Raw genomic sequence first — 125891 nt, forward strand, 5'->3', positions numbered from 1 at the left:
GTCGATAACGTTATCAAGAACTATGCCCAAAGATATGAATAGAGACTCCATCAGCACATCAATGTTGAAATTCTACAGCTCCTAGATAATGATGACTTAATTAGAAGATGAAAGAATGTAAAAAATTGATCTAATTCAGTAAAGTTATAAATAAAACTCGGTGCACATTATATAAATATCATTCTTCATGCTAGAAACACAAATGGTTTTATTACTGGAGAGGAGTTATTATTTCCCACCAAGTCTGAGGGAGTCACCACCATAAAGAACAGTCAGAACATCTTTTTAGTCTGATGTGACAATCAACTAATAAAGAAATTGCAGGAGCCATCAGTTATTGTTATGCACTGGACCATTGCACACTGGTAGAAAAGATCCTAACAAATTTATCGGCATTCTGTAATCAACGATTAACTTGCAAAACAAATTAAATTTTGAAGATACAATGTTGAAGAGAAAACTATTTTAAATTATTACTCGATAAATGCAAATGATATGATTGTGTTTTAAATAAGTAACGTTTTTAGAAATAGGCATAAAAAGGATGCACTATAGATCAGATGGCTGAACAATATGACCATAGAATATTACACCTTACCCTGTATCACCCTATATTCAACACAAACGAATGACTATAATGGAAGTCAAACCCTGCAGGTCAAAACAGATATACAATCAAAAATTATAACAATGTCTACAATAATTTTTGGAGATGGAGATCAGACATATGGAAGCAAAATTGATAAATGGTAGAATCGTGGATAAAAGTGGAGGCAAGGGTGCAAAATCTGACAAGAAAAATCGCCCCACCCAATACAGTAACCAAGATAATACCAGCTACTATCTTCTGGGATGATCTCTAAAGTTGGTCGCTGGCCAGTCCAGTAGGCCTAATATATACCGAAGACCATAGTTCGGAACGTTAAACAGTATGTTAAGTTCAAATAAACCATAATTGCTAAAAAGAAGACACTAAAATAAAACAAAAAATATCGGTTATTGTGGCGACTTTTTGAATTGGGAAAATATTTCGCAAAGAAAAACGTTTTATTTATTTTTATAAAATTTTATATAATACTATAAACTTATTTTAATGATAAATTTTCACATTTACGTTATTAAATACAAACTAAAAGTTCACTGTATAATTGAATTTTCATTAATGTCTAATCCAATTAATAGTGATTGGGGTTAGCTTTTACAAAATCCTTCAATATGCTCATATTTAACAATAAATTGATTAATACATATATACACACATAAGACCAACAACAAAATGAGCAAACCATTATGCAAAGACTATAATAAAATTAAAAATTTAGTCGGTCAAAAGCATTTCTAATAAAATTATAGATATTGTCATTAGTTATTTTGCATCTTCGATAGGTATTAGAACAATTTCCCCCTTTTAAACCCAATTTTACACTTTCCGCTAAATTTGAACTTAGTATGTTGGCTCGTAACCACTCGTTACTAGCTAATCCATCCAGAACTTTATCAAGGCTTGAACCAGATCCTGAAACAATTAAAACTTTTAAAACTTCCCTAACAAAAGTTTATCTGGCAAAATACCTCTGGATACGGTCTCTGCTGACTGTTTGACGGTTTCACATACGAATTTTCTCGAACACGAATCCAAGTCGACTTCGTATTGAAGAAGTATCTTTTCCAGAGTGCGAAAATATGTCCACGTGTCATTATCATCACCTGTAAATCGACAAGGAAAAATTTACGTCACTGTCATACTGACGCCCGTGTTAAATTCAAGTCATATCGAAATCATAGCTCATAAAATTCAAGTTTTTTTTTCTTCATATTGATGGAGCAGATCTATGTCTTGGAGTTGATTTTGTACGAGATTAATCTGTATCCAGATTATAACTTGAAGGATGTTAACGAAATAGGTCTTAGCTTCAAATTTGCCCAGAGAATCAATTTTGATATTGATACGCATTTTTTTACTGGCCCCCAAATTCAAGGTTTGTTATAAGTATTTTTATTTATTAGATCCGTTTCTGTAACAAGTATATTTTGTTTACTCCATTGACGCTATTTAAGAAGTCATTAATTTTCATTATAATGTAAAATTTTAATAGAAAAGTTGAACAAATTTATTATAATATTGTTTTAAAGCTCGGGCTTAAATATTTTCATCGGCTCAATCTAATATCTATATTCACACATTTAAGATGCTTGCATGTATGATGATCATTTTAAGGGAATTATTGAAAAATATTGGTAGAATATACATTCATCAAAATATTTCCCATAATTTTCTACAACATAGAGAGCGGTCCAATCGTCACTCCATTTTCGCACTTTTATATGCTGTATCGATCTGAAAAAGTGGTAATCAAGCATTAAGTGAGTATGCGGGTGCGGCAGAGTTTCCCATTCTTTCAGTGTATCCTTCATAACTCTTGCACCGTGTGGTCGAGCGTTGTCAAGCAAGAGCATGACTTTGCCTCTAATACATGCTATTGCTCGCCTTTTTGCAACAATACGTCGTTCAATTTGCTTAATTCAGCAGAAGCTTAAGAAGAATTTGGCAGATATCTGGACTAACAGCTTCATTCGGTTTTGCTCGTAATACACACCTTGCTGATCCCTAATATTCACAGCAAAATTTTATAGCCATAATGTTGATGTGGTTGCCTCTCCTGGACTAATCCAAGACGCTTAATCCCATGATCTATGGTGTCTTACAGAAATCCGTAGTAGATCCATTTTCATCGCCGGTCACGATAAACCACAAAAACGCTTCCTTTTTTTTCTGACAAGCGATGAAACTGAATTTTGTCTATTTTCTAATATTTCCCATCGCATGTAAATGCCTACAAATAGTAGATGAATCAACTGCTAAGCACCTGAAAGTTATTTCAAGTGTAAGCTGATTTTCATCCAATAAGTTTTCGGCATTTCATCTTACGATTCTGCAGGCCATTCCTTGTCAATAAGATTACCACCTTTAAGTTAGAAAAAAGCAAAAGTGACAAATAGGATATGATGGACCAGCATCACTAAAAGCTTAAGTGTAATAAGTGTTCGATAGGCTTCGCTATCAAATGTCTTCAAATCAATTGATAAAAATAATTAACACAAAATTTCAATTTTGAGCGTTCAATTAATGTTATATATATACGAAATGACTCAATGACACTAAATGCAAAACTATTGATCACCTGACGAAATATCAAAATCATCAAATTTTATCATCAAATCATCAATTGATACTTCGCATTTTCACCAATATAATAAGGAATTAAGATTAATATAATATAAGCTATATAAACAAAAACAATAAATACTATATAATGTGTTAAGTGCTAAATAATATGCTAAACAAGAACGGTTGAACCAATTCGATTTTTAAAAATATTTATTAAAATCTGAGGGAGATTCTTAATTTTAAAAAATGTAAAAACTTTTTTCTTTTGCCCACTCGAAATATGACAAACGCTATGATACGCGAACTATGAAATGCTCCGTAGATTTGACACTTTCTCTTTTCAATCTATTCCCAGGAATCAATTCTAGAAATGGCAATCCAAGATTCAATGAATCGGGAGCAAACAACTTTCGAGTCAACTTTCAATTCATTTACATACTGTTGGTTTTATTCAAATAATTTGAAAGAGTAATATACAGAAATAATACCATAAAAAAAATTAATTATAAACGCAACATTAAAATTAATATAATATTAGACAATATATAAATTTGGCAGTTTTTAATGGATTCTCAATTAGTGCATATTATTTTCTTGGTTAAATAAAATATCTAAAGACGTACTGATTGTACGTATACGTATTGTATTGTACGTGTACTGATTTTTCACAGTAAAGCTTTAAATTTAAAAAAATCCTTCAAAACTGATTTATAAAGCTAATATAATACAAGGTCATCAAATTAAAGTGGCATTTTTTAATTTAGAACTTGAAACAATAAGCGGAATGGAGGAAACTTACGATTTAAGCTATTCAACACAAATTTCGCAATATATTATGTAATCGAGTGTTGTGATGTTGGAAAATCCCTTTGTTACCGTTGTGCTTATACAAGACTGTTGAATAAGTCCTCGGAAATTGATGCAGATAATGATCCCTTAGTTGATCCCTTATATTCCTAGTTGTACATGATATGTCTAACTCGTCTGGTCATCATAAATCCATTTCCAGCGCTGGACTAGATTGTTTCATTCAATACAGTGTTATAAATACATCTGTTTTTTGAGGACGATCTTTGAGTTTTCAATACAAAAAGTTTATTTACGCATATTAAGAAATTCATTAAATCTTTATTCGACCTATATATCCAAATTATATCTTATAGTAGTTTTATAGTACTCTAATGTGCTGTTGACCTTTCCATCGTCCCATTTCACATCTTGTTGAAGCTCCCAGAACCAATTTCATGATCATCTAATGTACATAGATAGTCCGTTCAATTACGAGTTTTGTTCGTACAGACCAACTATATGGTACAGTTGCCAAATTCCTTCCTGAAGCTTATTTCGTCCGCTATAATTTTTCTGCTAACTACCAATATCTAGTTTTCATATCACAAAAGTTAGTTCCGTATGTCGGTCGTTATAAAAAATTGTGGTGAAATGTCGCTCCTACAAGTTAAAGGAAAATAGAAAAACCCGTCCTAGATGATTTTTTAACAAAAATATTCTCAATGCGTGTTTTTTTGAAACAAATGTTTTATCAAAATAAACATTATTAGATATGATTTTAAAAAATAGAAAAAAATCAGGTTATAACATGTGTTTTTGTTGAATAGCTATTTATTGAAACAAATAGAAAATGTCTAATAACGCCCCCCTACATGGACCCTTACAGAGACAAATGATTCGAGTAGTTACTCACTACAAAGTTGGAGAAATATTTCCACTTAGTGAAGAAAACTTCGTTGACTCACCACATGTTTCTTCTTCAAACCATGCAAACAATAAAACATATTTGATAAATCACCTTTGAACTCCATAGACAAGGCAAGACAAGCTACACAATAGGTTTGTAGTATATTTCAATTATTACACCATGTTCAACCCCAACTAGAGGGGTCAAAGACATAATATTAACGGACTCAAAGGAAAAGAAACTCTCTTATTGAAGACAATACCAATACATTTCTAAGTTTCCTCAGGAGAGTCAATTATTATAAATCAATAAAATTTAACAGTGTTAGAGATCATTTGTTGTATCTGTTGTGCCTTACATCAATTTTGGCCAAGTTTTCATTGTGTCGACACCTGAATGCCTGCTTCAATCTACACAAAGCGTCGTCAGTAATGCATTTCAGGGCAATTAGTCTATTCTGAAATATAGAATGCGATAGAGGATAAACTAAGCAATGTAATCTATTCATTGAATTTGTTCGTTCTATATATGGAAATTTAGTGCTGTACTTCTCATCTATATATTAAGAAAAAGATGTACGTACATTTCAGAGCCTTTATAATTTACATTTACATTTACATTACAAATATTACATTTATAAATATTTAGATTTTACATCTTATAATTCTATGGGCCGTTGGTATAATAATAATAATTCGTCATTTATCTTCGTTAAAACAAATTATTTTTAAGTAAAATAATAATTTTTATTTTTAAACCTTACACATTTAGTGCTGGTTAAGGCTGACATAGACGATACGATTCTGAAGAGTTCATAAAACCATCCTGAATTGAATTTATCCAGTTGACAGGAATCAGGTTATTGATCAAGAAAATGGACAGATATTTAAGCAATTCAACACAAATTTCGTTGTGAAGTTGGAAAATCCTTTTGTTGCCGTTGTGCTTATACAAGACTGAATATGACAAGTTGAATAAGTACGCGGAAGTTAATGTAGCAATATTCTAACTGTGGCTGTTTCTGCTATTCGGAATAGTAGAAACAGTCTTGATGAAAAACGTCTTTCACGAAAGAGATTTTGGAGGTATGGAAACTGCCAGAGTTATTAGCTAAATGGTAAAACAAGTGACACATTGGTTCCCTTTGTTTTTAATATATACACAGAGGCACAGCGATTATTGAAAAGCTGTTTGAAAAAAGGGAATACTGCCCTGTGATATTTCTGTAGGTCTAATAGGCCTTTGACCAGATATAGCATTAAGAACTAATACACAAGGAAATATTGTCAATTGCTGGAGTCGTATATATTCGAGTTGAAACATGTTTTTAACATGAAGTTTCACATGAGATGCTCAATTCCTCAAGCAGAATCAGCAAAATACCTCGGTACCCATTTGAGTGGTAGATTGAATTGAAAGTATCAAGTTAGATAAAAAGCTGAGCAGATCGATCTCAAAATTAAATAATTGAACTGGTTAGTCGGAAAATACAACATTATATAAGCCCAAAAAGATAATTGATTGACTGATCAGTCAGCAATAAAATCAATTTGAATATATGGGGCATAAATATGGGATTATACTGAGATATCGAACAGACAAGTAACTCAACTATGCCAAAACAAAGTTCGCTACGTAATTAACGAATAATTTCACAATGACCTCTAAGTCACATTGATCTACGAAGTTGTCCATGATTTAATCATAAAAAAAACAAAGGTTACAATACTTTGAAGTTTAAGTGGTATAATTTAATTTTAATTTGGGAAATACATACATATGTATTTGCAACATCTTGCTGATGAATTGATGCCAGTACCACCGAAAAATAGAAATAATTTTCAAAATGAAATTAATAAAAGAGTATATAGTATAAAATGTAATAAAAAATATACTTCTAACAATTAACTACGCTTTATTGTACCCCTCTAATCCAAATTGAAAGAATGAATAATGTTCCATAAAATATATATTATATATCTATTTTAAATCTTCAAAAATCTGTATCCAAAATATTGTTCAAGGTATCAATCAATTAAATTTCAGAGACAACTAATGGTTCAAAAATAACAATGAATTATGGGAAAACATTTTTATTTACGTCAAAACCATCGATACTGAGGCAACTACTGCTAAGCGATCCATTTATCATTACTCTTTACGATGGAAATAAAACAATCGGTCAAGCGCAAGTTCATTGGAAGAAAGAATTTGCTGAAATGGTTAAATTCTTTGAAAGTCTGGGAATAGTAAAATCGACTACTTTCGAGGGTAAAATAGAATCAGCCAATATTTTAGTAAAACTAACAATAGTATTATAATTTTAGAATGGCACGAACTGAAACAAAATAATAAACCAGTTGCAAAAGTTAACGTTTTTATCCGCATGTCCTGCTTTGGATCCAATGTCCAGACGATGTTCCAAATAAGGCGCGATGGATCCAGGCATAACTACCTTTTTAGACAACGTAACGAATCGAAAATCTTTAAAGTAGAAAAGTAATCAATCTTGGAGTGATTTTAACTGGGTTACTCGAGTAACTAGAATTATTTTTCAGACATGCTGATGATCGAATTCAACCACTAGTAGCTCCGTTATATGCTGGTATGACAGATGGTAAGTCGAGATCATCACTGGTCAATATGAAGGAAAATGTATCGTTAACCGAGTTATTTGCCACTGCTTTGGATGACAAGATGAGTATTTCTCAAGGGGTTGAAGACGGTATATTAATTTTAATAAAATTTTATTATTACTATCAATGAAGGCTGATATAACACACTGTAAAGACATGACATGCAACGGCAAACGTAAACAACATATTTTTGCTTCAAACATATTAACATATAACATAAATAAATATTTTAACTAAATGAAATCATTATAGAAAATTAATGTATATGAGAAGAATTCGTTGTAATTTGTATCATGCAATACACCGCGCATCATCTTTGATCCATCCCAATTGTTATTTGGTTCAATTGAGGTCACGCAGCCTGACTCAGCATTATGAAAAAATAAAAAAATAAATGAGTATTGAACAAACTCAAAATATATAAAAAAGACTAAAGAAGGCAGTGGGCAACAATAAATAAAGACTTGAATTTATGAGAGAATCCCTTAAAATTAGGGAGCATCCCTCAGTAACAAGCAAGTGCATGAAATGTTGTACAGAAAAAGTAGTTCAGAAATCAGGAAATGTGTCAAAGATAAATCTGGGTTTTCAACACCAATTATTTCAAATAAATAATAGCGTTATTGAAACTATAAATTGTCGAAGTATTTAAAAATCTTTATTTCGCATTCACGTTAGCTTTAACAATGTTGTCGTATTGCCTGATAATTTGTACTTTAAATGTGTATTATTGTATCATTCGTAATACTACGTGTTGAGATGCGGGAGAGAAAACAAGGTTGTAAATTAAATACAATTTATTTTCTCTCTTCATTGAGTGAACTAATACCTAAAGACGAGTTGATCTGTAATTGATAATAAAGAATACCTGGATGGATACATGGATACATTGGATAATGTAGACAGAAATTCCAAGCTTTCAATAATACTTCAATAATACGTCAATTAATACAGGAATTTCTTCAATATTTTCTTCAATCAATTCAATTTCTTCTTCTCATTTTTAACTCTTTCCCTCGGTGTTCATGCAAAATACTGCCTTCTCGTTTTTTTTGGGCCTGATTTGCCAGCTTAAAAGGTTTCCTTGCTGATGTTAACTCAATTTATAAGAGAGGATTGCCCGTGAAGGCGGTTTATTTTGGGGTATGAGAACCTTTGGCGGCATGAAGAACCGCTTTTTGTTACCTGATTGGGAACGCCTCTGACAGGGATCCGATATGGGAATTGTTGAAGAGGGCTGAAGTTGCATGGAATTTCTTGTATAAGGAGAGAACGAACCGTCTTATTTCTCATGTGTCAGTTTCCCGATGAATTTGAATATTTTTGACAAACCATGGTACGTTCAGAGTTTGCCTGAGCTTTATTTATCTGTGATGACCATAGGAATCTACGGTAGATGAGGCCGAGATATGTGGCTTTTCGTCCCCACGGGATTGAGACTATTTCCACTCTCAGCTGGTAGGCGCGAATGTGCCTCTGATTGTGAAAGATTATGACCTGGGTTTTTTAGGGGTTGATTTGCAACCTCCAGAAATTTAACTATTGGACTGTAGCATTTAATTGAATTTGAAGTTTTCTCTGAGAGGCATCTACAAAACGGGAACTGGTGAAGAAAGCTCAGCTGGTGAAGTGTCATCCGCGTATTGGGCGGTTTCCAGAACTTTCTTCATTGGGATGTCTGATATGAAGAGGTTGAATAATGCTCGGGCTAATGGGGAATCTTGGGGGACTCCTGCTTTGACTGATTTAGGACTGGAGAGTGTATTACCGATCTTTACTTTACTTGAAAGGATCTATCCGACAAAAAGGAACGCAGTAAAATTATCAGGTCTTCGGGTAAACCTGCTTCGATGGCTTTATGTATTAAGCCGTCGTGCCAAATACATAAAACTTTGTCAAACGCTTTTGTTGGGTCTAAAAAAAACGCGCAGAGCTTGTGCTTTTTCTTCATGGCAAAGTAAATTTCTGCTGCCAATCTAGTGGTCTGATGTGCACATGAATGTTTGGCTCTGAACCCGTGTTGTTCATCTGGTATGATGTGGTTCTACTCAATGACAGTTGAGGTTGAGTACAAAAAGGATCGCTGTTTTAGCAATCTTGGACATTGAACTAAGCAGGCTTGTGGCCCTGTAGTCTGAAGTCGAAGAATCTGCTACTTTTTTCGGAATCACTACTATATGTGCATGTTTCCAAACTTTTGGGAAGTGTTGCAGCCGCATGATGGAATTTATGATGTTAGTTAATTCCGAGAGCTACTTGTGTGGAAGCTTTTTGAGTTGGAATACTGAAATTTCATCGTATCCAGGTACCTTTTTGCGTTTAAGATTGCTAATGATTTTTTGTAACACCTTTGGTGAAACTAGATGGTTTTGGAGATAGTTTGAAGACGCTATTTTCACTAGATTGTTGGCCTCTCTGATGACTTTTTTGTTTCTAGTGGCGCCACTTCCCTTGTTACAAGTTAGGCATTCCATTTGTTTTTCTGCGAAGTTACCTGGCCCTTCACATTTCAGGGGAGGGAATGTCTTTTTTGACTTTCCCCGCTAGACTTTTCGAGATTCCCCAGATGTCAGCGGGCGCGTCAAGTTTTTGATTGAAGGGAAGTGAGTCCCACTTCTCCTCTCTCCAGACTTTGACTGTCTCACGGACTTGACTGGATGCCTCGTTGGCCTCCTTCGTTGGCTTTAACGTCGGGGTCTAAGGTTACACGCTCGTCTGTGGAGTCTGTTCTTATGGCGAATTAATTCCCTGGTATTTGGCGGCAATGCTGTATTGTAATTGCCTTGCGGGGGTGGAATTGTGACCGTTGCCTGTTTGTGAGCATTTTGAATATCATTTGTGAGCTTGATAATTGCTTCTTCGATTTGTTCGCGCTTGTTTATTTTGGGAATTGGACCTGTTTTCAGCAGGATCTCTTGAAATAGTTTCCAGTCAGTTTTTCGAGTTTGTTTTCCATACAGGGTTTTGATCATCCGGGAGTCGGTAATAAGAAGTGTAGATTTTATAATTCGGTATCGAAAAATGTATGGATGGTTTGAGGAATGTTTCCTGGAGCAAAAATATGTCGATGTTGTGACTGGTCAGTACGTCGACAAGTTCCTCCTTCTTGTTGCGTACTGATTGTGCATTCCAGGACATGATGTTTAGGGATCTGAGGGGCCTAGTATCCATTCACGGGCATGAACATTGCTGTGATTTACGCGGAAAGCGCTTGGAAGACGGATTGTTTTAATTGCTCAAGCTGCGATTGAGGAATCCAAATTTTTGCCTGTTGGCTTGCCTGTCCGGAGTTAGCCAGGTTATTAGCGAGTCGCCTACCTCCCCCGTTTCCCCAGGCTGACGTCTGGGGTGGAGTGGGCTCGGTAGATGGTGCTGGGGATTTTGACGACCTTGTTTTTGGTGATTTGTTTGCTGGTTTGCAGCTACAGCCAGAAAGGTTGGCCGTATGTGGTTCACCGCAATTGCTGCATTTGGCTGAAGATATCTTTTCTTTTTCGCAGACCTTTGTCTCGTATTCCCCTGCGCACTTCAGGCATCTGGGGTTTGCGTGACAGTGGTTTGCGGGATGGCAGTTAAAAAATTGAATTGGTTTTCCTAAGCTACGTTGGGCCTGTACCTTGATTAATTGGTCCATGAAATATTTTAAGTGGAAAATATGGTGTTCTTCTCTCGGAACCACCACATATACGATAGGAATTGGGTTGCCTGATTTGGCTTTCCAACGTTGGATAAATTTGGGATGAAACCCGAGAGCTTCGAGCTCAAATTAAATTTCATCTGTCGCTACAAAAATTGCCAGACCCCTGAAGATTGTCCGGAGGCATCTTTCCTCCGGGGGACAGAACGAATGGTATTGATATATCCGCTCGTCTAAAATTTTAGTCAACGCACGGAAGTCCTTTTCTGTTGGAGGGTAGAAGAAGACACCCTCCTTTTTTGTCTGAGTAATGCCTATTTGAATGCCATGTTGGCTTGTTATTCGTCTTAACTCGGAAAAATATCGCTGGTCGCGTAGTACTACCGGCGGTATTTTTGATTTTGATTGCGGCGGCGAAAGCGATTACGTGGAGGTAGAAGGCGAGGTGGTCGCGTTTGAATTAGAGATAGGTGTTTCTGTGGCAGTATTCATCAACTTTTGATTGGGAAAATTACGCTTACGTGTGTTTACGATGCTCTCCGTCGTTTCAGCTGATAGTTTAGGAACTGACTGCTTTGGTGTCTTGAAGTTGGCCGGTTTGGCTGCTTCGCTGATGCTTGGTGTGGGAGTTAGCCATGATCTTGACAGGGGTTGTTTTCTTCTTGGTGGAATGCCAATTATCTGTCACAGTCGGCCAGATTAACTTTGGTTTCTTCTCTTGGTTACTCATTAGTGTGAGCCTCTTTTTCTCTCAGCTGGAACCCGTCTTCGGATCTGGTTTCGTTGTCTGTTGTTTCATTTCTCGCTGTGTATTCTTGATCGCTCATTGCTTTCAAGTTGATATTGGATATTCCGGTTTTATGTACTAGTTTTTGTTCGTTCCTGTTTGTTGGTTAGTTATTGCTCATAGCCTGAATTGTTTTTGTCAGTATTTCTATTTGTGTGGAGAGATGGGCTACTTGTTACTGGAGCCGTGCACTCTCCTTGCGCGACTTCTCGTACATTTGTTTCCAATTGACTTTATTATGATCATTCTGATTATCACCGGCTACTTGGCAAGCCTATTTAGCTTACCATCATTCACCGGTCTTTTCACTGGGTTTTTGGATCTTTTGTTTCGAATGTTTTTCCACTTGGAGAACTGAACAGTGCTCGACGCAGTTTACCCTACCTGCGTCGTATATAAGTAGCTGAAATAAGGTCTGAACATGTTCACGCACCGACGGTTGCTTGCCTGTGTGTCTTCTCGTTGTGGATGCACAATGTTTTATCGCCGAAGCTCCTCCCTTGGATACTTGGTGGTGGTGGACAAGGCTGGTCCAAGAACCCTTTTTCGTACCCCGATTCGCTGAGGATATCGGGGTGGGAAACACTCTTCCAGCTAGGAACTTTTCACACTGATAAAACATGTGCATTTCGGACTCTTAAAGGATTCCAAAAAAGTCCACAATTTCGAGTCTTCTTGGTATTTATGCTTATATGCACTGTAAGGAGTCCTCTGGCAAGTCTAACGTCCGACACGTTTCGTCTAGCCTCGGGACTTGAACCGTCGTTATCCGAAACACTCGACAACGAGACGGTGAGAATCATCCTTGTTGAACGCGTGTTTTCTGTTTATTTGTTATCTTTTTGCCCTTCTATTTTAACCAGAGGTTCAATATACTGCAAACGTTATGCTTTTTTATCAGGTCATAATTCTTTTCCATGTCATAAATATTAGAAAGTTCAGTTAAAAGGTGTAATAAATTAGACCCTCTAACAATAGAACCGAAAAAATTCTACAATTAGCGTAACTTACATTTTACATGACTGTCCCAACCATTCATAATAAATTTGCGTCGCAACACTACGTATATGTATATATATGTTAGATCTACCCAAAAAGGAAAATCTGCTTTAACAATAGAACATTATCTTCTTCGATAAAGAAAACGTGATTATTTGTAACATTTTTCATGAATAATTGCATCAATATTTTTCCTCATATTCGGGTCGACTTTTGAACCCTGGCAGATGAAAAGGATTCTTGGCGTTATTTGATGCCTTGAAGTTCAATCTTCAGTCTGTGTCAAGATTAGTTCTAGTTTTCAAGTTCACGCATGGTGATAGCATTGCGCTCTTATAACGCCTGTTAGCAGACGAAGTTGCAAAATAAAATGGTTTTGCAATGTCTATTCAAAGTGTTTCTATCACGTTTGTGGGTGTTATAGATACATATTTGCAGTTTTGTTTTTTTGTCAGTGTTACGACAAGCCATCGGTACTGAAATTGTTTGTAACGCGTATAGAACAAGGCTGTACAAGCGACCAACTGGTGAAAATTTATACTTCTAAATTTATATGCCAACGTTATGGAGAGAACCGAACAATCAGATAAATGATTGTTGCCTTTGATCGATGAATGTCGTTAGTATATATCCTTAAGAACTTCGAGTTCATTACCGGCGAGTAATGAAAAAAGTATTTTATTATTTAATTTCAAATTTTAACAAAATGTTTGACGCCTGATGAAGTTGCAGCATGGGCATTGTTTCGGCATGGCAAGTGTTGTTCACATCTTTATTGGAAGCCACAAATCATCAGATTACAAGCACATAATCGACAATTTGTTAAAGCATTCCTACAGGATTGGAACTCGAATGTCTCTCAAAATACATTTTCTGCCCAGCTTAGTTTTTCCTACAAGTACGATACGGGGCGACAAAAGCGACGAGCAAGCGCGGCTACACCAAGATAATAGTGAAAATCGAAAAAATATCATGGATTTTGACATAGGCATAATGGGCGATTACTGATTACTTACGATTACTTTTGTTGGAATACGTGAAACAGATCCTAAGCAGCATGAAAGGCTCAATTCAACCTCTATTCATTTTTGATTTATAATTTTTATTTCAATAAATGGTCGTTAATGGTTAAAAATAGTAAAAAAAACATAATTTATTGATTATTTCGCCAACTAGAATGTATTTGAAAAAACTGGCTGCTAATTTTGATTCAAGCGTCCAATTTACCGTATGAATGGCTTTTGGTTCCCAAGTCCAAACCCTTGTATACTTTTGTTGTGAATTTTATTACATTAGCGCAGCATTCTTAATAAGTGTTCATTATATTATTATTAAATAATTCAACTAGTATTTCCACAATATGGTGTAACATTTCAAAAGGAAATATTACTTAAGCATGCTTGTAATGGAATAATACGAATTTCAAAACTAAAGATATATGAAAGACGCCTTAATAAGAAAAAAGCATGGCTGTCGAAAATAAATTCCTCGTTTTTTCATTTAAATATTATTCCAAATCAAATTTTATCTTCCATATGTTCTTCATATCACTTTCCATAATTAAAATTAACATCATTTTTAACTGACTTCAAATAAAATATTTTCACAAAAAGATTGAACCGACTTCAAAAAGTGAATAAAAAACTCACGAAAAAGTAGCAAATAATCAAACTTAGATTTTTAGCACAAATAAAAAACGTTTTAAAACAAAATATGTACATAGCAATCATTGTAATCTTATATATAAAAATGAATCGCAAAATGTGTTGGTAAGCGCATAACTCAACAACGCCTGGACCAATTTGGCCAAATCTTTTTTTAAAATGTTCGTTGAAGTTCAAGGATGGTTTTTACGGCGAGAAAAATTAGAATTATTGCTGGAAAACCCCTAAAAATAGCCCTTTTATATATAAAAATGAATCGCAAAATGTGTTGGTAAGCGCATAACTCAACAACGCCTGGACCAATTTGGCCAAATCTTTTTTTAAAATGTTCGTTGAAGTTCAAGGATGGTTTTTATGGCGAGAAAAATTAGAATTATTGCTGGAAAAGCCCTAAAAATAGCCCTTTTCTTTTTCCCATACAAATGATTTGTAACTAAAACGTAGTCAATTTGAGCTTTATTGCTATGGTATAAAGTTCATATTAAATTACAAGCACTCACTGTTGTCTAAGCAATGTAGGTGTGTTCCTAACGTCAAAGATCATATCTATCAAAACAATGTGCGTGTGTGCGTTGGAGCACAGAATACATAGTTGGAGGAGTTTAATGTCGCGTTCCGAAACTCGCGTTTCTTTTGTATTAGTTTCGGCACGCGAGATAAAATGCATCAGTTTCCACGTCATTACATCAGTCAAACAAAAATCGCGTTACCAACAGTGTTTTATTATTTTTAATATCCAAATTTTAAATAAATAAAACAATTCGTACGGCTTAAAAGGATTTGAGTTCAAGTCATATCAAATTAAAAAAAAAAAGTTGTCTGTTACAGATGACTTTTGACAGATGACAGATGAATTGTCAACTGATACACGAAACAAATTCGTATATCGTGTTTTGTGCAGAGTGTTTAGTTAGTTGGTGTTTGTTTAGTTCGTGATTAGTGAAAAAATAATTTATATTTGATATGCCTCCTATAAGACGAAGCAATTTAGGTAGAAGAACCAGAAATGCTATAAACCAAGCTAATTACCGATCTAATCGTACTGCACAAGAACGTGACGACGGAAATGAACGTGAAAGAATTCGGATATCACAAACGCGTGAAGCGCGAGCGCGACATTCAACTAATAATCGCGCAAGTTTGAATCGAGCTGCTTTCAGTTACGATGTGTCAATTGACTACAGTAACTACCAATGTGTTGTTATTGGTTCTATGAACTTGGTTTGCTCACACTGTAAGGCATTAAAATACAAAAACAAAGCCAATGGATTGTGTTGCGCAAGAGGTAAAGTGAAATTGATACCATTGGATCCACCACCAGAACCATTGTACTCATTGGTTTCAGGAATAGGAACAGATTCTATACACTTTTTGACACATATCCAACAATATAACAATTGCTTTCAAATGACTTCATTTGGGGCAACAAATGCAGTTCGGGAAAATTTTATGCCAACTTTCAAGGTATGTATTATAGCAGTTACTCATAATTATTTTAGCGAACAAAATTTTCTGTCACCAAAGTTAAGATGTGTTACTAATCTTCAATTTCTTAATCATTACGAAATATATCACTTAGTCATCATATTATATGGTGATTCAGTTTCAGTGACACTTTTATTATATTTTATATTTGATAGATATTAGTTAAAACTAAATATATACTTTTTAAGATCAAATATTATTTAAGTTTGATCACTGACAATCCATTAATTTATACCACACCATAATATTTTTTTTATTTACAGATACAAGGGCAAATATATCACAGAGCAGGTTCACTGTTACCAGTGTCATATAGCGACAACAAGTTCGTGCAAATTTATTTTATGGGCAATTCACCACAAGAAATTGATCTGCGTTGTGCACATAACAATTTAGTAAAGAGGTCTATTGTAGAACAATTACAAACTTTATTTCATCAACACAATCAATTGATTATATTGTTTAAAACTGCCCTGGATCTGATGCCATCCGATAATCACAAAATTGTAATCAGAGCTGATAAAACACCTGCAGGTCAACATACAAGACGTTTTAATGCACCAACTATTGATGAAGTTGCTATCGTTGTAGTTGGAGAAAATTTGGAATCCCGTGATATTGTTTTACATCGTCGGAATGATCAATTACAATGTATAAAGGAAACACACCGCTCATATGATGCACTGCAATATCCCATTATATTTTGGCAAGGTGAAGATGGCTACGATTTATCAATAAAAATGATAAATCCCATTACAGGTAACTAAAATATTAGTTTAGCTATGGCGATAATATCTCAGTCACTATATTATGTATTTGAATGTTATTAAAACAAAATCTGTTTACAGGTTCTGAAACCAACAAAAAGTCAGTTCAATGAACTATTATTCATACCGCCTAATGATTCGGGAAAATGAAGATAATCACATAATGAAATGTCGGCGATTATATCACAAATATGTTGTTGACATATATGTTAAAATTGAAACGGAGAGATTAACATTCATCAGATTGAATCAAACCAAACTCCGATCTGAAGAGTATATTCACCTTCGAGATGCGATTAATACTGATGGAAATGCACAGAATGTCGGTCGGATGACTATTCTTCCAGCAACATACATCGGAAGCCCTCGGCATATGCACGAATATGCTCAAGATGCCATGTCGTATGTTCGTCATTATGGTACAGCAGATTTGTTCATCACATTTACATGCAATCCGCAATGGATAGAAATTAAGCAGGAGTTATTCCCTGGGCAATCACCCATTGATCGTCATGATATTACAGCCAGAGTCTTTAGACAAAAGTTGAAATCTTTAATGAATTTCATCGTAAAACATAATGTGTTTGGTGAGACACGCTGCTGGATATATTCTGTGGAGTGGCAGAAACGAGGATTGCCACATGCACACATTTTGATTTGGTTGGTTGAAAAGATAAGGCCAAATGAAGTTGATGCAGTGATATCAGCTGAAATCCCTAATGTACAAGTAGATCCTGGATTGCATGAGGTAGTTATCAAAAACATGATACATGGTCCCTGTGGAACTCTTAATCAAAATTCACCGTGTATGATGGATGGTAAATGTTCAAAACGATATCCACGGACATTAATATCGGAAACAATTACTGGTAATGACGGTTATCCATTGTATCGTCGCAGATCGACAGCAGACAATGGAAAATCAACAGTTGTCAAATTAAATCAACAAGATATTGAAATAGATAATCGTTGGATTGTTCCATATTCACCCATTTTATCAAAGACATTCAAAGCACACATCAACGTTGAATCTTGCCATTCAGTGAAATCGATTAAATACATTTGCAAATATGTAACCAAAGGGAGTGATATGGCTGTGATTGGAATTGTTGCAGAGAATTCTAATGATGAAGTTACCCAATACCAAATGGACCGCTATGTCAGTAGTAATGAAGCAGTTTGGCGAATATTTTCTTTTCCTATTCATGAGAGACACCCTTCTGTTGTTCACTTAGCTGTGCATTTAGAAAATGGACAAAGAGTGTATTTTACAGCACAGAACGCAGTACAAAGAGCTGCTCAGCCACCATCTACTACATTAACCAGTTTTTCTGAGACATGCCAAAACGATGATTTCGCACAAACATTGCTATATTCTGAAATGCCAAAATATTATACCTGGAATCAATCCTCAAGGAGATTTATACGACGGAAACAAGGAAAACCAGTTCCAGGATATACAGATGTATATTCCACCGATGCGATTGGCCGGATTTATTCAGTACATCCAAGCAATGATGAATGTTTTTATTTACGACTGCTATTAGACAATGTACGTGGCCCAACATCATTCCAACAGTTACGAACTGTTGATGTTGAATTGTGTGGATCCTACAGAGAAGCCTGTCAACGTTTGCAATTGCTTGAAAATGACGCTCATTGGGATCAAACTCTCAATGATGCTGTAATATCATCACACGCTCATCAAATACGAACATTGTTTTCATAATCATATCTACATGCTTCCCATCAAACCCAATTGATTTGTGGATGAAGTACAAAGATTATATGTGTGATGATATTTTGTATCAAATACGGAATAGAATGGGAAATCCAAATATACAAATCAGTGAAGAAATGTACAATGAAGCATTGATTTCAATTGAGGACATGTGCTTGATAATGTCAAACAAACTATTAATTCAATTAGGCCTGACCGCGCCCAATCGTCCAATGCATGACGCTTTTAACCAAGAGTTGCATCGAGAAAGACTGTATGATCTCAACGCTTTGAAAGAATTAATTCAAACAAATCTTCCACTGTTAAATGAACAACAGAAGTATGTATTTGAAACTCTTATGAAAGTAACAAATGATGAAACTGGAGGGATTTACTTCTTAGATGCACCTGGTGGTACATGAAAAACTTTTTTGATTTCATTAATATTAGCAACAATTCGCTCACAAAATAAAATTGCACTTGCACTCGCTTCGTCGGGAATCGCAGCAACTTTGCTTGAAGGTGGTCGAACAGCCCATTCAGCACTAAAATTGCCATTAAATATGCAAAGCAATGAAACTCCAACCTGCCACGTTTCGAAGAACTCTGCAATGGCAAAGGTTTTGCAGCAATGTAAATTGATTGTTTGGGATGAATGCACGATGGCACATAAAAAATCTTTGGAGGATTTAGACAGAACCTTAAAAGATCTACGTAGCAATAATAACCGATTTGGTGGTGCAATGATTTTATTAGCAGGAGATTTTCGTCAAACATTGCCAGTGATTCCACGATCAACGCCAGCTGATGAACTCAATGCATGTCTAAAGTCCTCCAATTTGTGGAAACCTGTCAAAGTACTTCATTTAAGCAAGAATATGCGTGTCGAGTTGCAAAATGACCAATCTGGAAACATATTCTCTAAACAACTCATTGACATTGGTAATGGCAAATTTCCTATAGACATGTTGACTGGCTGCATTAACTTTCCTCAAAGTTTTTGTCAGTTAACTCGATCAAAAGATGAACTTATTCAGAAGGTGTTTCCAGATGTTTCTCAAAATTACAGAAACCATGATTGGTTGAGCGAACGAGCTACACTGGCTGCAAAAAACATAGATGTAAATGAATTAAATTTCAAAATTCAAGAACAAATTACAGGCGAATTGAGGATATATAAATCAGTTGATTCGGCTACTAATCAAGATGATGTAGTCAACTATCCACCGGAATTTTTAAACTCGCTGGATTTGCCAGGATTGCCACCTCACAATCTTCAATTAAAGGTTGGATCGGTGGTTATAATGTTGCGAAATATCAACCAACCGCGTCTTTGCAACGGTACACGGTTAGCGATAAAATAATTACTAAACAATGTGATAGAAGCAACTATACTCAAAGGAAAGTATAAAGGAGAAGATGTTCTCATACCGCGCATCCCAATGATTCCGACTGATGTGCCAATTGAGTTTAAACGACTACAGTTTCCAGTGCGGCTTGCTTTTGCTATGACTATAAACAAGTCCCAGGGGCAATCATTAAGTGTTTGTGGTATTAATCTAGAAAGCCCATGTTTCTCACATGGTCAATTGTATGTTGCCTGTTCCTGTGTTGGAAACCATCAGATTTGTTTATCTATGCGCCAGGTAATCAAACAAAAAACATCGTATACCACAAAGCACTACAATGATAATAATAATAATTATGATTCACATGATTAACAATAAAGCGATTACTTACTTTTCAATCCTTTCAATTTTTTAAAATACGTAGGCACAAAAACTGCCACATTACAAATCTTTTTGACAGGACGAAGTCTGTCGGGTCAGCTAGTAACTAAATAAAAATAAACAAAAACCTTATTTAACCTATCTACTACACGTATTTTATATTCTACTATATACACATATTTTAGCTTAATACTTACCTAAATCTATTTATCTATTTACAATTATTTTAACTACTACCAACTGATCAGTTTGAAGTCGGTGCCAAGCATAAACAATACAAAAATAATAATATAACTTTGTGACATACACAAAATTAAGTTACGAACAAAACTAATCTAATTTGTTGCTGAGCATCAAGTGATCAGTTGGTGGTAGTTAAAATTATAAGTAGGTATTAAGCTAATTTGTGTGTATATAGTAGAATATAAAATACGTGTAGCACATAGGTTAAATAAGTTTTTCGTTTATTTTTATTTAGTTATTACAACGATTATTATGAACATATTTTATTTTAAAATGTTTTCTGTGTTAAAAATTTCAGTTTGCTAATTTTTTACTTTCCTTAAGTTCCTTGTTTATTTTTTGAAGTCGGTTCAATTTTTTTCTTGATAATGTTTGTTATAACATTCAAATGCAAAATATTTATCACAGAATTTTGTGAAAATGTACATTCCTTGACGCACATATTCACACAGTTTACTGTAACTTTAAATGTGTTCTTCAACTATGCAATGTTAAAATAAGCACAATAAATTATTTGTTTAATATATATTTTTATAGCTGTATCGATCTGCTATCGGCCATCTGACAACAAATTTTTCAATCTACTAACTCTCATCAGCGCTGACGTCAAAACCCACGACAAAGGCACCTGCGTAACCATCCAGAAGAGCCACACTCGTGGTGATCACGGCAACAGAGGAGGAGCAAGAGATAACTTAGATGTGGGTAATTTCAATGAACTGACAGCCGACAAAATCGCCCGCAAATTGTGTGGTAGCAGCGACTGTCCAGCCATGAAAAAATTTAAAGAATATGGTAAGGTCTCCATCAGATGCAATGTTCAGTTATATTAGTAAAGAAGTTTTCAATTTCAGGAATCGGCCCTCTAGCAACTGGTAAAAATTTAGGAACGTTGTATGGAAATGATGTGGAACCACATGTCACTTACGGCTTAAGTCACATGTATGGTACTTTCCGTGAGTATGGGCCATATGGTGTATTCTCAAGACCCAAGGACGAAATATTACCGTTTGTACCTTTAGAAGACAAGAAAAATGTAACTAGAAATTCATGCGGAGAAAGGTCCAAACCGGTAAATATTTACAGCAGCAAATTAATTCCGCTTTATTAGAAAAAGCGACTGTGAAAACTTTATGAGTAACGAATCAAAAATATATTGGCTGTCGCATCGAAAAATTATTACCCTGCTAAAATTATTAACCAACATTGATCAGTAAATACTCATTTAAAAGAAAAAATCAAACTAATTATTTTTTAATTATATATGGCAGCATTACTAAAATTTATATATATATATATATATATATATATATATATATATATATATATATATATATAAATTTTAGTAATGCTGCCAAATTTAAAATTTAAATTACGAAATAATTAATTTATTAATTCCTATATTTATAATCCAAATAACTTTAAATAGAAAAAATATGGTACATGGCACAGTGACGGATGTCCTTTAAGACTCAGAGGTGGTTCAGATTCCAGTATAATAAATGAGGCCATCCACTCTTCTAGTAAATATACTTTGGCACCTAAATCTCCAATGATCGAGTGCAAGAGCGTCATGGACCAGTTCGACAGCATTCTTGCGGAGTATAAGAAAGGTAGGTTATACTCGCCTATTCAATAAATTCGAGGAGCACAGTCTATTCAGGAATAATAGAATAAAAAATATGATGCCTTAATATTTCATCTGTCATAAGAGAATAAATATTTTTAGTTATTTTCTTAAAGTCCTTGAAATTTAAATTCAATTGGAAAAATTGTACACAGATGGTTATCATTCTTATTGAATCAATAAATATCAATATATGATTTTAAAAAATAGTCAATTCAATCCAGACAGATTTAGTGAAAGCTCAGGTTAATTCGCTGAACATTACATTTTACAAATCTGTAAGCACATTCCATCTCCAACTTTAGTTATTGTTGACAATAACTAGAATAAAAAGACATTCCACGACGACGTTAAAAAGGGTAAAAAAATGATCAGTTAAAATATATCAGTTTTTTGGGGGATTTAAACCTAGGCCATGAAGGTTATATATGAACTTAATGTTTCGAAATATTAGTTTATATGTAGTGAAATTTATATATCATTGAAAAATTATGCCCTGGAGAATTATTTTTATCAAACAAAGAGGTATTAACAGTCAGAGAAGATATAATAGAGATATTAGGTACCATGTATTTTGATAAATGATATATATTAGTGGAAATGCGAGGTATCCAAGTAAACAACTGTTAAATAACTTAATATTTTCTATTAAATTTATCGACAGTTTTCTATACATAAAATAATAGTTTTCCATTTGGTAGTATTGATTTTCATTGTATACGGACGAACATATTAGTATCGGTGTTCAATACTTTTATTGTTTGATTTGACCAAATCTGCTGCCGAAGCCCCTCATAAGCTTCTAGAAACTTATAACGATGCTTCTCTATCATATCCCAATTTCCATTTTTGGTTTATATGATTTAACGATTTAATGTTTAAATAAAAGTAATTATTTTGATATCAATTACAAAAATAGTCTGATGGACCAAAGGGACAATGAATTCCATGACTTATTGAAGAAAATTCCAGCTCAAACTCTCAACAACCTTTCAAACAGCTTGTCAGTTAATGAATCATGACAAAATATCAATCATATCAAATATCAGAATACCCAAATGTTATTCGTACTTATCTGCCACCCAAATTCATCGATTTTGAACCATTTTAACATCGCAGTTTCATAGCTTGTCTGGCAAAAAATCAGAGTTATAACGATATAATGTGACGAATAATTTTTTTTAATTAAATAAAATGTGTAATATACTAATATATCCACAAAACTTGTTAATTGCTCATCGTGAAGTTACTTCATTGAAATTTCGCTGGATCGCTTATATAATCACGAGTTTACGCAATTAATAGCAATTAATATTAAAAAAGTAAACATCTGAGTTACTATTTAAAAATTCCACAAATAAATAGTAATAAAAATGTTGTGTTTTAAAGCCATTGGACCCTGTCGCCAAGCGACCTGCCCTTTTGCCCAAACATTGGCGGAAGACGCCTGTAAAAGGGCCTGCAAAGATGACAAACCTCCACCGATTAAAGAACCAAGTTTGATATCATGTGATAATGATCCCTGTTTTGTAGAGGAATGTCCATACGTAGATCCTAAAAAGAGAAGGTAACAAGTTTATTATTATAATTTGCAAAAAAAAAACTTGAAACAACCAGAACTTGGGACTTTTCCTAAGAAATAAAAGTAAACAAAATAATAATTTTGATATAATAATAAAAACCTAAAGACACCTAAAACGAAACGAAAAATAAAATACCTGTGATAAAACAAAGATCGCGGATATTAACCACAAAAAATAATTAAAACTGTTTACCGAGTAGAAATCGAAACCAAGTTATCACGAGCCATGATCAATTGAATGTTGACACCACTACCAAATCCCATTACACTTTCAACAGATAGCTTTATTATTATATATAGACAGCCGCGGCACGTGGTTCAATACTTGCACAACGTCAAGTAAAAAAAATTGTCCGTCATTTTATCAAAATTCCCGTTACAGATTCGACACAGATTATTCGACACAGATTATTCGCGAGCTACAAGTGCACTGAGTTCAAGTGCACCCAGGCCAGCGTAAACCTTGGACTACCGCGGTGAACACGGGCTGATCTAATATTCCGCAGTGCAGAGAATGAAGATTCCCGCGACGGACGCAGAGTAAAACGAAAGCAAGCGATTTAAGGATATGGAATTTTGTTTACGAAATAATTAGGTTTATGCTTTCCATATATCGTGAGATAAGAAATTCATTCGAAGAATTTCGGAGCATTAAATTTGGGAGTGCAGGTGCACATATGCACTTATTGAGGAATCGCCGCTGTGTACAGATGTCACTTATTATATACTGGTGTCAAAACTCTCTAAATATAACTATTTTCTTGCTATATGATATTACTGAGAGACAAACACACAGAAAGTTGAATAATATGTTTCAATTAAGTTGCACATTGCCAGCTCAAAGATACCAGCAAATGATCCCCACCACATGGTTGTTTAGCTTCACTTCTCTTTTATAAAAAAAAACAAAATTAGAGTTTATTATGACCTCATTGGGCCGAAAACACCTATTTACGCCAAAGCGCAATTTTATATAAATTATTATGTTAATTAACATATGAAACTTCATATATATTGGACTAAATTGATGTTTCAACCCAAAAGGAATTTTGTCAATACCTCACACTCTTGTTTCTTCCTTGTTTGATTCTAGTTCATCATAGAACCGCCCTTATTGAAAAACCCTATGGAAACTCTTTTTTAAAATTAGTATACTTATAAATATGATTAAATATTTAAAGTTGACGGTTGAAAAGTGTCATTTTCAAAACACGATGAATATTTTTAGTATAAACATATAGAAACTTGAGTTATTTCCCTTTAGATATCCAGCAGGTTGTGGCTCCCCTAAATGCGCCTACACCAAATATAAACTAGGACTAGTTGATGACGACGCTGAACTAGAACTCCAGTTCTTGCCACCAGCTCTAGGAAGTGAGTCTTTTTTATTATCATGTCATTCTCGAATGCTTTAATACGACCAATAGATTTATTTTAAACTTATATTTTTGAAATTTTGCTTAGCAATAATATCTACATTTTTCCAATTTGATAATGTAGTAACGAGACCCTAGTGACATAACCCTAGTGACACCCGCGCGAGTTCAAATCCAAATACACACTCATGCCGCTCAATGCTTTTACTTTTTGTCGAAATACTATATATCTTTTAAATATACCTATCAAATATATTATTTCATCGTCTAGAGCCAGATCAGATATTCTATGAGATGGGAAAACGTTGCTATAAATTCCCAAATTAAAATAAACGACACAGCAACTTAATATATTCATAATATTTTCTTATTTAGATATAACGAATTAATTTATATATCATGACATACCTGATATATTGGCAGACATAATCAAAATGTTTCGTTTAACTCTACTATGACACCACGATATGTTAGTAGTAATGGTAAACATCAAACAGTGGATTAATAAATATTTTTATAGAGTATTGGTAAATCAAAACAATATCAAACAAAGTATGTACACTGCTCAAGGTGGCATCCAGCAAGCCACATAAAAAATAATTGCAAAAATAGAAACAAAAAGGCATCAGAAAACATATTTTGAACTGAAATATTAGGAAATAACAAGAGTTGGAGCAAATGCAGGGCAGAAACAAAATCGAAATAATTCTATTCATATTACTTTCCAACATATAATGCAGAAATTAACAAAAATATATCAAAGCATTATATAATATATAACTTATAGCTTGAATATAACGCAGTCTACTAACTTACAATAATTATAAAGCAAAGCTGTAAATATAAATAAAATCCCAGATACAATTTTTTCATAGAACAATTGAACCAAGCAAAAGAGAATCAGTTTTAATTAGACTTAATATGTCTAGAAACAAAACAAATCATATGCTAATACAATGAAATATTTAGGAATGATGTTAATGAAAGAAAAAAGAGCTATATATCATTAACAGAATAATGTATTGGCTATTTGGAAAAAATCTGCCCTGTCAATATACAATAATCTAGCAATGTACAAGCACGTCTTTAAACACATATGGCTATAAGTAAACTATTAAAAAAATTAGCCAGAGTAATAAGCGATTTTTTCACGAAGTCGATATCGAAACAAACCTGTATCTCAACGATCCATACCCGAATTCAGAGGCCTTTTGAACTGGTGTACCAAAGCATAGTGCTAATATATACATCAACATTAGTATAAACAATTAGTAAATTTGGTGGAACATAAGAGAGCTCACTACAAAAGAATTTCTGATTGTATAATAATAATTTAGGGTTGCATAATATTTATTCAGTTCGGTCTCAACCCTCGTAGAGTCAATACGTGTTTTTCCCTTCTCGAGAACAACTCTCTAGAAATATAAAAAAGTACATCTGTATTTAATTACGGTCTACTTTTAGTTAACGATCTCAAAGAGTTCGTATGTACGCGTTACGGCGACACGGTCAGCTTAAATTAAACTGAATACGTGCCGCGAAATAAAGAACGTTCCAAGTTTCTTATAATACTAGGACAGTGAAAACAAGGACTATTTTAAAAATACGTACAAATATCAAACACAATGGATCCAACTGCAATTATGAATGAAAACAATCTGTCAAAAGCAATCAATGAGAAATTAAACTAAAATTTGTTAGATCTAAGTAATGAGCTGTATATATGTGATTGCATATGCAAGTTCCGTCAAAAAACATTGAGGAGTCATCAAGAAAATTAAGAGAAGAGTATTTCACCGACCAAGACCTAGACCGAGTGGTAAGCAAACAACTGGAATGGACAGAAGTGAAAAAAAGAGGATTCTCCGCTGGTAAGGAAAAATCCAGGAAATATCGTTCAGAACATAAAAAAAAGCAAGAAGATATATTTCTGCCTAACCCAATTAAGGTAGGTAGTATTGGTAATTTTAATCAATTCCAAACACAAATAAAAGGAGTAGCCACTAACCAAGTACAGTTCAAAAATCTGTCAAATAATGACCTTAACGTTACTTCTACAAAGAAAACAGATTATCGAACTATAAAGAAACATCTGATTCAATTGGAACATAATAAAGAGACGACGGATAATCCATTCAATAAACTCGAATTCCACACATATCAATTAAAAAGCGATAAGTAGTACAAAGTAATTATTAGGGGACTACCGCCAACAAGTCAGGATGATATAAATTGCGAACTAGAGACTCACGAACATAAAATTACGACTGTTATGCCTATGGTGAAAAAACGATAAACGCAATAGCGGAAAACTTATTAGGCCTTCCCGCTGTTTTACGCCGATTTGGTACAAAATGAGAACAACAAAAGGATTTGTCACAAATTGTCAACACCTCGTAGATACTAAAAGTTCCTGCAGTAGGGAACCTAGATGCGTGAAGTGTGCTGACAAACATCGCACAAGTCAATATAGAAAGCGAAGCAATAGTGTTGAAACATATGCTTTATGCAGCGAATAATGATACCCTGTCAGATATAAAGGGTATGTAGTATACCAGAGGAAAATAAAAGAACTTCTGCAGATATAAAATTACAGCTGTAGAGCGAAGGTAACTCGACAATGCTCAAAACTCTGCAAAGCCATCTGCCATTGAAAATAAAAATCTAGATTTCTATGGCAAAATATAGATACTACAAAATATCTAATAATAAGCTAATTAAAGTAAAAAATCAGGAATCTGTAACCAACAAGCTAACCCTCATGGACATAATGAAATTGCTCAGTGAATTTCAAACACAATTTCATTCTGTTAGCAAACAGGGTAGTAAAATTAGAAAAATCCCAAAACAAGTTAATGAAAAACAGAAATGAGTAATTCGTTTTAAGAATTATTATACCATGGAACGCAAATGGGCTAAACCAGCGAGTCCGTGAACTAGAACTGTTTCTGAGTACAAGTAATATAGATATAATTTTCATATCGGAAACTAATAATTCTTCAAAAATACATTAAAATATGAGGTTATGATGCATACTGGACAGTACACGTGACAGAGCGTACTCTAGACGGAACATCTCTAATAATAAAACAAAATATACAGCATTTCCATCAAGACGACATAAAAGAAGAAGAAATGTAGTTAGCATACGATACGTTAGTTAGCTACGATAGTTAGATTTGAAAAGAACGGCGCTGAAATCAACACAGAATCTATAAGGACCACCAAGATACGAAGTAACACAAAAACAATACAGAGATTCAGTTTTAAAATTAGGCCTAGCATTCATTATTGGAGGGGGCTTTAATGTTAAACATACAGCTTGGGGTTCACGATTAATAACACCTGGAAAAAGAAACGAATTACTAGCAGCAATAAATATCACTAATTGTAAGTATCATTCCGGGCGTGAACCCACTTACTGGCCCACATATATTAATAAAGTGGCTAACCTACTGGACTTTTACATTTCGAAAGGCATTTCATCTAATCAAATACAAATCGAGAACTTGTGCGAACTATCATTTGATCACACTCCGGGATTAACGCTAAGCGCAACAATTCTAAAAAGACAGAGAAGTCCAAGAAATTGATTAACTAGGACACATTTAGATTTATAAGGTAGGAACAACAAAACATGACACAGAACCAGAAAAGCTGTAGACAAAACAATATTTAATAGAATAAGTAGTCAAACAAATCTAAACATTAAAGAAACAGAGTTGCTTCGAAATATAATAAGAATGCCGAACCCAAAGTTATATTAATTTAGATTTGTTCAGTTGGTAATTAAATTTTTTGTGTAAGTCACAAAATTATTATTATTATTGTATATTTTTGGGCTCGGGGCCCATTCCAAGTGTCAAAATAGTCAGTTGGTAGTAGTTAAAACAATGTTGTAAATAGATAAATAGGTTTAGGTAGGTATTAAGCTAAAGTATGTGTATAGTAGTATCAAAACTACGTGTAGTAAATAGGTTAAATAAGGTTTTTGTTTATTTTTATTTAGTTATTGCAATGATTCGGTCGGTTCAATTTTGTTGTTAAAAGTATTTTATTTTTCTCTATTTAGTATTAGATTTTTACTCTATAAATTACGCAGTTTTTTATTTAATATTAGTTATTATGGATAGGCCAAGTAAAGGAATAATGCAGACTGAATGAGGAAAAATAAGAATAAAGAAACAAGGATTGAAAATAAGGAGCGCTTCAGGTCCCATGGTCCGCTACCTAGACTAGGTGATTTGACAAATATTCTAACCAAACAACACCAAAAGGTTATTGACCCGCCGGGATTTGAACCCGCGACCTCCGATTGGGAGCTAAACGCTGTATCGATAACACCACAGAAGTAACTGTGCTTCTATGAGATCTTGTAATGATAATGTAATATAGTTAGTGCTTAAAAAGCAAACAATGACTTTTGCACAGGACGACTTCCGATTTTCCGTCACATCAACTCGGCAATAATATTATACCCTAATATCCGATTATTTTAGATAAACAAAATGTAAAAACTTTTACCTCCCTTCCTCCAAACAGATCCTGATTTGGTTTTCAAAAAGCAAACGGAATGGCTATTACACTGAACTAATTCCGCTTTTCCGTCACATCAGTGCAGCAATAACATTATACACAATTATTGATTAGTGATTATTTCATCAGATCTTGACTTGATTCTAATGGGACCACTTCGCAAATGCACTCTTTCGAACAATTGTGTTTTTTAAATCGGCCCACAATTGACGGAGATTGGGCGAACATACATTAAAAAAAAGATATACAGCCGAACATAGAAGCTCCTCCTTTTCCGAAATTGATTAAAAAGACCAATTATTAGAGTACCCTCTGTTAAAAATGATCAAAATGAATTGGTTCGAGGCAACGATGAAAAATCTGGATTTTTCGCAGAACATTTATCTAACGTATTCTAACCGAATGATCTACAATAGACATAAATCCTGTTTATCAACCCGATGTAGCTGTAAATCTGATTTTTCCAATCGAAGTTGCCACAGAACTTGATAACCTCAATACTAAAAAGGCTCCTGGAACTAATTAGATGTTAATTCACCTGGGTTATTGAAAGAGCTGGCACGAAAATAAATAATCATGTTGAAATATATATTTAATGCCTGTTTGAGACTGAATAGTGCTTGCAGAAAGTCGTAGGTTTGCTCCAATAATTATGCTTAAAAAACAGCAGAACAAGTTGGATCTTATAGGTGTAATACACCTCTACCTGCGATATCAAAGTTATTTGAGAAACTGCTATTAGAACGAATTACCGTGTTAGACCATTTATAGAAGTACCAGATTTCCAGTTTGGAATTCGAAATCACCACTCAACAATCGATCAACTGCACAGAGTAATAGCGGTTGTTGAAAAGGTACTCGAAGAAAAGAAATACTGCCCTTCAATAATCCTGGACGTCTCACAAACTTTTGACTGGGTATTGCATTTGAGATTAATATAACGAATAAGCAAATTGCTACCACGGAATTACTGTCTATTGCTGGAATCATATTCTTTCGAAAGAAAATTTGAAGTATCGCACGAAGGGGCATTCTTAAACCTATTTCGGCTGAGTTCCACAGGGTAGTGTCTTTGGACCACTCCTATATCTGCTCCATATGCCGACGGCACATTTATTATGGCAAAAATGTATCTCTGTCTAAGACTATAAAAAAGGTACAAGTAGCGGTCAACAAAATCTCTACCAAGGGACTAGAGACTGGAAAATACAGTTCAATAATTCCAAATCTGACCATGTTAATTTTGCGTTACATCGACATGACAGAAACCTAATTATATCATATGAATAATGCTCTATTCCTCAAACAGAGTCAACCAAGTACCTTGAAATATATCTCGATGGTAGGTTAAACTGGAAACATCGGGTTAGACAAAAGCAGAGCAGATTTTAGAGAGAGAATATATTCCTAACTTGACCTAAAATCAAAAATATTGGTTTATCAGTCAATCATAATGCCAATGCCAATTTGGACCTATGGTGTACAAATATGGGGTTACAATAAGACATCAAAAAAATTAATTAATTGTAAATTAAGATTGAACTAAGCAAATCTAATGTAAGATGTAATTAATAAAAAAATATATAATTATTCCTGATTGAATTTATTAATTCAAATCTGTATCATATTGATTCAGATTATAATTTTTAGTAATATCACTGAGATATTATTTAATTAATAAAACTATTATGATTAATTAATTAATTAATAATTTTTTGGGGTTATTGGTTTGGTTTTATTGAATAAAGTGCAGTATAATTTGAAATTTATATTTATTTATAATATAATTATAAACATGAAAAATTAGATAATTGGATTACTTCATTTTCCAAATTAGTGATTCTAAATGAGATGAACAGAAAAGATGCTAAATAAGAGTTTTATTTTTGATGAAATTGCCCTAAATGGCAGTACTGTTTAAAAACATTATCGAATTCACGCAGTATTTTAATATAATGAACAACGCCCAGATTTTTATGTTATTTTCATCATAAATTATAAGAATATTTGATATAATATATGTTTTTCATGTAATATTTATACATATATAGTTTTAATCATCATCATTAATAAATTTGTATATAAATTAATATAAATGCATTAGTTACTAGATGACCCGATGAACTTCGCAACACCTATCTATCTTGCACATTATCTCCAACAATATAACAGCCACTTATTATAAAGCCACCAGGGCGTTGTCAGATCTGGTGATAATATTATGAATTTTTGCTACATCATTGCTCTATTAAAGAAATATTTGTACTTTTTGAACAATATTTCGCTTCACGCTAATCGATTTCCGCATTCGGATTTTCATAAAATACATTTGTATACATTGTATTTGCATCTGGCAGTGGTAAAATCGCTCCCAATAGGTGGTAAATTTGCAATTGTATCCTGCAAATGTTTAAGATTTTATTAACTCTGTTAACGGAAAAATTATTTAAAAAATTTATGGTACAAAACCTTGAAAATGTCTTTTACTAAATGCGTTGTGCCACACGATATTATTTGAAGACAACCATTATATTTTTGAATGTTGGCACTGAAGTGATAGTGGTAGAATCATTTCCCCTTTGTTTTACTTTTCCACCGGCATAACATAAAACAACATATTCATCACTACATTTTAATGCCCTACGATACTGACAAACTATTCCCATTTCTCCAATTGTAACTGATCTGTTTTCGGATCGTAATAGCATGCTACTCGTTCTAGGGTCATAGGGGCTCTGCGTCTGCAGAATCGCTAAATTTCATTATGTCGTACTCGTTGTTATTGTGTTTAATGTGGACGAACCCGTTGCATTCTAAGCCTATCCGGTTTATTTCCAGTACTCTCAAGCACAAGTATGACAAACCAATATGACTATTATCCTTTTCAGTCCCTCTTTGGTCATCAGTACGGTCACTAGCACGTGATTTTGATTGACTTTGACGACCTAATTCAGGTCGTCTTGCCCTTCGTATTGTTAATAGTAAAATGAAAAAAATATTCACGTACTAGAATTACAGGTAAATAATAAGATATGCCAATAATAATATATGTTAACTCTGTATGTAGTTATGTACCATAAACTGTCACTACTTATTTCAACTTTATTCTATATTCTGAATAAATATTTACTTAATGATAATTAGAATAAGGTTCGAAAATACCGCTAGCTAGCTAGTTGTTATATCATATATATGTCATTATTATTCACTTTATTTTCACGTTATCAAATGGATATACCTATTTAATATACCTCGATTTGTATGAAATATAAATCATGGTAAATTATTAAATGCTGGGTATCGAGAAATTATCTTTAATATTTAGTACATTATATATTTTGATTGTGGTTTGACAATGTAGCGCGTGGTCATTATAGTTTAAGGTAATTTTAATCAGTATACAGCATGTTCCAAAATACATGTACGTGTACACAAATACATCCATAAATATTAGACAATCAACACAAATGTCGATACTTTGTGAGAATGAAACACTTGTAATAGTAAGACTGTGTGAGATAAAAAAATTCTTGTTTTTAATATTTCCTCGTAATTATTCCATATCAACAAATAAAGTCACCACATAAATCTCTTCTGAACTTCTACAAATATTTTAAAACCAAAATCAGCCAAAATCAATCCACCCGGTCTTGAATTTTAACGAGACTAACGAATAAATTTCATTACTTGGCTATTTTTAATTATTATTAACTTAGTTATTGACATAGTAAACAACTAACAATTAATTTTCCTGTTTTAACATTCACAGTACTTTTCAGCATTTTATTTTGAAACATTTGTTTGTCGAGTTTGTTTTTTATATGCTCCATCCATCTATATTAAGCTTGGCAACCAGCATCATGCCAAGGTATTTGGCTGTGTTGGCAAATGGAATTTCTATACCGTTAAGAAGTGATCCTGTTATCAATTAGTTGAATTTGTTTTCTAATTTGTAAAATGACGCAGATGTTTATATAAAATAATTTAAAAATATAAAATAAAAATATACACCCAGTTATCCAATTTTCGAATTAATTCGTAAATAGTAAAACTAAACATTTTACACTACTATTTTAATATCCCATTTTCGTACCTAAAATTTTTATTTTGATTTAACAATTAATTATTTATTTTTAAAGTAATGTTGAGACGTCAGTACAAGTTTTGCAATTTTAAATCAACAATTCTAGGAAATTGTGGTGATCCCCATTGTAAATATCCATTGGAACCTCCTCTTCCTCCTATTCACTGGGATTGTCCAGAACCATTACCAAAAGGGCCGTGCAAAAATATGAATTGTCCTTTCTTACCCGCTCCCTTAAAGAAATTTAAAACAAAGGATTTAAAAAAAGGTCCTTGTGGCAGTCCAACTTGTCCTTACTCCTTGCCTGGCCCTTGTCCTGCACCAACCTGTCCATTTGCTTCACAGCCATGTCCTTTAAAGGAGGTAAAACAAATCGAAGCGAATTAATTATATTTCTTAATGTTTTAAACAATTTCAGAAACAACCAAAACAAGAAATAGTATGTCCAAAATGTTTAGAGACAACAACAACAAGTGAGGACAGTTTATGTGACAATCCAGAATGTCCATATGCGAGCAAAAATGAGACAAAACAAATAAATGATCCTATCGATGATCCAAAATTTAAAGGAGAATTTCAAGATTGTCGGAATCCAGAGTGTCCCTATAAAAAGAAGGAATGCACACAACAGCCAAAAAAGAAGAAAAAGAACAAGAAAAAGAAAGAGCGCAAATCTAAAAGTAAAGACTCGAAATCGTGTAATAACCCTTCCTGCCCTTATGCTCTGCCAAATCCTTGTTCCGTACCAACTTGTCCATTTGCCATGACACCTTGTCCTTTGGCACAGGTAAATATCAAGTTAATTCAGATTCATTACGATTTCTATCTCTTCCATCAATTTCAGAAGAAACAAAAACAAATGTGCCCAGAATGTTCAGAATCAACATCAAGCACAACTGACAATTTAAATAAAAATGACGGATGTTCACAAACTAAAAAGAATGTTATCAACGAACCCAAAAAGAAAACTAGCGATGGATTATTGAAAAGAGACAATCAAGATTGCGGAAATCCAGAATGTCCATACACTATGAAAGAAAATGCCAAGAAAGCGAGAAAAAAGAAGAGGAAGGAAAAAAAGTCGAAAATGGAACCTTGTAATAACCCCTCTTGTCCATTCGCGAAACCCAGACCCAGTTATTCTGTGCCAACGTGTCCTTTTACGTTAAGGCCATGCCCTGTAATAGAGGTACATCTGTAGTCTATTCAAAATAACAGTGAACTCACGTCATCACGTCATATAACAGATTGTAAATTCGTTTTAAAATCACGCAATATTTTATTCTCATTTAATTCTAGCAAAAAGATATACTGATGCATCCGAACATGCTATAAATGCAGCCTATGAAATTCATCTGATTATCAAACGTAAAATCTAAAAATTCTTCAACACTTTAGAGATAATAATTACAGGTTATAAACCGGAAAATGTGGTTTTAACGCTTTGCATGTTTTGATAAACTTGTTATCTAACACCAAAGCCATTAGATAGTCAGTGTTCCTTTTAATTATTTGGCCTCTTTAATTAGTTACTTTGAACAGAAACGAGATAATGAAGTCCTACTCTTGCCAGTAAAATGCGTTGAAGAGGTAAATATTGATACTATTAAATATTAAGTTGCTGCGGTTTTTGTGTTGCAGCTGCGCTGAATATTATAAATATGATTTTAGTAACAATACTACTAAAATCTTTCAAAAAATTAAAAACCATATAATATTGGATTCACCAAAGGAAAACTGTTTTTATATGAAGCATGTGACGAATCATGCTCACCTTGATGTTGGCTCCCAAAATCGTCAGTCATTTTCTCAATATAACCATATTTAACACAGAAATAGAGAAATTGTTAACCTGGAAAGTATCCATACAAAAACTTAAACATATGCAGCTCTTTGAGAGATATAGAGCTGTTGGGAAACATAAGATTTAAATGGTGTAAAGATAACCCGGGAAGAGATCCAATGAAACTTTCATATTGCTTTTAAAATAATTTAATTTTTGAAAGCAAATAATAAAATCAAGGAATACTTGTTATTTGAACTAGTATATATAGATGAAACATGGATATTCCAAAATAGAACGTTGGGCTATTCATACAAGGGCGATAATACTAACAGTGTAAAGACAACAAAAGTTGATGGAAAAAGTGCTGTTAGTCCTAATATTTTTAATAACTCATTGCAAATTTATTATTCGTCATGCTGTGAATAGGAATAGTTTCATATCTAGCGCAGAGTTAGTAAAACATCAACCGCGGACGACTATCATAGACAAAATTTAAAAAATTTGGCTTGATGCCGAGTATCCGGACACTGCCCCAGAAAAATCAACCATCAAGGATTGGTACGCTAAGTTTAAACGTGGTGAAATGGGCACCAAAAACGGTGAACGCAGTGGACGCCCAAAAGAGGTTGTTACCAACGAAAACATTTAAAAAATCCACAAAATGATTTTGAATTACCGTAAATTGAAATTGAATGAAATAGCAGACACTCTAAATATATCAATAGAACGTGTACATCATATAATTCACGAATATTTGGGTATCAGAAGAAGATCTGTGCAAAGTGGGTGCCGCGCAAGCACACTTTTGACCAAAAACAACGACCAGTTGCTGATTCGGAGCAGTGTTGTCGGAAAAGATGATCGAGCATAACTAACCCGAGTTTTTGCGTCGATATGTGACAATGAATGAAACATGGCACCATCATTTCACTCCGAAGTTCAATCGACAGTCATCCGAGTAGACTACACACGATGAACTCGCTCTAAAGCGTGGGAAAACGCAACAGTTGGCTGGCAAGGTTATGGCGTCTGTATTTTGGGATGCGCATGGAATAATTTTCATTAGCAACCTTGAAAAGGGAAGGATTATCAACAGCGAATATTACATAGCCTTATTGGATCGTTTGAAAGGCGAAAAACGGCCGCATGTGAAGAAAAAGAACTGAATATGACTGAATATTCAATCCAATAGAATTATTTGTGTTTCAAAGAATTATTTTGCCATGAAGAACGAGAAGGATATACAACCAGGCAACTCTCTAGATATATAAGAAAAATCATTGTCTACAATAACACCTTCAGTTGTATAAACTCTATCAGACACACTAAAGAAGAAATTGACAAATGATGGAACCGTGAACAGGTGTTGGATAAATTGGAAATTAACAGCTTAGTTATCAACTTAAATAGACTAAGAAAGTGACAGTAATTGAATGAACTAGATGCGGGATTATAATCCAATGCTAACAATGGCCAAGACTGAAGTATGGAAATTTTATGTCATAGATATGCATGTACTTGTTCAGAATGTACATTTCCTTCTAATGTATGAGCAGAGGACGCATACTAACTATCATGCAAATATGGCTAATGTATTAAGGACACACTCATAGTAAAGAAGTAAAAATTAATAACACAAACTAAAAATGACTTTACAAGGAAATACTGCAAGGAAGGAAACAATATCTAAACATAAAGAGGTAAATATGTTCCCTAAAGAAAGCAAAATACCTGGATATATATTTGTTAATTAGTTGAATTAGCCGTCCAGAAAATATAAATACATAAAAAAACGCCTAGAAATCTACCCTGTAAATATACGTAAATAAATGTAAATAATATGGGAAAGAGTTCAATGTAAATATAATAAAACAATTCTAACCTACTAAACTATTGTTTAGTTGGTTTAATCTAAACAATAACAAACACTATTGTTGTTTAAAACCTTCAATAATATAAGCATTAGATAAAGTATAATGTTAAAATAAATCATACTTGATAACATTATTTTTGTTTCATTATTTCATTCAGATTACAATTTTGTTATATATCAAAGTCAAAATGAGCTAGAACTAAAAGTAGATGCACCAACATTGCAACGTTTTGGTGTCTTAAATTTTGATGACGTAAGGTCAGTGTTTTATTGAGCAGACTATGGTTTTAAATTGAATAATCCCATTAAATAATCTTACTACACGTTCAGAATAAACCAGTACAGCAACCTAAATGTTCGGAATCATCATCCGACAATGAGAGTGTGTGCAGCAATCCAAAATGCCCATCTACAAAGAAGAAAACCACGAAATCTAAACAACCCAAAGATAAAGTAGGAGAAAAGGAGACGGGGCATTGCAAAAATCCCGAGTGTCCCTATAACAAGAAGGAAAAGGCAAAAGGAAAGGAATGTGGTAAAAAGCAAGACACAGAGACGTGTGACAGTTCAGACTGTCGCTATAACCAGAAAGGCGAATTGAAGGATAAAAAGAAGGAAGATGCCGATGAAAGTAGCTTATGTTCGAATCCTCAGTGTACTTACGCCGAATTAAAAGGAAACAAGAAAAAACAAAGGTGAGCTGTTTCAAAAGTATATAATTATTGTTTGAATACTATAAACCACTAATTTCTCGAATGTAAATATAATGTTGTGATCTCACATTCGGCTGCGCAATATTGTTGTGTTTTCTGGCAAGTAAATAAATAATGATGATGATTTTCTATATCTATAACCGCTGCAGTGTTGCAGAGTAAAAAAAACTAAAGAAGCTCCCAAGAAATAATTATGTAATCTCACTAAAATGCTATGATATTTTCTATTGCATACTAAACAACAGATCCCACTTAGCATTCGCGAGTTTTTGTTATAATAAATAATAAAAAACTGCAATCGAAGTGGAAACTGCCATGGAAGTAACTGCCAACTAACACTATCATGTGTAGTAGCAATAACTGTGACTATGGTAGTGCTTTTTAACTAACGTGAAGAAATTTTTTAAATATTCTTACCAAGAAAAGTTGAAATTTAAATAAAAATGTAGACCTTTACCGTATATTATTATTGAGCAATATGGTCCAACTAAAGGGTAAAGTAAATTTAACTCAGATATTTATTTAAAAATACTATTTCTTGCTATTTTCTGTACTATTTTCCCTGCTTACTTGTTGGTGACGATAAAGCTTGGATGCAAATAAGAGTCACCGATCTTAAATTTAAAAATAAAAGACATCTTCATAATTGTATGAAATTTGCATTATTAGGGTCAACTATTATTATGGCTCAATTAGATTCTACGTATTGGAAAAATATATAGAGACCTAATGAAAATGTATCAAAGGATAGCTATTTTCTATCAAAAATTATAAATTGCATTAAATTTTGTGAAGCGTTTGAATTGGTTCTTCGGGGTCATGATGAGAGCGATACTTCCCAGAATCCGGGGATATTTCGGCTAAACTAGATGCAACTCTAAGTGAACAACTAAAGTATGCTTCAGTATTTAAATGTACCTTCAAAGAAATACAGAACGATGTGTTATAGTGTATGCTTGATGTTAATTATGAACAAATAATTAGGGAAATTAATATTTCTTACATTTTTTGCCGACCATGATGGTCGAAACAACTGATGTTGCTGCAAATTCTCAATTGATAGTTATGTTTTGATCTATTCGCGATCGTGAGTCAATAGAGCGTTTTTCGAACTAATTCGTTCCTGAAAAATAAGATGCAGAATATGTGTTTCTTGTGTTTCTAAACAGTTTTAAGTGTTATGAATCCTTTAATTCAAAATTCGTCCTACAAACTGATCGCACAAAGTTATGATGGGAAAGCGATGATGCCAAACATGTGGGCGTTCAAGCACTAATTAAAAAAAATCCCTTTATTCACTATGTACACTGTTATACGAGCCAAATAAATTTGATTATGTCTAAAGATGCTTCCACAGATAAGCAAGTTTGTGTATTTTTTGGCAATCTACAGGACATTCCTGGATTTTAAAATTAATAATTCACCCCAACGAGTACAAGTATTGAACAAAATTGTGGACAGTGAATATATTGTTCAATCATGTGATGCCCTACGTAAATCTCCTTTTTAACCAACTGCAGCAAAGAAAAATCGAACCTATTGGAATAAGAGATGTTATTGATAATTTTGAACGCAGTATTATGCAAGTTCGAAGTAATATTGACAACATCATTAATAAACGATCAAAGATAAAAAGTAATGAACCACCAGAATATGAACGCAACCAGGCAGTAGTAAATTTGATCACCGAATTTCTGCTTTAGAGATGTGTGATGTTATAATAAATTGTGCAAAAGATCAATTTCATTTTAAAGAGCAATCTAGTGGTTGCGTCACCTTTCTTTTCGGGATACTTTGGAGAGTACTGCGATAAATTTCCTGAGAATAAACTCACTTCCGTATGTGCCTTTTATCTCACACTTGATAAAAAACGATAGCAAACTGAACCGTCAGTTATTTATTCAAGAAATGATTACAGAATATTAAATGGTGTACCACCTCTACTAACATTTTTACTAGCAAATAATCTAGGAGATACGTTGAAGGAGACCATACAATTATTAGAAATCGTGGTAACAACTCCCATGACAACATCAAAGGCCGAAAGGTATTTCCAACACTAAAGCGTATCAAAACGTTTCTCAGAAATTCTAGCTAGTGATCTAACCGATGATCGTTTAACAGCTCTTTCCATGCTGTCTAACTGTCTAACAGTTTATCTCTCAAGTAGACATTTTAATGGCAAAGTGAAAAAGCAAAAAAAGTTACCAAATTTGCGAACAGAAAAGAAAGTAAGATGGACGAAATGTATTTAAAAAAATAGGTTATTTTGCAAATATTGCAGAAATCCTTGACATTATTGTCAGGAATCGCCACTAATAATAATCCTTACATAATCAGGATGCCCAATGCTCAACATTTAATCAAGAGTTGAGAGGCTAAATCCAATAGGAGTGCATGACATTGAGAGAAACCGTTCAAAGAAACGTTCCGCTTTTAAATCAAGGATTTTGCATATCTACAATACGCTTATGAAGATAGTGAACTGGCGAATTAGCTTTCTTAGATGCTCCTATAACTGCAAAAGCGTTGATTTTAACAAGGATTTCACGGTTTGCCGTGCTCGAGGGTTTGACTTGCTCGTAGATATATTTAACTTACAATATCGCAAGTTCCGCGACCGAAGTTAAGTACGTCTAATTGGTATCATATTTAAGAACAAAATTCACATGAAAATAAAGAATTGACCCCCATAATGTTTCTATATAACCATCTATAATACGTGTTTGTCCATCAAGACTGACTAAAAATCGATATTAAATGAAAAATTTAATATACATGATTGCGGTGAACAAGCTGCGGCGTACAAAAAAAACTGTCCTTTCTATTGAACGGAAAATCAGTATATACAGTACTGTACATACGCTATATTAAAAAGATCTATTAAAAATTGTATTAACCTATTTAATGATACTATAGCTAATATTATAGATATTGTAGTTTAAAAAGTATAGTTCCCAATGCTATAATACTCCGCAGAGCAGGCTGTTAACTTTTATAGGAATCTGTTAATTTTTATATTCATTCTTTTGGCAATGAAAATCTTGCGACTGAGCTCATGACACCTAATCATATTTTTATTCGTGTTCTATCGGCGTTGTAATGAAAATGAATTAGAAAGTGGATAATTGGGTGTGGAAAGCTACTGGAAGTTGTTTTCAGCGTATATGTAATGAAAGTAGCGCTTGGGCAGTATTTTAATAATAACTTAATTATTAAAACTTAAATGTATTTTAACTAAAACATGCAGGCATGTATTTTGCCCAGATTTGCTTAGGAGTGTAAGGAGGTCCTGGCGCTAGATACTGCTTTAGAACGGTAAAAATATTAGAAATATGCAGATATGCTGTACTTAAGCTAAGCAGATAAGCTTAAAATAGTTCAAAATTTCATGCATTTACTGTGGTGCTTTAGATTTCCCATAAAAAAGTGTTAGTAATATTTTAATTCCACCGAAACTGCTTCTAAAGAATAAAAATCAATGTATAGTGTTTTGGTTAAAAGCAATGGAGAGACAACATCTATTTGAAGAATAACAATTTGGATGTCATATGCATTTGACAAATAATTTTGCACTTTCACGCAGCTAATACAACCATTGTAGAATGCCTGAAGACAATTAATAATTTTTATTGGAACATTTTCGACGTCCAGGTACTCAAAATGAAGAAGAGTGTACACAATACACAATAGTGGTTCGGTCTAATTTCTGCCTGTTCTTCTGAGTTTATTTCTTTGCAAGCTATTTGTAGGTTACTTATTCCTCGATAGTTTTTACGCTGTTTAACCACTCTATTTCTTCAACATAGAAACTTATTTCCACGCCGATGCATAAAGTTCTTCTCGCCTAGGTTCATCGCGACTCTTTCTTCAAAAAACATAAATCATATCATTCCATAACAGCCCAATTTAGCACCGCCAAATTTGGAGTAATTCTACAAACTAAAGAAGAAAACACTTCAATGACATAGTTATATAGCAGTCTATTGATAAGGTTAAAAGGCGAATTACAGAGATTGATCAGGGGTCTAATACACTAATCAGTTTATATTATGAAGGATATATTTTATTTAACGGTTTCAAAGAATTCCCAGATACGGGGTACGGTGAAACGGTCAAGCCAAAGTGAAGTAAATCGTGCTTTCCAACCATTACTACGAACTACACAATTAAAATAGTGAACTATGAAACAATTAAAATCCAATTGTCCAAAGCGGTTCACTTTAAAGTTCTTGTAAAAGAATTAGATGAAAGAAACACCCAATACCATACATTCAGGCCAAAATCCGAGAGAACATTTAAATTCGTGTTAAAAGGATTACATCACGGGACGGACTTTAACACCATCAAGGTAGCACTAGCTGAAAAAGGCCACGAGGTCGTAAATGTTCACAATATACGACATCGCACGACAAAAAAACCTCTGCCTATGTTTTATATTGATATAAAACCTAATGGAAATAATAAGGCGGTGTATGAAATCACCAAATTGGAAAATAATATTATTAAATGCGAACCACCACATATAAAAAGAATTATACCACAATGCACGAGGTGTCAAGCGCACGGGCACACAAAGATTTACTGTCGCAAATCATATAGATGCGTAAAATGTGCAGGAGAATACAAAACAGGAGATTGTACTCGTAAAGTTCGCGATGAAAAAGTGAAATGTGCTAACTGTAACGGAAATCATCCAGCGAACTACAAGGGTTGCGCAGTTCACAAGCAACTACAACAGAAACTCTATCCTGCCTTAAGAGAAAAAAGGCATCAACAGCAACAAAAAGAATCCACACCAACCAGTCTACCCACCAGACAAAGTCAACCAGACATAACATAAGTTATGCCCAAATGGTTGAAAATGGTTCAGCACAAAATCGAGAGACGACATCTCAACCTACTGAAACTAGCAACATCTCTAGATTAGAAAACCAAATGATGGCCAAACTAATGGATCATATGAATACGATGATTGTCTACTCACAACCGTCGTCAGCAAACTTGCCTAATGCCTGAAACCAATAGCTACAAAATCGCCGTCTGGAATGTCAATGGGCACCAACAACACGTCAGGGAACTAAAAATGTTCGTAACTGAATGAAATATTGACGTTATGATGGTTTCCGAAACACACTTTACGGACAAACATTATTTGAAAATTCCTAAACATAAACTTTATCATACAAATCACCCTGATGATGAAGCACATGAAATACAACCATAATAATTCCAGATGATAAAAAAAACATTTCGAAAAAGAACAATTCCGCAAATACTACCTGCAAGCCACCACTATAACCATAGAGGAAGTCCATGGACCATTAACAATTTCTGCGATTTATTGCCCACCCAAACATAACAACAAGGCAGAACAATTTCAAGAATTGTTCAGTACGTTAGGTAATAGATTTATAGCCGGAGGAGATTATAATGCAAGATATTTAATGTGGGGTTCAAGAATAATAACCTCAAAAGGGAGAGAACTGCTAAAAGCAATAAAGACAGATAACTTAAAACATATCTCTACTGGCGAACCAACATATTGGCCTTCAGACAGAATTAAAAAATCAGATACAATAGACTTCTGTATTATAAAAAATATTGATAAAAAAAGTGTCATGCAGAATCATGTTTCGACCTGTCTTCTGATCATTCACCAATAATAGTAACAATTTCTTCAAAAATTACCATCAAAGATAAACCCCCTTCTCTGTGCAATAATAGAACTAACTGGCCCTCATATAGAGAAAACTTAGCCCGAAACATCTCTCTAAACTTACCGTTACATAGAAATAATAAACATTACAAAAAATATACAGGAGTCATGCATACTCCGCGACTCCTAACAATGAAACATTTCCAAGAAAAAATACACATATATCATGTACAATACAGAAAAAGATAGCAGAAGGAAGAAAGTTACGACGAAATTGGCAACAGCAAAGGATTGAAGAGAATAAAAGAAAATTTAATAGGGCAATAAAAGAGCTGAAAAACTAACCCAAATTGAACAAAACCAAGGCATTCAAGAATACCTAGAAAACTTGACATCAACTGAGGCTACAGACTATTCGTTGTGGAAAGCAACAAAAAAGCTTAGGAGATCCCAGCAGCATAACCCACCTATTAAAACAAACGAAAATAATTGTGCGAGAAGCAATAAAGAGAAGGCCGACATTTTCTCAAAACACTTAAAAAATGTTTTTAAACCTTTCCAGTCTCAGCTACATAAAGATGAGGAAAATAAAATTACTAGCTTTTTGGATTCGCCATTTCAAATGTATTTACCATACGAGAAATTAACGGTCAAAAAAGTTAAACAAACAATAATGAGAGAGATTAATATTAAAAAAGCTCCTGGTTATGACTTAATTACTGGTAAAATTTTAAAAGAACTATCAGAAAAGGGTATAAAACTATTAACATTTATATTTAATGCTATGCTACGAATTAATTACTTCCCTAGTATCTGAAAAGTAGCTAAAATATTAATGATTCTTAAACCAGGAAAAATACCAGAAGATGTGACCTCCTACCGACCTATAAGTTTATTACCGATAATCTCGAAAGTTTTCGAGAAATTATACATAAAAAAGCTAAATAATAGAAAAAAGAAAAATTATTCCAGAACATCAGTTTGGCTTTCGCAATAAGAATGGGACTATAGAATAAGTTCATAGACTTCTAAACAAAATAAACGCTGATCTAAATGCCAAAAGATATTGTTCATCTGCTTTTCTAGACATATCTCAAACTATTGACAAAATATGGCATACGGGCTTGCAGGTTAAACTAAAGAAACTTCTCCCTCATCCGGACTATCAGTTACTAAAATCGTATCTCACTGATAGACATTTTATTGTACATCAAGGCGATGAACATACCGAATTAAATCCCATATGTTCAGGAGTTCCGCAAGGTAGTGTACTGGGTCCAGTACTGTATCTTCTGTATACGGCTGATCTGCCCACCACAACACAAAATAACTACTGAATATCAATCATCGTCAACTCCCCCAAGCAGAGCATGTTAAATAGATATTTAACTTTTAATTATTTAATATTTTAATATTTTATTTAATTGGCATACGAACATTCGTATGCACTTAGATCGACGCCTAACCTGGAAGAGGCACATACTCTCTAAATGGAAACAACTGGGACTAAAATTATATCTAATGTATTAGCTTATCGGGCGCAAATCCAAGTTATCATTAGATAACAAGGTATTGCTGTATGAGTCTATACTCAAGCCCATTTAGGCATATGGAATCCAACTATGGGGTACCGCTAGCAAATCTAATATATCCATCATTCAACGGTTCCAAAATAAGGTGTTGCGTGCCATTGTTGACGCTCCGTACTATATTTCAAATAAAGTGATACAACGCGATATTCCTCTAGAACCTATAACGAGTGTAATTCAACGTGTTTGTGTGAAGTACTTCGAAAGAGTGTCTGTGCATCCCAATGTACTCGCTAATCAGCTAAATATGCGACGTGATAGTGAAGTGCGTAGACTAAAACGTTTAACACCATCTGATCTGATTACTGGACATATGTAGACTTTAGAATAAGACTAATTAATTAAGATTATATTTTATACAGAAGATTGCTTTATGAAGTGATTTGCTACATGCCATGTATATATAATATAGACATAAGAAATACTTATTGCCAATAGGGCAGATTGTGGACTCACAAAGAGTAATAAAAAAAAATATCGGAAACACATTTTTCTAAAAAACTACATGAAAATACGGGGTTATGATGCTTACTGGATACTACACCCCAGCGAACGGGCTCGAACGAACAGCTGTAATAATTAAACAAAATATACAACATTTCGAACAAGAGGAGATTAAAAATGAAGAAAGTTACGATAATTAGTATCGAAACAATCAGAGCGGAAATAAATATTGGTACTGTATACTGTCCACCAAGACATCACTTACTGGCCCACAGACAGTAATAAAGACCTGCTAAATTTCTACATTTCAAAAGGCATCTCAATAAATCAAATTAGTACCGAAAGCTTGTGCGAACTAACTGATGACAAAAGCCTAATCTTATCAACAAATATACTGACTAAGACAAATTCAGATTATTACTAATAAGACTAAATTATAGATGATCTTGAGCAACAAACCAAAAATATAATTGAACAAATTCGGTCAGCTGCAAAAGATGCTACGCCAATAACAAGAGAGAAATCAGAAAAATCAGAATATGAAGTAATTTACCCCCTCGAAATTAGAGAAATGATAAAAGAAACACGTAAAGCTAGAAAAGTATGGGAGAGAATCAGAAATGCTACAAAACAACTTTTAATAGAATTAGTAAACAGACGAATCAAAATATCAAAGAATATAAACATAATTTCTTTCAAAAATATGTAAGTGAACTAAGCCCAGAAGCAGATATATATTATTCACTATGGAAAGCAACTGGAGGATTTAATAGACCAATTATTCGAATACCGCCAATTAAAAATGATGGAAATGAATGGGTTCGACGCAACGATGCAAAAGCTGAATTGTTCGCACAATACTTAGCTAACATATTTCAAGCCCAATGTAAATCTAAATCTAATTTCTCCATTGGAAGTTGCCACTGAAATTGATAACATCAAGGGTACCTGGAATAGATGACATTTCACCTGGATTATTGAGAGAACTGTCACGAAAAACAATCATCATATTTATATATATTGAATGCCTGTTTAAGACTAAAGCATGTTCCTGAATGCTTTAAAGTGGCACAAATAATTATGCCCAAAAAACCTGACAAACCCACAGAACAAGTCGAATCTTACAGGCCTATTTCGCTGCTATCTGCAATATCAAAATTATTTAAGAAACTAATATTTAAACATGTTAAACATCTTGTAATAATACCAGATTTCCAGTTTGGTTTTCGAAATCACCAGTCAACAATAGATCAAGTGCACAGAGTAACTGCGGATATTGAAAAGGTGTTTGAGGGAAAGAAATACTGCCCTGCAATATTCCTGGATGTCTCACAAGCTTTTGATGGGGTTTGGAATTTGGTATTAATCTGCAAGCAGAACAAATTTTTAAGTAACCTATCACCTATCACTACGTAACCAACAAAGAACTGCAGGATGACCTGAAAATCAAATGGATTTGCGAAGTTATACAAGATTTTGCCTTAAAATACGAAACAATATTACTAAATCATACTAACGTCAAAGCAATAAAACTACTGGACAACGCGCAGGAAATCAGAAGATTGAAGCTAGCCAAATCATACTAATTTATATAAAGGGTATACCTTTAGTTATAGTTATAGATTATAACTATAGCTTAAGTTATTATAATTTTATAATTGAGGAATTCATATTGATGTAGTTATCTCGCAATAGTCTTGCTTGTGAATTAATCCAAATACAAATAAAATGTAGTAATAAATTAATTTATAATTAAGATTATACTAGACATATCTAATAAAGATGTTATCAAAAAAAAATTACACTACAACATTGAAATTATTTTCTTGACAACACAGTATAACTGTAATATAATATATAATTATTCTAGCTCCTCAGAAAGTGTATGTTCAAATCCCGAATGCCCATACGCTGATTACATAAAGATGAAGACGAAAGATAAAGAACAAGATTCCTGCCCTCAGGAACAGAACAGCGTGTGTTCTAATGAAGAATGTCCTGAAAGGAAGAAACGAAAGTATGCAAATTAATAAAGACAGTTTACACGGTGAACCACCTAATTAATTTCTTCTTGACGCAGGAAAGCAAAAAAACAAAAGGAAAAGGTCTGCATTCAACCAGGTTGTCCTTACTCCAAGAAAAAGAGTAAGAAAACTCCTTGTATAGATCCGTTATGTCCATATTTACAGCCACTACCATCTTGTGGCATACCAAACTGCCCTTATGAACCCATTCCAATCAGGTTTTTCGATATATATTAATTTTATTATTAATTAATACAATTTATTATTTCAAATTACAATAAAATTCTGGAATAGCGAATTAAAATTGATAGACTTTTCTTAGATTTAATGTTTTATTGTATAAAATGAATTGAATATTAATCCATAAATTCATCTTTTATCATTTCAATCTACGAATAAATACAATTTCTAATATTCTCATAAATTGTTTTAGAATTTTGTCAATTTTTCCTTCCTTAATACATGATCCACAATCTATAATATTTGATAGCATTTCACTGCTTATTTTACAAATTATGCTTACTCGTCTGTTTTAACGAATTAATTAAATAAACCGCCATTACTTAACCATTACGTACTAAAGCCGATAATTTACCACGCAGAAACAATACAAAAACACATTTTGTATCTACAATAAAAAAATATATTTGAACAATGATTTTCTACGCGGAAATAATGCAAAACCCTTTTTTAACTATCCAAGCACACACATGAAAACACTTAAATTTCTATATATAACTGTCGATATGAAATAACTGAACTAATAATATTTCGTTTTTATATTCCCCTATATTAAAAATAAATAGCTAGAACTAGGAAAATTTATTAAGGCAATAAATTAAGGTCATTTATTTTTAATATATGAAGAAGCAGTTGTTACCTTCAACAGAAGCAGTATCGCTTTTTAGAAATTGGGGTGAAAAGAACAAATTTAAATTTGAAAAATAACCGAATGGTATTTCTGACCCTATAACAACCATTGTTCTTTCAATATCTCCATTTCCACACACTCTTTAAAAGCTAGTAACTAAAAAAAGTAAACTTTTTAAAAGACGTCACTTCTACCACACAAGTCCTAAGTCCTTCTTTTGTTAAAGATTTATTAGTATTAAAATATAAATAACAAAAATATAAATCTAATTTTTTACTTATTTTTGGTATTCTTTTAGGTATTCTTGTAAGGATCCCAATTGTCCGTCCAAGTCGGTCAATTTTAATAAACCCACTAAGACTCTGACTGAAAATCTTCAACAAGAACTAAATCATGTTCAACAAGCAGCAAAACCACTCCAGCAAGATGCAATAATCCGGCAACAAGAAACAAATATATACGAAAACGTACCAAAATGTCACTCCAATTAATACATAACCTCACAAATAATATATTTGTAGACCACCACCACAGTGTACGAGGAGGCTATGGTATGTATTAAAGATGATCCATGCGATAACCCAGACTGCGACATGCAAGCTATAATGGAAGCTATGGGGGATAATTCATTTCCATTTGCGGAAACTAATAAAAGGAGGATGAGAAAAAAGGGAAAATTCGTTTATTCGATAGGGGATGAATACCCAGGCACTAAGGCTGGCCACAAAGAATGTATGGTACCAGTGTTCAAAGTACCACCTAATATGGGTTGGTTATGGAATATATACACACCAACACTTGGTCTCAAGGTAATCATATAATATAAAAACCTTTTATATTTGAACAACATCCTTCAATAAATACCTCATATTTTCAATCCAAGAAGCAAACAGTTATCATGTCAAAATATCGTCTAACAATAGTTCTATTTGCAATAAAGAAGTTATTGAAGAAAATGTATTATCTATATAAAAATCTAGAAGCAATATGTGTAAAATAAGGTAAACACCACATAAATCTATACAAAAAGCAACTAAAAGTTACAAATAATGTGCTGCACACAAGAACAAAATTATAGAATAAACAAAAAACAGCAGTACAATGCTATGCAGGGAATTAACCAACTCTGTCAACGCCTAAAAATATGGAAGTCATCAAAAAGTCTAACTAGAAAAAAGCCTAAAGGTATTAATAGGAAAATATTCCCAATATAACTTTAAATCAACGAGATTGGTTTATCAGTCAATTATTAAAGACTACTTGGTCATGTGAGATCCAAATACGGGATTACACCAAGATATCAAACCGGTTGGTAATCCAGTGTTGCCAAAACAAGTTATTATATTATTTATTAATGCGTATAATGAAGAATTACACGATGACCTCGAAACCAAATAGATTTAGAAAGTCATCCAAGAAAGGCTACTAAATCACACCAACATGGATGCAATAGAAGTATTTGACAACGCAAAAGAAATAAGAAGACTGGAGAAACATATATACGTGTGACTGTTAACTTTAGCTAGTAATTTTAAATTGGAAAATGCATACTGATCTATTTAGTCCGCACCATTTTGCTTATGAATTGAATGAGTCTATCTAATAAATGAATTTGAAGAAATAAATCAGTTATTTTTTAACCGACTTCGAAAAAGTAGGAGGTTCTGGATCACTCTGGATCCAAAGGATAAACGTGCGCAGTGCGCAATCAGAGAAGTCTAGGACACGGTTAGAGCCTGGAACGAGAAAAAATGGCAATCATTTCTTCAAAATCTAGGTAACCCCACTGCCCCACATGTCCTCTGTTTCGCCACCAAAAACGTAATAGGAAAAATTCTAACGCAATCCCCCCTCTTAAGGCCGATTCCTCCACGGACATCGCCTTAACAAATCCGAAAAAAGCCAAGATTCCCGCGAATTCATTCGAGAACCAAATGAAATGCAATCCATCTCTTGGACCACCTCAACAAACATTGTCCATCATAAATGGCACTATTTCCTCTCCAAAAAGGAAATACTTCCAGTCAGTTCATCTATCTGAAGAGCATAGTCTGTCCCAGAGATCTTCAGCCCTCCATAAAACGTCTGTCTTTTCCGAAACCCTCCGAAATCGGATCCGAAAAACCTCACTAGCAAGGAACTATCAGAACTTGCTAACATTATCAACTCCATCCTGAGGCTAAATAATTTCCTAAAGAACTAGAAACATGCGCTTGTCGCTGTCATTCCTAAAAAGGATGCCAAGTCCAATCCATCTGACTACAGACCCATCAGCCTGATTAATTCACTTTCCAAACTTGCCGAAAAAGCGATATTACACACTTTAAACAACCTCACAGGCGCATACCACATAATCCCGAACGAACAAATCGGTTTCCGTGCCAAACATTCAAGCCTTCTTCAAGCTGCCCGCGTCGCAGCAACAATCCACCAATCATTAAAAAAAGGTCGAAAAACTGGAGCCATTTTTTAAATGTCTCCAAAGCTTTGGATCAAGTATGGCACCACGGTCTAATATTCAAAGCAAAACAGCTTGGTCTACCGAATGACCTAATCTCCCTCATAGATTCATACTTGGACGGTAGGTCCTTTCAAGTGAGGATCGGTGAAGCAGTCTCCTCTCGTAAACTGATTTCCGCAGGAGTCCGGCAAGGTGTTCCACTAGCCACTATATGGCTGATTTCCCACTCCACAAACTTTCCCACAGCATTTTATGCAGATGGTACCGCTTTTTTCACAACCGGTTATAATTCCGACGGTATTTGCAACACACTTCAAGATCAGCTGAACCACGCGGTTGCGTGGTACAAATTCTGGCGGCTGCTGATAAACCCGAGCAAAACTCAGGCTATTCTGTTGCCCCGCAAGAAGGAGTTTCCTATCTAGGCCTATCGCATCCAAATTGATAAAGTCCCCATCCACTGGCTCCAGAAAGTTTCATACCTTGGTCTCCAGTTCGACCGCAGATTCCAATGGTCAGCTCAAATACAGAACGCTATTTGCAAAGGCAATAGCGCCTACAACCTACTATTTCCACTACTCTGCGGAAAAATTAAACTCCCAATCCCCCAGAAAGAGACTCTGCACAAAATGCTAGTCAGTCCAGTCTGCCTCAACAGAGCACAGGTGTGGTACAGGTATGTCTCTGAGAGACAACTTGAACTACTCCAAGTGTTCCAATCCAAAAAAGTCCGCATGTTACTCAATGCCACACTCACTATCCCGAACCCGAAGCGACATCACCAAAAGACCATTTGGTTTTCAATACAAAATAAAAATATAAAGAAAGTTATAATTGGTCATGTCATTAAATAACACATCAACCTTTCAGCCTAGAAGAGGATGGAGACCAGGAGCTTTGACCAAGAGCATAGCGCAAAGAATTAAAGAGCACCGTAACGCCAAAGGGCTTGGATTATTAGCAGTGCCCAATTTCCGAAAAGATGGTAAACATTCAAACGCTGATCTCGAACCGAAAGTGACGCCAAGGCCTACTCTACAGATTCAAAAACGAGAGAATGCATATTGGATAACAATGAATCCCTTAAAAGACCCATCGACATTGGTAAAAACTACGTGGGCACTAGCAAACATGGAAATCAGTTTCACTTGAATTTTCAGGTAGAGAATGAAGATCCCTATATGGACTGTACGCCGATGACGTTCAAGATAACAAAGAACAGTAAAAAAGAAGAATATTGTGCGTGCGATGGCGAGGAGCCGATTGAGGAATCATCATCATCTTCAGATAGTGAACTGGATATTGAATTTACACCGCCAGCTGGTATTATACACCCCGAGAGGTAATTTGAATTATATGCAAATATACATCAATATAAAAAAAATTGGTTCAAACATACATCTAATCTAATAAAATTGTGATTTAAAATTAAATCTTGATTCAGAAAATACGACAGAAATATTTAGTGATCATTACTCCATTTCTCTTTAAAATCAAGTCAAATATCTTAAACATGAAAATAACTTTACAACATTCAAAATAAAATTGTTATTTTAACGTAATAGGATCCGGAAATTATCTCTTACCTTTCTTTCTCAAAGAAAGTTCTAAAAGGAATATGTTCATATCCGTCTCACTCATAACACTATTAAAAAAAACATTCGTAAGTACACCTTGGAATAACGTAGAAATAAACCAATTACTTTTATTATATTATGTCAATATTACTTTCAAAATATTAAAATACAATGAAATATATATGGAATCATTATAATTATAATTCCATTCCTTTTTTCACACTGCCACTTGTCATTTGAAAATTATTATATGAACTGATATATGCTGTATAAAAATATATATCTCAAAATAAAAACAGGAAGAAATTCGTATATCTCTGTCCGTCCACTATTCTCCCGTAGGTGCTTGTTTTGCCTAAATAATAGTTAAAACACTAATATTAATATAATGTAAACAAGCAACATGCGGTCAGTGTTTTCACAAAAATTGTTCGCCGAAAAATCATTGAAAATTAAATATCACATATTTTTTACACAGGCTGTAAAGTTGTCCAATAAATTCGTGGAGTAGGGCGGAGCGGGGTCACTTGATCAGGTTTTTATTCAAATGAGCGTAAGCTCGAGTGAAAGGAAAAATTAGAAAAGGGTTGTACTTAAACCAGTTATAAATTTATTTGACTACATATCGAGACCCACAAAATTTTAGCATATCCTTTGTTTACTATACAAAATTTGTTTTATAATGAAAAAAAAACATATGACTCATTATATCCCACGGGCGGGATCTATTGAACCATCCAAAGGTGACCCCTTAAGGCAATGGTTTATTCAAACCTTTATACATTAAACATACGAAATATGGGAACAAAGACGTAACAAAATTTATAGGATTCCTCACAGCAATAAAAACAAGACTAATTGAAAAAAGTAACTTAATTAATTTAGTGACTGTTAGAGTTCACGCAAACATCAGAAGTTCATTTAATGTAAACCGATTTTCTACAAATAGCTGATTGTAGCCATTCTTCTATTCGGAGACTGTCTGAATAGAATTCAACCCACACTAAAAACAAAAATAATCATCCTCTTCAGTGTCTTGAGGAAGTTAAGTTTTCTTATACTCTGTTTATTATTCTGGCTGACTTTTTATTAATTTTCTTAACAAATTCAGTGGTTCTCTACATTCGAAGTTTTTCATTAGATTTGGAACTTTAATTATAATTTTTACACATTTTAAAAATTTCTTCTATCTCCTGAATTTTTATTTTTTTTTAATTTTTCTATGTTCTGGTTAGTTTTAATTTTTTGTTCTAAACTGTCAAACAGAGCTAATTCTCTTTTTATCTCGTGTTTTTTGTTTTCTCAGCCCTGCTTTGTAGAAATACATAATTATTTAAGCACAGCGTGACTAAATATTTTTCATTAAAACCATAAAACATAAAACAGTGCAACCACCATAATACAAATTAGTGGCTAAAAATAATAAAATATAATACTCATTTGGCCCTTTTTATGTCACTCAAATGGTCCATTCCTCGAATTACTTTTAATATGTATAAAACAACTAAATAACTAAATACTAAATAATAACTAAATATCAATTGAAGCTGCTACTTTACGCCAATGGTGCAAATTAACTCATAGAAATAAAAACAAGTTTTGTATATAAAGTCCTAATTGAATAAAAAGTAACTTACATAATGTAGTCACTGTGAGAATTCATGCAAACAAAAACCAGAAATGCATTTAATGTGAGCCCATTCTCTGTACTAGCGCAACCTACTATTCTTTTGGAGGACTGTCTGAATAGAACTCTTAAGCAATATAGAGCAAAGTAAAGCAGTGTTTTTTATTTTTGGCGCCAAATTTGCAACATTACCCGCTCAAAACAAGTGCCGATCAGTTAAGCAATGATGGCTTGGTTCCGTCACCCCCCGATTCATCTAATGCCTCCTACTCGTATATATAACGCGTGTGCGTGTTAGAAGTTCATCTTTCATATGAACATAAACTTCATGTTTTGAATTAATTAAAAAATATTAAAGATATGCCAAGCAATGTAGCCATTGAATTGATTCGCTAACAATGAAACGAGAACATGTTCGAATGCGACTTTTAATGTTATTTAAAATATTTTCACCGTTATTTTATCACTATGAATGAAACTTAAGTTTATTGATTCAAAATAAGAGACTAAGGTAAATAATGTTCGCTAAGAAGCTACGCTAATGGGGTCCAGATGAAGGATCCTTGGAATAAGCATATCGTTGAGAAAAATATAGTTTATTGAAAATTGAAGATAATGTCTCGGCACTGGCTGTTTAGTACTTTACGCAGTGCTTCTGTGACCCAAGAATAATCAGCATTCCAGTTTGATCTAGATATTTTGGTGCTAACAAATCAGTTATAATTAGAGAAACGATAATTCTTTGTCAATATGTAAGGCATTAAAATTCAATGGTGAACCTACTGGGATATGTTGTGTCGATGAAAAAGTGAAATTGTCACAATTGGCCTCACCACTAAATCTATTAAGCTCATTAGTTTCTGGGAACTATCTCTTATATTGTTTTAAACACTTCTTGTCCAACATTGTTACCAAACGACGTCGTTTTGGTGAAACGCCTAATATACAGGATAATTCCATGACCTCTTTCAAGATACAATAGTATAAACGTTTTCTTGTAACATTCAAATTGGTATCAGAAATAAGTTAACAAAATCTTAAACAATTGTAGAGACTAGAACAAATTAGCATTTGCTAGAGGCGCTATTACCACTATCAAATCAATTCTTAAAAATTTATTTTACGAGCAATCGAGATGCGGAAATTGATAGGCATTGTAGTCATAATGCAACAATAAAGCGAACTATGATCGAAAAACTACAAAAGCTTCTTCATCACAACAACGATTTAATCAAAATGTTAGAAATAGTATTAGAGCGAATGCCATCTGACAGCCATAATATCGTCATCAGACCTGATAAAAAACAAAACGAACAGAGCAGTAAGCATGCGAGTAAGTATATTCACCGACAGTCGGCGATATAGCTATTGTTGTTGTCAGAGGAAGTTTGTAAGCTAGATGTATGTGATACAAAGTATGCCGCGTCATTTGAAACGGGTCAATTGAAAAGTCCCCGGCCATAGGAAAACACATTTTTTTGGCAAAATTAGTTTTACTTTATTCAACATAATTCGCTTGAAGGGTGATACACTGAAATAGTCGCTGGGAGCCAGATCTGGAGAATACGGTAGATGAGGAAGCAATTCACGAATTTCTGCCATCATTTTCACTGACTTGTGACACGATGCATTGTCTTGGTGAAGCATCACATTCTTTTTCTTCAAATGCGGACGTTTTTCGGCGATTTCGTCCTTCAAACGGTCCAATAACGCTATATAATGGTCGCTGTTAATGGCCTTTCTATTTTCAAGGTAGTCAATAAAAATTATTCCATGCGCATCCCAAAATACACACGCCATAAACTTGCCAGCCGACTGTTGGGTTTTCCCACGCTTTGGAGCAGGTTCATCGTGTATAGTCCACTCTTAGGACTGTCGATTGAACTTTGAAGTGAAATGATGGGGCCATGTTTCATCCATGGTCACATATCGACACAAAAACTCGGGTTTATTACGCTTGATCATCTTCAAACACTGCTCCGAATCATGCACAGACCTTTCTCATGCCCAAATATTCGTGAATGATATGATATACACATTTAGTTGATATCTTTAGAGTGTCTGCTATTTCATTCAATTTCAATTTACGGTCATTCAAAATCATTTTGTGGATTTTTTAAATGTTTTCGTCGGTAACAACCTCTTTTGAGCGTCCACTGCGTTCACCGTCTTCAGTGCTTATTTCACCACGTCTAAACTTAATATACTAATACTTGATGGTTGGTTTTCCTGGGACAGTGTCCGGTAACTCGGCATTATGCCAAGTTTTTGCTTCAACTATATGTTTTCCCTTCAAAAAGCAATATTTTATTAACACGCGAATTTCCTTTTTATCCATTTTTTTTCAAAATAATGATGATTCGGAACTTATTATTTCAAATATGATATTTTTTACAGATTCAAGAAAAAACCAAACGTAGCTAGTTGCGAAGCACAATACGACCCGAAAGATGTCGCAGCTGACAAAAGCGCTGAAAAAAAGAAAGGAGAGAAAAAAGGCAAAGATAAAAAGGGAAAAGACAAAAAAGATAAAGGTGGCAAAGGAGATGAGAAAAAAGGAGGCGATGATAAAGACAAAGATAAAAAAGGAAAAGATAAGGATAAGGACAAAGGCAAGGATAAGAAAGATGACAAGAAAGAAACCGATAAGAAAAGCACTGGAAGCAAGAAAGACGATAAGAAGAAAAAAGGAAAATAATGTTTACTCATTCTTAATTATTATTAATATAAACCATAATCATTCAGATTTGAAAATTAGCTTTAGAGTCCATCACGCATATAGTGTAAATTATTGAATCAACTTTGTAAATAAGTTAACATCCACTACACCACAAAATGATTGTTTTTAGGAATAATACAGCATTTATCACTGTACCAACCCAATATAACATTTTCAAAAACATATTCATTTACTCATATTAGTTGACTATTTTACTGACTGTAATTTCGATAAATATAAATATTCTAAAGTTATACATACTTCTTGATTTCCGGTCGTGTAGAAAAACATTCATTGGGTTTCTGGATGGTATGAGATTCTTTTTATCCACTAGTGAGAGCAAGAGGGGTGTAACGAATAAAGCACCGGCTATTATCACACCGGTCATCAAAATGGAAGCAACATTGAGCGTAATTAAAGATGTCTTGACTTCATCCAATGTCCTCTTAACCGGAAGTACCAAAAAAGGTACGCTGAACTCCAAATTCAACTGAAAATGATATATTTATATTATATCACATTATTATGGCATAATTAAAATAAAATTTGTAACATTAGTTACAGAATCTGTTTAACCTGTTGCTCATTATACAATCACTAATGTCAAATCACTATGGTAAGTTATGGATGTGTAAAACAGCATGTTATGTAAGTTATGAATGATAAAACTTTATTCTCAAAATGAGTGTTCAATAATATTTTTGATCAGCCTAGGACCGATTGAAAGATACATTTAAAAAAGAGTTATTTTAAATCAATTGTTTATTTATTTGACCGCATATTAGGATCAGAAAACTTTAGCAAATCCATTATTTACTACATTAAAATAATTTTATGATAAAAATGTTTTATGATATGGGGGGATCACTTATCATCCTACCCTATCCCTATCATCAAAGGGATCACTTGAGCTAATGGGTTATGCAAGCTGTACACATTAAAACATACGAAATAAAGAGAATAACATAACAAGATTTGTGGGACTCCTCATATAAGTAAAAACAAAACTTTCATACAAAATTATAATTGAAAAAAGTGATTGATGAGTGAAGTGATGAAAGATTAAATAAGATGAGTTCATGCAAACATGAAATGTAATTAATCTTAGCATTCCCTCTCTCTGCAGCGCATTGTAACCATTCTTCTCTTGGAAGACTGTCTGAATAGAAGTAGCCGCACGCCAGACAAAAATAATTGTCACCTTCAGTGTTTGGGGGAAGCTGGGATTTTTGTAAATTATTCTTATTCTTCTTGCCAACATTTTATCAATTTTCTTAACAGAGTGATCAACTTTTAAAAATTGCTTTCTTCCTTGATTTTCACTTGAATTTTTCTAACTTGCTGTTAGTTTTGGTTTTTTTTTGTTTTAAATTAAGCCTATCTTTCGCGAGAGTGTCTGTCAAAGCAGCCCAACTTCTCTTTTTCCGTCGTGTTTATTGCTTTGTGTACCCTACTTTGTAGAAATGTATTTATGTAGAAATACATAATTATGCAAGCATAGCGTAACTAAATATTTTACATTAAAATCAGATAACATAAGAAACAGTGCAACCAAACGCCATAATAAAAATTAGAGCTCTCTTCAACAAGACTTATTCAATCCCAGTTGTTTATTTTTGAATCTTAAACTATTAACAGTAATCGTATTGAGATCATAATACACTTAATTAATGGCAGTATGATGATATTCGTAATTTTTAAACCGAAATTCAGTGAGGCAATATTTTTACTTTGGGCACCAAAACAAATGCTGACCAGCGACTAAAACAATGGTGGCTGGGTTGCCTCTTTCTCCTACCTCCCCCCCACCCTTCCACTTCATCTAAAGTATATCTCTTGTATATAGCACACAGCACATGTGCATCTACAGGCGGCGCACTAAACATTGTTAACTTCTTACTTTGTTTGATCATTATTAATCTCCCAGCTTGAGTGGCGCGGGACAATATTTACAACCAAAGATTAGGTTGAATGTTGAATGGTACATTTAACATTGCAATAATTAATAATTATTCTTCAATAAGATTATTAAATTAACTAAATTACCCTTATATATGGCGATATGATACCCTTCTATGCTTTTCGAACCCTAACTCGTAGACTGTAATCGAACGAATTCACATTTTTATTAAATAATACGATAATGCAAATTGCTTGACGATGATAGCAACGGTAATAATAAAAATGTATAATACTTATATGCTCTTAACACACTCTCTTTTATAACTAACACTCTCCTAACACTCTCCCTTTATAATTTTCCTATAATATTCGAACACATTAACTGATAATAGATGTTTAATGGCTCTGAATTATTAAAAAATCTATCCTTCGTTTATACAAGCTTTATTTATATTGTATTCTGTCCATTACTTATATAGTTTTAAAAATATTTGTATCTTATGGAATTACTATAGTCCATCCAAAATAACAGTGAACTCATATCGTCAGGTCGAAAATATTGCCTATCGCAATTTGTAAATTCGTTTTAAAATCAGACAGTATTTCCCTTCTATTTTTATTTAAGAACGTAATTAACGTGTGTCATAATATTTAAGCGTAAAAATATATTATCAATGAAAATATTCTTACCTCCACATCCCCTTCATCAGAAAACGATATCAACCTAGTGCGTTTCTCTCTGAATCCCTTGCTGAACACCATTTCATCATATCGTCTAGTATAATTATCGCCATGTATTACTTCACACAACAAAGTGACAGAAAATATCAGCAACAAACAAAACATTTTCGCGAAAAAATCTCGTTTCAAAATATCCGCTTCCCGATCGAGCTGTTAGCTTTGCTAAACTGGTTTCTTTTTCAGTACGAGACTTACCACATCTCACTACTGAAATGACGATTTAATAGCGACAATGCATCGAATTATAAGAAAATTATGAAGAATGAGAGTGTTACAACACAATATAACAATTAAATACAAATTACTTTATTATGACATTTCTAGCTAGTGTGAATACCACTTTCGATCTTTTATGTCTTTGTTATTTTTTTTTTTTCACCATTCCTTTCTTGTTATTTTATCAAAGTTAATTTAAAAGTTGATGTAATAATAAATACCGAATCTACACATTTAGAAAAAAGTGACTAACTATAGGCACAGAAAATGCAAGGAGTGGAATGATGAATGAATGAGTTTCTTAAATCTTCGTTGGTACATTTTATCTCCTGAGATATATTTCAAAATATAACCGAGCATTTTTATGTTGTTAATCGCCTTGTCGCGTTTCTGCTTGTATAATAATAGCTTCTTTCCAAAATTTTATTTAAACGCCTTAAATATAATCATTAACTCTTTGCTATAATGCTCACTAATTAAGAAATGAGTCACTTGTATAATTATTATTATATAAAATTATTATTGAAACAATTTAATGCATTTTAATTGAATGCAATTAAAAAAACCAACAATATTTGTATTATCAATATTTACTAGATATTTAAAATATTATTTTTTACATTAAAGAAAAAGAGAAAAAGAAATCCAAAAAGTTACAAGTGGGTTCTCAAAAAAAGTGATCCAGTTACAGCAGTAACTACCCAAGGTAAGACCACGTATGTTTAGTCTTGGTCTTTAAGTTGGTTACTCGCCAATCGGTAGGTTATGTGGAGACTGCCTCCGGGCTACCCACTAAACCCCACCCTATCAGCTGATCCAATGACCGTTAGGAGGCAGGAGGTCCTGGCAAGGACATGGCGTCGTTATCACACCATGCAGCTTGCGGTACCTGAGTTAATCACTAGACGGACAAGGTCAAGAGAATTGGGAGTAAGAGGTAGTGTCGACTGCGATAGAATAAGGCCACGAAGAGCCGGATAAGTTATTGGCCTAAAATATGGGCCAACTCGGTAATACATCTATTATCTGAGAGATGAAGAGTGGATAAATACCTCGAGTAGAGCTCGGATATAAAATCGTTTCTCTTTTATTAAGGGACATGTGTTTCTCTATGAATTTGATTATTCCTAACGAACCAGGGGGCATTGATTATTCTCCTGAAAGCTTTGTTCTAAAAAACTCGAAGACGTTCGACGTGACTAGGTGAGACGTATTTGAAATAGACACTGGAGACGTATAGAACGACTGGTCGAACCAGTATCTTGTACAGGAGAGATTTTATTGAGAGAGGAAGCCTGCTCGCCCGGTTGATGAGCGGGAAGAGCAGATTTACAATACCTTGGCCTTTTTGAAGGAACCTTTAAATCCGAGAATTCCACCTAAACTTCCGATGAAAGACAAGACCGAGATAGGTAGCTCCTTCTGACCATGGAATTTAGGCGTTCTCGATTTTGAGACACGAAATGCTCGATGCTCTTTGTGGAAAAAGATGGCCTGGGTTTTCTGTGAGTTCACTTGCAACCTCCAGAAATGTAACCACTGGACCGTCTCATCGAGTTGTTTCTGGAGTGTGCCCTATATATGCGGTGCTACTCTTGTAGAAGCAAAGTAAGCAATGTCGTCTACGTAAAAAGCTACCTCAACCTGTGATTTTCTAGGGATGTCTGAAAGAAAAATATTAAATAAAGCCAAGGGGGGACCTTGTAGAACTCCTGCGTCGATGGTTTTCCGGCTAGAGAGAGTACACTTGATCTTCACCTGGAACGATCGTCCTGATAGAAATGATTTAATAAGAGCAATTGGGTCAAGGCTGGATGTTTGGCGCGAAACCCGAATTGCTCATCTGGAATGATATTGTTTGCCTTTGTAAAATCGTTAAAAGAATAGAGAATTACTCTTTCAGCAAGCTTGGAGATGGAACTTAATAGGCTGATAGGCTTGTAGACAGAAGGTGATAACTTGGCTCCTTTTTTGGGGATAACTGCGATGAATGCATGTTTCCAAGTGGATGGGAAGTATTGCAGCCTCAGAATGACGTTGATGATATTAGTTAGTTCGGCGAGCTGCTTTTAGGGAAGCTTTTTAAGTTGGGCTATCCAGATATTATCGAAACGCGGAGCCTTCTTGTTCCGGACCTTGCTGATCATTTGCGTGAGTGTTTTAGAAGCAACTAGGTGGTCTAGTAGATAACTTTGAGCCACTTGAGAGTGAACGAGGTTGGCCTACCTAATGATTTGAAACAGGCAGGTGATCCCAGTGTCTACCGAGTTGAGGATAGTAGCAGCTCTACGATAGAGACGATTCTTGAGTCGGATTTGTGACTTGATGCGTTCAGGAACTGGCCCACTCTGAGAATGATATGGAACTTCGAGTGATGAATTCTGATAGGCAGACTGGATGTCTCGAGTTAGCTTCGACACAGCACACTCGATTTGGTCAGGCCGATCAATCTTCGGAATTGGTCCGGATTCCAGGAGAATATCCTGATATCTCTTCCAGTCGGTTTTCTTCCTGGCTTTGAATCGAGGAATTTCGATTGCACAGCTGTCCCCTAGAGCTAATATAATCGAGCGATGGTCCGAGTGTAACTCGTCGAGAACTTGTATATCAGAAGGACGATTAATATTTTGGAGAATGAAAAGTCCAGCATGCGTGGGCTGCCCCGTTATCCAATAGCGGGGTGATGAGTAGGTTCATTCGGCAGGGTGAGACCGAGCCCTAAGGAGGGGGCATATTGGCGGAAGCCGTCCGGTTGGGCGAAGCTAGCTTTTGGACTAACCTCCTGCCCTCTTGATTGCTCCACGTAGAATTTATGTTGACGGGGGCTTGTCTGCATTGGATTGGTCTAAGATTTCTGGTAGCAGGTCGGCAGCTACAGCTGGTATAATTAGCTGTGTGTGAGTCTCCACAATTGGTGCGCTTGGGTGGATCTTCGCGCACCTTTGTGCACGAACGGGTATCATGGTGACTGTCGCATTTGACACACCGGGGAGGTGCTCTACAACGAGAACCAGAATGACCAAACAACTAGCAGCTGTAACACCGCACAGGCTGGCTGTTGCCTCGCTGAACGATTCAAATTCGACTTTCATAATCAACAGACCTATTTTGGTGAGATTAATGATGTTCCTTTCTTCGTTAGGAATAACCACCTGGATTATAGGAAGATCTTCGTCTGATTTGAGTTTCAACCTTTGAAGAGATTTTGAGTAGAAGCCTCTGGAAATAAGGTGTTCTTTAACATCACCAACCGTTACAATCGGAACATTGCGAATATGACACTGATGACACGAATTGCCCTTTCAGAAGGTGGACAGAAGGAGCGAAACGCATATTTCCTGTCTACGAGGAGCCTGGTTAGTTTGCGGAGGTCGTTTGAGGTTGGTACAAATAGTCGAAATCCATCATTGCAAGATAAAGTTTCAGTAATCTCAATGGAGTTATCTTTTGAGATTTGGGTGATTTCTGTGAATCTGTTCATGTCACGAAGAACGATGGGTGGGATTATTTCCTTTTTAGGAACGATGGTCGCAATCGGATTCACCGAAGGAGTTGGCATAGGAAATTAGGTTTGTATTTGTGAGACAGTTGCCGAAGAGATTGGCACTGTGGTTGCTGAAAGAGAGGTATTTGGTGGATTAATGGACTAGCTACTTATATGAGTAGGCTGAGTCGGCTTGGCGGCGGCAGGCTTGGGCATTAGGTTGGTAATTGTCTTAAGTTGCCGACTTGGTCGACGCTGGTCTGAACGACTTTTCTGGAGGTGGATGGCTGCGAGTTAACCTTGACTCTCTGCTGGCTGGGTTGGGTTGGGCTCCTTCACATACGTTACCGAAGATGTTCATATTAAACAATAGATCCAATTCAAATATGCCTCAGCTGAAAAAAAGGAAACTTTAAAATGCAATTATTCAAATACAAGGAATACAGTGACTCTTATTTAATTCAAGACCCATGGAAAGAAACCCAAATCTCATACATAGCAGTAAAGCGGTGCATAAAAAATTTTAAACGATTTTTAAAATGACAATCGAGTATGTTCTTATTCTGTTATTATGGTTCCGTTATTCCATTATTCCATTATTATTACCCAAATAGCTTCGTTGTTTGAAGTAAATTGACTTCTTTTTTACTGTGAAGTTAAAACTACTGAGTGTCTCTTAAATTTATGTTTGTGATGGTATATAATTATTCTCCACAGCCAGAACGTCTAAAATCAAATAAGGAAAATTATACTAGTCATACCACTAACCAGTATATCCTCTAAATTAGTCACTCGCTAATCAGTAGTGTCAGTCACTAAGCAATTCAAGCGGTTGAAGTGATACGCAACATTAAAACAGCTCCACAATAGTTTTTATTTTTGGAGTCCCCTTTTTACTACTAAAAGCCAACCAACCAACAAGCCATCATCGACATGATGTATATAACCAGTGAATTCCGGCCCGAAATGCGACACAATTTCAATTGGTTAGCAATCAAGATAGAAAAATTGTTAACAATTGGAAATTTCCGAAAAAAGAACAAATAAAAACAAAGATAAGTAATATGAGCTTAAGAACTATCACATGGAACGTAAATGAACTAATCCAACGATCAAACCGAATATTCAGATCTGCACACACCATTAGACAGTTCAAAATAAAAAAATAAAAATTATAAGCGACGATCGTTAACATTGAAAATAACGAAGCTAAAATAAACATTGCTGCTTTATATCGTTCACCAAGACACAAAATGATATACAATCAACACAGAAATTTATTTTCAAAATTAAGACCACGATTTGTTATTGGAGGAAACTTTAATGTAAAACAACTTGAGGTTCACAATTAATAACACCCTGGAAAAATAAATGAATCACTAACAACCATTAATAATACAAAATGTAATTATTACTTAGGGCGCGATTCCACTTACTGGCCTAGCGAAAATAATAAAAGCGATAATAATAAATAATAAATGCCATCTTCATTAGACCTAACCTTATCCTAGATGTCTTTGGATTAATATCTGGAGCTTTGATAACTTTGGTTACTTCTTTCGCAACTAATTGAATCGTCGAATTTTCAGATTCCGTCAGATTCAGTCCGACAAATTATACTGAATATCACTTTGGTTTGAAGTTTTTTTCTAGATGGTCAGCAAAAGCTTCGGCCTTTTTTTTGTTCTGGCCTAAAAGCAGGCGATGAAATGCATGACGCATACCTGGTCACGGAGACTTGCCGTGGAGTGACAAGTGGGACCTGGTTATGTGGGACTGCCTCTGGACTTACCAATACACTAGACCGAAACCGCCTCACAGTTGACCCCTGTGAGTAGCTACTGCTACTGCATTAAACTTGGGGATATGGCACCCGGTAATCGGGCAACCGTTATTGTGCACGAGGACCCGGCGAAATAACAGATAGTGAAACTAACTATTGATTCGCGAACTTGAATTGACACACGACTGAATACTGTCATATGAGGGCAAAAATTATGACTGCAGCGACGGATGAGGTCGTTTCCGCCTGGAAAAGAGGGAGGTTAGCGGCGACGCGGTGCTAAGCTTCCAGAATGTCGACCAACTCGCGAACAAGCGCGTTTTCAGAAGAACTTGAGCTAAGTTGTTGTTTGTGGAATGATTGAGATTGAGATTTGTGGATGAATTTGATTATTTCTGACAAACCACAGAGCGTTTAAGATTCTCCTGAGGAGTTTATTTTGGAAAACTTGAAGCCGTTTAACCTGGTTACACCCAACTATATTTTACACATACTTAAATATTACACATATTTAAAGTAGACATTAGATCCGTAGAGGAGTACGGACCGAATTAACATCTTGTAAAATAAGCATTTGATGGAGATGGAAAGTCTGCTAGAAGGGCAGATCCGAGAAGATAGCAGGTTTGCTATCACCGAACCCTTCTGGATTTGGGAATACCAACCGAACCGTCTGTCGAAGTAGAGATCTAGGTACGTGATGTTATCTAGCACTGAAATTGTTGCGGTGTCCATCTTAAGTTGCGAGACGTGCAGTGCGTAACGCTTCTCAAGGAAAATGATGGCCTGGATTTTCAGGGGGTTGATCGCAACCTCCAGAATTTGAATCACTTGACCGCATGATCGAGCTGCTTCTGTAAACCTTCTTTCATTGTAACCTCGAACCTGGAGGCCGTGAAGAAAGCAATGTCGTCAGCGTAAAACGCGACGTCAATGTGCTCTTTTCTCAGCAAATCTGAAATAGAGAGGTTAAATAAGGTTGGGGCCAGCGGTAAACCTTGAAGTACGCCAGCGTCGATTTGTTTCCAACTGGAAATTGTTATCATGATCTTGATCTGGAAAAATCTGTCCGATAGGTAGGACTTGATGAAAGGGGTTAGGTCTTCTCAGAGGCCTAAGCGCACGCATTTTGCGATAAAACCGTCGTGCCAAACCTTGTCGAAAGCTTTGGTTAGGTCCAGGAGGACTACTATAACCTTTTTACGGTGGTCAAGAGCGTGATGGACGTGTGCGACCAGACGGGCGGTCTGATGGACGGATCAATGATGAGCGCGAGAGCCGATTGTTCGTCAGAAATGATGTTGTTTTCTTTTGTGAAATAGTTGAGAGCGTAGAGTATTGCCCTCTGCTTCCGCCTTTTGTTGATTGCTGTGTGCCCAATTTCTACGCGAGTACTGTGTAGATATCATGGTTTTAGGTATTTACTGGTTTTGCAGAGAATAATATATTTCCTTTTTTTTTCCTATTTTCCTATATATTTTCTTGTCATCAATTTTAGTCAGATAGTTATTTACGGGTTTGTATTTACGGGTTATTTTGTTGGCGTTTTCTTCGTAGCTCTCGGTTTTCAGCTATCATTTTCATGATTTTTTTCGAATAATTTTCTGAGCTTACGTCAATTTTTTGTTCAATTTCCGTATAGTTGGATATTATGTTTCAAACTATAAAGAAATCTAACAGGTCTGGGATTTTCTCCTTATCAGTTGGTCAATAAATTGGTTTTCTAGTTGACATGTAATTACATAATAGCTCAGCAGCTGCTTTATGAAGCTCATTGCCCTTAGTTGTCATTCTAGGTCACGATCTAGTATTTTTTGCATTAAAATCACCACCAATTTTAATTTTTTTTCCTAGGTTATTTAGGATATTGTAGTCAGCGTGATATTCCTGAATTCCATCAGTATTCCAAATTGTAATTCGAAAGCCTTTATTTGCCATTTCTAGTTCTTGAGGCCACAGGCCTATTGTTTCATTGCTTGTCTATTCTATAGCATACTTTAACTGACGTAGTGCAAGTGAATAGGTCGGCAATGTGAAACCTATTACCTACTCCTAAAATAAAATGAAGTTGTTACTGCTGTTGTCTACCAACATCAATCGAACGATGTATTATTGCAAGAAAGACCTGCAATAGCGAATAATACAAGCAGTACGCTCGGCCACACGTTTCAAGAGTTATGAAGGATCCTCTGATTCTTTCTTTGATCTGATTCTGATTGCCACTATTCCAGATCGATGCAACATGACTTGGCTGACATACGGTTTCGAAATGCCGAAAACGTCCAAAAATAAATCGACACAGTATCACCATATTTCCAAGAAGATGTGAAGGAGTTATAGAAAATGATGGAAAGATTTGTTTTATTAATTATATTTTATATTAGATATGTTTAGGACAATCTTAATTTACACGTAAATTTGTTACTACTGTTATGTTGTACTTGCATTAATACACAAGTAAGGCTAGTACGGGATTAATACATCAGTATGTATTACCCAAATTAAAATAAAACTAATCTACTTAAGCCAAACTTAAGAATACACTTATACACTAAACAAATGCATGCGGTTTGGTTTGCTTCAATCTCTTCTTCTTCTTCTGATTTCCTACGTGTCGTCTATCAATTTATTTCCGAGGTTATCATGCAGCTCTTCGTTGATTACGTAGCGATAAACATTGGTAATTAGTCTTAGAATTTTGTTTTAGGTGCGTTGAATTACTAGTTGGTTTGATGTATTAGTGCAACCCCATATTGGCACCCCATAGATCCAAACAGTATTTATGATTGATATATTGATGAAATAGAGATTGTCTTCCGACTAACCAGTACAGTTGTTTGAATTTGAGTCTAATCTGCTCTGCTTTTTGTCTAACATGATATTTTCAATTTAACCTACCATCAAGATATATTCCGAGGTATTTAGCTGATTCTGTTTGAAGAAATGGGCATCCGTCAAGTGTTATAATTAGGTTTTTGTCATTTCGCTGTAACACAAAATTAACATGGACAGATTTGGAGCTCTTAAATTGCATTTTCCAGTCTCTAGTCCATTTAGCTCTTATTGACCTCTACTTGTACTTTTTTTTACGGACTTAAAGAGAGATACATCTTTTACCATTATAACTCTGTCGTCAGCAAATGTTCCAAGAACTGTTTCTTTTGTTGTTAGGATATCAGCAGTATAGAGCAGATACAAAAGTGGTCCCGAAACACTACACTGTGGAACTCCAGCCGAAATAGGTTAAAATGTTGAGAATGCCCCTTCATGCAATACTCTAAATTTTCTTTGAGAGGGATATGATTCCAGCAGTCAACAGTAATTCCTCGGTAGTAATTTGCTCATTTTGTAGATTAATCCAAAATGCCACAGCTGGTCAAAAACTTGTGAGACGTCCTGGAATATTGCAGGGCAGTATTAATTTTCTTCGAATGTCGAGTGGTAATTTCGAAATCCAGACAGGAAACAGTCTCAAGCAGGCATTGAATATATATATATATATATATATATATATATATATATATATATATATATATATATATATATATATATATATATATATATATATATATATACATATAGATATATATATATATATATATATACATATAGATATATATATATATATATATATATATATATATATATATATATATACATATAGATATATATATATATATATATATATATATATACATATAGATATATATATATATATATATATATATATATATATATATATACATATAGATGTATGTATATATATACATATAGATATATATATATATATATATATATATATATATATATATATATATATATATATATTAATAACGGAGGTAAAATATCGTCAATTCCAGGAGCCTTTTTAGGATTGAGGTTTTTATCAATTTCTGTGACAAATTCCATTGGAGAAATCAGATTTACAGCTACATCGGGCAGATAGACAGGATTTATATCTGTCGTAGATTCTATATCATTCGGTTGGAATATGTTAGCTAAATGGTCTGCGAATAATTCAGCTTTTTCATAGTTCCGTCGAACCCATTTATTTTGGTCAATTTTAATAGGCGGTACTCTAATAATTAGTCGTTTAAAATATCCGAATTGCTTTCCATAGCGAATAATTTTTATCTCTTTGCGGGCTTAATTCATTTACATATTTTTCGAAACAACTCTGTTTATAGTATTTAATCTTTTGATTTGTCTGATTACTAATTCTATTAAATATTGTTTTCTCGACAGCATTTCTGGTTCTGTGCTATACTCTTGTAGCTCTTGTAATTTAACTCATATTTTGATTTCTCCCTTGATGTCGGGGTAGCTTCTTTTGTGGCAGACCAAATTAGTTCAACTATATTTCGGGTTTGGGGCTCAAGATTGTCTATAGTTTTGAATCTTACGTATAAACTGATTTGTTCCTGCATTATAAGTCTAAACGTGGCCCAGTTAGTAAAATAGTTAGTAATATTAGGCTTCTTTGTTTCTCAAAATTATAGCGCCTAGTGGTAACAATAATAGTATAACAGAAATAACTAGAGCTTCCGAACTCGATAATTTAGCCCATTTGCCTTCCATGTTATAATACTTAAGAAGAAATTACTCATTTTTGTTTTTCTTTAACCTGTTGTGGAATTTTTCTAGTTTTTCTACGTTGTTTGCTAACTGACTGAAATTTGGTAATATTTCAGTCTGAGAAAAGGTTTTAATTATTATATAATGTGCCATTCATTTTTGGGCATCTAATAATATCTATATTTTATTAGCGTATATATTATCTTTGAAGTAGAATTTATAATTAAATATATAAACGCCGACTCCTGGAAAGTTCCTGATGAGAGGTCGAAAATAACAAATCAACCGATCGCTGCAGTTGGAGTTCCAGGCCTTCCAATATCTTACAGCTATTTTTCCCATTATTGGTAATTACTAGTCGCAACTATTCCAGTTTTAGATATTATTAATGTGCATCTTTTTTTAAGCAATAACTAGAATTTGCTAAACTTATTTAAAAAACCCAGTAGTTTGTGATGGGTTACATTTACACCACCCAAAATCTACAGAAATTGACATTACATTACATGTCCTAATTTGAGAAATATAAAGAACGTTTAAAAACAATAAAATTAATAATACAAAATTAATTATATGAGCACGAATTCAATTAACAAACACTTTTTCGTATACGTAATATAATATTTAGCTACTATTTTCAAGCTCCAATACTTTTATTATAATCAAATATGCAATCCTATAACATTATTCGGTACTCATTGTTTTTGTAGATTTAACATTAACTTATGTCATTTTATGAGGCACATTTTACAAGAAACATAACACCGCGAAAGCGAAACAGAAACAATATAGCGTTCAGGTTCAGTGGGGAACATATTTAGCTTAATTTAATAAAGCCGCCGTTTTCAACATACGACATATTGTTTAAGGAAAAATTGCTTAAAGTTGCACTCGTATATTGTTCGTCTTTAATAACCCATAACATGAAAGTGGTATAAAACCATTTTATACCGTCTTTTTTAAAACAGAATTGAAACGAAGAACGTTCTGATATAGTACCAAAACATGCATTATCCCTTAATTATTTGTTTGTGTTCCATATTTGTCATAGATGTTAGAGCAAGTCCTAAAAAATATGGTGAAGGCGACAGGTAAACAAAAAATAAATTATCAATTAAAATTATAAAGATATTTCCTACAGTTTCTCGCCAAGTAATCGGTATTACGAATCAGATTTACCCTATAGGAATAAGTCAGGATATATACCACAAAATCCAATTGGAGACAACAGTCAAAAAGAATCCAGATTTGGAGTAATTAGCTATGGATCATCAGGAAATGGGTAAAACTATTATTAAACAGTTACTTGTAAAATTTTTAGTTCACTCAAATACTTCTAAAAATACTATATTAATAAAATTTTGAACTAATGAAGCAACTTTCCAGTACTCTATAAAAAACTCTGTTCTCCAGGAACAATATATTATATAATGATACATTTTCAAGTGTATATATAATATGAAATGTAATAATATAAATATATTTGCCATATCTTCTATATTTAATGTTTATTTGCAGATATAGTAATACTGGTGTGTCATATGGTACGATGAAATTGGACATAGGTGGCGTGGCATTAGGAGCCCTCATTGGTCTTGGAGCAATTCTAGTCATTCCAAAAATTGCACAAGTATTTTCCGGCGCTCATGGAGGATACTCTCGCAGTATGTAACCGATAAGAACTTGGTTTATAAAAATGAACAGATATAGTACTGCATGTTATAGTACTTAAAATTAGTCATCTTATTTTATCTTTATATAATTAAGTAAATAACTGTTGAATAACATAACCTAACTGTTATGTTCGATGATTTTCTTCGATACCAGTCCTTCATTTAGTATTACTGAGGTACTCAGTGTATACATAACAGGTCAATTGAACTCCCCGGCCTACCATAGTAAAACGCCTTTTTTTGGCAAAATTAGTTTTTTTATTCGACATAATTCCCTTCAAGGGTGCTACACTGATTATAGCGACCCTCCAACTTTTCGATACCATTTTTGTAGTACGATTTGTCCTTTGTTTCAAAATAAGCCTGAGTTTTTGCGATCATCCCAGCGAGCATTCTTTTGAGATCTGAGAACAGGAAATAGTCGCTAGGGGCAGATCTGGAGAATACAGGGGATGAGGAAGCAATTCGAAGCCCAATTGATGGATTTTTGCCATCATTTTCACTGAATTGTGACACGGTGCATTGTCTTGGTGAAGCAGCACTTTCTTTTTCTTCAAAGCGGCGCTTTTTCGGCGATTTCGTCTTTCAAACGGTCCAATAACAAATAATCTAATAGTAGCTGTTGATGGTCCTTCCTTTTTCAAGGTAGTCAATGAAAATTATTCCATGCGCATACCAAAATACAGACGCCATAACCTTGCCAGCCGACTGTTGCGTTTTCTCACGCTTTGGAGCGGGTTCATCGTGTGCAGTCCACTCCTATGACTGTCGATTGGACTTCGGAATGAAATGATGGAGTCATGTTTCGTCCATTGTCACATATCGATACAAAAACTCGAGCTTATTACGCTTGATCATCTTCAACCACTGCTCCGAATTATCAACTCGTCATTATTTTTAGTCGCGCGGCACCCACTTTGCACTCACTGAGTTTTCTCATACCCAAATATTCGTGAATGATATGTACACATTCAGCTTATATCTGTAGAGTATCTGCAATTTCATTCAATTTCACTCATTCAATTTACGGTCATTCAAAATCATTTTATGGATTTTTAAATGTTTTCGTCGGTAACAACCTCTTTTGGGCATTCACTGTGTTCACTCATTTCACCACGTCTAAACTTAGCATACCAATCCTTGACAGTTGATTTTCCTGGGGCAGTGTCCAGGAAACTCGGTATCAAGCCAAGTTTTTGCTTGAACTGTATTTTTTCTCTTCAAAAAGCAATATTTTATCAACATGCGAAATTCCTTTTTATCCATGTTTTTCACAATAACAAAAGTTTCTTCACACAAAATGCCATATTTCACAAATTAATGAACCGACAGCTGTCAAATTTATCACGCATCTTTTGAGGGTTAGGACTAACTAAAAAACATATAGATTTAATTCTAATAGTGCCATCTATGTGCCAGGGCGGGACTTTTCAATTAACCTGCTATGCTAATCATAGAGATCGCATAATTGCATTTCGACAACCATTACTTTTGTTGTTTGATTTAAGGAAAACTGATATCGAAGTCCATCAAACACCTTCAGAAACTTAAGACGAGAACCCAACTCAAACTCTCGTACTACCCTATATCCAAACGATAAAATGGAGTCCAACGAGGCATCCAAACAAGTCCGTGAGGCAATCAAAGTCTGGTGAGAGAAGACATCGAAATATCCGAACTCCTGACCGAGTCGTTTGAAAAAACATATAGAATGTCTAGCTTTAAAAAAAGGCAGTAGCGCCATTAAAAACAAAAGAGTGATCAGAGAGGCCGACAATGTAGGGAAAACAGCCCCTCCAAACCATCTTCAAAAGCACTTAGTTTCACCAAAAATTCTGCAAAAAATAATCAACAATATCAAATCCAAAAAGGCACCTGGATAAAAAAAATTTACATATCATTCCAGATGAACAACACGGGTTAAGAGCCAAACATTCATGTGCACATCTGACCACAAGATTGGTCGCAGAAATTCACTTCGCCATAAGGAAAAAACACAAGCTCTAAGATAGGTGACTTTCACGCCTTCACGAGCACTTCTCTTCTAAAATGAGTTAATATGAGCAAGGAAATCTTTTCAGCTGGTAAATATGGTCCAAAAAAAAACAAACTCTGAAAGAATTTCCAAACAACTTAACAGTTGATGAAGTTGTTTCCAGAGGTTTACGCTCTGTGGGAAAGATCGAAAGTGAAGGAAAATATTTACCGCACAAATTAGTTGAAAATACCATTTTGAACTGTTTCAACATCGTCGTTTCATTATTTTCCTGGCAGGAAAGTGAAGAACAGTTTTCTGTAGCATATTCTGACTGGCAATGAAAGGTACAAAACCCAAGAGGTTAGTGCAGGAGAGCCATCCACATCGACACTGAAACGAAAAATTAATGACCAAGAAATCTTGCTGTGCATATGATCAGCAAAATGCAGTGTATACGATCTGCTAAAGCTTAATATTTTAAGTATCTAAACAAATCCTTACTTTTTTTCGTACGTAACACTGTCTATATCACCTACCTGCTTCAGTAATAGATTTTGTTAAACTGAATAATGTAACATTTTCTGCATTAATGACTCAAAATTCAATATGTTTCATAACATTATTAATTCGTGTAAAACGTCTCAGGAATACGTAAGGTGAAAAATTCTCGGCCTGAAACTAAAATATTACGATTTTAAACAATTTTTTAAAATTTTTTTACGCATTCTCCATTGGCTTCAACGGACTTAGTCTAGCGTTTCTTCACCATCAATATTCCTTTCCGAATGTACTATCTGCTGAAAAACTAAAAATATTCATCTATGGGTTTCTCAGCTCCTTCATTGAATGCGGGAAAACGAAAATTTGGGAACCGATTGAATTCTTCATACCAGCTCACTTCTGGCGAATTTTGGCAACTAGCTGACCAAAGAACCTGTTAAATTGGTACAACGATTACTGTTGATCGTTTGAGCATTTGCTTTTGATTAGCATTCAGCAAATAAAGCACCCATTTTGCTCAAAATTTTAACAGCCCTAAGTTTCTATACAAAATTTTGGCACTAATTTTTCCAATATCCCCTCATCTCATTCACCTTCACCCGCCAAAAGTCCAACACGACATTTTATCATGCACTTTTTCAATGGTTTTTATTTCATCGTTTAAATTGAATGATAAACTTTTGTCAAGTTCGCATAAATATCCTTGGGAATTAATCTAATTAAAACGAAGAATTGTATGACCGCCCTATATTCAAGTTTATACTGGGAGAACAAGTTAAAATGTGTCATACATACTAACGGCAGTTGTGTCCAGGTACCCAGATACAAAACATAAATTTTTGTTGACGGAGGATTTGGAACGCTATATTTGCGTAAGACCGAGAACTCTTCATCTTGCTTTTGTACAATACAAATTACTTGCAACAAGCAAACAATATTCTATATTACAGGTTTGGAGACTGAAATGAATTCAATAACAAACTTTTTCTCAAAAATTGATGATTCCTTAGCTGCTAACAATATTGACAGCTCGTCCTGTGCACAAAAAGTTATTTGTAGCTACTTCCATGATGCTGTTAAAAATAAAAAAGCGGGCGAGTCTTCAAGCATAGATGAATTAATAGTATCTCTTACAAGGTAAATAATTGTGGTATAATTTTTTGTTACTTTAAAAGCTATATATCTTTTTATTTTAGTAACTCCTTGTTTTCTTACGTAACTGGAGGGACCACTATAAAAGAGGCAATTGACAATGGCAGGTCACAAGAGATGAACAAATGCGATAAAACCTACAAATGCCCATTAACTAGAGAAAATGTATTAAATATTGTATCAACATTAATGCCTGGTAATTAACATAATACCATTCACAGTAGTGTAAAATAATACAATAAAAATTATTTATTTCACTTTTTGTATTATTTTTAAAATAGTTTATTACTAATTATCGTATCTACTATTTTGCTATCTCTATAAATAATAAATGTCCAATCAATATAACTTATTATTATTAATCGGCTTAGCAAAAATTTTGCCCACCTATTTGAAAAAAACGGATGCACCAGGAGGCGTGAAATTTGGCACGGTTAAAGCCTATGGAGGAAGAATTTTAGGCCTAATAATTTTGTGTAATACGCGCTACAAATAAATATATTCCAATAAAACGAAAAAAGCCTAAATCAAGTAATATGGAATAGCAGTCGGATCGGTATCACAAAATATATAAACAAACCCAGCGGGAGGAGGGTTTAGCTTGCCGATAGTAACGTACTAGGATCGATTCTCGCTGCTGCTATAATATTTTTTTAAGTCTATAAAATAAAATAAAGGCTATCATTCGTTATTTATTAGTCAGTTATTTATTCGTTTATTAATTTTCCCAGGTATGTGTTCTCTGATAGAATCAAACGCAATTAAAAATAGGGTTGGGCTTATGCTGGAGCCTTAAGGTACACCATTTATTTGTGTAAAGGATGACGATATCTTGCCATTGATTCTAACCCTGCAAGTTCGACCCCTTAGGAAGGATGAAAGAAATTGATACGCATTACCTTCCATTCTTGTAATTTACTCAAAATTTTGGATGTCTTGATGGAGTCAAGTGCTTTTTCTAGGTCTAAAAAGACTGCTGTGTTATGCTGCCTCTTATTGAATCCTTCAACTATATCGCTTTCAAAACCCACTAAGTGATCCAAAGTGGAGAAACCCTTGACGAAGCCTAGTTAATGTTCACTCAACAGACTGTGTTTTTGTATGATATACAAGAGTCTTATTAACTTTACGTTCTATTAGGTTACACAGGTGACTGGTTGGCGCTTTTGGACTGTACCCATCCACCGAATGTCTGGGTTTACCTGTTTTGTATTATGTATCGCGACCAATACTGAACACTTTCACATAGTAGGTAGCTGTTCATTATTCCATATGATGTTGTATATGTTCAATAGCTTTTGAGTTTCACTAGTTTTTAATATATATTGATCTAATACCATATAAACCAGAAGAAGTGTACAGCTTTATATACTGCTTGAGAGAGCTCATCGTATGTTCTCCAAGCAATCATAAATGTTTCTACTTTTCAGAGTGTTCTCCGTAATACTATCATCGTGATGTTTTGTAAAAAGGGTATGTACTGTTTACCAAACAGTTTTGCTAATTCCAGTGGGTCTTCTATATAGCGTGTCCCTTCAACGATCATTGGTAGTTTAGATATAGGTAATCTAGATCCTTTAGTTTGTGAACGCTCATCCATATAGCCTGAGTTGAGGTTTGGGGATTTAAATTGTTGGTGAATTCAGTCCAACTTTTAGCTTTTGACTTCCTGATTTTTTCCCTGGTTAAAGCCTTTAGTCTCTTGTATTCTATAAAACAGGTGGTAGATGGATGATTTTTGAATCTGTTGAGTGCCGGCCTTCTATTTTCTATGGCACGCTTATAGTTAATATTCCATCATGGCACAGGTGGCTTGCTGTTTTTGCGTATAATCCCAGGAGCGAGCAGTTTGACGGCTCTGATGACAGATTTAGTGAATTCTTCCGCTATAGAAATTATATCCATATCAAGAAAAGGTAGCGTGATGAGCCGCCTGTATTTATTCCAATCTATATTGCGCAGATTTACCCTTGATGATTCAATAGTAGAGTATGTGAAACCTTCTAATTCAATGAGTGTAGGATAATGGTCACTGTCATGTAAGTCAGCCAGTGTTATCCAAATTGTCCCGCCCATTAAGATTGCTGAACAAAGCTCTAAGTCAATGCAAGAGAGGCTTCCAGTCGCCGAAGAGATGAAGGTCGGCGATCCGTCATTCAATATGTGGAGTCGAAAATTGTTTATTAGTTCCATTAATATGAGTTGAGTGTTAAAGCATGAGTGTTAAAATCTCCCACAATCAAAACCGGTTGACGCAGCTGAGTCAACAACTCTCCAGTTCCAGTCACCACTGCAGAAGAGGCCAAATATAAGTTACAAATTGTAACGCGTCTGTCCGTAAGATATATTTTGATGGCTACTGCTTCGAGGTTCGTAATTAAATTAACTTCTTCGTATACTAAATCCTGTTTAACCAGGATAGCTACTCCCCCTGATGATCTGTTTGTATTGGCTCTTTCTTTTCTAATTGCATGAAAACCTATAAAGTGAAGGAAGTCCTTTTTCTAAGACTAGTTTCTTGGAGAGCTAGGAGTGATGGTTTATGAAGACCGGCTATCACCTTTAGATCATTTGATTTGGGTTTAAAACCGTTCAGGTTCCATTGTATTATTTTATACGTCATGACTTTAATCAAAAAATGTCTAAGTCCATATCATCCCCCAGCTAGATATTTTGAGCCACCCTTATGGTTACTAGAACAACCACTATTACTTTTCTTACTGAGTGGTGAAGGGGGGCGAGAATGCTGAGAAGTGCTCGGAGTTGAATCTTTGGTACCCTTAGAATCAGGGCGCGGTTTACCATTACCGGAGAGCGGGCCATCCTTTTTATCTAAGGATGACGTACGAGAAGATTGGGAAGACTGGGAAGTGGTGAGCGTTTGAGAGGAGTTTAGATGATGGGTAAGGGAGGTAGTTGATTTTTGTGTTTTGGGGAAGGAATTTCTTTCTAAGGGTATCTCCCTTTGTTTGTGGAAGTTTATGTGCGGAATGGTTTAATTTAACATTGTGCGATGTGGATTTATTAACCGATATTTCTTCACCTTACGTGGCGATAGATATATAACTTTTCTTCGTTTTAACTGCATTCGCACAGTTCAACTCTGTATTTCCAAGTAGTTTTCGGGCTTTTTGAGCCGAGAGAGATGAGATTTTTTCAGTTATTTTTAATTTCTGGATCATGAACTTTTCAAATCTTTTTCCGCATGATGGGCAGGTTGGATCAAAAGTGCAATTCATAGAAATATGTCCAAATCTTTGACACTGATAACATCGCATGGGGTTAGGCACGTATTTCCTAACCCTTAGACTAAGATAACCGGCTCTAATTCTCTCAGGGAGAGAGCTTGTACGAAAAGTCAGCATTAAGCTATTGGTAAGCCTTATAATTCCATCCTTCCTAGTGGTGACACGTCTTATATTACAATTCCCTGAGAGCCCAATTCTCTGATTCCTCAGAGCAGTCTGCTCTTAGGAATCTAATATTCCTCAGATCAGACTGACAAGTGTTGCTATATATCACTCCCTTGTAAAAATTTAGCGAGGGGTGAGGTATGTCATTTATGTCTATATCATGCAATCTTTTCATCTTAATAACCCTATCAGATTATCTGAAATTTGCAGTTACAACCAATAATGTACCATTCTTCAATTTTCCTACCGACTCAAGCTCTCCCACAGCTGCTACGAAGCATTTGTGTATTGCAAATCCATCGAGTTATATTTTGTGATTTCTATTTTCTCTGTCCTGGGTCTTTTAAAACCTGTGCCAGTAGCTGTTACCTGCACTCCGTCCTGGTCACCTACCGGAATCGCTGCGCAAATGCCGGATAACGGTCGAGCGGAGCCTGCGCGACTACCCGCGCCCTCAACCGGTACTGAGGTTCCGAGTCCCTGCACCGTAACTAGATTTTCTCTATGGTGTGCCTCCATACTGAAAAAGGTGAAAAAACAAAAAACACGCAGGGCACATTACAGGACTACACAAAACTGAGACCCCGGGATCGTTACACCCGTACTACGACTGTGGACCATAGACCAATGTCTACACCAAGCGACCACAACCCCCTGAGGCAGACTGGGGCCCCGGGGCGTCACATCCGTGTTGGGATCGCAGAGTATCAATCTTGATTAATTCTCCACGATCGCAACCCCCTGGGGGAGAATCTGAAAATAATGTTACTTATAATACTTTGTTATAATGCTCCAGGGCGTAGTTTATTAATAGTAGTTAGGCGTAATTATTAATAGTAGTTAAATAACTTATTAATACTTTCTTGATTATTGAAATTTAGATTTAATTAAATGCAATTTAAAAAATGTTAGTGTTAGTTCTTGAGAAAGTTTGCATATATTTTAATATGTTTTAATATACAGACATTTATTATATTATTTAATGTTATATATCAAGTAAATTTTTGATCTTATATTGAAAATACTGTGGAAACAAGTTTTAGGGACGTGTCATTTTTAAATTAGTCTATTCTGAGAGAAATATGATTAATTTAATACATTACGGTCGAATTTCGACAAACTATTTATTCGAAACGAATTAACAAAATTGGTTCAACTTCCTTGCATCTAAAAACTCAGAATTCACAACTTCTTCTTGAATATGCATATACATTAGTGATGGCAAATTTTTTTTTTTAAATATATCGATAATTTTTTGACCGATATATCGATACTTTTGTTAGCCGATATGTGTCAATATTTCCTCGAAAAAATTAGATATATTTCTTAAACATTATTAAAAAAATTATGTTTAAAAACTTTTTAAATTGGTATTTATTTTTAAAGGTTTAGTTTATTTTGATACTTAGTTTTAATGGTTTGATGCAAAAAATAAATATTTAAATATTGCAAAAAAATATCAATTTTTTTTCTCCGATATATCGATATTTTTTTAAATATCTAATATATAATATTGGTATTTATTTGCTGTTGGTGTTTTAAAGGTTTATTTATTTAAAAACTATCGTTACTGTTTAGGAGATTTAGAAAAAATATATATATTTTTGGGCTAATATTTCACTATTTTTATTTTTTCTCAAACATATCCATGTATTTTTTGTACAATAGCGTTATTTTTTCCGTGGCCAATACCCCTAATGCCGATTACACTACTTGACAATCGACCGGTATAAAACAAAGAAGAAGAAATACCCTTTAATGTTGCCGGTTTTATTTTTGGGCTTTGCGCGCTACAGAGTATAGCTGGTTATCTAAGTCGCCACAAATAGAAACCGCGGGCGCCCTCTATTGGCAAATAAATAAATTGCAAATAGGCATCGATAACTTAAAAATTTAATAGTAAATATGTTATTGATGAAATCATTTAAATTATATAATGTCTATATTATATTTACTGCTAGATCTCTACAGACAACATTATTAAAAAATATTTTGTATCATCTAGTGTATTATGTTTCTAGTTGGTATTCAGTTTACTTTACTGTCACTTGTCAAAGTGTCAAACAAAACATTAAAAACTTTCAAGAAAATTTTGCAAATAATACCATGAAATTATTTTTTTAAGAAATTTGATACCTAGCAATTTTCGTTTTAGTAGACGAATGTCTTTGAGTGTTTATTTCCCATAAATTTAAGCGGTTACATAGATCGGTCATAACCTTACATGACCTGTCACTTAAAACTGTTATTAAAATAAGCTGATTATCTTATTATGTTAAATTAAATTAAACTTTGTGCTGGTGGTTCCCGATCGCTCGCGTATATTGTCCGATCTGTATTCAGTTCGTACTACATTTGCGCCACAAAAGTGGTTTCAGAGTTGTTTGTTGTTTGTGTTTATCTTGGCAGAACAAAATGTTTCTAAAAAGCCTTTCATACTAAGGAAACCTTAAGATGTTCACTTCAGGGATTAAAGGAAATCAAAGGTAAGACAACAACAGATGCAAACCTTTATTTTATACATTTTTTTAAACAAACTTTTTTATAGGTATAATGGTTTGTATGCATCACCTCATGATATATCAGTAACAAATAATATAGTTAATACAAAGCATTACAATAATAGTAGCTATAATGCATTTAAAAGGATAGAAAGTAAAAAAATAGATAAACATGGAAACAATCCAATTCATAACAAGACAGTTGCTTTCAATGGTAATCGTGTTGAGTATCAGATGACAAATCATGCAGAACAAAATTATGATGATAAAACATTAGTTCACAGTATTATAGGTTGGAAAAATTATATATATATGCTTATTATAGCAATATTAATATTAATTTCTTGTAGATGTAAGTAAAGCTGAGGTGCACAAATTACCATCGGTGGTAGAGGATAAAAATAAGAAAGAAAATGTAAGAAGAACACACCATGAAGCATTACAGCGGATAGAACATGAAACTGACGAATACAATTACTACCAGCAACATTGGTTTAGTATTAGATTAGAGGTAAATGCAACGTAGAGTTGTTTTCATATTCAAAATTGTTTCTAATTGTGAAACTGTTAGAAATTGAAAATGGAAGACAGATCTCGTGAGGAGCGAATTGAAATCACTCGACATGAATTTTTACGGCAACTACAACAAATACAAAGAAGTAACATAGGAAAAAAGAACAAAATGCCTGAGTGGACACATGAAACAACCAATAGAAACCTTTGGAGGCGAAGTCGTTCATCAGCAGGTGCTTTCATTGCACCAAAGTTATGCGAGGTAAAGAGAAATATATGTTGATTCAACCATAATTTGAAAAAAGTTCTTATTTATAGAACAGTTAGGTTAATTTTAAAAAATCTAATAAATACATTTATACAGATAGAGAATTGTGCAAAAATCGCCCTAGCTTGTTCCAAACATTGTTTGAATCACATAATGCAAGACAGCAGACAGGTGTTATTTGAATATTGCACCGCCAAGTTTGCTGATAGCAGGCAGTGTTCAATACCAGTGTTTGATGTTTCCCATGACTTGCCCTTATGTACTGAACATGCTCGTAAAAGGGTAAGTATCCATGTAATAAATAACTGGATAGATCATATACCGAATGGACATTGTTATAAGCCAAACCGTTAGATGTGTTAAAAACACAGTTGGTTTTCAAGATATTAGTTAAAACTTTCTACACATCTATCATATGGGATTATCAGTGTAAATGTGGATAAAACAGTAAATCAAAACACTATAATTTGAATGTGTGTAAGCAATATATACCTGTGTTCCAATAACATAAATGACTTTTTATATCTTATACGAGGTATGTTCAAAAGTAAACAGAATTTTGAGAATTCGCAGTGTTGGTCTGATTTGCATTATTTTTTGTTGTATTGTTAGAAAGTATCTATAAACATTCAGCGCCATATTTGTTACTCATTTTTGTCAACTTTAAAAGAAAAGCACATATTTTTGTACTGTTGTAGATTTTCCGTTTTTTTTTATAAATAATGTATCAGAGTATTTGCATAAATATTCTTATAAATTGCATTAAAGCCTTAAACATGTCAAATAATCGTCAATTGCATTTAATGATCCTGAAGTAAATCAAAAATATAATTTATAACTTAAAGGAATTGATTATGACTGATCGCCGAATTACAATTAGAGTAGTTGCTTATTATGTTGACATATCAATTGACTCATTGCTGAATAAATGTTTGAATACTCCGAATCTAAGGTACAATCGAGGTGTTCCGGATCGTCAAAATCGAAATAATGATTAGTTGTTTTTCGATTTAGCGGCATAGTCCACTCTGTACCACACTATACACAGATTCAACACTATTTGTGCAAAGGGATTTTATTAAAAAGTCATCACTTTTAGGATACGATTTGGTTGTTTTTCATCTTTGTATTCACAAGACATAGCCCCGCGTGACTTATGCTTTCCAAAAGTATTTTGGGAATTGAAAGAAGCGCGTAATATCTAGTGAGAATTAAGGAAGGGGATATCATTAATTTAGTGACACATTTATAAAAAGTTCTTTTTAAATATGATAATTCCCATTATTTTTTGGACACACATCATTAAATTTGATGGTATATCTAATCACAATGTAACAATTAACATAATGATCACTGATCACATAAGATTCCTTAGTGGCTCATTATTTAGAGCAGGTGGAAACTCCTTATATAATATGGTGTAACAATTAATATAGTAATTAATTAATTAATCTAATTTAAGCCATTTACTTATATTTTACAGAAAATTGGCAGATACTCAGTCTATTATATTTTTTTTATTTATAATTAAAAAATAAGTCTCATCCTATGCTTAAAATTATCTGATTTACTTCGATTATTTGTAGTAACATATGGTATTACTGGCTTATGGAGAATGTGGCTTACGGGAAACAAAGAATATAACTGAAGGTCAAAAGTTTAATAAAGAGTCGCGGTTGGAGGTTAAATTCGAATCAAATCACCATTGAAAGTAAATCGATGAGTGGAAACAGAAGTTTATAATTTTGCAATTTGACAACGTTCGATATTTTTGCAAAAATTCGTGAAAATGCTTAAATGTTCAATTGATAGGTAGCCTCAAAAAATAAGGCATTCTTCTGGCATGGTGTGAGTAAAATATAATGTTCCGTTCTTTGGCAAGAAATGCCCAATTTTTTATTCGACTGAAAGCTGATTGATTCTTTTATATTTAAAATAAAAATTAATATGATCTATACATTGCCAACAGGCACCAGCAGTCATGAATATTGATAAACTATTATATTTGTTTTTGATAATTGTATTTTATTAGGATAACTATGGACTACACCAGGAAACCAAACCAAAGAAAATTCGAAAAAAAGTCAAATCGTCAGCAATGATTAGGCCTCAGAAAAGGAACAAAAAGAAGAAAAAACCCCTCCCCAAGGCTAGTGAAGACACAAGTGCAATAATTCGAGAAATTACAACAGTGCCGTCCAGAGGTTGGTCTTTAGAAGAAAATTATATTCTACCAGGCCGCACTAAACTCAATATTTCTTCTCGGTCAGAAATAACCGAAAATGCCGACTCCCCCGAAATTGAAGAAGACCTCCAGATTGATCAAGACCTGGAACTGAACGTTAATGGCTTAGAACAAGCATTGGTCAACCCGGAAAGATTGCTGGAGGAATCCGACATCAGCAACATGCTGAGTACAATTCAAGTGGACGAGTTTAGCGATTTTTTTGCTGTAAATCGGAACGGCGACTACGAGCCGTCCAGGGAAGAAGCCGAAGAGCTTGAAAAGGCACTTGCGGCAGTCGACAACGACGTCAAATCCCTGGAGAAGCTCAGTCAGTCCCATGGGCTTCTCGATTCCCTTTTAGGTAAATTAATAACATCTGTCTTTTCTTTCTTACTATTTCATTTTACTAAGTATTTTTAAAAATCAAGACAAATTATACTGATACTATAATCAACACGTATTTTTCATTACATTGAACTGAGTCATTTAATTTCATATTAAACCCTTACACAGTATCAAATGTAAACTTTCCGCATTTGATGTAATCAAATGAAATATATAGTTAACGGTCGCAACACTTCCTTTTTATTCTCCTTGAAACATTTTTTAATAACTTTCCAAAATAATGAAAATGCATCGTCTTAGGCATAATTATATTAAATAACAAGAGCTACATTTAAATAACAAATGTTTCTATAAATATTTTTAACTCAATGTACTAACTATAAAGTACAACTTCATACGTAAATGAGATTGAAAATAATGATATTCTGTTCCAGATGAGCAAACTCTAGCCGATTCATTAGTTCAAATACCTGAAATATTTCATAATGGTTACTCGGTATGTGGAGATAACATAGTGGCGCAAAGTGGATCGTTTCTGCTACCTGTTGAGCCACACTCGAATTCCTAGAATGGCATACAGGTAGGACTTCGTTGTTAAACATCGGTTATATTAAATTAATAAATTTCAATAGTCTCCAGTATACAGACAAGTATTTTTTCACATAGGGACTTCATTGTATATAAATAATTGTATAAAACTTTTCATATTTTTTTAATCGCTTTATTTATAGTCTCACTTTGTATATAATCCATGAAGGAACAGCTAAAGTTATTATATTTTAACATATCTTTTTTTATTTTAAAATATCATACCCTTTCTTCTGGGAGAATACCTGTTTGGATACCGGTACAACTTTTTGGGTTAATTGCGGAAGAGTACAATTGATTTTAAGAAACTGGCAGTTGGTGTATTTTCCATATTGGACTGTGTGACACGGGTGTTTGTCATATATTGTGAATCAAAAACGAAACCTTTTAAATCTTTAACAATATTGTCATTGTGTCGTGTGATTGTTGTGGTAGGTGAATTATAGTTGTTTGGTTAAAACAACCAAAAATTTATCCTATACATGTAATGAGATACTATTAGTATCTAATAGTTGTTAAAGAAAATTATCACGATCGTCTTTGGATCATCGACTTTTTATGTTTTTATTGTTATATAGCTCCTATAATCCGACGTGCAATTGAGGATCGGAACATTTCACTAAATCTTGTTCAAATTCCCCTTGTGATCCAATCCAAAACAGAAAGATTTTTTATCATCGTAGCTTTACATTTTCTGTAGAGCGTCTTTTATAACTTTTAATCAAGACTATTAGGCTCCAGTTTTTAATTTGCATTTATACATTTTACTAATAGTGATATAATAAAGTTCAAAAGATTGATCAAAGTAATGCCATAACTATTTTAGTAATCCTGAAATGAACGAAGGCGATTACCCAGATTCCCTGTGAAATTATGCTTATCTTACGTCATTTGGTAAGAAAACCAATGAACATGCATTGCGTTCTGCAAATAATATGTTTCCAATAACTAACGCATGTCCAGTAACTCTAACAAACCCGTGACCAGCCTGAATCGTACCCGTTTTTATTTAAACCACCATCATATAGTACAAATCTGCTAAAATACCTAAGTCTGCTATAAGGGGAAAAACACCCAATCGCATCATGTGAACAGCCCATCCTCAATTACAATTACTATTCTAACCCTATGAGTGAAAGATAGAGAGCAACAGTGCTGTGTTTTAAGAAACTTCAGAGATTTTTTTTGTTCCATAAAGTTAATCGAGCAATAAAAACATGGTGTTTGGGACCAAAGTTTTTCAATGTTACACATTGTTTCCAATCTGATGATCCCCATATCTCTTCTTAGGTCCCAGAAATGTTTCTAAATTGATAATGACCTTATTTTTATTTTTGTATGTATAGTAAAAGACTGACTAGTATATAATATAGAGAATTTAGGGAACGCATTGTATATATAACTAAAAAATAGATAGTTAAAAATTTAAGTGAAATAAAGTTAAATTACTTGGTACACCAACTGCACTTATAACCTGTAACATACCATATTTTTTCATTGTTTTTTCTCGTCTCAGTCTATTTATTTTTCAGTCTACTAAAAAAAATAATATCTGCAATTTTCCGTAGTGGAAAAGCAAATTTAACTGTGGATAGGTTTTTTTAGTAGGCATGTTCTATGTAGTAAAACATTGTTGTCAAGATGTAAACCTTGCTCAGGAAAAAAATTAATGTATAGTACACGTAAGTAGTTGTCAACAAATTGCTTCATACATTTTTTAGATCTGTTATTAGTGTTGGTGTTGTCGTGTTAGATTGGCGGCAGCGTTTTCGATGTTTATGCTTTCTTAAGGCTGAGGTAGATCGAGTTTTGACTTGAGAGGAGGAATGCAAACAGCAAAAACAGTTGTTCGTTTTCGCTGCTGGTCGTTCCTTAATAATAGTCGCGTCTTACGACAAAGAATTTCTGGCGCTGTTTTTTCGTAAATGTACACAAAAACCACAATTTACATTCCCTTGTTAGAAACGTAAAAAATCGCTTTTTGTTATAATGTATACTAACGTATTCAGAAGGTTACCTAAGCGGTTTAAATTGTATATAGTGTTACATAGCAAGACAATTCTTTGTCGTCACAAACGACTTTATAAAATAAATAGGAGAAGTACTAACACTTTTTTCATTGTAAAATAAAAAATACAGAAAGGTTGCACATGTAAAATGTAACAATTTTAATTTCAATAAAGTATTTATTTTTGTATTTCTTATAGCGCTTGATTTTTCGAGTAGAAAATAATAATGTCCAGGATCTGGACCAGTATATAACAATCAAGTTTATATCAAGCATGCTACGTTTCGATAAACTTATATATATTCCACATCCAACTAACATTCATTATGTACCACTTTGTTTATATAATATAATAGAAAATATTACTAGGAAAATTACATTTCATTCAAATGGGGAAATATGTGAAAATGTTCGAATTCAAAGAGGTTGTTGGTTCGGACCTCTTGCACGTTTTATTTTATTGTAAAGGAAAATTTAAAAATAATAAAAGCAAGCCAATTATGTTCCTAAAATAAGAATAGTGATGATTTTTTTCTTAATTTTTAGCATTTTTATACAATTTTTGTCTTCGAGAATTAAATATACATTTTTATTATATATGGTTTTTTTGTGATTTCTCGTTGAAGGCGGCTCGATTCTTTTCGAGTACAAAAATATCTTCGGGGCTAAAAGAAGTAACTAAATCTTGTGGTGACTAAAATATCTAGAATTAAATATAAATGTACTTTTTTGTAAATTGAAATGGAATCGCGCAAAGTTAATAAAAACAGATTAAATATTAAGTTGTAGTATTTTTATTTGAGTGTTATAAAACTTTATGCTATTAGATGCGGCGGTACCTTAAATTGTAATTGCTTTAAAAAAGTACGGATAAGAAGAAAATACGGATCAGTTCGCAGATGACTGGTCCAGTGTGAAAAATATCTTTAGGGATGAAAAAAATATTTCTGAATAAACAAAATTGCCATATATGGATATACACAGTTATCATAGCAATAGATGTATGTCTATCTACGATTGTAGAAAAAGTATAAGTAGCGGTCAACAAGATCTACAAATGGACTAGAAAATACAACGTACTATATAGATAGAAAATACAGCCTAATAGCTCCAAATCTGTCAATGTTAATTATGCGCTGCGGCGAAATGAAAATTCCTCAAGCAGAATCAGCTAAATACCTCGGAATACATCTTGATGGTAGATTAAATTGGAAACATCATATTAGACAAAAAGCAGAGACAGACAAAATCAATCAACTGTACTGGTTAGTTGGAAGATGCTCTCAACTTGTAATCAAACAAACTACTAATCCAACGCACCCAAAACAAAGTTCTACAATTAGTTTCCAATGCTTATCGCTATGTAACACACGATGTTCGCCTTTAAATCAAGAAGTAAAGATGCTAAATCACAGCAACGTGGAACCAATACGGCTACTAGACAACAAGCACGAAATCAGAAAATTGAAGCGAACCAAATCACATAAACTTTTACTTTAGTGTGTGTTATAAGTGTATTCTTAACTTTAACTTAAGTAGTTTACTTTTGAACGATTTGATTACCAGCAAGACTATACGCTAGACTTTTTCCATGTGGGTTTTCTGAAATCGCAAATCTATTGGCATAAGCCGCAATCGACGGGTGCCCTTAAATTTAGCACCCTGATCATCGATCAAATTAGACCAGATTCATGAAAATCGAACCGGTGTTAGAAACTCAAACAGAACAAAACATATTTTTATGAAAAAACTTAAATGAGGAGTTCGCTGTACTCATCAGACTTGGGTGTTTATGTTGGATTTACTCACTATCAGGCAAAAGACCTTTTAACAGTTAGGAAGTTGTCGAAAAATAGCTTATTGTGAGGTTAAAACCTTTACTGCCTGATAGATAATACCTATTTCTAAATGAACTTTTTAAACATGTTTGTAGTAGTAAAATTGATTCCAAATTTGCGTTCAAATTATGATTAAGTTTACAATAATTTCATGGCCGATTTAGGTGTAATCTTATTGAAAAAATTTCCTCGTGCATCAGTTGGAACTTGTATGGGGTACTCATTTTCAAAAAGTATGGATACTTGCAGTTAGATTGGGATTGGTTGGATTCCAAATGTATTAGTGGTCAGTATTTGCCTTAAACCCGAAACAAACACTGCAGAGCAAGGCAAGAAAGTCGAAGAAATCCTTCGTCTTACTTCCTATAATTTTAGGGATATAGCTTGTACAAAAAATCAACAAAGTCGTGAAAAAAACTGCTATTTCACAGTAGTTGTAGCAGAGTAGACTAGTGGACAAACGAGCAACGAAAAAAAAAAAGAGGCCTAAACTTCGAATATTGGAGATCATTTGTCTGTTCAGGCGGGCGATGTTGACTAAACTGTGTAGAACAATCAAGATATTTTCGACTTGTACCAACCAAATATCTTTGTGTTGTTTTTTCTCCTCTCTATTTTATATATTCAAAGTATTTGAATATTCTGAATATAAAACCAAATAGGCATATTCCAAGTAAAATTGGGATGATACATACATTTTTTTCGTTCTTCAATATTTTCAATTTTTTTTTCCATTTGGCCATAAGTAATTTGCCAAATAAGTTAATTTGAAAAGACAAAAGGTTTGACAATGTAAGTGTTTAAAATACATTGATATTTCCTTATAAGAACCCACTGTTAACTATTCAATTGAATTAATAAATTCGTTTATTTCCTTCTAATTATTTAAGGCATTTTATACTAAAAAGAACTATAATTGAAATAGACAAAAATGTATCTTTTATGTTTATTGAAAGAACAGCTCAGATTTTTTCCAAGTTGAAATTAACTTTATACATTCACACTAAATTTATTTTCCAAACTTACCTGATAACATATAAATCCTTATGCTGATATTAAATACCAACAAGAACTTATTGGTTTTAGATAATTATTTTCTACACCTAACAGTAAACCTAATAATCCGCTGATTCAGTAACTAACCAGGGCTCCCTGCAATTTCTTCAAGTGTCTGCAATTTTAGCGGAAACAAATTGAAGCTACGATAATTGAACTGATTAAACTGAATGAACGGCGCCGTTTAACCATCTTGGACTTGGAATCTGTGGCCAGGGAGGAAGGACGACTCTGAGACACACCCAACAATTGGATCGGATTCCAAGATATATATATTTGGTAACCATTGTGCAATTTTGGATTTTAGTTTTTAAATAGTTATTGGGAATTGGCCTTCTCATCTTTTTTTATAATTTTGGTAGGGGGTAGTGGGAGGACTACCTATAAAGAATATGCCCTTTTCAAAAATCATGTAACTGTACCATGCGTTTTGTTTTTTTTTATTAACATCTTACCTCTAGTTTAACACTGTTATCTTTAAGAGAGATAACAACCAGGTCAAGTTAAAATTTCAACTGGGTCAAAAATCTACTTCAGATGTATATTAAACATAAAGAACATGAAATTTTAATAACAACCTGGTTGCCCAATGTTTTTGGTAAGTTTTTAAAGTATAAATGAAAAATAATATTAATATTTCTGACTCTTTAGATATCTAAACAAACAAGTTCAACAATAACAGCAAATTTTGCATAGAATAAAAACATAAAACATGCATTTGCATAAAAAACATAAACTAAAAGAACAAAGCTAAAGGGATTTATTCTTTTATATATAGGCAAAAACATGAGTACACAGCCAAATTTAATCGAGTACTTTTTATTTTCCTAAATTCTTAAGATGTAATTTTAAAAACTCTTTATTTAGAAAACATGTGAATATAATTTCCATATTTGTTAATAACTCGTCAAATTATTCCATTTATACAAAATTTATTTTTCCAAACTTACCAAAAGCATTGCCCCTAATCTTGTGCTAATCAAAATTAAAAATAAAATCGTGTACACTTCATAGAAAAATTGATATTTACCCAGGACTTTAATTAGTATTTGCCCTCGGTACGGAACCCCCTCTGCCCCCCTTGGGAGGGGAAACGCGTTCGAACCCTTATCCTCATCTAAAGGTTTATCTCTGAAATATAGACTGGTACAGTGGCATCAGCGAGGAGTGGGACAAATAACTCTGTTGTCGAATGGGGAAGAGGAATTGATCATACCTAGGCACAAACATGAAAAATATTTATATACATAAATGTAAATCAACACAACTTAAATCTACAATATGCTGTTTGTCATTAAATTTTATTCAGTACAGAACTTACATCATCAATTTTAAAAGCTAAAGAAAAAGAAACATTACTGTTAATCACTAAACTGTATGAGTTTTGACTCGTAAAAAGATGAAACCAACATCTTACAGAGTCAGAAACTGAGACAGTTAAATCACAAAAAGTAAGCTCTTACATATCCAGAACAGGAAGAAATAAGATTTGTATTCTAGAATGTAAAAGCGGAAGTGATGATACTTCTAAAATATAATAATACAAAGAAAATAAACTTTCATTATCCCAAATCTCACTTAATATTATAAACCCTTGATTTTTTAATAAATTTTCTTTTCGAAAACACCCACACAAGCACATCTTCATTAATTGTCTCTTGATCTCGACCTGGAAGGAGACCTCTTGTTGTCGTTTTCTTTACTAGCTGACCTGGATTTATCATTCCTAGATCCGGACCTTGATCTTGACACATCCTTGGACCTGGACCTGGACTTTCTGGGACTCTTCGATCGGCTTTTGGAACGCGGAGAACGAGAGCGAGACCGGCTTGATGACTTATTCTTACGGGAACCTCTACCTGATTCCACTACGCGAATCTTTCGCCCGTTTATCTCGGTACCGTCCAGCTTCTCAATCGCATTTTTCATATCATTGTAAGACGCGAATTCCACAACACCCTCATTCGGCGCTTGTTTATGGGCATCAGCGTAGGTTACTTCTCCGGCTTTACGCATATAGTCTTTGAGATCCTGCCACGAACAACGGCTAGATAAATTCTCGACAGTTACCTGATAATCGGTGCGAGTTGGGGGACCGTATTTGTCTTTGCCTCGGGGCTCTCTATCACGATCTCTTCGATGCGGAGCTCCGTAGCCCCTTGAATCCCGATCACGCCAACGATCGCTTCCTCGCGGCGTCCCCCTCGCCCTTTCTACTGTTACCCTCTCTCCCATTAAATCCTTACCGTTCATCTCGTAAACTGCATCTTCAGCATCCCTATAATCGTCGAATTCAACGAAAGCATACCCACTCTTCATTGACACCTCCCGAATTCGGCCATATTTGCGAAAAAATTTCTCCAAATCTCTTTCGCGTACTTTGTATGTCAGACCACCAACAAACACCCTGGTACTCATGGCTCGTTCTGTGGTAGATTAACGAAAAAGAGGTAAATAGAAGTCACTTTACACCCACGTACTTCACCTATTTAGGTATCAACGAAAAGAATAAGCAAACAGCAAAACAGGCAAAAGCTCACTGACAAATGTCAAAACTTTCACTAGATGTGTACATTCATTTAATTCGTCTAAAAATCTCGGTTTACCTCCTTCAAAACTTTATAAAGGAATATGTTATTACTATTCCTATCATTATATTCTTAGTCAGAGCAGATCCTAATTAACAATAATAGGAAACAATTTTAAGTCAAATTAATGCCTAAAGCTTAAAAAGAGGAAGTATTTGACATTTTAATTTTGTCTTGCACCAAAACAGTTTTTAAGGAAATTGCAAAAATATATTAAAAATGGCATTAGCAATGGTGTTAAGAAACAGTGCAAAGCTGAAAGGTAATTTTCAAACCCTTTATAAGGGGTAATTCGAAAAACAACTTGTTCCGTAAACAAAATTACATAACCGGTTATGTCCTTTTCTAGGTTTTTCCTCTATTCCAAGATGCACATTCAACGTCCAAAAGACACAAAATTTCACTCAGTTTCGCAACCCAAAAACGACATCTCAATCTTTGGTAAGCAAATGCAAGATGAACTTCGTAAATGTTGTACAGCAAGCTAAGCGACCCATGTCATCTGATCACAGCAAGTTGTGGACTATAGAAAAAGTTCTGTCTTTGGGATTGTTGGGAATTGTACCAGCTACTTTTATATGCCCTAACCAAGTCTTAGATGATTTGTTTGCACTCTCTATAGTAATGCATTTCCACTGGTTTGTTTATAAATTATTTATATATGAACAATGATATAATGTCATTTTCCTAGGGGTTTGGAAGCATGTGTTATAGATTATGTTCGTCCGATTGTCGTTGGCCCAGTTCTTCCGAAACTATCATTAGCTTTGCTTTATTTAATATCAGCTGGGACTCTAGCAAGCTTACTCTATTACAATCATACCCAAATTGGTATTGGCCAGACCGTAAAGAAATTCTGGAGTATTTCTAAGTAACTCTAAATTTGTCAAATTTAATATATTCTATTATGTTTTGTTGTATTTTGAAAGCCTGTAAATAAAAGTTTAAAAAAATACTTGTATTTATCTCTTTCCTTCCATTTGACATATTAGAAAAATAAATAATAGAAAATATATAATTAATTTAAATCTAACTAGATTTATTGTAATTCAGAAATGTTCATTTTGATACCATAAAAGGTGAAAGTATATATAAATAAATAATATATCAAACATTATCAAGGTTAATGTTCAAAAATAATAAATAAAGTGCAGAGAGTAGTGATATTATTTATAGAAAAAAAAATATTTTTAAACATTATAACAAACTGTTTACAGTGTAAAAATGTTGGTTATAAATAAAACTGAAGTTAAATAATTATGATATACAACTTTATACAAAAAAGAAAATATATCACTTCAAAATTGACTAAAATATATATATTCGGTTCAGCCTAAATCGCATATACAATTAAGGGGAAATATTTGTAGTGGGTCCAAATTTTATTTCTATTGTGAATAATAAGCATCAACTAATCAATAAAGAAAATAATCTATAAAAACAAAACCTTCAGTTCTTTTATCAAAATGCTTGCATATATTAAATATTAATCAAAAATAGTAGCAATAGGAAAAACACGTAACTTTCTCTGAAAATAATTGAGCATCCTAGCTTTCACCCGGTCGTGGCCTACAATTTCGTCGTGTATGACACTTTTGGCATGCTCGAAGTCTTTATTTTACTAATAAATCAATATACATTTATAATCTACCAAGTGGCGAATTGGAGTTATACTGTCTGGATATTAACTGCATATAAAAATGTTTGCTAGGATCACCTTCTATCCAACTTTACTATATAACATATGCATGGAAAAACTAACTCCACGACAATGGTATAACAGGATAGACGATACAGTAATTTTAGGAGCTTTACCATTTCCACATATTGCAAAAGAGGTGAGTGTTTCATTAATATAAACACTATACATATTTTTTGTAAGGTCGAAAATTGCTTTCCACAAGAATGTCAATTTATAGGTTATATTTTCAATCAGCAACTACTTTTCATCACTAATTTCAGCTTATCGAAAAAGAAAATGTTAAGGCTGTCGTTTCTATGAACGAGGATTATGAATTGTTTTTTGCTAATAATTCTAAAGTACGTATTATATTAATATAACTTCAAACCTCATAGTGAAGAACTTTAAAATTAAATATAGTCTTGGAAAGAACTGGGTGTCTCATTTCTGCAATTAGCAACTACGGACATTTTTGCCACCCCGTGCCAAAGTAAGCTAGTAGAGGGTGTCCAGTTTATCAACCAGTTTGTTGACAAATCCAATATAGTTGATGGATTATCCCAGTCTTCAGTTTACATTCATTGTAAAGCAGGCAGGACGCGTAGCGCAACTCTTGTAGGATGTTACTTAATTAATGTAAGTTATTTGCAACCTTAAACAATTAAAGAAAAATCCAAATTTTGCAGAGATATAAGTGGACAGCTGAGCAAGCTGTTGCACACATGAAAGAAAAGAGACCACATATTTTAATGCATAAAAAACAGTGGGAAGCTCTAAGGATCTTCAGGGAATATAATATGATAAATTCATAGGATTCACTACACATTTTTAATTAAAGTATGTATTGGATTTCGTTTTACAGTTATTTATTAAAAAATTAAATTATTGTTAAGCATACTAGAGATAACTCTTAGATATATCTAAAATGCATGTAAATCTTCACATATTGATAGATATATCTTTGTCTTCCTCTATGAGAGACAATACCTCAACTTCAATTTATCATACTGTAGCAAATTGTACAAACTTTTACTAATTATAGTTTACATTAAAATAAATATTATATTTGGCTTATATAACATTGCTTGTTTAATTTAAATTTACAAATATAAATAAAAACATATGCTATAACAAATCTTCATCTAACATATGTTTACCCAGATTGCCATCACGGAAGGCCTTCAACATTATTTGAGCAGCTGCGTCTAGATTGGGTTTAATTATATATTCATTAAGTTGATTCCTTAACCGTAGAATTTTGTTATGTTGTTTGCTGATATGTGCAAGAACCTCAAGGATATTGTCACAAGATTTTTCCATTTTAAAATAATCAACATAATCAAAATGCCCTTGACTATTTAGCCAGAACAAAAGATAGTCAGCAATAATCATCTCACCTACTAAATGGTCTGTAATTGTCCCACAAAGAGCTAATTTCAATCCAGTTTCAATATCTGCAATCTTTGGTGTCAGTATACCTGGTGTGTCAAGCATATAGAACAAAGGATTTTCTGACATTTTTATCTTATTAAGTACACTTCTTGTTATTCCTGGAGAGGCTCCCACTTGTGATGCTTTGCCTTTCTTTAAATACTTAGCTCTTAATGAATTTACCAAAGATGACTTTCCCACATTAGGTACACCAATTATCATCATGTTAAAGTCCTCCATGTTACTCCTATTGTATCTATTTGAATCTGCAATTAATTTTTGAGCTAAAGGAAAAATTGTCTTAACTCCTGGACATTTTTGATCACGGCAGTTAGTATATATTATATGTTCATATTGTGAATTCAAATTCCTGTCAATATCTTTTTTAAATCGTTTATCAATCAGATCAACTTTATTCAAGACAAGAATATGCGGTTTAACACCACTAATTGTGTACTTAAAGTCATTATTTCTGCCGGATAAAGGAATCCGAGCGTCATGGACTTCTATCACGCAATCTACTGACTTGAGTTTCTGTTGCATTTGTTTCAAACCTTTGGCCATATGCCCAGGAAACCAGTGCAAAACATCTGCATTAACAGTTTTGAAAGTGCTTCTAAATGTATCACTTGCTATTTTCTGAGACATCGTTTAAAATCCAATAGAATATTATCAAACAAAAAACTCATAACCACACTTTCTTTTCTTTTTGTTTGATTTTCTCTTTTGTCTAATTAAAGTAGTGATGAGATTTAGCGTCGACAGTTGAAGTCGTGGTAATGACAGTCGATAGTTTGCAACTCTAGATTTCATAATTCAGATTTAGGTCTGAACAGTATACTCTTTTCAGAATACCTAAATCGCCTCTTTATATGTTGTTATTCGTATTCGATTCCCAACAAATAAGGTTTTTATTGAAATTAATTAAATTTTATTTCACTGTTTTTTTAATTATCCTTATAAATAATTTTTATTCGATTGTTCTCAAGACTACTGCGGGAGTGTTATCGCAAGATTTGTTATTAATATTCTATGATTAATATGTCAAATAAATTATCAAAACTAAACTTAGTACTTTAATAAAATTAGTCCGATGGAAACTGAGGAACATTTATTGGCTTTAAGAGGTATCCCGTTTATTAGTACAGATAAATTTGTTATAAAATGTAAACATTATTTTGTATGGTGTTTTTATTTTAGTAATGAGGCTTACTAGACCCACTTTAGCTAGTCCTTTGCCAGTAACGTGCGATAGCAAGGACTTACCAGGTAACTTACTAAATACAGCACTCCAACAAGATCCTACAGCCGTCCCAGGCACTGAAACTCTAGCAATAGGGCAATTTTTGTTGTTGCCTCAAAGTCCTGTAAATATTTATTTAGGGGAAACCTTCTCAAGCTATATATGTGTATATAGTGAAACAAAACAAATAGTTTATAATATTAATGTTAAGGTATGATGTACATTTATAGTTTAGACAATGATTATTTAGCTTGGATTTAGGTAGATTTACAAACAAGTACTCAGAAACTTCAACTCTCAAATAATTCACCAACACCACAATTGACTTCAGATCAGACTGTCAATGTTGTTATACATCATGAAGTTAAAGAAATTGGGACACACATGTATAGTTCTTCATTAAATAGGGACAGTATAATATAATGTTTCATTCTAGACTGGTCTGTGAGGTTTCATATCAAAATTCAAGTGGTCTTCCTATGACATTTAGAAAATTCTTTAAAATTATGGTTCTAAAACCCTTAGATGTGAAAACCAAATTTTACAATGATGAAAATGATGATGTGTATCTTGAAGCACAAGTACAGAATATTACTTATGGACCTATATGTTTGGAAAAAATTTCTCTGGATACTTCTCATTTATTTAATGGTAACTACAAACCTATCTATGTGCAAGTAATGAATAAACCCTTGCTTTTTAGTCAAGTGTCTAAATAAAACACCTAATGGAGATAGTATATTTGGAAAAAATATGATTCTTCAACCACAATCTGTTAGTCAATATCTCTATTGTTTATCACCAAATGAAAAGTTAATATCTGATTTGAAGTCACTTAGTGGGGCTACTAATATTGGCAAGCTGGATATAGTCTGGAGATCTAATTTGGGAGAGAAAGGCCGTCTCCAAACTAGTCAGTTGCAAAGATTGGTAAGTCTTAAATGTTACAACATACATTAGGGCAAACAATAACTAATGATAACACATTTTTAGGGGCTTGATTATGGTGATATAAGATTTTCTATTGTTGAGTTGCCTAATTTTGTAGTTTTAGAAGAATTGTTTACTTTTAAATGTAAACTTCTAAATAATGGGTAAGACAAAACATTTTTAAAATAATTATAATTCTAGTTCATCCTTTCCACAGAGAAAGAACTGTAGAGTTTATTCTCTATCTGGAAAATACTGATCATATTGCCTGGTGTGATATATCAGGCAGAAAATTAGAACCTTTACCTCCACATACAAGCAGGATATTAGACTTCAAATGTATTCCTTTAATACCAGGTTTAAGAACATTGTCAGGGATAAAACTTCTGGATACATTCTTGAAGCGTACATATACATATGATTCTCTTGGTCAAGTATTTGTTGTGGTCAAAGATCAAAGAAATGAGATAACTATCTAAGGTATTTTTATGTAAATGTTTAATATATATATAAGCGGTTCTGTACAAATAACATTAGAAAAAATAAAAACATTTTATATTAAAAGTGGAAAAATATATAAAATTATTACTACCGGCATCTCAATGTATAATAATTAAACAAATTTGAATTAGGTAGCTTTTTAAAAATCACGGTTTACGAAATGGAACAGCGATGGAAGCGTAGACTCCGCGATTGTTTAACTAATCCACGTGAGTCACAATTTCAGGTGCGCGATGAAACGACGACATCAACGATACTGATTGCAGCAGAAACTAATCAACTGCACCCAATTGTTATGGAAGGTGGATTGCTATATACTATAATAGAGATATCAGTTGATGCTTTAAAAAAATATTCTTGAACTAATTTAACCTTCTTGTAGAAGGAAAAATATATTGAATTTTCATTGGTTGTATAAAAAAATAAGAAGTCCCTATTGAAACAGGAATTAGGACCGTTGAGTCCAAGGATTTCCAAATTTTCTTGGTCATGGACCGCCTTTATATTATTCTTGTTGTAGGTATAATAAAAATAAACTGTAATAACCAAACTGAAACTTTAATTTATAACTCAATAGGAAATTAAATTAAAATAAATAATAATAATAGTTTTATGATAAACTTCTCTAATTTTGTATTAATGTAATTTCCAAGCTTGCATTTTCTGCATGTGTTTGGCTATCTTAGGACTAATATTGTTACTCAAAGCTACACGCAAATCATCACTTTCAAACGATTCCTCGCTTTGTTTTTAATTATCAACAAAGCAGAAAGTCACCAAGTCTTGGTGTTTTCTTGTATATTTGCTTTACTAGTGTCATACTTTTTAACTTCCTCAAGTGTTTTCAATGTCCCAAATGCAGAATAATGATTTTCTTTAATTTTACGTAATTACAACTGAAATTTGCAAATGAAAGCGCGAAGTTTATCTTCAAAAATTAATATATTTGCGACGTTTTTCTAATTGTTTATTTTCGGAAAGTTGCAGTTGCATATTCAGTTTATTTAAGTTTGTGAAAATATTCACAAGTTAAGCCAAATTCATCTGACACACCAGATAAGTAAACTGTTTCAACAAATCGTTCATTTTTTTGTCAACCAGAAAACTCTCAACCTCTGCTCTCAGTTCATATAATCCCTACATACCTACATATATCTTTACCTATTGCCTACATATTATCTTTAGATGGCCATCGAACTTATGTGTAAAAGAGATGTGCCTCATGGTCACAATTCATTTCAGTGCACAATTTTTTAAAAAGGTGTGTATTTAAGGCGCTGCGATGTATGATACAGCGTGTTATTACCGTAGGATTTTTATGTTTTACTAACGTCGTCATGATCCCAACATTGCCGGAGCGCCAGCAGTACAGAGGACAGCGAGTTTATCCCACATAAGATTATGTTTCGCAAAATATTCCGATATTGAGTTCATTATGTCGATACCTTTTGATGTTGTTTGCCGTTCCTGTGAAATCAATATTTCTTCTTTGATTATGTTGTCGTCGTCTAAATAGCGAACAAATACAAGTAGTTCTCCTTCTCTATATGATTTAACATAAGTTCAATTCGAGCTTTGACCGTGTTATTAAATAAAGGTATGTCTTATATTTTTTCTTGGCGTCTAATCTCAAAACTTCTTCGACGGTTTTGATCAAACATGGTTTCACATGTTTTTATCCGACTATGTGAGATTTTTTAGATTATGCTATTAATTTAGAAATCTCAACCAACGCTACTAATGATGAAGTTTTTTTTTAGGTTCTCTAATTTTCTTTCGAAGAATTCTAGCCGACGGTCAGACAAATTTGGATGTACCGTTTCTAAGTGTCGTTTTAATTTCGCTCGTTTCAACGTATCATTTGCGAGAACGATTATGCATATGGCGCACTGTGGCGTTACTTCTCCGTTATTTTATATCGAAGTAAATCCAAATTTTGTATAACTGTTGTATTTTCTGTTAGGCGCCATGTTCTGAAAATGAGATATAAAAATGAAATCAAACCAAAAAAATATAATATGATCGTGTAAGCTAGCTTCAATAAAAATATTCATTTTTGAAATAATATCCAAAGTGATTTTAGTTTACAAATAATCTACTACTGTCGTTACCGTTTCTAAGTGTCGTTTTAATTTCGCTGGTTTCAACGCGTCATTTGCGAGAACTATTGTGCATATAGCGCACTGTGGCTTTACTTCTCCGTTACTTTATATCGAAGTAAATCCAAATTTTGTATAACTGCTGTATTTTCTGTTAGGCGCCATGTTCTGAAAATAAGATATAAAAAATGAAATTAAACCAAAAAAATATAATATGATCGTGTAAGATAGCTTCAATAAAAATATTCATTTTTGGAAATAATATCCAAAGTGATTGTAGTTTACAAATAATATACTACGATACATACCTTTGTCATAGGTACGATCCCGCCAACAGACATATATGTAGACAGAAATAGACGCACACGGAAAGGGTTCATCAAAACAGAATATTTACTGTTCTGTTCTTACCTATATTATTTACTAACAAATTCAAGAAATAAAGTTAAGAACAACGGACAGTAATGCAGTAATCACTTCCTCGCACAGTTAAATAAAACTAAATACATTTACTGACACTCAAATATAAGAAATAACAGCGCAAATCTGGAGTAATTCCTTGCCCACGATACACGTTCAATTGTGGGCATATGACAAACGTTATATGTTCGTCGAGTTGGCGGCCCTGTGTACCGCCCCCACCACCCTCGCTGTTCTCGCTCAATGCACGGTGACCAACAGCTCATCGCCCGCTCAAATCATTCACGGTCCATATTTTGGTATCTATGAACCACTGGTTGGGAACCATTGGTCTAGTCGTTAAGGACCATTAACTCTTCAGTTAGGTCATACTCCAACCCTTCATATTTCATAGATGGTAGATTATCCCGTTGACAGTTACAATAACGGTTTTCTGGGAACCACTTAAGTGCTTTCTTTTCTTTCTTTTTCTTTTCTGCTCATTTGATTGTCGTAGAAGATTATCTTTTCATTCCTCGTAGCTATTCAACGTAAAAAACCTTCTCACGGTTTCAGCGGACTCCTCTTGAATTTGCCAAGACTTCAACTTCCTGTTTCAACATTTTAGTGGCTCTCCTTCGTGTTCTTTGCAATTGTTATAAAAATCACCATTTTTACAACGTCCAAACTACAACTTACATGTTCTTATTGCTTTATATAGCGATCAGTGTCGATCAGATGCAGATTAAAACAAAAATCACAAAGAAAGTACATAGGGTGCTTTTCAGCAAATTTATTTTTAGTAGGAACTTACTTTATTGTTATTTGGTTTTAATTAGCGAGTTTTCGCTTTTACAGATATTTATTAAGTTCTAAACAAACACATCATGTTTACCGCACCATCACACATTATGTAATATTAGGTAGCACGACATTGTAGCGCTTTTTTTCCATTTTTGAGAGCAGTATCTTAAAATTTATATCTAAACAGACTTAACCTAACTTAAAATTAAATTAAACCTATATTAAGGTTATAGTATAACTCACTTCATACTGTACTTTGCTAGGTGTCTTGGAGGAAATATTGCAGGGAGTTGGCGGACTAAAATGTCGGTCTGCTCGGCATCTTCCATAAACCTTGCTTATATTTTAAAAAGACAATCGACCACCTGTGGGGTACCGGTTTCCCAGTGGTTTAGCGTTTTCCAGATGAACCTTCATGAACATTCGCAGCATGTTATTTTGTCTCACCTGCAGATACTTTACCTGGGCTAGTGGGATAACGCTATACCAAGCTTGGGACCCGTACATTAAAAGGCATCTAATTAGAGCTTTGTACAGCAATGTTTTGGATGCAGCAGAGAGGCTACTTTTCCTACGTATTAGTGAATAGATACGTTGAACAATACCATTACATTTGCATATTGCTTGTTGGATTTACATTGACCATTTGAATTGTCGATCTAAGTGAGACCGAGAAGCGTGATCTTCTGTAGATATTTTAAATTATCAGTTTGGCGATATGGATGTCTCGCTTCCAATGGAAGACGATTCCTTGGGTTTTGGATGGATTGACCTGCAGTCTCCAGAATCTGAGCCATTTGATTGTGTAGTTTAGCTGAAGCTGTTTTCTTATGGATGACAACTGTCGGCTGACGAAATAACGCCCTGTATTGTCGGCGACCAGAGCTGCCTTCACCTTATTCCCCATCAGGTCAGATATATCACCTCTTCATTCGACAAATATTTCTTCCCAGCAAGCTTTCTTTTGAGATCTGAGAACGGGAAATAGTCGCTGGGGGCTAGATCTGGAGAATACGGTGTTTTTTACTCTTTGTGATTCCACAGTCTGCCCTATAGGCAATAAGTATTTCTTAAGTCTCTATATGTCCAATAATCAGACCAGATGCTGTTTGAAACGGTTGAATGATGGATATATTAGATTTGCTAGCGATACCCCATAGTTGCATTCCATACGACCAAATAGACTTGAGTATAGACTCATACAGCATTACCTTGTTATCTAATTATAACTTGTATTTGCGCCCGATGTGCCAATGCATTTGATATAATTTAAGTCCAAATGGTTTTCGTTTAGAGAGTATGTGCTTCTTCCAGGTTAGGCGTCGATCTAAGTGCGTACCAAGATATATAACAAGCTCTGCTTGGGGGAGTTGACAATGATTGATATTCAGCCGTATACAGAAGATACAGTACTGGACCCAGTACACTACCTTGAGGAACTCCTGAATATATGGGATTTAATTCGGTGTGTTCATCGCCTTGATGTACAATAAAATTTCTATCAGTGAGATACGATTTTAGTAACTGATAGTCCGGATGAGGGAGAAGTTTCTTTAGTTTAACCTGCAAGCCCGTATGCCATACTTTGTCAAAAGTCTGAGATATGTCTAGAAAAGCAGCCGAACAATATCTTTTGGCATTTAGATCAGTGTTTATTTTGTTTACAAGTCTATGCACTTGTTCTATAGTCCCATGCTTATTGCGAAAGCCAAACTGATGTTCTAATTCTAATAATGGAATAATTTTTCTTTTTTCTATTATATAGTTTAGCTCCTTTATGTATAGCTTCTCGCAAACTTTCGAGATTATCGGTAATAAACTTATAGGCCGGTAGGAGGTCACATCTTCTGATATTTTTCCTGGCTTAAGAATCATTAATATTTTAGCTACTTTCCAGATGCTAGGGAAGTAATTAATTCGTAGAATAGCATTAAATATAAATGTTAATAATTTTATACCCTAACTATCAGAAAGTTCTTTTAAAATTTTACCAGCAATTAAGTCATAACCAGGAGCCTTTTTAATATTAATCTCTCTCATTATTGTTTGTTTTTTTCTGACCGTCTATTTCTCGTGCGGTAAGTCGATTTGAAATGGCGAATCTAGAAAGCTAGTAATTTTATTTTCGTCATCTTTATGTATTTCTCTTTATTGTTTTTAGCCCAATTATTTTCGTTTGTTTTAATAGCTAGGTTATGCTGCTTAAGCTTTTTTGTTGTTTTTCACAACGAATAGTCTGTAGCCTCAGTTGGTGTCAAATTCTCGAGATATTCGTGAATGCCTTGGTTTCTTTCATTTTGGATTAGTTCTTTCAGCTCTTTTATTGCCCTATTAAATTTTATTTTATTCTCTTCAGTCCTTTTCTGTTGCCAATTGCGTCGTAACTTTCTTTTTTCTGCTATCTTTTTCTGTATTGTACTTGATATATGTGTATTTTTTCTTGGAAATGTTTCACTGTTAGGAGTCGCGGAATATGCTGCTTCCTGTATATTTTTTGTAATGTTTATTGCTATTATTTCTATATTCATTTCAGTTTGTAACAGTAAGTTTAGAGAGATGTTTCGGTCTAAGTTTTCTCTAAATAAGGGCCAGTTATTTCTATTATTGCACAGAGAGTGGGGCTTATCTTTTATGGTAATTTTTGAAGAAAGTGTTATTATTGGTGAATGATCAGAAGACAGGTCGAAACATGATTCTGCATGACACTTTTTTTATCAATATTTTTTGTAATACATAAATCTATAGTATCTGGTTTTTTATTTCTGTCTGAAGGTCAATATGTTGGTTCACCAGTAGAGATATGTTGTAAATTATCTATCTTTATTGCTTTTAGTAGTTCTCTACCTTTGGAGGTTATTATTCTTGAACCCCACATTAAATGTTTTGCATTGTAATCTCCTCCGGCTATAAATCTATTACCTAGCGTACTGAAGAATTCTTGAAAGTGTTCTGCCTTGTTGTTATGTTTGGGCGGGCAATAAATCGCAGACATTGTTAATGGCCCATGGACTTCCCCTATGGTTATACTGGTGGCTTGCAGGTAATCTCTGCGGAATTTTTCTTTTTTTGAAATGCTTTATATCATCTGGAATTATTATGGCTGTACCTCCATGTGTTTTATCATCAGGGTGATTTGTATGATAAAGTTTATATTTGGGAATTTTTAAATAATGTTTGTCCGTAAAATGTCTTTCGGAAGCCATCATAACGTCAATATTTTGTTCAATTACGAACATTTTTATTTCCCTGGTGTGTTGTCGGAGCCCATTGGCATGTCAGACGGCGATTTTGTAGTTAATGGTTTCAGGCGTTAGTGTGAGTAGACCAAGCGTCGTGCTCATTTGATCCATTATTTTGGCCATCATGTTTTCTATTCTAGAAATGTTGCTGCCAGTTTCAGTAGGTTGTGTTGTGGTTTCTCGATTTTGTGTTGAACCATTTTCAACTATTTGGGCATAAGTTATGCCTGGTTGACTTGGTCTGGTGGGTAAACTGGTAGGTGTAGATTGTTTTTGTTGCTGTTGATGCCTTTTTTCTCTTAAGGCAGGATAGAGTTTGTGCTGTAGTTGTTTGTGAATTGCGCAACTCTTGTAGTTCGCTGGATGATTTCCGTTACAATTAGCCCATTTCAGTTTGTCATCGCGAACTTTACGAGTACAATCACCTGTTTTGTGTTCTCCTGCACATTTTACGCTTCTATATGATTTGCGACAGTAAGTTTTTGTGTGCCCGTGCGCTTGAAACCTCGTGCATTGTGGTATAATTCTTTTTGTATGTTGTGGTTCGCATTTAATATTGTTTTCTAATTTTTTGATTTCATACACCGCCTTATTATTTCCATTAGGTTTTAAATTAATATAGAGCATAGGCAGAGGTTTTTTTGTCGTGCTATGTCGTATATTGTGAATATTTACGACCTCGTGGCTTTGTTCAGCTAGAGCTAACTTGATGGTGTTAAAGTCCGTCCCGTGATGTAATCCTTTTAACACGGATTTAAATGTTCTCTCGGATTTTGGCCTGAATGTATGGTACTGGGTGTTTCTTTCGTCTAATTCTTTTGAGAATACAGTGGATGAGGAAGCAATTCGAAGCCCAATTCATGGATTTTTGACACGGTGCATTATCTTGGTGAAGCAAAATTTTCTCTTTCTTCAAATGCGAGCGTTTTTCGGCGGTTTCGTCCTTCTAACGGCCCAATAATGCTATGTAATAGTCGCTGTTGATGGTCCTTCCTTTTACAAGATAGTCAATGAAAATAATTTCATGCGAATCCAAAAATACAGACGCCATAACCTGGCCAGCCGACTGTTACGTTTTCCCACGCTTTGGAGCAGGTTCATCCTGTACGGTCCACTCGGATGACTGTCGATTGGACTTCGGAGTAAAATGATGACCCAAAAACTCGGGTTTTTTACGCTTGATCATCTTCAAATACTGCTCCGAATCATCAAGTTGTCGTTGTTTTTGGTCAAAAGTGAGCTCGCGCGGCACCCACTTTGCACAGAGCTTTCTCATACCCAAATATTCGTGAATAATATGATGTACATATGATCTGTCTGTTAGAGTGTCTGCTATTTAATTCGGTTTCAATTTACGGTGATTCAAAATCATTTTGTGGATTTTTTAAATGTTTTCGTCGGTAACAACCTCTTTTGGATGCCCACTGCGTTAATCGTCTTCGGTGCTCCTTTCACCACGTCTAAATTTAGCATACCAATCTTTGATGGTTGATTTTCCTGGAGCGGTGTCCGGAAACTCATCATCAAGTCAAGTTTTTGCTTCAACTTTGTTTTTTCCCTTCAAAAAGCAATACTTTATCAATACGCGAAATTCATTTTTATCCATTTTTTCAAAATAGCAAAAGTTGCTTCACTCAAAATGCTATAATTCACAAGCTAATGATCCAACACCTCACAAATTTATATACGCATCTTTTGAGGGTTAGGACTAACTAAAAAACATATGAATTTAATTCTAGTAACATGCCATTTGTCCGCCATCTATGTGTCAGGCCGGGGACTTTTCAATTGACCTGTTATGACCTGTTCCACAAGTAGGATTTGGCTAATGTGTCGCAGGTATTCGCAGTTTAAATGCTTTTAAGAGCAGATCTTCGTGCCAAACCTTAACGAAGGTATTGGTCAAGTCCAGGAAAATTGCACATTGATAATCCGGAATGCGCCGCGGATATCTGTGGCCAGTATGGTTGCTTGCTACCAGAGAGGAGTGTTTGGATCTGAATCCAGACTGTTCATTTGGCAGAATGTTTTAATTCTTAAAGGTCTGTAGGAGAGCATGAAGAATTGGTGTTTTTCATACGGAGCTTAGCCAATTCATGTCTGTCTGTTGGGGAAATTTCGTCCCTTGTTTAGTGATTACAATGATGTGAGAATGTTTCCAAAAACTATTGTAATCATAAGATGACATTGATATTAGATAACTGTGATAGTTTTATGTTAGGGAGATTTTTAAGCTAGATGACAGTGCTACCATCAGGTCCAGGTGCTTTTTACGTGATAAGGCATTAATTTGACATTATTTTTGGAGAAACTAGATGAGTGTTTAGGAACTGGTTGTGTGTGCGGAATTGGTTGAATAGAGTTTCATTCATTATCTATTAAATTATCGAATATTAAATTCGTTTTATCGCTTTTCGTTAAACTTTCTGTAATAATAGGTGCTGATTGCCTTTGACTGACGAATGAGTCAGCCAGAAATTTGACTTTTTCGTAGCTGGTGCCACATGTTTTATGAATATAAATAAAGATAAATGATGATAAATCTCTATGAAGTAGAGTTTAAGTGGGAGAAAGCTTTTGATTTTTTTGATTAAATTTCTTTTGTCATCCGGGTTATAAGTGATGGGAGTTCTTTTCAGTCTATTTTTAATCCTTAATAGTTCTTTTAAAACATGCTGAAAAATGTGTTCTGAGGAAATTTTGTATTAGCAGAATGGAAGGCATCATTGAATGCTCTGTGTTATTTTAAGGACGGCATCCTCGACTTTGCCCCATCGAACAATATTTGGGATAGATCCGTTCTGTAGCAATGTATCCTGAAAGTTTTTCTAAACAGTTCTTTTGCTGAGATGTGCTGTTTATCTATGATTTGACCTTCATCAATTTTTAGAATAATTGAAAGATGATCAGAGTCTAGCTCCTGAAGGACGGCGATGTTTGTAGATCGATTGATTTCCTGGATACTGAAAAAGTCGAGTTGTAGTTATCTGGATACTGAGTGGGTTCATCAGGAGTGACTATACCAAATTCTAGATTTTCACTTATTCGGACGATTTCGTTCCATATATCGATTTTTTTAGTCGATATTTTTCAATATATTTTCAAAAAAATTTAATATATTTCTTAAACATTATAAAAAAATATGTTAATTAACCTTTAAAATAGATATTTGATTTTAAAAATTTATTAAAATTATCTACTTTTTAAAACATTTAGAGAATATCGATATTTTTTAGACCGACATATTAATATTTTTATTTTTTCTTAAATATATCAATGTCAGTTTTGTAAAATATCGATATCTTTTCTAGTCGTCGCATATTTAAAATATTTGTAAATATTTTTTTCTTCGATATATCGAAATATCGATATTTTTCTCGGCGGTCGACACCCATATCGTTAAAATGCTGGACATTAAAATCACCACCAGTGACTTTAGGGACCTCGCTATCTAAGAATTGTGTGAATCCCTTCTCATCGAATTTACCACAACTTTGATATCCTGAAGTAAACTGAACTAGATTGTTCTGAAACTCAACTATAGCAGACGTTGCTTTTAGGATTTGCAGGGGAATGGGCGGAAGAATATAATGTTTGATGTGATGGTTCTCCGTATGATGGCTGTACCGCCCGCTCTTTTTGTAGATTTCATTTCTGATTATTGAATAGTTGGGAATGGAAAATCTCCATGAGGCTTTAAGGAAAGTCTCTTGAATAAGTGGTATGTCGATATTATGTGAAGATAGTACTGAGAATAATTCCGTTCGTTTGTTACTGATTGAATGAGCGTTCCATAACATGATATTGATATAATATATAATAATAGATAATATTTTGATTACTCTCCCGATTTTTGTTAAAAAATATTTCCATTCAATAATAAATAAAGCATTTCAATCAGATCATTTTTAACTATGTCATGGATTAGCTTCTTTTCTATGATTATGTATATGTTTAATTTTTATATAGTATTTATGGTTATTATACATCTTTAGTTTTTAGGTTTTGTATAATTCTATTGTATTGTCAATATTTATTATAGTATATTATTCAAAAATAACAATTAACACATTAAAATACAATAAAACATTTCTGGGGTATTTTTTTTTGTTCTGACCTAAAACCAAGCCGTGGAATGCATAACGCATACCTGGTCGCGGAGACTTGCCCTGGAGTGACAAGTTGGACCGGGTTATGTGGGACTGCCTCCGGGCTTACCAATACACTAAACCGAAACCGCCTCACAGTTAACCCCTGTGGATCGCTACTGCTATTAAATTTGAGGATATGGCACTCGCTGATCGGGCAGCCGTTATTGGGCACAAGGACCCGGCGATTCTATTGGATATGGACGACTGGATACTGTCGTATGGGGGCAATGTTATGACTGCAGTGACGGGTAAGGTCATTTCAGCCTGGAAAAGGGGAGGAGGTTAGCGGTGACGCGGTGCTAAGCTCCCAGCATGTCGACCAATTCGCGAACAAGCTCGTTTTCAGAAGAACTTGAGCTGAGTTGTTGTTGAATTTGATTATTTCTGACAAACGCTTGAGATTCTCCTGAGAAGTTTATTTTGGAAAACTTAAAGCCGTTTCACCCGGTTGGGTGTAACAAACTTGAAGTAGACATTAGATCCGTAGAGGGGTACGGACCGAATTAATATCTTGTAAAATAAGCATTTAATGGAGATGGGAAGTCTGCTAGAAGGGCAGATCAAAGAAGATAGCAGGTTTGCTAGCAGAAAGCAGTGTCGTTAGCGTAAAACGTGACGTCAATGTGCTCTTTTCTCAGCAGATCTGAAACGAAGAGGTTAAATAAGGCTGGGGCCAGCGGGGAACCTTGATGTACGTCAGAATCGATTTGTTTTCGATTGAAAAGTGTTTTCCTGACCTTGGCCTGAGAAGATCTGTCCGATAGATCTTGTAGGATAGACCTTCTAGGGTAGGTCTTCTAGGAGGCATAACCGCACGCATTTTGCCATTAAAACGTCGTGCCAGACCTTGTCGAAGGCTTTGGTTAGGTCCAGAAAATCTGTTCCAAGCTTTTTACGTTGGTCAAGAGAGTGATGGATGTGTGCGACCAGACGGGTAGTCTGATGGACTGATGATTGGTGAGCGCGAAAGCCGAATTGTTCATCAAGAATGATGTTGTTTTCCTTTGTGAAAGAGTTGAGAGCGTAGAGTATTGCCCTCTTGGCAAGCTTCAAAAAGGCACTGAGACGGCTGATGGACCTGTAGTGAGATGGAGATGATTTTGCTCCTTTCTTGGGAATGGACGCCGGGAAATGTTGCAGCCTCATGATGGAGTTAATGATGTTTGCCAGTTGCGCGGGCTGCTTATGCGAGAGCTTTTTTAACTGGGTAATCGATATTCCATCGAAACCTGGAGATCTTTTGGTTTGAAGTTTGTCGATCATAAGCTTTGGAGGCACGAAATGGGTGAGAAGAAAGGCTGGGGTAAAAGACCAGTATCTTTTCATGGAGTTGGATTCGTTGATGACAGTGTCGTTGTCCTTATCTTTATTGTTCTTTGCGGGTGGGAGACATTTTATCTCTGCGTCATAGGTCTCTGCGAGGAGCTCGACTTTTTGTTGGTCAGTGACTGCGAAATTTCCTGTAACCGCTGACTTCGGGGCGGATGACATTGTCTTTGGTCCGCGAGAAATGAGTTCAATTTTATCGCTCGCCAGGTCGAGACGTCCAACTTTAGGGCGTAAGGTGCATGCTCTGCTCGTCTCCCTTTTGTCTGCAGCATCAAGGATGAATCAAGCTAATATGCATAGATCGTTTTTGCGTTTTGATGCGAATTTCGTGTTTAAGAGAAGTGGGAAGGTTGTTTCTCCACCGTTGGGGTAGTGATGAAATTTCGACTGTGGCAGATTCGTGAGACGACTGAATATCACGAGATAGCTTGAGTACGGCTTCCTCGAGCTGTTCTGGAGTGTTAATTTCCGGAATTAGATCGGATTCCAGGAGAACAGATTGGTAGTTCTTCCAGTCGATCTTTTTCCTAAATAATAAGAGAAGGACCGGACGTTGATCGGATTCTAGTTCGTCAAGGACTCAAACTTCGGAAGGGCGATTTACATCTTGAAGAATAAAGAAATCAAGGACTCTTGCTGCGCCTTAAGAAGCTGAACTGGGGTGGTGGGTGGATTCCTGCCAGATGAATCCCAGTCAAGACCGTAGCCCAGATCTGTACTTAGAGCTACGATGGCGATACCTGCGGGGTTCGCTCTGAAACACCCCCAGGTGGTTGGTGGGCGTTGAAGTCGCCACCTATTATTTTTCGAAATTTTCCTTCGACGACTGATTGGTATTCGGTATAGTTGAATGTAGAAAATTTCCTGTACAGTGATGTAATCACGAAGGGACGTTCTTGGACATCGATTTTAATGAAGGTTGTTTCGAAGTTGTTTGCTGATAACGAGGGTATGAGCTCGTGTTTGACTCCTTTTCTGACGATAATGGCGATTCCACCGCGTCGACCCGGAGTTCTATCGTTTCTGTAGACAAAAACAGAGACGATGCGAAAGTTTCAGGAAAGTTTCCTTGATGAGAGCGATGTCGACGTCATAAAATGTCATGACATCTTCCAATTCTGCTTGCTTTCCACGTAAGCTGTTTGAATTCCATCAGTATAAGAGATTTTGGATAAACCATTTCGAATATTTAAAAGGCAGCTGGAAGTTAAAGAAACAGGTAAATGTTTCCGCTTAGGCGGCGACCTTTGGGAAAAGACGAGCAAGTTGATGAGCCAGAGCGATTACTTGCAGGAAAGCCTGCTGCTTAGTAAACGCCTGCATTGGGAAGTTAAGGTGCGGTATAGTGACTGGAGTAGGAGCTTGAGTTGGAGCAGGCTGGGTGGCGATGGCTAGTTTTTGGACTAACTTCCTGCCACCTTGGTTACTCCATGCAGAACCTTGTGGAGGCCTGGTCAGAATTCTTGGTCTTCTCGGAACAGGGCAGCAGCTGCAACCAGTGAAGTTTGAGGTGTGAATTTCACTGCAGTTGCTGCACTTTGGGGGTGCTTCTAGGATTTTGGTACAGGATCTAGTGTCGTGATGCCCAGCACATTTGACGCACCGCGGGGGGAGGGCAATGCGAGCTGAAATGCCCGAAAAGCTGGCAGTTGAAACACTGTACTGGCTGGCCGTTTCCCCTCTGGATCTTGCGCTTCACTGTGATGACGCCGTGTTTGGTCACATAGATGATCTGTCGCTCTTCGCAAAGGACAACCACCTGAAGAATTGGTAATTCTATCCCGGATTTTAATTTCCACCTTTGCACAAATTTGGGATGGAAGCCTTGATGGAAGAGAAGTTTACGTACCTCGTCAACGCAGAGTGATTCTAGGATGTTTCTTACGCGGTATGCTCTTTCCTCCGGATGACAGAAGGAATGGTAAGGATAATTCCTTTCCTCGAGTAGGGTAGTGAGTTTTCGGTAATCTTCGCTTGTGGCGAATAAGAGAATGCCCTCCTTTTTGACTCGGGTGATAATATCAATTGATTGTGTCTTGGATATTCTACTGAGCTCCAGGAACCTTTTCTTGTCACGAAGCACTATAGGTGGGATTTTTTCTTTTGAGCGAGTTTGAGAAACAGTCGCCGAAATGATAGGCACTTTTTTTGCTGTGGAGGTTAAGGTTTGGTTAGTTGCCTGGCTACTTACCTGCGCAGGCTGGGTTGGTCTGGTGGTGATTTGTTTCGGTGGTGATTGTTAGTCGGTCCTGGTGATCGGCTTGGTTTGCACTGGTCTGGTGGCGAATTTAGTAATCGAAGGCTGTATGTTAGCCTTGACTTTCGATTGAATAGATTGAATGGCCGGCTTAGTTTCTGATTTGGAAGCAGTTGCCGGTTTCGCCTTGTTGCCGGCTTTCGGCTGCAGGCTTTCCTAAGGTGGAGTGAGGGACCCTCTCTTCCTTTTTCCCACCAAGGTGAAACCATCATCTGGGTCTTCAGTTTCGTCTGACCGTTGTGCCGATTTAGCTGCTGTCTGGGTCTGGGTTTCTGTGTCTTCAGCTCTGACGTACATGACGCCATTACCTTGTCTGTAAACGCGCCTTTTCGGCGCTTACAAACACTTTTTTGAGATTTTTTGCGGAGGCACTGGTGGGCGTGATCGACCGTCTCAGAAAAAGTTTCGGGTAATTCTCGGAAGCGTAGGTAGATTCGGCGGACCGGACAAGGTCATTCTCTTCGAGAGTTAGAAACGAATTATACTTATTTCCGATCCGTTCCGAATCAAAAGTGATTCGTAACAGGCTGTGGGCCTATAGAAAGGGGTATGGAAGCCACTTTCGAGTTAGGTAAAGTATATATATATATAGTGATTGGTATTATATTATTGACCAATGAAACATTAGGAAACTAGAAACATGGGATCAAGAGTTATCGGTAGGATAAAAAAAACATTGAAACCAATGGAGAAGAGTTTAGTAATGCAGCTGTGTGTAATTTACAAAAATAAAGCACTAGAAAACTAGACACATGAGGCCCAACCAAGTTACAGAAGCCGAAAGATAAAACAAATTGGCGTTCGAAACATATTTTTATATGGAACAATATATAAACATATCTATATCTGGAATTTAGAGGGTTTAATTACTGAAATAATATACCAACAATTAAATCAAGCATTGTTTGGTTAAGCTGTATATAAAAAAATTACCAAAATGTTGGCACATAAGATTTAATGAATTGATAAACAAGTTACGGTTTGAGACTAAACAACAGACTTAACAGAAATTCTTTATGAAAAGTAATTGAAGTAGAATGTTTTCTTTTAATAAGTAGAAAAAGTTTTAGTGGATTCATGCCATTTCATAAAGGCAACCCAGTGGCATGGAATAAATTTATTTAAAGGCAAATACGAATATGTAGGTTTCGCAGTTCAAGAACAAATTAAATAATTGGCATTAAAAGTTGACGGTTTTTTACGGCTATTTCTATGATCCTTCAAAGTGTTTTTTGAGTGCTCAAAAATTGAATTGTTCATAACGTTTATTTATCAAATTATTCTACAGACATATTCAATTGAATTCTCACCACATAGAAATAGAATAGAAATAGAAGTTCAAATAAATCTATATATATATATATATATATATATATATATATATATATATATATATATATATATATATATATATATATATATATAGATATATAATGTAATATTTTTTTCTCGCTATTATGATTGTATTTTTGTACTGATCTTTGTTTATAATATTAATTAGGTTGGTTGTTAGAGTTACATTTAAATTGAGATGGGGTATTAAATATATGATTCCTGTCTATACAAGAACCAATTCTTAGTATGTAGAGAAGAAGAATAACGAGCAGTTTTTATTAGGAACATTGTAGTTTGCCTCGAAGGTGACCAAAATGGTATAAAAGACCAGCGATGTAAATAAAATTTCTCCCTTGTTCCAAATCCAAGAGTGGTATTATTAAATCTGTCCCGTCCCTAATCAAAAGTATTTCGTAACACTAAGGTGTGACTTTCCCCATGGTGAGACTACAGGAGCAAGTGAGAAGATCCTTGGATTTTGCGTCGCCAACTGAAGGATCGTGCGAGGCTTCCTGGTAAACCTCTCAGTGCATCTTGTGTAATTTGCGGGATGGGCTTATCCACAGTTGCAGCATTCCTTTATTTATTTATTTGTATATTATAGACCTATCAGCCTCCTGGACTATTTAGAGTATGTTTACAGATATACAATATACAACACATTTACAGTATCATTCAAAATATATAATCTTATTACAATTATGTTGCAAGATGACAAGCCAAACATGTAAAAGCATATAGATACATGGATAATGAATGCTACAGTATAATGGTCGCATAACCCATGACAGTAATAAGCATACAAGATACAAAAAGTTCAAACAAACATACATGATATTACACAGATGCACACTATTATATTTCTAGTAATAGTCCTGTTACGGTTAGAAAATTAATCAGCTTGTCCAGGTTCTCCAGCCTAATCGTCTCTCCCAGGTTGACCAACCGTCTTTGCGAGTTATATCTTCGGCATTCGATTAGTATGTGTTTGGTTGACAGTGACGAACCGCATTCGACGCACAGGACTTCCTCCTTTAATGAGAAACTCATGGGTCAGTTTGCAGTGACCAATTCTGAGACGCGAGAATAAGCTTAAGTTGCGCCTGCTGATGTTAGTGTTGTTAAGGCCCTGATAATATTCTTTTTTCACCTCCCAAAGCTTGTTTTCTGTTAGATCCCATCTGAGTTGCTCTTCTTGGCTATGTAATCCGTACTTTCATTTTCAATAATCCCAAAGTGAGAATGGAGCTACATAAAGGTGATAGTTTTGCCACTCTTTTCCAATTTAGAGGTTAATTCACGGATAAGCACTCCTAGCGGGTGTAGTTGTAGATATGGTTGGAGGCAATTTAAGGAGCTCATTGAAACGCAGGCGATAACTAATCGTTTGTCTTGCACATCTTGTACTGAGGTCAGGCCCTATACATGGCAAAGAGTTCAGCCGTCAATACACTCGATGAAACAGGGAGCCTGAAGTGTCCTTCCGACATCACCGATGTAAATGCTGATCCCACATAGTCATCGCTCTTGGAACCGTCCGAGAATATGAAAAGGTGTTCAGGATATTTCTCAGTTTCATATTGATTGAATTGGGTATTGATATTGGCAAAGTCAAAACTATCCCTTGGTAGACGCCTCATGGAGGGATCGACACTCACCTACGACAATCGCTATGGAGGCAATCCATCCTCGGAGGTGTATATCGGTGAAAAAGCCAGCGATAAGCAACTACAAACTGCATGGAATCTATGGCAAGAGCCCCTGTGTTGCTCTCTAGAGGGGTTGAATTTGGTGTTAGATGGAAAAAAATGTCTGTAATGAGACAGCTTTTATTTAAATCTCAACAAGCTCGCATATTTAATCAAAAGCAATACGCGTCTGGTTTCTAGTGAAGGGACTTCTGCTTCGCAGAGCAAGCTATCTACTGGGCTGTGGAAGGGCTCCGTAGCGATTCTAAGAGCTAAGTTGTGGATTGGGTTCAAACTTTTTAAGTATGAGGGGGCAGCGGAAATGAAGCATTGGCAGCCGTATTCCAATTTGCTTAGCGTTAATTCTTTATAAATATTTAGTAATGTGAGCCTATGAGCGTCCCTATGAAAGGTATGGAAGGATTGCTTATGGTACATCCGCCAATTGTCAGGGTGCTCGCTTTGGGTAAATTTCTTATTCTGCAGAAATGGACACTGACACATTTACCGTGCGAGAACGATAATCCGTTTGTTTTGGCCCATGATGGTAGGGTATCGAGTCATTTTTGCAGTAGCCTTTCACTTAACTTATGGTCTTGGCTAGTGTGGTAGATCACAATGTCATCCGCAAAAAATTGGACCTTAATCTGCTTTGGTATCATCATATTAATGGAATTAAAGGCTATAAGGAATAGGGTTAGGCTAAATCTTGACCCTTGCTTTTTCAAGGTCTAGGAAAGCCTTGAGGTATGTTGCTTACTATTGATCCCAGTTACAATGTCATATTCGAAACCCATCAGGTGATCCAGAGTTGAAAAGCCCTTAATGAATCCCAGTTGGTGGTCACCTAGAAATCTGTGATGCAGTATGTAGTTTCTGTCTGTTGTTTATAATTATTTCCAAGATTTTGCATAGATGATTTGTCATAGATATAGGCCTGTACCCGTTGATGGAATATCTTGGTTTACCAGTTTTATGGATTGGAATATGTATAGAGTTTTTCCAAGAAGACGGCCTTAGTCATCTGGGCCTGTGGAAGTATCTCTGCTTTTTGAAACATCGACCATAAGTTCTTAGTAGGTAAAGGGATAGTCCAAGATAGATTCATCTCCTTCCACTGGTATATTATCGTCTTGATATTTGGAGTATATTGAGTGAAAATGTATGCCAAAAGATTCAGGTATATTTGTACGATCGCTTATGTAATCAGATTTATTGATAATCATGGTTATTTTTGGGGGCGGAGCGTTCTTCAGTTTTCGAATATTTCTTCATATGATTTGAGTTGTGGATTGGGGTCTAAGGTTGCTAATGAATTCTATCCATGGTTTGGTCTTGGATTTTCTTACTACATTCTCCTAGCTACTGCTTTTAGTCTCTTATACTCCACGAAGTGTTGAGTAGTTGGATGGCTTTTTAATCTATTGAGTGTACGTTTTCTATCCTTGATGGCCTTCATCATCCCACCAAGGAAGGGTGGGCTTAGTACAGTTATATGAAATTTTAGTGAATGATAGCTCAACTGCTCTAGAAATGGCTTCCGTGAAGTTTGCTGCCAATGAGTTTATATTAAACGTGAAAAAAAGTAGTGTGATAGAATTTTTATATATGTCCCAGTCAATTTTTTTTGTGTTGGTAATAGATATTCTTTGTGGTGCGAAAGTAGGATATTTTAATTCGATAATTGTTGGGTAGTAGTTGCTGTCGTGCAAATCATCAAGGATTAGCCATTGTAGTTGGTTCAGTAGGATGGCAGAGCATAAGCCCAAGTCGAGATGCGAGTAATTTTCGGTTGATATGAATGTTGGAAAGCTGTCATTGAGGATGTGAAGGCTAATCTTGTAAACCATTTGAGCTATGAGATGACCTCTTTGATTGTATGTTGGTGAACCCAACTCGGATGCATGAGCGTTTAAGTTTCCCATTATCATTATTGGGTGAGGTAGTTGCGATGTTAGAATATCTATATCAGTTTTGGTAATGGTTATTGAAGGAGATATGTATAAATTGCAGAGAGTAATAGATCTGCTGGACCAGTTTATTTTAATGGCCACCGCTATGATACTTTTATTTAGTCTGATTTTGTCGTATATCATATCGTTACTGACCATGATAACTACTCCTCTAGAAGGCCTTAGATGGAGTTCCGTGCTAGCTCTCGAAGAGAACGGTCGTGTCCGGTCCGCCGAACCTACCTGCGCCTCCGAGAATTACCCGAAACTTTCTCTAAGACGGTCGATCCGTTATCACGTTTCCACCAGTGCCTACGTCAAAAAAGCGTCTGTAAACGCCGAAAAGGCGCATTTACAGACAAGGCAATGGCGTCATGTACGTCAGAGCCGACGTCGCCTCCTGAGCATAATCCCAGTTTTCTTAACTCAAATGGACCATCTTTCGAAAACAGCCGAGAAGTGCTCATAATAGATTTAAGAAGACAGAATGAAGACCTGCGAAAGCAGATAGATGAAGTTAAAATATTCGCTAAGGCACAAACAGACGCCCTGAACAAACAGACGGAAAAGCTGGAAAAGAGCGAAAAGGCTTCCGAAGATCTCAAAGAAGAAATTAAAACTCTCACAGCTACGATAACAGACTTCATGAAGTATCAAAAAGATGCCATTGAAAGAAAGACTCCCGCTGCCACAGAAACCCAGACCCAGACACCAGCTAAACCGGCACAACGGTCAGACCAAACTCAAGACCCAGCCTGCGCAGGTAAGTAGCCAGGCCACTAAACAAATCTTAACCTCCACAGCAAAAACAGTGCCAACCGTCTCGGCGACTGTTTCTCAAACTCACCCAAAGGAAAAAATTCCGTCTATAGTGCTCCGTGACAAGAAGAGGTTCATGGAGCTCATTAGAATTAATAAGGCACAATCAATAGATAATATAACCCGAAACAAAAAGGAGGGCATTTTCTTATTCGTCGCCACAAGCGACGATTACCGTAAACTCACTATCCTGCTCGAGGAAAGGAATTACCCTTACCATTCCTTCTGTCATCCGGAGGAGAGAACATTCCGGGTAATAATAAGAAACATCCTAGAATCACTCTGCATTGACGAGGTACGTGAACTTCTCTGTGATCAAGGCTTCCATCCCAAATTTGTGCAAAGATGGAAATTAAAATCCGGGATAGAACTACCAATTGTTCAGGTAGTTGTCCCTCGCGAAGAGCGACATATCATATATATGACCAAACTCGGCGTCATCACAGTGAAGGTCGAGGTCCAGAGGGGAAACGGCCAGCCAGTGCAGTGCTTCAACTGCCAGCTTTGCGGACACTCCAGCTCGTATTGCCGAGACCCCCCCCCCCCCACGGTGCGTGTAATGTGCCGGGCATCACGACACTAGATCCTGTACCAAAATCCCAGAAGCACCTCCAAAGTGCAGCAATTGCGGTGAAATTCATACCGCAAACTTCACCGGTTGCAGCTGCCATCCTGCTCCAAGAAAACCAAAAATTCCGACCGAATCCAGGCCTCCACAAGGTTCTGCATGGAGTAATCAAGGTGGCAGGAAGCTAAACCAAAAATTAACCAGCGCCACCCAGCCTGCTCCAACTGAAACTCCTGCTCCAACCAATACACCGGACCTTAACTCCTCAATGCAGGCGTTTACTGACCCCCAGGCTTTCCTGCAAGTGATCGCCCTGGCTCACCAACTTGCTCGTCTTTTTCCAAATGTCGCCGCCTAAGCGGTAACATTTACCTGTTTCATTAACTTCCAGCAGCCTTTTAATTCTTCGAAATGGCTGTTCCGAAATCTCTTATACTGATGACATGGAATGCAAACAGCTTACGCGTAAAGCAAACGGAATTGGAAGACGTCATGACATTCTATCACTTTGACATCGTTCTCATCCAGGAAACTTTCCTGAAACCTTCGCATCGTCTCTCTTTCGATCACTTTTTTGTCTACAGAAACGATAGAACTCCGGGTGGAGGCGATGGAACCGCTATTCTCGTCAGAAAAGGAGTCAAACACGAGCTTCTTCCATCGTTATCAGTAAACAACTTCGAAACAACCTCCATTAAAATCGATATCCAAGAACGCCCCTTCGTGATTACATCCCTGTACAGGAAATCTTCTGCATTCAACTATGCTGAATACCGATCACTCGTCGAAGAAAAATTTCCAAAAATAATAGGTGGCGACTTCAACGCCCACCACCCCACCTGGGGGTGTTCCAGAGCGAATCCCGCAGGTAACGCCATCGTAGCTCTAAGTGCAGATCTGGGCTACGGTCTTGCCTTGCCAGATGAACCCACCCATCACCCTAGTACAGTCTCTCAAGGCGCAGCAAAAATCCTTGATTTTTTTATTCTTCAAGACGTAAATCGCCATTCCGAAGTTCGAGTCCTTGACGAACTAGACTCTGATCATCGTCCGATCCTTCTCAAACTCGGAAACTGCGCCACCGCTCAAGTCCCACTAACAAGATTCAGAAAAAAAACCGACTGGAAAAACTACCAATCTCTTCTCCTTAAATCCGATCCAATACTGAAAATTAACACACCAGAACAGCTCGAGGAAGCCGGACTCAAGCTAACTCGCGATATTCAGTCTGCTCTCGAATCTGCTACAATCAAAATTTCATCATAACCCCAGCCGTGGAAAAACAACCTTCCCGCTTCTCTTAAACGTGAAATTCGCATCAAAAAGGGTTTATGCAGATTAGCTCAATTCACCCTTGATTCTGCAGACAAAAGGGAGGCGAACAGAGCATGCAAGAGGGTAAGGGCGACCGACTCGACTTGGCAAGCAATGAAATGGAATTCATTTCTCGCGGACCAAAGGCTGGATGGCCCCCCTTCCTTCTGGCGTGTCTCCAAATGCCTCGTGGGGAAGAACAATGTCATCCTCCCCCCTGAAGTCAACGGTTACAGGAAATTTCGCAGTCACTGGACAAGAAAAAGTCGAGCTCCTTGCAGAGACCTACAAAGCTCAAATGAAATGACTCCCACCCGCACAGAACACTAAAGCTAAAGACATTGACACTGTCATCAACGAATCCAATTCCGTCAAAAGACCAGTAACCCCAGCCTTTCTTTTCAACAATTTCGTGTCTCCAAAGTCTCTACAGTCTATGATCGGCAAATTTCAAACCAGAAAATATCCAGGTTTCGATGGAATATCGATTACCCAGTTAAAAAAGCTCCCGCATAAGCAGCTCACAGAACTGGCAAACATCATTAACTCCATCATGAGGCTGCAACACTTCCCGGCGTCTTGGAAACACGCACATATAGCGGTTATACCCAAGAAAGGAGCAAAATCATCTCCATCTGATTACAAGCCTATCAGCCTTCTCAGCGCCATTTCGAAGCTTGCCGAGAGGGCAATACTCTACGCTCTCAACTTTTTCACAAAGGAAAACAACATCATTCCAGATGAACAATTCGGCTTTCGCGCTCACCACTCATCCGTCCATCAGGCTACCCGTCTGGCCGCACACATCCATCATGCTCTTGACCAACGCAAAAAGCTTGGAGCAGTTCTTCTGGACCTAACCAAAGCCTTCGACAAGGTCTGGCACGACGGATTGATCGCATAGTACGTGCGGTTAGGCCTCCCAGAAGACCTAACCGCTCTCATCAAGTCCTATCTCTCGGACAGATCTTTCCAGGTCAAGATCAGGGCGTCACTTTCCAGTCGTAAACAAATCGATGCTGGCGTACCTCAAGGTTCCCCGCTGGCCCCAGCCTTATTTAACCTCTTTATTTCAGATTTGCCGAGAAAAGAGCACATTGACGTCGCGTTTTACGCTGACGACACTGCTTTCTTCACGGCCGCTAGGTTCGAAGTTACAATTCATGAACGTTTACAGAAGCAGCTTGATCATGCGGTCAAATGGTTCAAATTCTGGAGATTGCAAATCAACCCCCTGAAAACCCAGGCCATCATTTTCCATAAGAAGCGTTACGCACTGCGCGTCTCGCAACTTAAGATCGACACTGCAATAATTCCATGGCTGGATAACGTCACGTACCTAGATCTTCACTTCGACCGGCGGTTCGGTTGGCATTCCCAAATCCAGAAAGCAATCCAAAAATTTCGGGAATAGCAAACCTGATATCTTCTCTGATCTGCCCTTCTAGCAGACTTCCCATCTCCATCAAATGCTTATTTTACAAGATGTTAATTCGGTCCGTACTCCTTTACGGATCTAATGTCTACTTCAAGTTTGTTACACCCAACCAGGTCAAACGGCTTCAAGTTTTCCAAAATAAGCTCCTCAGGAGAATATTAAACGCTCCATGGTTTGTCAGAAATAATCAAATTTATAGGGAAACTCACACTCCAGAAATCAAGCACTTCATATCTCAATCATTCCACAAACAACTACTCAGCACAAGTTCTTCTGAAAACGCGCTTGTTCGCGAGTTGGTCGACATGCTGGGAGCTTAGCACCGCGTCACCGCCAAGCTCCCCCCCTTTTCCAGGCTGAAACGACCTCATCCGTCGCTACAGTCATAACTTTTGCCCCCATACAGCAGTACCCAGTTGTGTGTTAACTCAGGTTCGCGAATCAATAGAATCGCCGGGCCCTCGTGCCCAATAACGGCTGCCCCATCAGCGGGTGCCATATCCCCAAATTTAATGCAGTAGCAGTAGTGATCTGGGGTCAACTGTGAGGCGGTTTCGGTATAGTGTATTGGTAAGCCCAGAGGCAGTCCCACATAACCCGGTCCAACTTGTCATTCCAGGGCAAGTCTCCGCGACCAGGTATACGTCATGCATTCCACAGCCTGGTTTTTAGGCCAGAACAAAAAAAAAAGGTCTTAGATGGTCAGTTCTATCCTTTCTCACGTACTGGAAACCTTTGACTGATATAGAGTCTGATTTCTTGAGATTTGTTTCCTGAAGAATCAAGATGAAATGTTTATAGATTCCCAACATTATCTTTAATTCGCTGTATCTGAGTTTGAGTCCATTGTATTCCACTGTAGAATTTTTATTGTCATTATTTTGATTTCGTGTGTATAGTGAGTAGTCCTTATTTTTGAATTTCAATATCCATGTCGTCGCTGACTGAAGATTTGGAGCTGCTTCTGTGCCTGCTTCCAGAACGACTATTATTGTTTCCCGTGTTAGTTGGCAGGAAGAGGCGAGATGTGTGAGAAGAGCCGGCGGTCGTGTCGCTGCGAGCGTTGTTCCTCTTATTGGAGGAATGAGAGTGGGAATGTCGGGAGGAGGTGGAGGTAAGATGGGAATCCGCGCCCTTAGGTGCAGTTTGGAATTGGGGGTTAATTAAATCCTAGTTGGTGGGGTATGAGATGATGGTGGTGGCTTTGCTTAGCCGCCCGTTTTGGCTATGGGGGGCTTAAAAGTGGAGATGCTTTTTTCCACGCTGTTGGTTTTGGATGGCTTATGATCAGATTCTTTACACTGTGTTGCTGTAATAGCGTATGTTTTGTTTGTTTTTATGCTTTAGCATAGTTTAACTGTGTATTTCCTATTAGGTTCTTTGCTTTGAATTTGGCTGCATAGTAGGATATTTTCCGGTTACTTTCAACTTTTGTGACAAAAACTCTTCCTTGTATGTATGGTATCCCCCTGTATCTGGGGGAGTGATCTTGGCCGCAATTGACGCAATGTGGCGGTGTTACACATTCATTTTCGCTATGTGTATCTTTTCCGCATGAGGGGCTAGCTGGGTTATACACGCAATTCTGAGAGATATGACCAAATCTCTCCTTTGCAAAAGCTTAAAGATGGATGAAGGGCTACAGTTATTTCAATGTGATGCAGTTTGATGAGCTTCATAATTCTTTCGAATTGTTTGTAATTTGAAGTTATAGCTAACAAAGAACCATTTCTTGGTTTTTTAACTGATTCCATTTCTCCTACTGAGGCCACTAAGTATTTGTGTATTATAAAGGGCGATAACTTTGCTAAAGAATCATCGTTTGCCTTGATCACAAAATATTTATCGAACTCGATGCTGTAAATGGTACTCTCCACAACTCTGTATTCTGTACAAAGCAGCCATTAAACCATTAGTATCTGAACATCGAGTTGATGTATGTTCCATTGTCGATGCTAAATATGATCTGTTACAGTTGTACCATGAGAGATGGGGTCATCAAGATAAACGTAATGTGAAAGCAAAGCTCAAGAAGGATTTTTGTATTGATGTGAAGATAGATAAAGCAGAAATCTGTGAACCATGTACATACGGAAAGGCTCAGCGTTCACCATCTGCTATAAGAGAGAAGTCAAAAACTCAAGGTGAACTAATATTAACAAATATGTGTGGACCTTTTGATAAATCATTCGGAAAGAAGCGTTACTTTGTTTGGTTTAAGGATAATTATAAAAAACTTAGGTATTGTTATTTTACAGCACAAAAGTCAGAGGTAATTGAAGCGCTGAAGGTACTTGAGGCGCCTAAGGCACACAAAGACATTGGGCCATTTAGTAAAAGAGATACTGAGTGATAATGGCAAGGAGTTTGACAATGGAGGGGTTAGATCTATCTTACCCAAAAACGGAATTGCACTAAGGTTGACGGTACCCTACACTCCTGAGCAGAACGGAATTTGTGAGCGAGACAATAGAACTGTAGTTGAAATGGCCAGGACCTTGAAATATTCAAATCCAGAAGTGACCTATCCAGCAGGATTATGAGCGGAGTTAGTTAACACCGCCGTATATATTCTGAACAGAACGTCATCTGTAGATGTTAGTCCTTACGAATTGTGGAATGGAAAGAAGCCGCGAACCAAACATCTAAGAATCATTGGTTCAATATATTATACCCATATCCTACAAAATCGAAAACAAATGGATAGAAAAGTCGTAAAAGGGCGCCTCATAGGATATGATGGTGATGAACGGTTTAGAATTTGGACTGAAAAGGATCAAAGCGTTATTTTGTCTAGAGATGGTATAATTCGAAGAGAAACCTGGATGTTGTAATGAACATATTATAAACTACCATTTCAATAAGTGAGTGCAGAAGAGGAAACTGTTAATGATGAGTCATAAGATTGTGAGAGAAACAATCCAAAGGAAGACTGAAATTGTTTCAGAGTTTCAAGAAGAGAGACTAGATGCCAGGCTAAGAGATCGATCAACTTTAAAAAAGCCTCAGTCTTTGAATGATTATATTCTTTGCAATCAGGGAAAGAAGATAACATAAAGCAAAAGTTTCCAAACAGAGAAGCAGTCGGAGACAACTAACAACGTAATTCAACATGTCTCGACGGAGCAGCAGGTGGCAGACATCATGACCAAACCACTTAAGTGGAATGGTTTACGGGTTTTGTGTGGAAAATTAGGGTTTCTGTAGGATTGAATTCTTTTTCTTTATTTGATTATTGTACTTTACAAGGGAAAGTGTTAGAGTAAATATTTCTTCTTTAGTTAAAAGATGGAATCTGTATTAAGTACAATAATGAAATGTTACTACATTCATGTTGTTGTTGTTTGTTTTATATAGATTCATTCATTAGTTCGTTTATATAGAGTATTCAACTGTTTAGATGTTTAGTATTAAATAAAGCTATTTGTTAAAAATAATCTCAGAATATCAATTAATAACCGTAAAGTCTCAACAATCACTATCAATATCGACTTCTTTAAGCAGATTTTCTGTATTCATCAAAATGAGAGGATAACGTAAGACATTCTTGGCCCATCGTGTTCCTTAACTCTGTTTCAAACATTTCTATTAGCAATCTGTTTTCAACAGCTCGCTAATAAATTATGAACAAAACAAATCTAATTGTCGCTTGTATATTAATAGGTACATATTTTATTTTGAAAACTTTTTTGTGTTAAAAATCTAAGTTTGATTATTTTTTACTTTTTAGTGTGTTCCTTATTTATTTTTGGAAGTCAATTAAATGTTTTTGTTAAAAATTTTATTTTTCTCCTTTAAGTGTTAGATATTTACTTCATAAATTACGTCATTATTTTAAGTAGTATTACAATACAGTACAATACATAGTATTACAATAGGTAGGTCAAGTAAAGGTGCAGCTCGTATGGCGAAAAATAGGAATAAAGAAACAATGATTGAAAATAAAGAACGTTTCAGGCCTCGGGGTCCGCTACCTAGCATAGGTGATTTGACAAATCTAACCTATATATACCATAACAACAAAAAGTTGTTGCCCCCATCGGGAATGGCTCCATTTAATCTAGCGCCGTGTAGCCACGTGACATTACGTGACTTTGGGTCATTTAATAATAACAATATTAATAACGATGATTATGGAAGTGGTCTTTAATTTAATTAATGTGAAGAAGTATTCCTACGAAGAAAAGTTCGAATTTACAGGAAAAAAAATGTAAATTTGATCACTGAATATCTGCTTTAGAAGTCTGTGATGTTATAATAAATTCTGCAAAAGATCGATTTC

General features: G+C 35.0%; 8 protein-coding genes and 2 long non-coding RNA genes across 19 annotated transcripts; 6 read left to right on the top strand and 4 right to left on the bottom strand.

Moving 5' to 3' along the window:
* Positions 1-1037: 1037 nt before the first annotated feature.
* Positions 1038-24263, bottom strand: LOC143195775 (uncharacterized). 2 transcript variants are annotated; one of them, XR_013005593.1, is made up of 3 exons: positions 23879-24263; positions 1573-1707; positions 1038-1516 (listed from the first exon to the last, which is right to left on the bottom strand). It is a non-coding gene; the product is annotated as an uncharacterized LOC143195775 (long non-coding RNA). The 2 variants fall into 2 exon arrangements; XR_013005592.1 differs by having other exon boundaries at positions 1040-1516; positions 23936-24263.
* On the top strand, positions 1727-57318 carry LOC143195774 (uncharacterized). 2 transcript variants are annotated; one of them, XM_076403217.1, is made up of 20 exons: positions 1727-1979; positions 6912-7136; positions 7193-7364; positions 7424-7590; positions 21071-21328; positions 21388-21605; positions 21963-22146; positions 23550-23727; positions 25007-25116; positions 33845-34101; positions 34157-34525; positions 34583-34927; positions 37728-38092; positions 47673-47819; positions 47883-48044; positions 48996-49164; positions 49219-49506; positions 52029-52262; positions 52319-52500; positions 56760-57318. In XM_076403217.1, the coding sequence occupies exons 1-20, from the start codon at positions 1820-1822 to the stop codon at positions 57058-57060; spliced, it is 4491 nt and encodes a 1496-aa protein (XP_076259332.1). In that variant the 5' UTR covers positions 1727-1819; the 3' UTR covers positions 57061-57318. The 2 variants fall into 2 exon arrangements, with proteins under 2 accessions (XP_076259332.1, XP_076259333.1); XM_076403218.1 differs by having other exon boundaries at positions 34583-34918.
* Positions 57319-66427: 9109 nt separating this feature from the next.
* Desi (DM4/DM12 domain-containing protein Desiccate) lies at positions 66428-75290 on the top strand. Its single transcript, XM_076404016.1, has 6 exons — positions 66428-66491; positions 70834-70873; positions 70924-71064; positions 71301-71446; positions 74885-75071; positions 75131-75290. The coding sequence occupies exons 1-6, from the start codon at positions 66428-66430 to the stop codon at positions 75288-75290; spliced, it is 738 nt and encodes a 245-aa protein (XP_076260131.1).
* A 5244-nt stretch (positions 75291-80534) lies between these two features.
* On the top strand, positions 80535-90010 carry LOC143195776 (uncharacterized). Of its 3 annotated transcripts, none has more exons than XM_076403221.1 (8): positions 80535-80985; positions 81048-81292; positions 81351-81511; positions 81572-81775; positions 81878-82063; positions 83814-84369; positions 84788-84933; positions 89874-90010. In XM_076403221.1, exons 1-7 carry the CDS (start codon positions 80954-80956, stop codon positions 84919-84921), a joined length of 1518 nt encoding a protein of 505 aa, XP_076259336.1. In that variant the 5' UTR covers positions 80535-80953; the 3' UTR covers positions 84922-84933; positions 89874-90010. The 3 variants fall into 3 exon arrangements, with proteins under 3 accessions (XP_076259336.1, XP_076259337.1, XP_076259335.1); XM_076403222.1 differs by lacking the exon at positions 89874-90010 and having other exon boundaries at positions 83814-83985; positions 84052-84369; positions 84788-87546; XM_076403220.1 differs by lacking the exon at positions 89874-90010 and having other exon boundaries at positions 84788-87138.
* LOC143195783 (uncharacterized) lies at positions 80997-87823 on the bottom strand. The gene is made up of 2 exons (XR_013005594.1): positions 84745-87823; positions 80997-84701 (listed from the first exon to the last, which is right to left on the bottom strand). It is a non-coding gene; the product is annotated as an uncharacterized LOC143195783 (long non-coding RNA).
* A 1115-nt stretch (positions 90011-91125) lies between the features above and the next one.
* LOC143195779 (serine-arginine protein 55) lies at positions 91126-92395 on the bottom strand. The gene has a single exon (XM_076403231.1). The coding sequence runs from the start codon at positions 92259-92261 to the stop codon at positions 91491-91493; it is 771 nt and encodes a 256-aa protein (XP_076259346.1). The 5' UTR covers positions 92262-92395; the 3' UTR covers positions 91126-91490.
* Positions 92396-92554: 159 nt separating this feature from the next.
* On the top strand, positions 92555-93989 carry SdhD (Succinate dehydrogenase, subunit D). The gene is made up of 3 exons (XM_076403233.1): positions 92555-92693; positions 92781-93069; positions 93123-93989. The coding sequence occupies exons 1-3, from the start codon at positions 92651-92653 to the stop codon at positions 93304-93306; spliced, it is 516 nt and encodes a 171-aa protein (XP_076259348.1). The 5' UTR covers positions 92555-92650; the 3' UTR covers positions 93307-93989.
* A 142-nt stretch (positions 93990-94131) lies between these two features.
* Positions 94132-94938, top strand: PTPMT1 (Protein tyrosine phosphatase, mitochondrial 1). Its single transcript, XM_076403232.1, has 4 exons — positions 94132-94269; positions 94394-94471; positions 94533-94748; positions 94799-94938. The coding sequence occupies exons 1-4, from the start codon at positions 94132-94134 to the stop codon at positions 94922-94924; spliced, it is 558 nt and encodes a 185-aa protein (XP_076259347.1). The 3' UTR covers positions 94925-94938.
* On the top strand, positions 94808-108182 carry LOC143195777 (trafficking protein particle complex subunit 13). 6 transcript variants are annotated; one of them, XM_076403227.1, is made up of 8 exons: positions 96392-96670; positions 96744-96997; positions 97048-97172; positions 97223-97437; positions 97490-97716; positions 97780-97880; positions 97934-98196; positions 98444-98767. In XM_076403227.1, exons 1-7 carry the CDS (start codon positions 96637-96639, stop codon positions 98193-98195), a joined length of 1218 nt encoding a protein of 405 aa, XP_076259342.1. In that variant the 5' UTR covers positions 96392-96636; the 3' UTR covers position 98196; positions 98444-98767. The 6 variants fall into 6 exon arrangements, with proteins under 6 accessions (XP_076259344.1, XP_076259342.1, XP_076259341.1 ...); XM_076403225.1 differs by lacking the exon at positions 98444-98767 and adding an exon at positions 108070-108182 and having other exon boundaries at positions 96398-96685; XM_076403224.1 differs by having other exon boundaries at positions 96398-96685.
* Positions 94957-96272, bottom strand: LOC143195778 (mitochondrial GTPase 1). The gene has a single exon (XM_076403230.1). The coding sequence runs from the start codon at positions 96189-96191 to the stop codon at positions 95238-95240; it is 954 nt and encodes a 317-aa protein (XP_076259345.1). The 5' UTR covers positions 96192-96272; the 3' UTR covers positions 94957-95237.
* Positions 108183-125891: the final 17709 nt, after the last annotated feature.

The sequence above is a fragment of the Rhynchophorus ferrugineus genome, unplaced genomic scaffold (assembly GCF_030347505.1).
Source record: "Rhynchophorus ferrugineus isolate W39M unplaced genomic scaffold, kcgeb_rfMv2 rfM4, whole genome shotgun sequence".
NCBI lineage: Eukaryota > Metazoa > Arthropoda > Insecta > Coleoptera > Curculionidae > Rhynchophorus > Rhynchophorus ferrugineus.

Coding starts and splice junctions, on each gene's coding strand:
- LOC143195777 (XM_076403225.1), top strand. CDS start 96,637: ATGGAAACTGAGGAACATTTATTGGCTTTAAGAGGTATCCCGTTTATT. Junction 96,686..96,743: donor AAGAGGTATCCCGTTTATTA/GTACAGATAAAT, acceptor TTTTTATTTTAG/TAATGAGGCTTACTAGACCC. Junction 97,173..97,222: donor AAAGAAATTGGGACACACAT/GTATAGTTCTTC, acceptor GTTTCATTCTAG/ACTGGTCTGTGAGGTTTCAT.
- LOC143195774 (XM_076403217.1), top strand. CDS start 1,820: ATGGAGCAGATCTATGTCTTGGAGTTGATTTTGTACGAGATTAATCTG. Junction 7,591..21,070: donor TTCTCAAGGGGTTGAAGACG/GTATATTAATTT, acceptor ATATTTTTATAG/CTGTATCGATCTGCTATCGG. Junction 25,117..33,844: donor CTTGCCACCAGCTCTAGGAA/GTGAGTCTTTTT, acceptor CAACAATTCTAG/GAAATTGTGGTGATCCCCAT.
- PTPMT1 (XM_076403232.1), top strand. CDS start 94,132: ATGTTTGCTAGGATCACCTTCTATCCAACTTTACTATATAACATATGC. Junction 94,472..94,532: donor TTTTTGCTAATAATTCTAAA/GTACGTATTATA, acceptor AATTAAATATAG/TCTTGGAAAGAACTGGGTGT. Junction 94,749..94,798: donor TAGGATGTTACTTAATTAAT/GTAAGTTATTTG, acceptor CAAATTTTGCAG/AGATATAAGTGGACAGCTGA.
- LOC143195776 (XM_076403221.1), top strand. CDS start 80,954: ATGTTCACTTCAGGGATTAAAGGAAATCAAAG. Junction 81,293..81,350: donor ATTAGTTCACAGTATTATAG/GTTGGAAAAATT, acceptor AATTTCTTGTAG/ATGTAAGTAAAGCTGAGGTG. Junction 81,776..81,877: donor TTGCACCAAAGTTATGCGAG/GTAAAGAGAAAT, acceptor ACATTTATACAG/ATAGAGAATTGTGCAAAAAT.
- LOC143195778 (XM_076403230.1), bottom strand. CDS start 96,191: ATGTCTCAGAAAATAGCAAGTGATACATTTAGAAGCACTTTCAAAACT.
- SdhD (XM_076403233.1), top strand. CDS start 92,651: ATGGCATTAGCAATGGTGTTAAGAAACAGTGCAAAGCTGAAAG. Junction 92,694..92,780: donor AAACAGTGCAAAGCTGAAAG/GTAATTTTCAAA, acceptor GTCCTTTTCTAG/GTTTTTCCTCTATTCCAAGA. Junction 93,070..93,122: donor ATAGTAATGCATTTCCACTG/GTTTGTTTATAA, acceptor TCATTTTCCTAG/GGGTTTGGAAGCATGTGTTA.
- Desi (XM_076404016.1), top strand. CDS start 66,428: ATGGACGTGTGCGACCAGACGGGCGGTCTGATGGACGGATCAATGATG. Junction 70,874..70,923: donor AAATATGGTGAAGGCGACAG/GTAAACAAAAAA, acceptor TATTTCCTACAG/TTTCTCGCCAAGTAATCGGT. Junction 71,447..74,884: donor TCATGGAGGATACTCTCGCA/GTATGTAACCGA, acceptor TCTATATTACAG/GTTTGGAGACTGAAATGAAT.
- LOC143195779 (XM_076403231.1), bottom strand. CDS start 92,261: ATGAGTACCAGGGTGTTTGTTGGTGGTCTGACATACAAAGTACGCGAA.